Raw genomic sequence first — 144179 nt, forward strand, 5'->3', positions numbered from 1 at the left:
TTTTTTCTACTATTTTTGTTGATACAGAGAGGGTATACACAATAAATGCTCAATGAATTGCAATCAAGTAAAACTATAAGTTTTACTTGAATTTGTATTTCAGAAAATTTGTATTAAGAGTCAAACCCTGGATTATTAAAGGAGACTTGTTACGCCTATCTTTTCATTAGATGACACTATTTTCTGAGATCTTAATGCAGTGCTGCCAGTCTGACCTCACCCCTCATTGCAATATATAAATTACCAATTCTAATTCTAATATTATATTAAGTTATGAAATCTCATGGGATGTTAAACTATAGTATTATTATATTGTTATATATTATAGTATGGGGATATCATTTTGTTATATGTTATAATATTATAAAAATTATTATGTTATATTAGGATATTACTATATTATTATGCTATATTTATAATATATCGTGCTACACTACTCTATATGATAATTATTCATTTGTTTACTTATTTATTCTCGAATTAATATTCTTAATTTATTTATCTACTTTCATCATATTATTTACACGCACACACACACGCACACACACACACACACACACACACACACACCTAGATACATATCATTGTAACTGATGTCGTCTTTTGTCGCTGTTTGTACTGTATGTTAATAAATAAATAAAAAATTTTAAAAAGTCAGTAGTGGAGTCAGACGCTTTTTTCCATTTCAGAGTGTTTTCGAAATGAGTGTAACAACTTTTCAATACCAACTACAGAGGTACAAAAAAAAGAAAAGCTTCCTCATGTGAATTTAGCTGAAAAACAAATGTACATTAATGTGCAGGCTGCATGATTCTACTCTGATCTGGGATGTTACATTGTTCTGCAGAAGTATCAGACTTAGGTGGCCCCAAACCAAGGGGCAGGGTTGTGTTATGATGATATGTTGAAGCTTCTGATTTCGTATTCGTTTAAGAGAATCAGGTAAATTCTGATGCAGTTTACTGTAATGTAGCGTAATATACATCTCAGGTCTTTCTATGCCTTCATCAGGTTTTTTTTTTACTGAGCATTTTCCCAATAAAACTATGTTTTTGTTGTTTTTTGTGAGGTATTTTTTCAATTCTACGGTTTGAATACCATTGTGCCTGGAGGATTTTTTTCTTTCTTACTTTTGTTATGATCTCAAATTCAGATAAGTTGGACAGGAAATACAGGATATAGAGCAGGAAGGAAAAGTAGAGGGCAAAAAAGAAAGGGACTCTTTTTACTATTTTCCTCCCTTCAATCATCATGGGAAGTGGGAGACCCCCTGGAGGTGGGTCAGATGAGCTATAAAAGCACTGCTAAAAGAGAGCCAAAGTGTAGGTTGTTTTGTTTTTTTTTTAACTGCGGACCGACGAGCAGAGGTGTTGCTTAGTCACAACAGCTGCTGTACCGTATGCCCAGTGTAATCCTGGACATACGGTATGTCTCCAAGGAGCATCCCAGATGTTGAACTGTTCAATGTGTCTGTGTCATCTACGGTGAGAGGTCACCTGTGTAACCTGGCAATTATGCACATGACATCATCAGCACACCTGTTGCCAGGCGATAAACAAACCACCCCAATGCATGCATGATTATGTCTGGAGAAGTCAATCACACCTGAGTGTCTCTCATCACATGTGTGTTTAAATTTAACTTAATGAAATATTTTACTTCATTATATGTTACTCAGTAATTTAATTCCAACAGTATAATTTCCCTTTGGGTTTACCCATCCATCCATTCAAATTCAGGGTCATGGGGGTCTGCTGGAGCTAATTCCAGCTCTCTTCAGGCGGAAGGCGGGGATTCACCCCATACGGGGCGCCACTCCACTGCAGCCTCTAGGTTTAATTAAGTGTTATTCAACTCCATTCAATTAAATTACATTTTAGTCCATCATATCTATGCAATTTTAACGCTAATCCTACAGGAGTAATCCTAAAACATTAATTTGACATTAATTAGGGCCCGACCACTGACACTGCGAAGGCCCTATTGTATCCGTAGGAATTTTTATTATTAGGGCCCGAGCACTTACTGAATACACTTGAATGGTTTCAAATAGAGAGTCGTGGGTGGTGTCATCTGACTCGGTTTTGAGTCCTTGAACATAATTGGTGCAAATTCGCCCCGCCCCTTCATCTGATTGGTCGATATCTGATAGTTCCTACTTTCTGCCATAACTTTTGAACGGGTTGTGATAAAGACATGTGGGTGGTGTCATCGGACTCGGTATTGAGTACTTGACTTTCATTGGCATGAATTAGCCCCGCCTCTTCTTCTGATTGGTCGATATGTGATTGTTCCTATTTTCTGCCATAACTTTTGAATGGTTTGACATAAAGACTCGTGCGTGGTGTCATTGGACTTAGTTTTGAGTCCTTGACCTTTATTGCACGCGCGAGGGCCCATTCATCTTTAATTAAACTTTAAAACTTTACCTGTCCTGCATGTTTTAGATGGTTCCCAGCTTTGACACACAAATAAATCGATCATCATTCACTTGTCACCAAAGTCTACACGAGTCTGTTAACCATCAATTCATTTGCAAGAGCTGGACACCATCTAAAACATGCAGGACCTCACTACTTAATGCTTAATGATACATTTCCAAATGATCATATTTGTCCTTATACCAAGCTGGGGAGCAACGTGATCAAAAATAGCTTCCTGTCCAACTGTTTTTTTTTCCTCTTTAGTGCTGTATGAAAGTTCTTTGTACAAAAGTCTGACACATATACCTGGTTTGAACAATGCTGCTCGTTAAAATCCAATATTCCACAATGATCTGTGATTGCAACTGTTATTGATCTGTTATTGCACCTACAGTCCTGTTTAGAGAAGCTCCCAGTTAGCGATGATGAATTCCCTTTTACAACACTGCAATACATAATACTGTTGAATAATATTTTAAATCTTCCTTATTCATTTAAAACCTCTACCCTGCTACAAACTGAATTAAAATGTTCAGCTCCTCTGACTTTATTCAAGACTTTTTAATAAATAATAAGTTATTATGTCTTCTTGATGCATCATGTTCCCGGAGTACTTAGAAATAGCTCCAACCTGACCAGTTTGCTGCTCTTCCAAATGTGTCAGTCACAATAAATCGAAAGCATAATCACATAAATCTCTGAGTGCTGCTTATGAATGTTAAAATAAAAGCCTCCCTCATAAAGAGGCTTTTGTCCATGTCCTCCATTTGTATGCCAGAGCGGATCAGTGCACCATCCAAACACAGTCTTACACATTCGCTCTGGCGGTGTCGAGGAAACCCAGCACTGGGCCCCGGCTCACCATCAGCCAATTATAATCAGCACATTATTGACCGCGTGCATACTGTTGATGCAGAAGGGTGTTGGCAGTTTTGTGTTCAAAGTTACAAATGGATTTCATTTTGGCAAAGTCTTTTTTATTTTCTGCGCTGACAAGATGCTTGGAGCCAATTTATTAATATTTGGACTGCAAGACTTAACGACTTTGTGATTATTACCGTTTAGCTGGACCCTTTCCTGCGACAATTTCTGTCCAGATTTTGTTGGATAACGTGAAATGTGTCTCTTGATGTGAAACCACTGAACCTCGTGCGAAGCAGCTGGGACAAACTGTATTTTTAGCATAAACTGACAGGTGCGAGAAATTATACTCACAGTCGTTTAAAGTGAGCTTTTTTTGGCACATTACAAAATAGATGACACATTCAGCTATGCCAATCCAGGCCGCTTTGCAGCTCAGACATCGCTTTATTTCACAGACGATTTCACAATCGCTCTTTCATCTGTTTTTTGAAGAAGACGCTTCTCCAAACAGTGGAGGCACACACAAAATGCAATCCATTGATCTTGTTATCAGTAAATCTGCAGCAGACAGCAAACAGAGCTGTGAAGCTGAAGAGTTTTTAGATTATCAGGCAACAAGATAAAGTAGCATACAAAAAGATAAATAACATATACCGGTACATATTTTTAATTATCCACTGTCCAAACATCTGCTTTGTGGGTTTTCCTGAGATGATTGTCATATACTAAGGAGATTTTCTATGTTCCTGCCTTATGTTATAAGTTAGAGTCTACATTTTACCTTTTAGCATTCTATGATGCTTGAGTAGAAGCAACTGGAAGTGTTTAGCATGATCTGGATGACTGTGAATTTGTAGCAGCATACCCTGGAGCATCAAACTGGAAGGATGGTTATGAGTGGGTCATGAAAATGTATGTAAAAATACTAAATCACGCGGCAAGAGCATGTCTATGTGGTATGTGCTCTTCTGTGTACGGTACATGAGAGGAGAGGAGCATTTAGGTTAAAGTCACGTGCAGTATTGAAAGCTAAGGAGGAGGGGGGGGAAGTAAAGAATTAAATGAGTAAGAAGAAGAACTGCATGTGTTTGTGGATGCTTCCCTGTCACCTAGACTAGACCCAATCTATTTACAAAAGCCCTAATGATCTAAGCTCATAAACCTGCAGAATATCTGGATTTTACACCCTCCCCGCCTTCTCACATCCGGCTTTGTGTTAAAAAGTTAATTTTCTCATTCATTGATCTAATTCACTGCAAGGATTAATTGGCCAACCCAATTTGATTTTACAGGAACGTAATAAATATTCCCCAAATCTCATCAGGGTTTTATTCACCTCTGAGAGTAACCTATGATTAGAAGGGGCTAATGCGTAATTATTCTTTTATTTCCGGCTTAACATGGCCAGCACGAACAGAAAGCAACAAAGGGATGACAGCAGATTTTAGAAAATTAATTTCTTATCAGCGGGATAACACAAATACGGATGCATTTTTTTTTTAAACTGTTTTCATCAAGGCTTGCAGGAGCTTCAATTAGCATCCGGTGTCTCCTCTCAAGCATGCAGTTCTGAGGCGCTGATGTAACCAATTGTGACGCATATGACACTGGGCAGATGGAAACCTGATCTGATCCCTGAAGGATAAGCTTGGTTGAGTCTCTGAAGGAATGCAAAGAAGACTGTTATCATCTCATAAAAAACATACCAGGGATCTACCACCCACTAGCTTAAAGTCACATTATTTATAGAAACCTCCTTTGCATCTTGTTCTGAAAAACAAAAGATGTGACTCCTCTGTTTGTTTAGGTGGGTGGCTTTTAAAGGAAAATATCTTGGAAGTTCATTATCATGATGACATGACCACAGTCGTTAAATCATGCACTCCTGCCATCTAGTGAAACACTGCAGTATTTGCTCACAATTGCAAAGCCATGTTTGAACTACTCGGGAGGACTAAAGCAAAATTGACTCAGTGGCTCCTCCTTGTGGCAAAGCAAGGTCAGTGCTGGTCCATGTTTTATTCTCTCTATACATATGTATATTCTTAAATATCGTTTCATTTCATTTATAGTCTCAGTTTTGACAATTATCCTAAGATTACATTTTATAACCTTTTTTCATCAAAGGTAGCTCCCATAACAGCTTCTGTCCAAAAGCTAACATTATAAAAATAGAACTTCCTTTAAAGTACTTTTGTTTAATGAGCTTCAGGTGGTGAAAAATAAAAAAAAGGGTGCAATATTTCTTGTTTCATGCATAAAACTAAAGACTGAATGTGGCCACACTTCTGGACATTTATTTTTAATGTTAAAGATCACAGTAAAAAGCCCTAAACTAAACTCCATTTAATTTGGGAGTATCATCCTTCTTCTGCGACAGTTATAAGCTACTTCACTCCTTGTTGAGATTAATAGCAGGCTCACGCAGGAGCTATTAATGTTGAAAAGCCACTGCCCTACCTCTTCCCCGCACTACCCTGGGAGCCACAACCTCCATAATGGCCTTATTCTCCGAATTAATGACGCTCATTGGCCACATTATAAAAACCTGATTTTAATTATAGGCCTTAGAAGAGAGGAGAAGTGAAAGAGGACAGCAGGGAAACCTTTTGTTCCTTCAGGGGGAGCAAAGCAGGGCTAATTCATGTTTCTGGTTGTCACTCAAGGAATTAGGGTGTTTAACTGTAAGTTAATAAATATGTGAAGTTACCAAATGTATGTGTATAAATGTTAAACTTTATATTTAATAAAAATTGGATAATGATTTTTTGATTCTTGATAAAGTTGTAAGTCTGTGTAAAAGCAATGTAAGTATATTTTTATCTAAATTGTTTCAGCAGAATTATAACTTAGTCAAAATGTGAATGAGTATATTTTTACTTGGACTTCCTGATGTAACTTTTAAGTAAAGGTTGCAATTTTAAGTGTCGTTTATATCAATCCCTCTCTTTTGTAGCTATCTTTGAAAATATAATGAAAGGTCAAGATACTGCAGCAAAACACTGTCATGCATTTTTCTGCAGTCTGGATCTTATGTATTCTGTTAAAGTACACGTACAGCACTGTGGCCTAACCCAAACAATGATTGTGCCTTTTAAGTCTTACAGAAGGCAAGTTGAGACAGTAAAACCACCAAACATCCCTTTCACCTGAAACCCGAGAGGAACCTCTTAAAGAGAGTCACTTGCAATCAGAAAGCCTCCATTTAATTACAACACACAGGAAATTACCGCGTGAATGGGTCAGGTGCTGATAAGAGGCCGGGCCCCGGGGATGATGGCTCCTGAAACCCGAGCAGCCCCAATCTCAAAGCCGAATTATCACAAAAGGCCATGTCTGGAAGCCTGACAATCTGATTGTACTGTCATCCAAATTCATAATTAATATATTTATCCAATTAATCGCTGAAAAGGGCCCTGACCTCCTGAACAGTAGGCAGATTCTTTCGGCGTTGGCTCGGTTTACCGCTAATAACAGTGTTGTCAGGGAAATAGGTTGAGAGTGGGCTGATGTCCTGGAGCTCATGACAGACAAATTATTCAACTGTGTAAGGATGATATGAGGAATTTAGGGACTAAAAGGAAGAAAACTGACATTGTTTGGTGACAACCACAATTGCACCCTTGTTTCAGATTATGAGCACCAAGTTGGAGCAACATGAAAGAGGCATTTTCTGCTTCGAGAGATGAAAATACCTGCTGTTATAGTTCTGGTTTAACAAATCCCTCAACAAAGATACTGTGTCTGTTGATGCCGCATGTTGTTCAAGAGAGGAACATTGAGAGTGTTTTATCACCTAAATATAAAATGCAACAATATTACATACAACAAGTAATTCACTATAATTGAGAAGGAAAAAGAATACATTTAGAGGCTGCAACACCTATGAATGTACCTTACAATTTAATTGGATCTGTGTACACACAAGCAATTGCAATGAAAACATATTTGTTCAGAATTCAAATGGAATAAAATCACCTGGAACCAGCAGGCCTAAAGGTCCGACAGACAGAAATCCTTTTTTCTGAGTCTTACATTTGATATATAACGGTCAAAAATAATACAAAGCATATGTTGATACTAGTTAATTAAACAAAATCATTTGCAGATGTACATGACTGTCTCAGAAAATTAGAATATTGTGATAAAGTTCTTTATTTTCTGTAATTCAATTAAAAAAACAAAAATGTCATACATTCTGGATTCATTACAAATCAACTGAAATATTGCAAGCCTTTTATTATTTTAATATTGCTGATTATGGCTTACAGTTTAAGATTAAGATTCCCAGAATATTTTAATTTTTTGAGATAGGATATTTGAGTTTTCTTAAGCTGTAAGCCATGATCAGCAATATTAAAATAATAAAAGGCTTGCAATATTTCAGTTGATTTGTAATGAATCCAGAATGTATGACATTTTTGTTTTTGTAATTGCATTACAGAAAATCACAATATTGTAATTTTCTGAGACAGTCCTGTACAGTCAAAGTGACAATGGCCTTATCTTTATCCTAAACTGGGCATGTCCAGTAGTTACAACTGAACATTTATTTTTAGTAGTTTTCTTACTGAGTCCAAAGTTTCCAACTCTTTGTAAGTGTGCTGAATCCCTGGATCCATTATCTCTGCCCACTTCAGGGTCACGGGGGTCTGCTGGAGCCCATCCGACCACAATACACCATGGATCCATCATCAATCTCAGGGACACATACAGAGAAACAACTATGCATACTCATTTCTGAATTGAAGAAGCTTCAGTCATGTAACATGTATGTTTGAGCCCCTGGAGGAAGCTGGTACCTGGAGAAAATGCATGCAAGCACAAGGAAAGCATTCAAACTCTGCACAGAAAGGTGCCTGCTGGGACTGGAACCAGGAACCTTCTGGCTGTGAAATAAGGGTCATGACCACCAAGTCACCATGCCGAGAGACTGCGCTCCTTTGAAATTGATTATCTGTGCTTTTGGAACAGTAAATCAATTGGGAAACTGGTGGAAACATTTTAGGAAGGCAGTGCAATAATGTCTCACTTGGGTTTTTTATGAGAACTTGACACACTCTGTTAAAGTAATATGGACATGTTCAAGTACTTTCTAATCAGTTTAAGGATCCGGTAACCAAGGGACTGTTGTGCTCTAATTTAACAGATGTGTTTTGTTGGTTTTCCTTCTTTTGCATATTTTGTAAATGTGTATTTGCGGTTTTAATTCTGGTAGGTAGGTAATTTATCAATATTATATTATACAAAGATGGTTATTATTATTATTATTATTAGTATGTATAGTATATCATATTATTATTAGTATAGATATCGGATAGTTGAATGGAAGAATGAATGGGATGCCTGGGTCTGGGGCCCTCCGTTGTCGGGCCTGCACGGGTGTCGCCTTGTTGGGGGGTTCCCTCTCTCCGGGCCCGTCTCCGGTCCCCCCCGCTGCCTCTGCAGCGGGGCGCCCCTCTGGTCTTGGAGGGCCACTTTCGTGGGGGGCGGGTGCGCCTGCCCGCGTCGGCGGCCGGGGCGGCTCTGTCTCTCCGGGCAGGCTGGCCCCCTGCCGGGTGGGGGTCGTTGGCCTGAAGGGTGAGGGCCTCCTGGCCGCGTGTCCGGCCCGGACCGGGTGGCCGGGGATTGCCTGGGTCGCGGTCCGCCGCTGCGGGATCCCTGGCTGCTTCTTCCCGCACCGTGGGGGCCCCGCCCGCGGACCCCCGCGGCCACCGCCGGGGGGGGGGGGGGCCTCGCAGGCCTCCCTCCTGCTTCTCCCCTCTGTGGGGTTGCCGGTGGCCTGGGTTCCGGGCTCTTCCGTGTCGGCCTCTGGTCTCGCGGGTGGCGGGGTTGCTCCCCCCCCTCCCCCACTATAGATACACTTCAGGTAGAGCTTTGTTTGGTTTATTACACACACACACACACACACACACACACACACACACAGCCACTTAGTCACATGCACATACACAAACATACACAGCCACACAAACATATACACACACACACACACACACGCGCATGATCATATACATACACACACACACACACATAGACATACACACTGGCTTGTTCACCTGCATGCTGGCTCTCTAGTTTTTGGGGTTAGGTAGCGGTAGCGATAGCTTAGCTCAGACTGCAATCAGATCTCAAGATTTAGGTCGATTGCTGTTATTGTTTTGGTTGGCTCCGTGCCGGTTTCGTGTTTTGTTTGTGGTTTTTTGTTGCAGATTTCCAGTGCTTGACGTGTGTTTCCGTGTGTTCCTGCTTCCTGGATTGGCAGTGGATGTCGTCACCCCCCCCCCCCCCCAAAAAAAACAAAAAACACTGGGTTTGTATGTGTATATTTATGAATGTGTACGCATATGTATGCGTATATATATGTATATATATTAAATATAGTAATAAAAAAAAATAAATAAAAAAAATTCTGGTAGGTCTCTTAAAACTATGATGACATGTCTTTCCTACCTTGTCAAACTGCTCTGGAAAATATCTTTAGACGTACAGTATACTTACGTCTTTTTAGTGCTGGGACCTTTTTTGTAAGCTAATTTAAAGTGTAATAACCTGTATTTGTCTTTATAAAGACAGCTTTGTTGCTGTCTAATTTTAAGAAGAAATAGAGTATGATAACTGATTTCAGTTCATATTTGTATATTAAAAGCTCAAAGTCTGTCACTGTGCTGCGGCTCCTTCGATAGGAGCTATTTAAAAATTGGACACATATGGTAATTTGGAACACTAATCAGACCTCTGAAAAGCTGCTGGCTAAGAGGAAAGGGGCCCACTTTTGTCTCAAGGATTCCCATCTGGGTCCCTGAAATACATGAAATGGACCATAATCATTGGTCAACAGGCAAAGTCATTCAAAACTGACAGCAGAGCTGTTATCACATGATAAATGGCTGAATATCAGATCAAGTACAAAAACATCTGTCAGATGCCCCACAAGACGGATGTTTTATCACTATAAATGTGTTATTTCTATAATCAAAGAGTGATTTTTTGTTGAGTTTTGTCAGCTTTTGTCACCTTCAAGATCACAGGTTCCTTTGATTAGTGCGTGTCATTAATGTTATTGAAAGCATCCACAAAATCAAATGAAATGTTTAAGTGCTTCTCTGTATTATGTTCTCTCCTACCCGCTACTTCCCCTCCCACAGCACTTTCTTGCCCAAAAATAATAAACAGGCTTCCTATTTAAGACTTATTTTCCTACAAAAATGTTAGTGACTCATTCTCTATCTGTTTGTGGTTATGGAGGACACGATACACAGCCCCGAGGATGTCAAGACTATCTGAACAAACACAAAAGAGGAAAACATGTGTTAAAGTACAATATCTTCAGAGGTGTCAAGTAACAAAGTACAAATACTTTGTTACCTTACTTAAGTAGAAATTTTGGTTATCTACTGTATACTTCACTGGAGTAATTATTTTTCAGATGACTTTTTACTTTTACTCCTTACATTTTCACGCATTTATCTGTACTTTTTACTTCTTACATTTTAAAAACAGCCTTGTTACTCTTTAATTTTGGCCTTTAAAAAAAAAACTATCCAGTTAAATTGCTCCATCCGGATAGAGTGAATTTGGTTGTGGTTGTTTCAGATGTTCTTGTCCAGTTTTGTTCTTACATCCGTTCCCTCAGATTCCTGCAACTAAACTTGGATGTTCATTCCAATAAAGGTTAGGATAAATGATAACATGCCTCTGAAGTTTGACTTTTTGCACCATTACAATACTTATAAGCAACTAGTCATCATATCTCCTGCTCTCTGAAACACATGTTAATGCTCAATAGTACACATATATGGTTCTTTAATATATTTGCATTATACTAAGATGCATTCATTTTCAATGGCTTTTGTCCTTAATGGCTTTTTTCCCCCTTACATTACTTTTACTTTTATACTTTAAGTAGTTTTGAAACCAGTACTTATATACTTTTACTTGAGTAAAAAACTTGAGTTGATACTTCAACTTCTACAGTAGTATTTTTAAACTGTAGTATCTATACTTCTACCTGAGTTATGAATGTGAATACTTTTGACACCTCTGAATATCTTGGATTTGAAATGATAATATAATACTTGCACAAATGGTTCCTATACTTTTTCTGGCTTCCCCTGAACTCAGGTGAAGTTAGATGCACGAAAAACTGAAGACAAGATTTTTTGTGAAACTTTGTCTAAATGTTAGCTTGCTTATAACTTAAAACAATTGTGTAAGCGGTCTGTCTTCAGTCATTTCTTATTTATTCTGTGATAGAGTTGTTTTAACAGGCTGTCCCGTTGGCACTTACATAGTTGATATTTCTGCCGTCCGCTGGCAGATAGTTGAGCTCCTTCTCCACAGAGAGCCTTGATGTTCCAGCTCTGCGGGCTGAATGGATCCACTCTTGGATGAAAATGCCTGTGCCAGGCAGGTAGTAAAGCTTTTTCAGCATGGCCCGGCTGCATCAATCAAATTCTGTAGAGGGCTCTCTCTCTAATTGCCAGCTATTACAAAACGTGCACAAGGGCTTGAACACTATTTTCAAACATGATGAAATGGCACCAAGGTCTCTCCTCGCATCCAGTGATAATTGAACAATTAAACTTTGGCATACTAATTGCCTCTTCATATGGCATAACTAATTGCAGTGGCTGGCTGTCTAGGGTCAATCGCAACACAGGTTTTTGGATTATAATGTTTTGTTTTTATTCACCATAGGTTTAACTGGGTTTATTAAATCATGCATGCACAAACCAGCTCCTGAGGAGTTTTTTTTTCTTTTTTTCTACCTAAAATAAGAATTATTTGGCAAGACTCTTTGCACAGATACGTTTTTTTTCCTTTTTCAGGTGAAATATCTACAATTATGCAGGTGATTGAGGCCCAGGAATATTTTCATACCATTTACTTCAGGTCATCCAGCTGCAACCCTCATTTTTACATCTTGATTAGACAGGTTTTAAATCACCCCGTTTGATTGCCGCAGTTAAGCTCTTTATACTCTTCACTGTAAAATGGTAATTCTAATGAAACAAATGGAAGCGAACCCTCAGCAAGCACATGTAGAATCTCTCATTTTAATAATTCAGAGGAAATGGGCAAAAATTAGTGAGTGGAGCTTGGGCAATGTCATGCAGCCATTATTTCTGCAAATGAGACATTTGATTTGAAAGATTGAAAATGGAAATATCATCAGCGTGAAAAATTGTCCTTTTCCCCCCTTCTTCATAACGGCATGCTGACAAAGAAATTCATGCTCCTATCGTTTCTCCAGATTATGTCGTTTCTTTCTTCTCAGGCAGTGAATCCCCCATACAATAAGACCCCAAGTGTGAACTCCGATGTCTAATTACACTTAAGAGGGTTCCCAGCAGCACTCCTCACACACTCTGTGGGGCTCTTCAGCTGCATTAGGTGAAAATGACATGAACTCAGACAATGGACACAAGGCTTCAGGGGCCACTTGAAGGATGCATTGCATGTGGAGAGGCCCCATATTTCGGTCCATGATAAAAGGTGGAAGGTAACTGCATGTGTTTTGGAGGAGTAAGCGTATATAATACGTATAACCCAATGCTAATTTCTACACAAAATGCATTATTGACAAGTTAAAAGCTTAAAGAGCAATGACTCAAAAAGGCAACAGTTAGTGCAAAACAGATGATACTATCAGGGTAATGCTCAACGCCATAAACTCTTCCCTCAAAAACTGAGAGATTTGGAAAAAAAAGATTATGAATTTGAAATGAATGTCAACTGAAAAGGCCAAACCATAGGAGCAGAGAGCGCATCTAATATAAAAACGTGGCTGCTCATACACGCGCGTCATTTACAAGTTCCAATACAAGATGATAATATGTGTTGATACATCAAGGCGAGAGATGAAAATGATTTGAAGCATATCATGAGGTGGTGATCGTAGACAATATTAAACTACACAACGAAGCTTTTGTTCCCAAATCCCTGCAGCAGTTCAGCTCGTATTGCCTCTGCTTTAATTTAATATCTATTTATTTTACTCTATTGTATGGGTTTTATTGAGGTTGTGCCTGTTTTATCGCCCCGATCTAAACCAGAAGTGAGGGTCAGGAGAGGCAGAGTGCCTTTGTTTATTGGCTTCCATTGAGCCAATATGAGTTGATTTGGTCTGCTCTTGATATTAAGCCCTTTCATAGTATTTTGTGCTATCCGCATATTGTTTATCACCACATTGAGATATTCTCTGTGTATTTCCTGCCGAATTAAATATTCTTCATCATCTTTGTAATATCCTCTCTCTGTAGGCTTGTGTGGGATGTGAGAATCCTGTTGGATCTATATGTCCTCACCATCTATGAATAAAAAAGAGAAAAAAAACAGCTACCGTATATTTAATCTCTTTCCTTCCATATGATAGGAGAAAATAAAATGAATGTGTTTCTAAACAACGTCTCAACATTATCATGAAGCCTGCATTTTGGACCCTCAAGGGTGACATGAATAGTAGCTTTTTTCATGTCTTCTTAGTAACATATAATATATGGTAATGCAAATAAAAAGCACTTGCCAGCACCACAGGCCATTCACCTTTTTCTGTCTGCATTTACTGTAAATCTCGTTCTAATTTCTGCAAATGTATTCTCCTGATCTGAGTTGCCACACCTAAGTATCTTTTTTTTTTTAAGAGGTTGATTTCAAACACACTCAAGAACTTTGACTCAGTCACAATTGTCTGCAAATGCCATGGCAATCTGTTGATTACATATTTTTCAAGAATTCAGTGCCATTTCCAGGGATAACAAAAGCAGCAGCTTGGCATGATAAACTCACCAACATGCCAAACTGATCTACGGCATGACTTTACTTGACAATTTGGCTAATTTGATTTTATCAGTGTACTGGCTTTCCTCCCAAAGAGACTCCCATTATTATTATTATTATTATTATTATTATTATTATTATTATTATTATTATTATATATATATATATAATATATATATATATATATATATATATATATATATATATATATATATATATATTATAATTATAATATTAATAATTATTATAATTATAATATATTATTTATAATATATATATATTATATATTATAATAATAATAATAATACATCCGTTTTTTCTATGCCATGTCTGTCACTGACACTGTCTTTTCAGTGTACATAAGGTAGCATAGCCTTCTTTTTTTGTGTAAATTACCAAAATCTGAAGCATCCTATCCCAAAGTGATGCTGAAAGTCTGGCACACGCATTAATCATACCTAGGCATTACCCCATTACCATTTTGATAGGTGCTCAAATAAGTCCTTCAAAATCATACAGTCAAATCAAAATGCTGCAGCCTGCAGCACTGCAGAGATGTTGAAATATGTGTTTCTCCCCTTTTTTTCACAATCTGAATCAATATTTGCAAACCTCTACCATAGAGTTTCTCCTCAGCTCCACCATTTTTGTGTCTGATGTTTGTTATTTATTTGATTTTGTTTTGTTATTTTCTAAAGATAGCTAGTCTTACTTCTGATGCCATTAGGTAGCCCTCTTACCTTCTCTTGCTGACCAGTCTCTCTTTATTCAAAATAAATCATTAATAGGTTAATTCAGATCATGTGAACACTGATAATTAAGCAAGACATTTAATTTGCCAGTTATTGTATCCAGCATACTGTATTACATATCATAGATCATATTATAATAATTCATTAACAATTGGGGATTTGTCAGGTATTATTGAATTGGACTGACCTGAACTAAATTTAATTATTATATCTTTCTTTATGAAGTTATTTTTGTCCATATTGTAGTTTATATAGCCTATAGTTCTTTGGAAATGTTGAGATATTCTACTGATTTAGTACAGTATAATGATTATTTACACTTCCTTGTGAATATATTTAAATTATTTCATCATATGTAATTCAGGAGTTCATACTTTGTATCACACTTTAAATAAAATACCATGTCCATTGAATAAATAGATTTTATAAAGCCAATTCTTTGGCTCAGGCTCTAGAAAAGACAGAGAGAGAGAGTACCTTTCAAAACATCGGTGAGCGACATTTCCCTGCAAAATAACCTAAAATACACATTTCTGTGAATATAAACATACATGTATACTCCTGTTACATGTCCTTGGCGTTAAGATTAGAGCATTCATCGCAACAAAAATTGCCAGGATTATGTTAAATATGAGAAGCTCATTACATGAAAATGAAGCTATTCCCTTAATGGCTTTAGACCAGTGTTTCCCAACCCTGGTCCTCGGCAGAGCCGGATTAACGCATAGGCAAACTAGGCATGTGCCTAGGGCCCGATTTTTTTTTTTTTTTTTGTCTGCACACATATTAATGGTTGATAACAGGCCGGTAAAAATCTAAGGCATATATATATGTGCATTTTTACTATATTTAGTGTACATACATATATATATACGCATACATACGCACAGGGCCGCCGCAACGGATGTGCGAACCGTGCGACCGCACGGGACCTCGCGCCCCACGGGGCCTCGCGCCCCAAGGGGCCTGGCGCTATGGGCCGTTTTTTTTTTTCCCCAATTTTTTTTTTTTTCCTTTTTTTTTTCCTTTTTTCCCTTATAAATATCAACAGTCACGTTCCATTACAGACCTAAATGTGTACTAGTCTGTGCATATCAATAAATATATGTGCAACGATGCGCTTGTCTGTTGTTCAATACAACTGATCAGACCAAGCGCGGACACAAGCTAGTCTGATCCAGACGGGTGGAGTTGGAACAAACTGTCACACAATGTCGAGAGAACGAGACGTTTGATAAATTTGTTACAAAAATCACCGATCCGCCCGGGTCTCAAGCAGCCATGGGGCCCCGCGTCGAGGCAAGCCCAGATGATGATGAGGCAGGGGAAGGTATCCAGTATTTTGCTAATTGGAGAGTTAAAATTGCGCATATAGACACCCGATCCGACCCGAAAAACCCAAAAATTTGAAATGGCGAGGGGCCCCCCTAGCCATTTCACACAGAGCCTCGCAAATCTCCCAAACGGCTCTGCATACTCATACATACATATACACATACAGACATACATACTACAGCACACTTTGTCTTACTGCAAATTTTATTGGTCTTTGTAGATTTTACTTCTTATTTAACTATTCAATTTAATCAACACATTTAATTAAGATTTTCTGCAAAATGCTCACAATCGATAAGATAAGGATAATTTAATAGCATTTAATAGAGCGTTGTAATAACGTATAAATAATAAAAATCTAAAAATAGTCTGATAGACTGTTTAATATACAACACATGACTTATTTTGGAATACAAAGAACCAACTTGACTATGACTATGCTATGTAAAATGTGAATTAAGTTTTATTACCGGTAGTAACTTTGGTAAGTTTAAGATTTCATAAATAACATCGATGGAGGGGGGCCCAAAAATCACAGTCTGCCTAGTGTAGTCCATTTATTTAATCCGGCTCTGGTCCTCGGGCCTCACTGTCCTGCATGTTTTAGATATTTCCCTTCATCATCACACCTGATTCTAATTAATGGTCCTAATTAGCTTGTCACCAAGGTCTGCACAACTCTGTTGATGACACAGCCACTTGTATCACGGTGTGCTGAAGCAGGGTAACATCTAAAACATGCAGGACAGTGGGCCTCGAGGACCAGGGTTGGGAAACACTGCTTGACTGTATTTTTTTTTTTTTTTAAGAAACTTTATTTCAATTCCAGAAAATACAATAACATTAAAATAAATGGCAGGCATCATTCAATAATATAAAAAACAAACATACATAGGCATAATTATAGTCCAAAAAATATAAAATTGTTCTCTTCACAAAAAAGCTACAATAAAGTGCAAGTAGTTCTTGACATTAACAATTATACTAAATAATAAAAGGAAGGCAAAACATTCAGATATCCGTAAACATTTCTTTTATGAGGTTGACGGTGGTATTACATTTTTTGTTATTAATCAATTGTATTGTCTCAAAATATATTTTGAAATCAACTTTAAAGGGAACTAAGGATGGACAGGATTTGGAAAATTTTGCCTTATGAATGTGAAACTTGGCAACAAGAATCATAAAGTTGACCAGTTGTTGAATTTTGTCATTTTGGTTATGGCTTTGGACTGTAAGTAGAAAAACAGACTGCAGGCTGACGTCCTCGAACGTCACATCTCCGCGAGGAGAAACCTGATGCAGGCGGCTGATGCACGTGCTCTGGTGTTTACTTCTTCCAGGAACGCTGGAAGAAGAAACAGGGGGCAGTACCTACAAGTGAGGAAAAGCTTTCCTGGATGGGGTTACTCAGCATTTAAACGAAGACCTTCACAGCGACATAAACACCCGGGAAATGTCCAAGTGAAATGATTTGAATAATCCTCTTGAGCCTTTAAGACACAGCAGCGAGTCGTGAACAGTATGTACAGTAAGTTTGGTTTGAGAGTCTGGGTGTTGTTGTCTTTGTTCTCTCCTCGTGAGTTTACAACTTGAAGCCTTCGAGGTTCGTCAACAAGGCTGTCTTAAAGGACATGTAACACTGCTCGAGCGATGGAAATAGTCGTTTCTGCTTCTGTTTTTCTAACTGTTTAACTAACTCCAAATATTAAACAGTTTAAAATAAAATACAAAGATATTATTTTTCAGAGGTACAGGGATGAGCAAAATGTTTGGGTGCAATAATACAGTGTTTATTTTTTATTTATTTATTTTTATCTTTATTTTCTTACACTGGTCAGTAGCTTGTGTTGTTACAATGTTTTTATTGTCTTGTTTTGTTTGTTGTTTTTTTAGTTTTTTTGCTTGTTTGTTGGTTCTTTTTTTCCTTTTGTCCTATGCAGTATGTGTCCCTATGTATACATGTATGTAGGTACTAGTTTGTGTGTGTGTGTGTGTGTGTGTGTGTGTGTGTGTGTGTGTGTGTGTGTGTGTGTGTGTGTGTGTGTGTGTGTGTGTGTGTGTGTGTGTGTGTGTGTGTGTGTGTAATTATTGTGTATAGGCAATATTATGTTTGCACACATTGCATATATTAGCTAGTCATATTTAAGGAGAGGGTGTGAGAGTTTATAAGTTTTACTTCTTCTCACTCCCTTTCGAATATGTACTCTGTTATGCCTCATGCTAAGACGATTGTCTTATTTCTTTTTTTTTTTTTAATATGATTCATATTCGAAATAAACACTACAACCAACCAACCAACCAACTTAAAATTGACATAACACGCCGTATTTTAATAGGATTTTACATAAAAATGATGAATTTGGTCACAAAAACATATTTATTGAAGTTTAGACAACATCTGCTGTCATATACAGTAAATAAGTGTAACTAATGCTTGTTCACATGTATAGATACGTTATTTGCTGTAACTGCATTGCTTTTTCAACGTATTACTCTCAACGAGGAGCTAGTTATAATGAGCTTTTTTTCTTTCTTTTTTTCCATGATAAAGATTACAATGCTTCAACTTGGAAACCTCTTCACTCATTTCCATCTAACCTCCAAAACCCCTCAATGTGCACGAAGAGAGAGTTCTGAGCAGATGTCAACACTGCCTGACTTTTTAAAACATGTCATGTAAGTTTAGAGGTTTACCAAACAATGATTGTATTTGCTTCAGCTGGCTGTGACGTGATGGTAGGTTACATTTCTCATTTCCCACCAAGTCACACTGACTTATTTATTTTTTTATTTAATTTTGGAAAAACTGTTACTGAATTTTTAGGTTTTGTAGAAGCTTTAAAAAGAAGCAGCAGAAGGGCGCAGCCCCCTGTTGTGTATTACTCCGCCCCAAATTTGAGGCGGGGACACACACAACTGAGGCCCCGTTTACACGGAGCAAAAACGGTGGCGTTTTCATGCGTTTTGGCCGTTCGTTTAAACGAAAACGAAGCTCAAAGTCACCAAAAACGATCATTTCTGAAAACTCCGGCCAAACTGGAGATTTTCAAAAACTCTGTTTTCACGTTTGCTTGTAAACGGAGGGAAACGGATATTTAGGCTTCAGAACGTCACATTATGCAACAGAAACGTCACCAGCATCATTTGTGTGACCTGTGTTTACAATTTGTTTGGCCACCGTCAATATTTTCTTAGTTTTATATTCTAAAGTCACACTTAAAGTAACTCCACTTCTCTGTCACTCCAAACGAAAGACTTTCGTTCAGTCTTGGAAGTAACTGCAGTTAAGGCTGATTTATGGTTCCGCGTTACACCAACGCAGAGCCTACGGCGTAGGGTACGCAGCGACGCGCACCGTACGTAGGCTACGCCGTCGATTTAACGCGGAACCATATTATTCAGGCTTCACACGTGTCATTTGTTGACGTTTTTTTCCAGGATTCTGATTGGCTAGCATGACTTTACGCTTCTCGTTACACTGCCCCCTGCAGGTTTGGCTGCTCATAGCACCTTAACAGCGTATTTATGCGGGTTCGTGTAAACGAGGATATTTTTCAAAACGTAGAGGGGGAAATATCCTTTTTTGTAAATACCCGGCTATGTGTAAATGTGGCCTGATACGACACACAAGTAGGTCACTGAAGAAATGAACTTTCAAGCGTTGTAAAGTATACTTCAAATATATAATCAAATTGTAATTAATGACAATTTTCTTCAGTCAGTACTGCTGCAGATTCAATAGTTTTTATGGTAGCTTCAATTTTCTGGACCATGAACTTCATTAATGGAAATAAAAGCATGATTCATGCTCCAGTTTTGTCATATGAGCTGTGAGTTGTTTTTTTCTCCATTTTTCACAATGTATATCAAAATCAGATTGAAATCTAGACTAATAGCTGGCAATATCTCTCCTGAGAAATAAAAAAGACAACCATATTTGCTCTTTGGGATGATGTATTACCCTGCATACATTAAGAAAAAAATGTTATATGATATTTCTTTGTTTGTTTGTTTGTTTCTATATTGAATTATTCAATGCACTTCCACTGTAGGAAACTCACTGGACTGAGGAAGGAAGATGTTTACAGCAATCTCCGTGTCCCTAACCAGTTTCAGACAGCCAAAGACGACATCAACATTCTTATCCTCACAGGTTTGAACGCATGTTGAAATTATATTTATATGGACATGTGGCTGTGAGTACCAGTAAAAAACACCAGAAACTATCTATGTTTAAAAAAAAAAAAAAAAAAGCGTTCAAGTCAAAGATCATCTTTTGAAGCGTGACAGGGGACCAGACAAATGAGTGAAGTCTGGTTAAAAACCTTGCAGCGGCTGAGTCCCTGTCACAAACCTGTGTTACATTTTTATGACTGACCTTTTTGTGTCATTCCTTTGGTCCTTTATTTTGTTAAATAAGTTTCAGAAAATGAACAACGTCAGTATCAGTGGTATTTTACCAGTGTTAGAGGTTTATAACCCTCTACTTAAGTGTTTAATGTTTTCCTTTTCTTCAGGCCAAGGAGTCTTCTGCATAGATGTGAAACCCTGGAGAGGAACAGTGTCTGCTCGCAATCAAAACTGGCATGTGCAAGTGAAAGAAGAAGAGCAGAATTTTTTCAATACCCGCATTGAGCAAATGGAAGATCCATTCAAAGCTATCATGGTAAAAAGATCCATTTAGTTTAAATGTTGAGGGGTAAATAAAAAAGCATTGTGAAAATGTCAAACTGTGTGGCGCTCTTAAGCACAAGGTCCAATCAATTGTTCAATTCAGCATTTTCATGCAAACTGTTGCAAGGTCAAAGGAGACACTGCAACAATTTGTATGTAAATTTCAAAAACTAGAGTAGAGCTTCTTAAACTTCAGGAGTGGGCACTCTAATAATTATATTCGCAGGCCAAAGGGGGTGGAGGGTGGTTGGGGGAAGTAGGCAGGTGCCTAAACACAGCTGTCACCTTATGTGCTTGGGTCTATTAGCAGTCATTCATTTCCATTTGTATAGATGCTTCATTTGGACTGGAAGCTTGACAGGAGAGTGTTTCTGGTAAACACAAGCTGCAGTATTGAAATGCTTCCAATTAATTGCATCTGTAAGGTCCATTAACCCACACTGTGCAGATACGGCTCAACTTTTTTTGCCAGTTTGAAGTTACATAATTTTTTGAAATTGGTCCTCTGTGTGTTTTAGGTAATCATGCTGCAGAACTGCTGAGGCATGACACTATAGGCTTGATTTAATAAACATTAAAATATTTACTAGGTTAACTGATAAGTCCGCCAATAACTGAAATTAAAGGTTTGCTGCTTTTAAACCTGGTGTATCATTGTTTATCATGTATATTTAGTAGCTTGAAACAATTTGACAATATCATAATGGCTATTATAACAAATATATTATTACAAAATTAAATTAAATTTAGCAAAATAATCTAAATCTAGATGTTTTTTGAAAGGAAGAATGGAAGAATAACTGCTGAATGAATTTAGGTTTACAATCAACACAATTATTTTTTAAATCATTCCATACTAATATTTGTTTGTGCTATAAACAACAAATACAGTAAGACATTGACAATTTAAGATGGAACGGATGGAATGATGGTGTTTATTTTTTTCTTCTAGACTAAAACGACTAATTTATGTAGCTATTTGAAGAGGAACGGAGCTCCTGTGCACCAAAGTCTCTTCTTCCCTCGGGTCGTCTTCCTCTCCCCAGACTGCAGGCTGGATGAGGAGCTAATGAAGAGGAGGGAGCTGGTCTCCCAAAACCAGATAGATGACTTCCTCAGATCTTTCAAGGAGGACTATATGGCCTGGATAACAGATGCTTTGACTCCCTCCTGGATCTCAGGTGTGTGGTCCTTTGAAAATGGAATTAAAACTTGAAAGATTAATTAATGTTTTAATCTACTGTAAATATGTTATGGAAAAAAAGCTTAACTATGTATTCATCTGTTGTTGTATATTATTGTATCTTTAAACATGCAGTGTAACTCTACTAATTTTCAAGCTAATCCATTGAACAAATGATCCTGATGTGATTTTCTTATTTTTAGCTTGTTCTAAGATAAAAAGAGATTTTAACTTGTGAAGACATATGTGTATGTATGAAGTTACAGCCATATGACATGAGGACAAGTGCAGTTTAATTTTGTTTATGATAGTGTAATGAATCCCACCACAGGGGGAGATTAAGTGTCAGAGTCCGGTTGAGCTTGGGTTTTCCGTGCCACAGGTCATCTGTCATACAAGCAGATGGAGTCAGTGCGGGAGGTCCTGCGGAGGGTGGGAACGTGGGATCTGGTGCGTTTGCGCTGTGGCGAGCAGCTGAAAGGAGACTACCGGGGCTGCCAGTACATCGCACTCAACCGCCAGGAGACCAGCACGCTGGAGTTTTCCAGGATCAGTGCCCTGTCTGCTGAGTCACTGTGGGCCCTGCTGGGACACGCCCCTCAGGTCAGTCCATTACCAGTCCTCTGTACCTGGGGTTAAATGATGTGCCATGGCTGGAATCATCACGCTGGCATGCAGCCCAACATCAACCAGCAGGTGGCAGTAGTACTTTATGACTGCCTCAGTTTTCAGCTTCTTTTTTCCATGTCTGGTGTTGCTGAAGGGGGAAAATTTTTAAGAGGTACATTTAATTGTAATTTCTCCTAAAGTTGGCGATATATATTACATTATTTTATAGATTATTTTAGTATATTTAGGATCACTTTTTCTTTAAAAAAAATAAAGATAACAACTACATTTTGTGATAAATATTGCAATACAGTTACAGCTAAATTTAAAATCATTTAGAAAAAAAAACCTCAAAAGTTTTATTTCTATCAAACTACCTTCAATTAACCATTCGGTATTTTGATTTTATAAAAAGTATAAAACATTTATCAATTCCAAATGTTTCAAAGGTCTAAATAAAGAAAATGCTCAATTAGGTTGTTGTAGGTTTTTGTTTGGTTATTTTTAACCTGTTTGGCTTTCTTTACTCTAATGTGCACTCTTGGTTACATTTTATTAACACTCCAATTTCAAATTATTTCCTTAACTCTTCAGCTTTTCATTGAGGTAATTAATTTGATCACCCTGAGGTACTCAGTGCCGTAGCTCTCATTTCACTTCAAAGTCAAGAGACTTGTACCATGTGTGTGTAGATAGATAGATAGATAGATAGATAGATAGATAGATAGATAGATAGATAGATAGATAGATAGATAGATAGAGAGATAGAGAGATAGAGAGATAGAGAGATAGAGAGATATGAGGCCTTTTCAAGACCAAGAAGTATAACCCCTGTGCAGCATTCATTACCGATTCACACCCTCCCTCAGCACCTAAAACATGGGTTTTCCATACAAGCCCACTCAGGCTTGTGGCTGCCCACCCCCTAAACCCCCAGACTGTATGCACTTTCCCCCACTCGCCTCCAGCTGCTGTGTATTTGATACATGACCCAGCAGTCATTAGACAGTCTCCAGTGGGCTCTTTTCTCGCCCAAGGGGACACACACAGTGACAGGAAAATATATTATTTCAAAGAAATATTTGTAAATGAAGGCACTGCAAGGAAACATCTCAAAAAATGTGGCTTGGATGATGTGGTTAATAAGCTGTTAATGTGTCTATTTACCAAGCTGTCAGTTTCCACTTATTGCCAAGCAGGAACCTAAAAAAACTTGTTAGACCTTTTTTGAGGTTTTTCTTAAGGGTTTTGCATTATAAACCAAAAATAAAATTGGTTTCACTGCCTCTATCACCTACCACTGTAGGAAAAAAAGCCCTTTGCTCGTGTGCGGCAGCTGCAAGAGGAAGCTTGGAGGGTGGCAAAGAAACATAATAGCTCCCCCAGGGCATATTTTCAGGGCTCAGAAATAATGCATGCTTTTGATTTGTTACTTGTAAACACACAGCCCAGAAGATCTGTGATGTGACCTATGGTTTTCGCCCGAGCATCTGTTTGCTTGTAAGAAGTGGCATCGGATGCATTTACAAAGCCACCGTTGAAGTGCTAAGTGTGTTTTTTCTGTGAGCTCGTGCAATTACTCTCCAGCGAATGGGACGTCCACATGCCCCAACGTGGAGAATGATTGAGTAGAGTGGCTGTAATTTATTAATTATGGGCTATATTCTTAGACCGTGGTTCTGGCTTCATTCAATTTGTATGGATTGAAAGGTAATTACTGTGTGTGTGTGTGTGTGTGTGTGTGTGTGTGTGTGTGTGTGTGTGTGTGTGTGTGTGTGTGTGTGTGTGTGTGTGTGTGTGTGTGTGTGTGTGTGTGTGTGTGTGTTACAGAGACAGAGAACAAGCCTCGTCTATTCATCTCATAATTTAAAGTGTAGGTTACTTATGTTGTTCATCTTCATGTCGTCTCTTATTCGAATATTTTGTTTCATGCGTCGTGTTACGGGTTATTATTATAACCTAGAAGAAGCCCCTACATTTTCAAAAGTTCAAAAGTGCGTAGCTGATGAGAATGAACTTCCTTTAAGTGTAAAATGACTACACAGCCCTGTCAGCTGATTAAAAGAAGCGCAGCCACAAGGTGAGACGTTAGAAACACACGGACAACATCTCAACATCTCGGACAATGGTACTAATAAGCAGATCTCGGTTTCCAGAGCTACACCTCGTCTCCCTGACAGGCTAGAGGTGCCACACAATTGCAGCTCGTTAATTTAACTCCACTCTAGCATTCCTCTCCGTTGGGCTGTCTCCCAGGCTGCACGTGTCACAAGCCTGTAATGGACAGCCCGGCGAGCGCTGTGTTTAGTACAGAAGAGGCAGAGAGGGGAGACATCAACTGCTTTGTGGTGATAATGAATGGAGGCACACAAAAGGCCAGAGCAGGCCATTTACACAGCCTGCTAATTCTGCTGCCTAAATAGATAATATCAGCAACCACTGTGGCTTTTTGTTCTGTTTTTGTATGGTGGAAAAATGTATGAATCCCCTTCAATTAAATACATGCAATGTCACTGATACTTATAATCATCTCTTAAAATCATTTGAAAATCTAGCCACGCCATGTGTGCTGTAATAATAATTTTAAAAAAGTGCATGAACCTGAGCTTATGCACTTGTTTTCCATGTACTAGTTATGGAAAATAAAAGATGAAGAGGGAACTTCAAAGTTGCTGCACGTGCAATTTGATTGCTAATTCGATGTTGTCAGTCCCACAAAGTTCACCGTACACTGGGTTCATCAAGTGCCTCATGGAAGGATGATTTCTGCTCCAAAAGTTTCCTAGAAACTTTCTGATGGGTTCTCTTGAAAGAACCAGCAATTAGCTGTGTGTCATTTTTGCAACATAAATGAAAATTGTGTGGAAGCTAAGTACTGGGATGCAAAAATTTCTGTAATTGCAGGACCACTCTTGAAAGGAAACTGGAATGGGAAATAATTTGCACCGGAGTGTGTGTAGGAAGCAACAGAGGGAAACTAACCATGCAATTATGCAAAAGAAGAGTGCTGCTGCATCACAAGTGTCTGTAATGAACTAGTGAAGAAACCAGCACTTACACCATGGAAGGCAATGATGGAAGCTGCCTTGTAATAGTGTGTGATTAAACTTGGTTAAAAAAAGGAAATAATATTGACTTGAGCGGTGAGTCAGAGTGAATATCCTGCACTTGTCAGTTTGAAAAAGACTTGATATGATTTTTCCAAATGTATTTCCGAACATTTAATAACAGTAATTTCAGACGGCTCCTCAATATGCATTCACTTTCTAACGCAGGTATCTCTATCCACCCAAGCATGCAAAATAATCATAGTTCAATTCACTTCTCATATCAGTGGTGCTCACTTAATTTCCTTAACTTATTTTGGGTTACTTTTTTCCCAGTAAAAAAAAAATATATGGCACTTAAATAAATTGTTCATAGAGTGAAACTCAATCTCCAACTTTTTTATATCTTTGACTTCAATCTGTTATAAACAATTCTACGCTGTTTTTCTAACTTTTCATAGATAAGAAGATAAAGTAGTCCGTCTAAAGTAGTCTTCAGCTTTGACCTTCATGAAAATAATTATAGTTGTGAGCCTAATGATAAGATCATATAATCACACTCGGAAAGTCAAAAACCAAATTATATCAGACTTATCTAATAGGATATCTATAAACAGTTATGGCTTCGTTCTGGATTTCCCCAGTTCATGATTATGTGCCGTGAAATTTGACTAAATGCTGGTTTTAGTTCCTAAATGGAACATTTTTCTTGGTGAGTGGCCAGGATTTTCATTTTTTTATCTCTGCAAACTCAGTTATTTGTTTTGTGGATTCAGGATATTACAGTGATCCTCACAGTACAGGCGCTAAGATATGATCAATAGGGAGTCATGAATAATGAAGAGGACCGAGTGCAGCAGAGGTACTTAATTACAGCTTCAAAAGCCATTCTCGTTAATTGAGGAGAATAAAGGTGGTGAAGTATTCTCAGTAACTGCATTAGATCTTTTTTTTAATCAAGCTTTCTTTATTTCCACTGCTAAAACCTAACTTATGGCTAGAAAACGCCGGCTCAGGCCACTCTTTCATCAAAGTGGTGCATTTCTGTTTTTGACATTTAATAACAAGGTTTATTATGTGGTCATGTCCTTTTCCCCTGACCACCTGTGAGCAATCTATCGTTCTTTTAATGTTAACGCTAATTTGCTGCATATCCAGACAGTGTGCTGCTCCTGTGTGCAGCGCATACAGTAAATAATTGACAGCCCTGCCATCTGTTACAGTTATGTGAAATTACGGATAAACTAGTTAACAGACACTTTGGCCCATTGTCTGTTGTTTTGATAATCACCCTTAATAACGGATGGCATCAATATGGTCTTTAAACCTGATTTGGGAGTTAATGGAGTCAGATGGGGACGGTCGGTGTATGCTCCGGGGGTAATGCTGTTAGAGATGTTCGTAAAGAGCAAATTAAATCAGTCATAGATTGTGCCCTCTCAAGTCAACCAGACAGCCAGACCCATTGAGGAGAAAAAGAAGGGGATTCATATTTTAACTTCTCACGGAAAATGCACTTATGCGGATGGAAATAAAGTCATAGCTGGGTGGCTGGATGTAAATGGTTATTGCAGAGAGTCTAATGGCTTCCTGTTGGCCGAGGAAGGCTGCTTGGAAGCAGCAATTCAGAATTTAGACAGCAATTTATTTTTCTTTTAGGTTCATGGCTTTAGCCAAATGCAGTTATTGACATAGACGGTAATGTCACCAAGTTAAAGTTTAGGCATCTTAATGGATCACCCACATCTGGAACCAGTAAGAGTTTATGTTTGATGTTTGAGTATTTCATGTGGCATGTACTACAGAGAGGCCTCAAGTTGGTTTTTGTTGGATTTCCAAGTCCTGAAATTTATAGTCAATTACTTTGAAAACAAGTCAAAAAGGAAACAAGTCACAGGTCCAGGTTCACAAACTTAAAAATGTTTGTGTGATTTATGCCTGGCAGGTATCCACAGGTACTCAACACCTGATTAATCAAAACAAATTATTCAAATTCAGAAAAAATATGGCACTGGAGGAAAAAATAAGAAATAATTGTTTGAAACTTTACAAATTAAAGTATTGTGCTTTACTGAAATGACGTAGAAAATAACAACATATTCTCAACATAAATAGAATAGAATAGAAAAAATTATTGTCACTATACATGGGTACAGTGGGATTAAAAGCAGCATCACCTTTCCAGTGCAAGACAGTGCAAACAGTGTTACCAATATACAATATATACAAGAAATATGAAATAATATATCAAAAAAAATATACTAACGGGTGGGGGTATGAGGATGTTAAGGTGCATGAGGAGGTTAAAAACTTTTCACTAACTTTCTATTAAGAAAAATCCTAAATGTATGTCCAGATCCGGAAGATTAGCATTCCCATAAACCTTTGCACAGTCCTCGTGCCTGCACAAGTCTATGTAAGGTAATTGTTAAAATTTGAAGACAATGATGTTGGCCAACTTCCATGATTCTTAAAACAAAGAAATAATAACCATCTGTCAATATCACATAAGATAAGTACAGATGAGATACAGACAGCATGATGTGACAGATCGGCACGACAAGATGGAAAAAAGGGAACAAAAAAAAAAGATTCAACCTTCAGTAAGGTACCTATGCTGTTCCAGGTACCTGAAAGTGTTGATGATCTCTAATGTTTCAAGAAAATAACACGAATACACGTCACGTCCTCACCAAAGCCTGTCATGTAGCCTAGATGTTTGCCTTTACTGTTTTATGTACTGCACTGATGATTGGCGAGAACCTTGTAGCTTGGCATGAAATAGTTCTCTACTTTCATTTCTGACACTGATTCAGTGTTATTCTGGAGCAGAGGTCCAATTAAAAACAGATTGAATCATCTAATAACCTCTGTCAGAAACCTCTGTCTGCACATAGATTTTTTTTTCAACTTATAAGGCCATCCATAGCACCTCGTACCATCAAGAAACATGGTGGAGGGGTGATGATTTGAAGCCACGCAAAGCTTGCCTGAAACTTGGTCATGCAAAGAGGAAATGATCCCAAGCACATCAGTAAATATACACCAGAAAAGACTCACAGTGTAGCCATGGCCCAGTGCAAGTGCAGACCTCTACATGATTGAAGCGCTCTGGCCGGATTTTAAGAAATATTTATCAGCACAAACCTTACCAGAGACTGATATCGTTATACGGACAGTGATTACATTTTTGTTGATTTTAAAGGTGGATGAATTGATGATTATACATACTGCTGCCTCAGTGTAGCTTTGCCTGTTTACTGGTAGAATCTGTTGTATGATGAGATTAATCAAAATGTGCTAAATATACTTTTCTTCCAAATTTGTAATTCATCTTTTTGGTTAATTTATGAATTCCTAAAGTACATGTTTGTAGCATTTAGGGATATCCATTGGCAGAAACCCTCATCCTTGTTGTCAGTCACGCAAAGGTAACTATTGGAGTTTGTCCAGCATGCTTAAGAGGAGTGTTTTACTTCTGAATCTACATCATCTACACATCATCCAACTTTTACAACTAATCAACGTATTATTTTCATTATTTCAGGAGACTCATTCTCTGCCATGATTAGCTCATGGGAAACATGCAAATTAATTCAATGAGCCCAATAAAAGTAATTATTTGATTAAATTGCTGAAATTTACAGAGTAATCTGAATTAAACAGAGTAACAATTATAACTGATTAATACAACTGTTTCCTCGAATGCAAAGTTTACTAATACCATGAGTTACGACTAAGTTATTAATACCGGTGTCAATGTGAGGTATCATATTCTAATGCTCACACTTTATAGTGTCAATGGTTTATTTATATATATATATATATATATATATTTTTTTTTAAGCAAAATTAGAGTAGCTTTTGTCCAAATTTTCATTGTTTGGAGGAATTATTAAGTGTGACCCATTGGCCATTTTTGAAAATATTATACTGTGTAGTCTTAGCTTTAAGAGGCACCGAATTGAGTAAAATCCCATATAATCCATTAGATTCACACACATCTCTACAAATGAGTTCAATATATTCATCCACTTAGGCAAACCACACTTTGTTTACATATTTACCTTTCAAACCATTGTTGGTCCATGTCCGTGGTTTTTGGGCTCATCCACAAAGAGTTTTTGTGTCCCAGAGGCGTGTTACTCAGTGTTACTTCCCCATCTGTGTCTGGTGAGACACGGCGCAGAACAAAGAGCCCGTCGTCTGAAGCTGGTGTGGCGTTACGCTCACTCAGAGTTCACCTGAAACACGGCACCCATGGCTCCAGGTAACTGGTCCTGCTGGGATTCTTAGACTTTATCAGGGGAGGAATCTGAACTTTGTGAATGTCAATACACGGTGAGGGGAGACATCTCTGCCCATTTACACTGACACTCTGTAACTGACACACAGACTATGATTGACATGGGCACTCACGGACCTCAATTAGAAATGATTACATGTAAATACAAACAAGTAGGTCTACATGTCGATATGATGTATATGATTTTTTTTTTGTGTGTGTGAGTACGTAAATAACCAAGCTGGACCTGAATCTGTACAAGGGACCTTCCCAACAAGCAGAAGACCAAGTAACCTGTGCAGGTCAGCAGCAGCTGCTCAAACTGAACTGTTTTGTTTTGGATGGAGGTAGTGAGTAAAAGGGTGAGCAGTGAACTAGAGGAAGGGTTTCTGACCCTAGTAGATGGTTCATAGGAAGAGGGAGTTTTTCTTGCTGAAATGTGAGGAATGATGTCATTCACATGACTGCCGCGACAGTGAAAGTGAGAGCCACAACAGGGTAGACACCGTTAGATGAGCTCGCAGCCCTTTGTGTGACACCCAGCCTTCGCCCCAAGGGTCCTTTCCTTGACATGAAGTGCTACATACACACACCCTCACACAAACGCTGAGGCCTGTTAGTGCTTGAAATAGTAATGATTCTCGTGCACTTGCAGACAATTCACAGAAGAAGGTGAGACATTATTTTATACGCTTTTTTTTCTAAGATGTTACAGCTTTGACAAACTTCATCTTCAGACAGGTGATTTATTCTTTGTATTAAGTACATATATATCTGATTGATATATATATATATATATATATATATATATATATATATATATATATATATATATATATATATATATATATATATATATATATATCAGATCAGATTGAGATCACTTTTGAAATTCAATTTTGTGTCTTGTACAGTTCCACCTTGTACCTTTACCTTTATATCATCCCCAGTTTCCTGTGACATTTTATCCACTAGCCTTTTTCCTGTTATATATTACAAATTGAGCCTATCTGTGGGGGTTTTTTATAGTTAAAAATCACACTGCACGACTTGGTGGGACTTCTGCTATAAAATGTTATTAGCAGCTGATGGGTGAAGAGAAAAAGGACCAAACTTTCTCCGCCTGGATTTAGGTAATTTAGTTGTTCTCCCCAGGGAGATTCTGGTCCTATTTTATGAAACAAATAGTTTTTTCTCCGTGGGGTTTAAAGATGCTGCAGAAGCAGTATTGTGCCTGCAGCCTTCCTGCATCACAAAAAAATTAAGTACTCAACTTTAGTTACTTTAAATTAGTTAATTGCTGATTATCAAGGATTGCTCTTGGCTATTATTTGTTGGGATAATTTGCTCTCTGATGTTTTTGTCTTGGTTTTTATGCCTCTGTGCCACCAGCTGTCATGAAATAATTTTTTTCATGCATCCACAATCAGTCGACACTCACTGACTCTGAAGTGTCTGGTGCTATTGTTACACGAGCCGCGTGGCATCCAGCCAAGGCTTGAATATTACACACAATTGTTTAGAGGTTTTTTTTCTGTCTTTCTCACCCTTTTAATGTACACTAATAAGTAAGTAAATGACAGAAAGGTTTGTGCCTAAAATGGTAGTGGCCTTTGTTGTAGATAATTAGGTTAGCAGCAAGAGCGTGCAGGTGCTAAGGGTGTGCTGTGCGCTCGTGGTGTGTTACCGACTAGCTCATATTTGTAGGCTGTCAGGGGTGTCGCACTTCCCATCAGCCCCGAAGCTCAGCAACCTCTTCACTATTAAAATGATCACTTTCAATAGCAGACAAAGGAAAGATGGAACATATCTAGTGCAGGGTATTTTCCCCACCTCTAATGCTTATCTGCCTTTTGATGTTGGCGTAATAAAAGGCCTATTGGGCTTCCACAATGACCTGCAAAATGGACAAGGGCCAATATACTAGGCTCTGACTGTCGCTAGCATTAACTAAAAGGCCCAGACATTATGGAGAGCCAGGGATGAAAGTACCAGGGGGGAAAAAAATGATAATTGAAAAATTGCCTAATGCTAAAGTGAAAGAAAATGGAACTGTGAAAAGGCTCTGTAATATTCTGTTATCCCCTGTAAATGCAGCCAAACAAGAGCGACAGCGTGGCATTCTTTTTGAAATGGATGTGGTTCAATTACCTGCATGTCTAAATCTAGTTATGGCTTCCATTGTCAGACTTGAAACATAACAGGCAGTTTTGATGTAGTGTTAAAGGGTATTATGCCCTACAACCTACTTAAAATCACAAGCCGAATGACTCCATTCACCATGTGGAGTGGAATTAGCGCTCATGCTGAGAACAAGGTTAATTTAATATTTGTTCCGTTTCAGACTTTTGTTTGGATCACTGTTCCAACAGAGATGCTTGATATTTTATCAAGCTGATGAAAACGATTGCAGTTTGTAAGTAGTTCCTCAGGATTGTTAATGGTTGTTTTCTGTGATTTCTTCTATTTCACCGAAAAGATCTATTAATGTGTTTACACAGCACTGGATCTCATTAAAAAGCATAAAAAATTAGAAGTGATTTTGTTTCTTAAGGTGTTTAGATTACAAACTCCTATTTGCCGTGAAAACAAAACCGTGCCCTCAGTAACATTTAAGTTCTCCTGGTGCTTCACATACAGCTCTGACTTGTCAGCACATGTACAGTGGTCGTCTGGAGGAGTCATGTGACGTCTGACACCAGGATGTTGGCAGCTGGTCCTCTGGGTCATGCGGGTTAGGGCCTATATCGATCAGGCTTGTTGCGGCACATCCTGCAGATTGGATTGAGATGTGGTAATTATTGAGACCAGCTCAGCATTTCTGAGCAGTTTTTACTGTGTGGGAGGATGAGGCGACTCCTGCAGGAGGGGAGGGAGGTTCTGGACTGCAACAGTGCGTGGTATGAGTCGAGAAACATCCACATGAGTGTCAGGACCCAAGAATTTCAAGGAGAACTGCAATGTAATGAGATCATCAGTGTTATTCAGCCCATTTGTAAATTATTTGAATGTTGGGGCTGATAAAAGAAACAGATTCAGGTAACCGTTAAGGTTGTGGGTCTTTAAACATTACAACATTCAGTTCAATTCAAATCTATTGATGATTAAAAATTATTTTCTTTTTTTTTTTTTAATCATTATGAAGTGGTTAAAATGTATAAAATTTGATGGATGATCTGAACATTTGTGATGTTCTGAAATTCTTTATTTTCTAAATGAGTACTGTCCCACTCTTCATTTCCCCAGAATACTGCAGAACTCAAAGTGAACCGAAAAATATGCTTTTACTGCTCTAAAAACCTCCAGCTGAGATTCTCTGTTTCGTAGTCATTGAACCACAGTGGTGGAACTGACTTAACAGGAACGGACTTGCATGCTGCTGCCTCAATGTCACAGTTTAGTCTAGATCGGAAACTGGACGAGACATGTGACTGGTAAACTTTGCTAAATGGATTTTTCAAACCTGTGAATCGATTTTGAATCTAAGGGAAAAAGACTTACAGGTTGTCTACGAATTGATTTTTTTTGTCTTCCCACACCCCTCGTAACATTTATGCCGACGTCATTCCAATGACTACATTTCAGTGTGAACCATGAACCCAGTGCTGACACCATAAATTCAATACTAGCTCTGGGTTTTATTCCACTGGTAAAAGAAAAACATGGAGAATTGTCTAAAATTAATTTTACTAATATTTTATGTCTCCAAGGTTTTGCAAACGTCAGATTTCTCATATCATTCCTTTTTTTTTTCCATCTTTCAGGTAACTGTTAAAATGTATAAACGTGGCATTCAAGGCTGGCTGGGAAAATCCCTGAACGCCACTACGACAATCCCCTCCAACACCTTTGTGATCTTCAGAATCAGCGGGGAAGAAGCAGATGCCAAAATCCCAGCAAACACCATTCACAGCATCACACTCAGTGCATGATGGGATAGCATGTCTCAGATAATTGGAGGACGATGGCCATCACAGCATCCCCCCATACTCCAATCTATGCAGTGTCAATGCTTAATTCTGATCTATTTTTTTTAAACAAAGAAAATTCCAAAATGTCTTAGTGTGAACATGTATTGGAGGAGGGAAAAAGTTGCATTTGCCAATTTCGCTGTCCTCAGTGGCATCATTATTTTAATTAAGATGGTTTCAGTCAATTTACTTGATTAATTTTCTCTTGTTTTGAATTTGTAGGGCTGGCCCACACTTTACACTAGCCATTAATTAACCATTATGCTAGCTGATTGTGTCACAGCGGTTCAGGCCACAAGTGTTAAATTGGTTAATTGCGGCAGTAAAAAAAAAAAAAAAAAAAAAGAGTGTGGCTTCTGGCGCTGCCAGCAATGCTTCAGTGGGTTTTAATGGGAAGTTATTTACGGTCTGTTTAGAGAGTGTAACTGTAAGGTGCTTTATTAATATGCTTCACCACACAGAGGAGATAACATATCCAAGAGCACACAGGCGTAGCCACCAGCGTCATTCATAACTGAGGCCGAGTCTCTTTCCATCAGTTACCGGGCTTACACAGCTGCGCTAACAGGAAGCAATTGTATTTACTGGGCCTGGTAGCGGCCAAAATGAAGTTATTTCCATCAAGATATCGGTGCCTTTAGCTAATACAATAAAAGGAGCTCTCTTTCTTTCAGTTGATGGTATCTTTGCGTGGCATCTCCACCTGGAACATCATTACACCATGCTCAACCTCCTCACTTTTGCAAATGTCTCTTCACTGTTTTACCTGCAAGACAGGTCTTAGGTTAATGCACATTGTTAAGATTTTCACTTAGAGGTCTCAATGCTTGAATAACTCAGCAGTGTGATTCATTTGGATATTTCACTTTTTTGGGGGGAATTTTTGGCACTAGTGGCTTTTATTCAAAGTAGGCTGACAGGAAATTGGTATGGAGAGAGGGGGAAAGACACGCAGAAAAGAGCGACAGGCTGGGATTTGAACCTGCGCTGCATGAGGGCAATGGCTTCAACCCACTGAGCTTTCCAGGGCCCCGCATGTTTCAACTTTTAAGTTTCCCTCGGGAACTGTTGTCTTCACAGCACTTGACAACTAGTTAATAACCAGATGGATTTCAAAGAAATTGCTATAATTCTGATGAGTGATACGTGCATGCAAGTTTTATTGTTATTCCATTATGCCATTATATCAAATCTTTTTTCATTTTTTCAAACTTCTAGCACTTTGAAGCATAAAGCCGACATAAGAGGCACGATTGTTAAACATACTCTGCAGCTGTTTGGTTTAAATATGGTTGTGCATGTTTCTTTCAAGTCATTGAATGTGTTTTTCAGGTGTGTATTGACTGGCGGGGAAATAAAGAGACTTGATTATTTACACTGATCGGATTGATGAGACTTCCTTGTTTATTTCACTTACACTAAAGTGTGGATATATTTTACTCCAGATGACAGTTTTCATTATTTTTATGTTTTTTTCATACCACCACAGTAGATTTGTAAGTAACAACCAAAATGCATTCATCTTAAATTCAAGCAGCTGAACAAAACTGTAGCATAAATCATTTTGTAAGGACGGGTACAGGTATAAATACAATATAACTGTTATAATAATGTATGTATTTTATCTCCTTTACAATAACAAATGTATATCTATTATGACGTACCACAATTTCAGTTATTTGTCGTTTTAAGGCAAATACACCCTTAAATCAGGAATCCACTGATACCATTACTTATTGACTCTTTTGTGGCCCTGCAGCCGGCCTGGTGTTGTTTTAACTGTATGTTTGATGTCATTGCCTTGCGTCTTATAGAGCATCATTTATCAGCTTTGCTGCACTGAGCTAAATCTGAGCAGGCAGTAAATTACAGTCCTTATAAGCTTCAGAATTCATTTAGCTCCTTCTCTCTTTTGTCACATCATCAATAAACACTAGTGACCCAATTCCTTTGGAAGTCATGAATGTCCATGCCACCAAACATCATCCGTGTGCATTTTGTAAAGTCAAATCTGATTTTTATTGCAGAACCTTGTGGTGTTTTTGAATTATAATCTTTACAGCAGATATTTTTAATGATAGTACTGATGATAGTTACTCTATAACTTATAGCCCACACCCACCCATGAAACAGCTTGAAAAGAAAATCCTCAAGTTAAAGGTGACAGTTCGCCCTTTAAACCCATTTTAATGATATAACATTATCTTGGATTTGTTTTTCTAAAGACTAAAGAGACTTTCAAAGGTTTTGTATTAGTGGACATCATACGTAGTCATTTGTCATCACTGGGCAACAAGGTTTCTTCAAGTCCTTATTAAGGAAATGGAGGGTATCCATCAAAAGCTCACACAGCTCTTTGAAAGCATGCAGCATGTCCCCAGCGTGGTAAAAGACTGGAGATTAAGGATGGATGAGTGGCCACAAGGACAAAGGAAGCCCTGTTGGGCAGCGTGCTGGTGACCGGGAGGAGAAGCTGAGCGGAAATGGTCATGGAGATCAGACCAGAACACAGTGTGACAAGGTAACAAGGTAAAATGATCCATGCTGCAATTCTTCTGGAAACTGAATCAATGAGGGTTCTATTAAAATGGAAATCTACCTGGACGCTGAGCCTCAGCGAATCCATAATTGAAAAGAACCAGCAGTAAATGTACACATGTCCTATGCGATATGTACATAACTGACATGACCTAAAGTTTTCTTAGTGGTAACTTCGTTCAAAAAGTAAAGTTAAGGAAAAAAAAACACAAAAAAAAAGACCTTTGACCTCTGGCTGTTCTGCATGGTTGCAAGGGTTGCCAGGTCAGGTGACTCACTTGACCCTTTCTTTGTACAGGACATGGAAATGTCAAACAGTCAGGACATAGTTTCCTCTCATGTGGCATACGTAGGGACAGCCAGTCAGTTGAATCACAGCACAGTACACATATTGTCAGCAGGACATAATAAAATCCCCTCTGAATTGTTTGCTGCACACTCTTCCACCTGCTGGAACACAGATCTCGCTTCTCAGCCAAAATCCAGCACAGAGCAAAGTCAACACATGACCCCATTTATGTGATGTGTGACTTTGCTCCTTCAGTTCGACTGGCTCAAAGGTTCTGGCCGGGTCCATGCCAATCCGCTCGTTTTACCTGTAATATTTTCAGAGATGCAAACGTTTTTCATCTGTTAAGGGCTCTCGAGATGAAATTGTGTTGCTCTGAGAGTCTAACCCTACTGGTAAAGCTATATTTACCGTAAGTGGGAAAACATTTAGCAGTGACTCTGAATGTGCCCCAACGTAAACACTCTGAGTACAAAATTGGGTGAAACTAACTGTACATTTATGTTCCGCAGTTCGTTTCATCGACATCTCTCTGAATCTCTTATTTGTCCACAAAAGCTAGTTTGGCTTCACTTCTCACAACTTTGAGATGGAAAATTCAGCCTTGGCTACTTGATTAAACCAAAACTGCTGAGAGCAGCAAAATAATAGCCTTGGCCGGACTAAATGTACAGACTGTTAATCTGCTGAAAAAACACTGACCTTAAAGATGTTTTGTCTACTCGAATCGTAAGAATGAATGATCCTTTGTGCCTATATAATCAGGATGCTTCCTTTGTTTCATTGTCATTCTGCATCGAGACGTCTCATGTATGTTTTGAACCTTTTGCATGCAATTGATTAATTAAATCTACTGAAATCTGGATAATTTCTCAACTCTTATTCTTGGTCATTTAGAGACTCAGTTTAAGTCCAGTTATTCACCTAGTTGGAAAGAACACATTAAAGAGCATTTGATGGAGTTTTCCACAACAAACTTTACAATATTTTTCTTGATTAGGAATAAAAAGAAATTAACAAATAAAAAACAAAATTTGACAAAATCTCATTTTTTCCACTTAAAGGAGCTTGAGGCTCCTTTTAAGAAATGAGACTCTCTAGCGCCACCCTTCACCACGACGGCCGTCGGGGGTACTGCAGCCAACAGTGAAGCCGGCACGGGAGAACGGGGAGAACGTGCATGCAGCGTCATGTGACGTCACATCCGCAGCCCAGCGCAGGAAATTCGGGACCGAATTGCAGCACATTTTGCAGCACACAGCCTGTTCAAGGCAAAGGAGAGATACACTAGAGGGCTCATTCTTTTGGGTTTGGAACGCTTCATCTGACATTATTACTAGAAAACTTAAAATGTACACTGATTTTTTTCATAAATCTTGCCACAATCCGGCCTCAAGCTCCTTTAAGTCCAGTTATTCACCTAGTTGGAAAGAACACATTAAAGAGCATTTGATGTTTTTTTCCGCGACAAACTTTACAATATTTTTCTTGATTAGGAATAAAAAGAAATTAACAAATAAAAAACAAAATTTTACAAAATGTCATTTTTTCCACTTAAGTCTAGAATTTCATCATCACTCAACTATTCATTTTGTTTGCTCAAGTTGTTAGATTAACAGGATGTAAATGATTTATTTGCTGCTCATGTTATTGAAAAGCTCCACTTTACAGAGCAACCTGCTTATTTTTTTACTACTACTGTCATTTAGCAGACGCTTTTATCCAAAGCGACTTAGTACAAACACACCATTTCACCAGGGGAGCAATTAAGGTTAAGGGCCTTGCTCAGGGGCCCAAGGTGGTTCAACTGGGTTGCCATTCTGGGGCTTGAATCTGGGTCCTTCAGACCCAAACCCACCTCTGTAGCCACTAGACTACCAACCCCCTTTTTTACCAGATATATTGTTCGATGTTTCGATGTTTAATGAACCCTAACTCCAGTAAGACTTTTGGTAAGGAAATAGCAAGCACATGAATATAACAGTTGCATCCTTTTAGGGTAGTAAAGTGGAGCACACGCTGCAGGACAAATGTGTGACAAAGAAAACATCAAAAGTGCGCTAAACAATTATCAGTGGCGAGTTGTCTATTAACTAAGTCATCTATGTTTTACAGACAGTTATCTTAACTTTTATGATGCCTGCTTGGCAATTTTCACAAGAAAATTGTTCCAGTGAGGGTGAAAAGCTTTCAGTGCTGATTTGTTGCATCTACAGTTGCAACATTATTCTTCCCCATTTCAGTTAAGTTATTGTGTTTATAGTTTCCCATGACATTATTGTTTCATACAAATATATTATTCTAATGTTAGTTTGATTTACTATTCTAACTCATATGATTGGAAACAATGCTATGTAATATAGTCAAACTGCAAAAGAAAATAATTGTAAAATAGCTGTATTTAACCCATTAAGACCAGACTGAACATTCGGGTATACCAGTTTCCATTTTTAAAGGATGCCTCAGTAGTTAAGGTTAATACAAAACTCATGTGTGAAAGGGTTAAGAGAGCTTATAAGAATAATGGACCAATGAAACTCTGCATTTTACAACAGGATAAAGTGTAATTGCAGCAAAAAAGAAAAAAGAAAAACAGCCAGGTACTACATTTTGCAGGCTTTTATACAACCACTACAATGCGATGATGAAAGAAGACAAGCCATCCCTTTTGTGCCCACTGACCTCTGTTCTGTCATCACTACTGAATGGTAGTAAAGCTCTCAGTGTGAAAGCAGCAGAATTCATAAGAGATTAAATGTTTTTTCCACTTCTGACAGATGTTCCACATTAAATATAATCAACATTTTATTAAATGTTCTATTAGTTTTAATACATTTCACAGTGAAAAAATAGCAGTTTAACCATTGTGCATTAACAAAATAGATAAACGGGCTCATAAGCAGCTATGTCTAAGGGAACAGCAGGAATTAAACACATTTTCAGACAACCCTCAAAGGCAGTGCACAACAAAAGACATGCAAGAATAAAATGAAGCTTTCTTGCCAATTATTCTTTCAAACGTGGCCATGTTAGGGCTTTCTGAGCTTCACACAAGCAGTCTTTTCTCCTCTCATCCCCAGCTATTGAGGGGGATGCATTAGCCAGGCTGGATAGATGTATAGTGGAGAGCGAGCGGAGCAGAGAGTTCGCAGTCATACAGCTCACTTCACGCCTGCTGTTTCAGACCTCTCTTACAATTTCACTCACGCTGTGATTTTTACTTTTCCTCTTTAAAGTGAGATTATTTTTTTTAAATCCGACAAGGGAAATATCCATTCATTTTGTCCATCTTGATGAACATAAAGGTGACTTTCTTGTGTGGAAGACTATTCATCATCAGTGCTACAAAAGACCTAGTTTTATAGACATTGCTTACTTTCAAACACGTTCATTCATTTTAATTTAAGTAACCCACAGTAGCAAAAATTACATGTCGCAAAAAAAAATTAACTGACTAATGCTTTTTGCAATGAAACACTGAATTTATGTCACCTACATGCTTCCGGACCACCTCAATGAATGCTCAGCTCTTTATTTTGATGGCATCTCCAGCAAGGTCTGCAGAGTTGTGAGCACATAAATGTGGGGTTAATGCTGCAAATAACCACATCCATCACGCTATTTCATTAGCACTGTCCTTTGACCTGCTCCATATAATGTTGTGAAATGTGTCAGGTGCCAGATTATTGGGAAGCATGATGATCAATATGTGAATAAGAGAGTGCTGCGTGTGATGTTGCTGGCAGGGCTGCAGAATAAAGGTCCATCCAGCATTCTGCAGCCTTTCACAAAACTGGAAAACAAATGGACTTGCCCAAGGCAAGAACCATCGATAATAATATGATGTGTGGACGATGATGAATTAGAACCAGACGTCTCAATGCCTCGCTGCGGAACATACAGAAACATTATTAGATGAGTGAATTGATTTCTGCATTCACATCAGTTTGCCTCATCTGTATCTGAGTCAATGGGATGAAACGCTCTTTCACTTTACCGAATTCAAAAACGTTAATAATGTCCAATAATCAAAAGCTCTTTATGAAAGCATCTCCTTTTTTGTGTCATTGATTTGGTTCCATAATGTACCGCAATCACTGATCACTCAGACAGAATGCACTTAGGAAATGACAAATGTATTTTATATTCAATAAGATAGATTTTTCCCTGTTTAACCACAGGTTGGAGTTTAAACACATGTTCAAAGGGGCATTTGCACATCCATAACAAGCCCAGACTTTAAATCTGGGATATCACATCCCATAAAATGAGCTGCTACCGTTTTATCCAAACATATTAATAATTTTCCACATTTCCCTTTTTTTTCCACTGACTTCTCCTGTGTTTGGTGTATGTATGACCCACAAATTCAGCCATTTGATGATTTGAAGTTTAATCTAAAAAATCTGCTTGCCATTTGGTATCAAATGATCCCAGACATTTATTTTTCTTTTTCAATCTTAATTCTGTTACCTGGACTTTTTGGGGGGGATTTCTCATTTCAGAGAAGCAAAATCCAGAAATTGCTATTATGAATCCTCCATCTTGTCCTTTAAGTAGTAAAACATCATCTGCTCTTTTGCCTGATCTTTAAATACATAATAAGGTTGCTCCATTTAGATTTAGCAACATTTCTACCACCTCTAAAGACTGCAGTCCTCCATAATAAGTATTTCATATACCTTAAATAATGCTATATCGCCAACATAAAGTTAAAGCTAGCTAAGTCCATCAACTCACGTCCCACTGCTTCTCTACCTGCTGACTCCAAACATGAGATTGTAAGGCATTGTTGCACAACTTCCTTAGCTGGCTTTTAGAGCAGTGGAAAACCATTTGATTCTGTTTATTTCATTTATGTGCTATGAGATGGTGCATGGACAGAAATACTCATAGATCCTGATACCCTTATTTTGGGCAGAATCTGTGAGTATTTCTGATGCTAGAATCAGAATCAGAGCAACTCTGTGTGCAATATAAGATCATGTAACCTGATCTTACAAGTCAAGTCACATAAAACCCTTTACATAACACATCGCTGTAGTCTTGCGCCCTCTGAAGTTTCATATTCGAACACGACTTTAATTTAACACTCGTTGAATATACTACAAGAGCTGCTATTTTGTTCCACTAATTTAAAATTGATCCACTAATTTAACTCAAAGTCTCACAATCCAATTCAATTTATATCTCAAAAATCAGTAAAGATAAACTTCATAAACCATGAATTTATGCATAAACTGTGATGCTGACAGCAGAAAAAACAGCTCTGAACAACTGTCAACAATAACTTTGATGGGCTGAGAACCTCTATGAGGTCAGTGTCTTGACCTTTGTGTCAAAGGTCAAACCACACACGGAAATACTTCATTTTGGTATAATTTTGTTCACGAAAGGTAGAAATGAAACAAATGCAGTGTCAGAGTGAGCAGAAGTGTGCCCTACTGATCTTGAGATGCATCCCCGTATCCTAATATTCTTGTCCTTGTACTGCATTCAACTAATCTGTACACTGAATGCCGAAGTTTTTTTTCTTAAGCGCAAAGGCGTGACACCACAACTTAATTGGCTGATAACAGTTGTCTTGAAATGCTTGGCTTCAGGGGATTTAGCCGATAACATAACCTGCAGTCACTCAGAGACGCGGGGGAAACCTGAGCCTCAGAGAGGTGGTGCATTAGTTCTGCTGAGCTAACCGTGAATGCTAATTGCAGGAAGGACAAACTGTAACACTTGCCCCGTGGTCATGGAGCCATTAAACAACACGGGGAGTTTCAGATACACGCTCTGTACGGAAGAGGATGGCCTCAAACCGGCTGCAATCGGATTTCATGGAAATAGTGATAACGACTGTCATTTAAAGCCCACGGTGGGGGGGGGGGGGGGGGGGTATTATTTGACCATTTAAAATAGAAAAGAAAACTCCCCGTCACTCCAAATAAAGCTAAACATAAAAATATCTAAATAGTGCAACAGGTTCTATATTCTAAAGTGAAGACTTTCTATGATATATAAGTCGGTGTTTACAGGACTGTCTCAGAAAATTAAAATATTGTGATTTTCTGTAATGCAATTACAAAAACAAAGATGTCATACATTCTGGATTCATTACAAATCAACTGAAATATTGCAAGCCTTTTATTTTTTTAATATTGCTGATCATGGCTTACAGCTTAAGAAAACTCAAATATCCTATCTCAAAAAATTAGAATATTCTGGGAATCTTAATCTTAAACTGTAAGCCATAATCAGCAATATTAAAATAATAAAAGGCTTGCAATATTTCAGTTGATTTGTAATGAATCCAGAATGTATGACATTTTAGTTTTTTTAATTGCATTACAGAAAATAAAGAACTTTATCACAATATTCTAATTTTCTGAGACAGTCCTGTAAGTGGCTCCATCCTTTGAACAAAAAGAACGTTGAACGTTGATAAAACTGTATGTATGTTTTTTTCAAAGTCTGCAAATGTTTTTTGTAGCAGGGAAAAGACTATCAGTAGAACCATGAGATCAAGTATTTAGGCATAGTAATAGATTCACAACTCACATTTAAAACCCAAGTTAAAAAAAGTTGTGAATAGAATCAAATTTAATCTGGCAAATTTTAAACACATAAGGAATAATCTTAACAACTGAGGCTGAAAAGTTATACATCAACGGCATGATTCTCTCGCACATGAACTACTGTCATACCAGCTGGTCCAGACAGGTAGGACCGCATTACAATCAGTGTAAAAACTCTAGAAGCAGGCTTTGAAAACATTGGATAAAAAGTCAAATTTATATCATCATTGTAATATTTTAACTAAATATGTTTTTTTAAACCGGGGAAATATGATTAAGTTTGCAGACATTTTACTTGTATATAAAATCCTTCATGGTCTGGCCCCCCTCCACTCAATGAGTTTATTAAACTAAATCAAAACTAAATCTAAAACTGCACATAGAAAAAGGGCCTTTGGGCAGTCAGCCTTTTCCTATCGAGCAGCTCATACCTGGAACACCGTACAACTAAGGAACATCACATCTCTTTATTCCTTCTCTAAAAACATAAAACAGTGGTTACTTGATAATCAAACATGCGGTCATAATCTGGTATAATCAGGTTATTGTTTTTACTACCTGTTTGTGTTTATGTGCTTTTGTGTGCTCTTGTTCTTCATTTATGTTGTTTGTCATTATTCAGAGTGTCCTGGTTTTACTAATTGTTTGTACTCTGTGTTTTAGTGTTTTCTTTTTCAATGTTTTTTATATATACCATCAACCTGCCAAGGACTGCAGATGTAAATCAGCCTGTATGGCTAAATCTGGCACATTTACATGATGGACTCAAGTGCTCATGTCAATTAATGTGTGTTGTCCCTTTTTAAATAAATAAATGAAATGGAAAAAAAGAACACAGTAACCGGCGAACCATTTACTTTTATAAGTGTGTTTACTTTCAGCTGTGGTGGTTCTTGGCTGTAGATTTTAAAGTATGACACTGGTGCCCTGACCCTGCCCCTTTGGCAGCTGATGTGAAAGCTTGTTTCAATTTTGCTCCTTTTTTCCTGTGAAGCACCAACTTTCACAGATTATCTGTCCAAGGGAACGATTAACAACTTTGTTACAAGTGTAGCTGCATAATTTAGGGTCAAATTGCTTTTAAATTATTTCAATTCAACTATTCAACAATATATACAGTACAGACCAAAAGTTTGCACACACTTCCCCATTTGTTTGAATGAGAAGTTGTGTCCAAACCTTTGGTTTGTACTGATATGTATATATATGTGTATGTATGTATATATATATTCATTCATTTCATTAATTTTCATTTAATTATTTATTCAAACAGGTTAAAACAAAAACAAAAAAATAATCAGAATACATAAAATGTATATACCGAAAACACAAAAACAAATATTTCCTGTTTGAAAGGGTGTAGGATGAAGTTTCAAAAAACTTTTCTAGTCCTACCCCTTCTAATGTTCTGTTTTTACAATTTCTTCATTTCACAGAACTTCTAAAAGAAAAGCATAAAATAAATATATATATATATATATATATATATATATATATATATATATATATATATATATATATATATATATATATACTGTATATGTATTTCAGTTAAAACCTCACACTGATCATATGAAACTCTTAAAGAACACCAGCCAGGATTCATTTTGGGGGTAAATAAATAAATATCTAAGCAAAACATCATCAAAAGTCATACGTAGACATTTTCAGATCTTTTTTTTTTCCTCACTCTGTTAATCCAGCTTCAAATAACACAATTTTTCATTTAAAACAAACGTGAGACTGGAGTAACTGCTAAACTGAATCTGTTTTTCATAATTCAACAGATCTGATTTAGAAAAACACACCATCACAAATATTTTCTTTATAACATGATTAAAATCCATCACAAAACCAAAAAGCCAAAATGGAACTTCAAACACAAATTTTTGTGACCGTCTTGTTGATTTACTACAGCCCAACTCCCAGATGAGTGACCCGCCTGCTTTCTGGGCCCGGACAGAGATGGATGACTCTGAGTGTGACACCTAGCAGCAGGTTACATGGCCTTGAGCTTTATTGTCTAATTAGGCTCTAATGTAACTACAAGGCTCCCAAGAAGATGTTGTCTTGCCCACCAAAGCTCTTTAAAAGCCTCCCTGGGGCAGGGGCAGCTTCAAGTGTGGTGCTGTCAGGCCACAGCCATGTCCGAGTGGAAGGGTCAGGTTTCCATATCCCTGCTTACATGTCCCAGAAACATTATACCAGGTGTGTCAAATGTGCGGCCCGTGGGCCGCATGCGGCCCGAGAGAGATTTTCATGCGGCCCGCGAGAAGTTTCCAACGCAAAAAACCGAAGTGTTAATTTCCTAAAAAGGAAGGCATAAATCATTGCCATGAATCGCAGCATATCCGATAATATATTTCTTCTACAAATCCATCGTTATTCCACAAAGAGAGCAGTTTGACATTTTTTTTGTTTTCTAGAATGCATTTGCTGATTTTATTTCTTTGTAGACGGTCGTTTATTTTTATTAACTGACTACTATTATATATTTTCGCAGGAAAAATATCACTGCTAAAAAAGATGATAGAAGATATTTATTCAGAGAATTTCAGTTTTGAATACGAGATAGTGACAAAGTAAAACAGTTAAAAGAGAAGTGCTGACTTTTTCGGCACACTGGGGTAAATATCCGTGCCAATTTAAAAAAATAAATACACTTAATTGTACTGGAAAAATCTCTAAATCACAAAGAAACACTCTCGGATGTAATAAGAAAGAATTAGCTTTTAATTAAATTTCCTATAAAAAAGCGAAATATAAAAAAAAAACATACTTGTTTCTGTTTATCTTTGTAAAATGATATTAAAAGTATCTTACATAATTTGAAAAAAAAAAGAAATTTCAAGAAAAGATCCTGAAGAAATATATTTTACATAATTAGAGTGTAAACAAAGAACATATTTCCTTTAAAATTAACTAAACTGATATTGGATTAGATAACAATAGTAAAAAAAAAAAAGAAGAATTAGAAAAAAAAAAATACACCGTTTTTGTTATTTTGAGCGTGCGGCCCGCAAGAAAAAAATTGGTCAAATCCAGCCCGCCAAGCAAAATGAGTTTGACACCCCTGCATTATACGGTCAAGGAAAGACCAAGATCTTAATTTTTGCCCCGTTTAACGGTCAATACATTTCATATGTTCCAGTTTTAAGGTTTTATGTATAAGGACATGGTTTAAAAAGAAAGAAAAAATCTAATATTCAACCAAGCCGTATGAACAAGTAGCTCATTAACAGATTTGGACAAAGCGCAGTGACAAGTCAATGGTGATCAACTCATTTGAATCAGGTGTTTTGCAGCAGAGAAACGTCTAAGGGCAGCGGCCCCTCAAGGAGCGAGCAACGCTGGCTTACCCTGGGATTCTTGCCTTGACCCTTGTCATTCCTCATTCTTAAATTACCCTGTAAAATTGGACTTCCCTCATGAATTTCAAACATTTTATTTACATAAGATGAGGAACAACCTTTGTGGCAAGTAAAAAGCGAGTGAAATGAACAACTGCAAAGTTCCTCTGAGTGCAGCCGTAATCCGTAAACAATGAACCAGGATGCATAACAGCAAGATGTTGACCTGTGTGGCTCAAACCATCGTTAATGCACATGTGTACTGACGTGTCAAAACATTTGCTGTGAAAAAGGGTCAAAGTTTTCACAAAACACCTAAAGTACACCACCTTAAGGGAAGAGTTTACTCCACTAAATGGATATTTTACTCAATTACCTGTAATCCGGCACTAGAAATACACCTGTCAAAGGCTTATAAATAACAGGAGGTTAACGAACCTCTGCACAGTTATAAATACCGACAAATTTTCAGGGTGTATTTATGTGAAAACATAATTGTAGCTTGTCCTGTGTGTCAATTTATGGCATGAATTCTATTAATCATAAGTAGAATGTCCCATTTATGTTTCATGAAACAATTAATGTACCGGTACATTACTTGTACAAAAAATACAGGACTGTCTCAGAAAATTTGAATATTGTGATAAAGTCCTTTATTTTTCTGTAATGCAAAAATGTCATACATTCTGGATTCATTACAAATCAACTGAAATATTGCAAGCCTTTTATTATTTTAATATTGCTGATCATGGCTTACAGCTTAAGAAAACTCAAATATCCTATCTCAAAAAATTTGAATATTCAGGGAATCATAATCTTAAACTGTAAACCATAATCCGCAAAATTAAAATAATAAAAGGCTTGCAATATTTCAGTTGATTTGTAATGAATCTAGAATATGACATTTTTGTTTTTTTTTTAAATTGCATTACAGAAAATAAAGAACTTTAGCACAATATTCTAATTTTCTGAGACAGTCCTGTAAGGCACTGAACAAAACTTTGGTATAATTAACTGCAGTTAGTTGCAATGAAAGAAAAGACGAACCAGAACACACAAGTGTTGTCAATATAACACGTCACGTGTTCCCCCCCACAGCTTATGAAGGATGGTATCAGTGTTGTATCAGCTTCATATAATATTAGAAGCCAGTCTTGGGAGATAAGATGTCTGGTTGAAGGTCATCTGTGCCCCCTTGAGTGAACATAAAAGCCCTTTGTGGTTGGATTAAATGAACCTGACAGGCTGTTGCAGCACAATCATCCATTTTAATTGTCATGTAACGGTTTCATGTAGAGCCAAACTGTCTGCAACACTTTAGTGGTTGGAAACCAGAGACCAGCCACACAACCACAGTCCGTTATCTGGGTGTTTGCTGCAGGATCGAAAACCCTAGAGGGAAAACTCCAGCAAACATGGTTATCTGCGGCAATTTGTAAAATGAATTCATCATTAAAGATGCTGAATAAAAAAAGATTGGCCATGTCATTTTATAAACTGTCTTAAAAATACTAATCCCGGTAATGCACATGTAGTAGGTAGCTGCTGAATTGCTTTATCATAAGCAAGAGCTAACAGACCTGAAAAGCTGAACAGGTTTAATGCACGCTCAAACATATTAATTTCACAATTTACCTGGAACCAATAAAGTTCACTCTAGTCGTAAAACTGCAGTCAGACAGACTCGTTATCAACAATCATGGGAATTAGTTCCATCATTTTACCAAGATGAACTGATCCTTTCCAGGAAATTAAAGAAACAGAGCGGTTAAGAAGAAAAAAAAAAGGTGCTCTAGAAAACAATAACTATTTTCTACCTGCTGCTGTGCTTGAAGCGTCACAAATCAGGCATAGAAAATATGACAAGAGGGATTAAGACGAAAAAATTTAGACTTTTATTTTTTGTTAAACAGGCCACTTTAAAAAAGGTCTGCAATGTACTAACTTAATAAACAGCAAGCGTGTAAAATAGTAACACATGAATTCATCTATATTCCTGTTTACGGAAGAGTATTAGGGCCATGCAGGAGAAAAAATATTTGAGAGGGGAAGATTTTTTTTTTTAGTGCACTTCGAGAAAAAAGTCAAAATGTCGAGATCAATGTTGAAATACAATTTCAAGAATAAAGTCAAAAGTCATTTCGCCTTTTTTCTCAACATTTCAACTTTATTCACGAAATTTTGACTTTTTTCTCAACATTTCGACTTTTTTCTCGAAGTGCATAATGAAAAAAAATGTTCCTCTTCTAAAATATTATTTACATTTTTCTCTTGCCTGGCCCTAATACTCTTCCGTACCTGTTTTATTGAACATTTTCCATTTTCTCTTGTCTACAAAATGCTGCGAGGTCTTCCATTTTTGTGGTTTTCTATCTGCTTCCATAGGGAATAAAAAAGAAAAAGCAGCAGGCTGAAGTGCAAGCCGCAGACTGATGTCTATCAGCACAGGTCAGTGTCTGGGGGCAAGTGCAGCCCTCAGCGAGAGCAGTTTCTCATCACTTTCCCTCAACACATCATCAACACAACAACCTCTTCTGCCCTGAAATTCCTCACATTTCTCCTGTTCTCTCACACACATGTGACAAATGATCAAAAAAGAACGGACTTCATGCCAAAGATTGAAAGAAAGTTTTATTTATTTTTTATTAAAAGTGTCAAATTCAGTTGTCTATCAGTATTGACACTGATCAGAGGACACCAGTTGTGAAATACAACTTCAAACACCAAAACAAGAAGAAATAGGTGTATTTGAATCAGCTTTAGTCAAGAAAATTCAAGCCAACACACAAAACAAAAAAATATTTAACATGAAGCAGAAAAGAAGTAAAGTATGACAAACATGACAAGTTAAAACTGTAGGACTGGAATGGAGATAACAGTATAGAATAATGTAATAGTACACTGGATGCCAGCAGATAAACCCGACACGAAGGCGCCATGAGCAGAGGAAACCTTTCCACGGTGCACTTAGGTAGACCTGGAAACAAACAAAAGCAAAGTCACTGAATTAAACTCTTCCTTCAACCCCAAACCAGAAACATAGATGAATAAAGTAAACAAAAAGAAATAGGTACACCAATACTTGCAACTCCATCCCATGAGCAGTAATACGGCTCTGTCATTTCTGTTGGAGCTAAATGACTCACGCTTTAGTTTGCAACGAGTCTAGTCTGTAACGAGGTAATGTGGGCTCAAAACGATCATGTTTATACCAACATTAAAGTGATTTAAAAGAAAATGCTGCTTTCACCTTAATCCAGCCAGTAAACTTTAACACTGATACTTTTGGGGGCGGGGGGAAAAAGTTTAGTTAGAGCCCTACATTTTTGCTTTTTACATGGTTTCTAGGTGACACAAAAAATGAAACTGAAAACAGCAGCCAGATTCTGCTTTTGACTCTTAAAGACTGACATGTGCACCTCTTGCACCAAAGTGCTAGTTCATGGCCAGCCAGTGCTCATCTTAGCAATCCGGTTTTTTCACCACCAAAGAAATGGCTAAAACTTTGAGATTGCCATGGGTGAGGAAAATAAAATAAAAATGGTACAGCAGCATATCTGCTGTGTCCAAGAGAAAACAAAAGCTGAAATTAAACATGAAATTAAAGCAGAAAAAGAAAGAGCATGATCTCATTTTTACTTGTCCTGTCATTTAATATCAAATTATTAAGACTGAGCAAATGTGTAATATTGATGCAATAAATAGACAATATAGTTAACATGGTGTTTCCTCAATTCCAGTCCTGCTCCAACACTCAAATGAATGGATCATCATCAGTTTGTCATCAGGATTCACACAAGTCTGTTTATGACCCATTCATTTAATAAAGGTGTGCTGAAAGCAGGGAAATATCTAAAACATGCATTTGAAGTCCGGGATTAGGGAATAATGGCCTACATGGAGCCAAAACAGCAAGAGCTCAAACGCAGTGGGGCATTTAATAAAAGCACCTTTTTTGGAAGATTTAGTCATATACAAAATAACTCAAGTCAGACGTGCTCCAGATTGTAGGCGCAAAAAAAAAAAGGTTGTGTGAGAAAAACCTCAAAGAGTGAGGTGCAGATTAGGCCCCTAATAAGAGTCTACGCAAGAATAAGAAAACTGTGAGAAAGTCTTTGTGATCCAAGCAAAGTACATCATTTGTCTGATGGCAGTTCAGTTGCAGCTTGAGTGTCTCAGCAGAAAGCTGACAAATGCAAAGGAATACTGGGTCACTTTGTTTGCTCATATTCAGGCAAAAGCGAAGTCAATAACCTGTCTCAGCTCACTTGCTGACCACTAACAAAAGACAAAGAGATATCAAAACAGTACATGACAGATTAAGGGCCAGTTCATGGTAGCAGCGATCAGCGTGGGCAAACTGATAGGGACAACACTGACGGCTATCGTGCTGCATTACTGAGCTGTGCCACAGATTCCCAGGCAAGGACAAATTATGAGCCATTGTAGTTCTTCAATGAAGGATTGTAGATGTTCTAATACTGATGATGTAGCGGTCTTAATACAGAGAATACCTTCAAAAATAAAGTGTAAATTGTTGTTCCCATAGGCGTGTTCTTTTTTCTTGTATCCGTTTTTTTTCCCCCTGAATGGAGAATTTATTAAGTATGCTCAGATACGGGCCGACAAATTTGTTGTCTTCCATTAAAGAATGAAAAACCTTAAATGGTCAGTGAAATAACTTGATAACGATAAATAATGATTTACTGAAATTCATCTACAAACCGGATTCGGTTGAAGTTGGGAAATTGCGTAAAATGTAAATAAAAACAAAATACAATACTACTTCTCAACCTATATTCAATTGAATAAAAAGACAACATATTTAATGTTCAAACTGATAAACTTAATTGTTTTTTGGCAAATAATAATTAACTTAGAATTTCACGGCTGCAACACGTCTAGAAGTTGGGAAAGGTGGCAAAAAATACTGTGAAAGCTGAGAAAAGCTCATCAAACACCTATTTGGAACATCCCACATGTGATCAGGCTAATTGGGAACAGGTGGGTACCATGATTGGGTATAAAAGGAGCCTCCCCAAACATGCTCAGTCATTCACAAGCAAGAGGGTCACCACTTTGTCCACAACTGTGTGAGAAAAAATAACACTGGACGTCGTGTCCTCCGGACCAAAGAGGAAGCGGAACATCCGGACTGTTATCAAAGCAAAGTTCAAACGCAGCATCTGTGATGGTATGGGGGGGGCATTAGTTCCCATGGCATGGGTGACTTACATTTCTGTGAAGGAACATAAATGCTGAAAAGTACATACAGATTTTGGAGCAACATATTCTGCCATCCAAGCCACGTCTTTTTCATGGACGCCGCTGCTTATTTCAGCAAGACAATGCCAAGCCACATTCTGCACGTGTTACAACAGCGTGGCTTCGAAGTAAAAGAGTCCAGGTTCTCCCCTGGCCCGCTTGCAGTCCAGATCTGTCTCCCATTGAAAATGTGTGGTGCATTATGAAGTGTAAAATACGACAGAGAAGACCCCGGACTGTTGAACAACTGAAGCGGTTCATCAAGCAAGAATGGGAAAGAATTCCACATGAGAAGCTAAGAGAATTAGTCTCCTCTCTTCTAAAACATTTATTGAGTGTTATTAAAAGGAAAGGTAACGAAGTGGTAAACATGCCCGTTCCCAACTTCTACTGCACGTGTTGCAGCCATGAAATTCTAAGTTAATTATTATTTGAAAAATAAATAAAGTTTATGAGTTTGAGCATTAAATATGTTGTCTTTGTAGTGAATTCAATTGAATGGGTTGAAAAGGATTGTCAAATCCTTGTATTTTGTTTTTATTTACATTTTACACAATTTCCCAACTTCAACCGAATCCGGTTTGTAATAAAAGAAAAAAAAAAGAAAAAAAAATGAAACTGGTCTTGACAAATCGTTTGATATTCCTACAAAAGACGGAAAATGGTGTAACCATAGTGACACTAAAGTGTGTTCTGCAGTTAGAATCACAGTTGTCTTCAATCTTACAGAGGTCAGTTTGACCAGTTTGAAAAAGGGGGGAAAAGTCATTACTGTGCTGTTTGGCATCATGGTGTTCACTACCATCACACCGAACATGAACCAGAAGAGGAAAGCAGAGAGTTGTCCGAGTTGATCAGAAAGAAAATCATATACAAGCATGTTAAAAGGTAAAAACAATGAGAGCATCACTAAACAGCTTGATGCCCATGACACTACAGTTTCAGATTTCATTCAGAAGTTTAGGATGCACAGCACTGTCGCAAACCTCCCTGGAAGTGTCCAGAAGAAGAACACTAATGACAAATTGAAGAGATGCTAACAAGTTACTAAAGAGCCAAAAACAACTTCAAAGACATTCAAGGTGAACTCCAAGATACATCAAAGTACATCAGTGTCAGATCACATCATCTCCGATTGTGAGAGACAAAGTGGACGACATAAGGGGACTCAACTGTAGAACGAAAATTCACAAAGCCAGCTTTCACTTATCAAGATCTTTACTAACAAGCCACAAACCTTGTGGGAGAATGTCCTTTGGACTAATAAGACAAAAACGTAGCTTTTTGGCCAATCACCTCTGTTGTATGCTCACAGATGCTAAACTGAATTGTTCCAAAAAAAGAATAGCTACTGTGAAACATGGAGGAGGCTCAGTTATGTTTTGGAGCTACTTTGCTGCATCCGGCACAGGGTGTCTAATCTGTGCAGGTAGGGCTGGGCGATATATCGAGATTTTAATATATATCGATATATTTTCAAACGCGATACGGTACGAGACAATATCGTTTATATCGATTTAAAAATATATATATATATATGATTTTGATATAGCTTATTTTGTGACAAATTGACTTGAATGTTTTATTTGAGATTTGCACAAATGTTTTGTTATTTGCACAACTGTCAACCTCAGTGGAAAAGTCTGCCTGTTACTGTCTACATTGTATTAATTGCGCAGTGTATTTTAATTTAATTGTTATGCAGGAAAGGGATATTTGTTTTATTTTATTCAAGAAACATTTTTATTCTATATACGCAGGCAGTTTATTTTTATTTCATTTGTTTTATACATTTTGATATTGTGCAGACCTCTGTTAATAAAGGTACCTGTGTGACATTTGGCACGAGGCTTTGTATTAAAACTGACTGTTTTTTTAAGGGTTTGCCTCAGAAAAAAATGAAGCTAACAGAGATGCTATGCTATAATGCTTTGGGGGAAACCCCAATTAAGGCACAGAAAAAATATCGAGATATATATCGAGTATCGCCATTTAGCTAGAAAATATCGAGATATGACTTTTGGTCCATATCGCCCAGCCCTATGTGCAGGTAAACTAAAAATATAAAAATATCAAAGATTTCTGAAGTGAAGTGTGCTGCCTAGTGTGAGAAAGCTCAATTGCAGATTATGGATCTTCCAACAGGATAATGACCCAAAACACACACAAAAAAAAAAAAACACCCAGGAATGGCTAAGAACAGAACACTGGACTATTCTGAAGTGGCCTTCTTTGAGTCCTATTGAGCATGTGTGGAAACCTGAGAGAGCTGGTGCACTTTGCTCATGAGGAGTGGGCCAAAATACTTGCATACAGGTGCAGAGGTTTCACTGAGAGCTACAGAAGTCACTCAATTGTAATGATTGCCTCAAAAGGTTCTGCAACAAAACGTTAAGTTAAAAAGGTACCAATTAATCTGTGCAGGCCAGTTTCATTAGCTCTTTTTGTTTTATTTGTTACATGATTCAATTGAACCACAATTCAAAAACAATATCTGATATTCATTAACAAATTACAAAAAATGTATTACTTTTTTTGGTTTCAAGTTTTTGCAGTGTGCTTCTTTATATATTAAACTTTCTTAAATGGGACAGTACCAACAAATTTGTCTGCATGCATCTGTGGACAAGTGAGAAACTACGTAGCACGAGACTAGAAAATTGTGTAATGACTCTATAGTGCCTTTACAATACCAGACAACTGACTCCCTTTTTTTTTATAAATTATAACTAAACTGAATTGAAAAAAGGTGGCAAAGAATATCAATGACTTGCTCTGCAATCCATAAAAGGTTTGTTTGTCTCGTTACTGAATGTATATTTACAACACCTATGGATACATCAACTGGAGGGGAGGATTTTCAAGTTGACAGTTACAGATCGACATATGCTGCAGCTGGATATGCTCTTTGTGAATAAACTGCTTGAACATTCAAAAAGGAAACTGCTATAAACTGCTTCACTGAACTGGGAAAGAATGGGGAAGGAAAACTCACTTGGGCTTTGTCTCAGCATCTGTCACTTGACGGATGAAGATGGCATCTTCTGGGTGGCTGATGTCTCCTTTCTCTTGCATGTAGGAGGCGGCGATTGCGAGCATGGTGCCATCGTTACTGAAAGCCAGTGATGCAATGCTGGTCGGGTACCGATGGAACTGACACAGGCGTTTCTTGTTGAATGGGTCCCAGATGTTCACAAAGCCATCTGAGCCACCTGGCAGAAAGAGAGGCTCAAGGTAAACCCTCAAACGGTATAAAGCTGGGTCGCTGCTAACACAAAACTTCATTAATTGAGTCCCATGTGAAGCCAACAGCTCAGTGACAAAGGTCACATAATATTCTATAAATTTCAGGAAAAAAAAAAACACCTGTCTTCGATACAAAAATGAACTAAATGCAAGAGGAAAAAAACAAAAAAAAAAAAGGTCTGGTACCTGTGGCAAAGGTATTGTGAACACTGTGAAATGATATGGCATTAACAGGGTAAACTTGCTCAATTCCATCCTCCTTCAGCCTGTGGCACTTGAAGGCATATTTCTTTTTCTGAACCTCCTGGCTCGGGTCCAGATACTCCACAGCTACACGTCCCTCGATTGAACTCAAGACATATCCCTGAGGCCAAAACGGAAATTGTGGGGTTACTATTGAACATTTTGAACGCAAGACTCCGTATAAGTGACATGACTTTGCTAAGAGTAAATCCTCAGTGAGGTATTTGAGGCTAAGTGTACCTGTTTGTTGGGGAAAGCCCTAATGGAGCGTGTCTGATATTTGAGACTGGACTCTCTTCTTTGCTGAACATAACCCATGTTTCTCAAATCCCACACGAGGACTCGTCTTCCAGCTGTGCCGACAATCAGCCTATCCCCAGCCACAGACAGGGTATAGACCTATCACAACAGACAATGAGTATGAGGCCACATCAATACCAAAAAACTAAAGGAAAGTGCTTAATACATAAAGAGATATAATGAAATTACAATGAGATTCCTGTGCAGAATACAGCAATGACACTATACCATAAAACAACCAAGTGTTTAAAAGTTGTAACACTGTATTACTGTGTATTGGTGGTTGGTGTAAATTAAATAAATTTAAAGAAAGAAAATAAAAAAAAAGGTACAATTATTTTCCTGATGCTAAATAAGCTCCTAACACATTATTCTTTTGACTGACTGCAAAATATTTTTGTTTCATGTGGAAATGCATGAAAATGACAAGTTGAAAAGCTATAACAAAAAAAATTACCTCCAAGTAATTTATAACTACTTTTTAATAAAACAACAAGGGTAAGTGCTCAGGCATCACTATAATCCCACCTTTTCAGGTTGAGTAAAGGTGCCAGCATTGCATGGTGTCCGTGGGTCCCACAGCCGAACTGATCTGTCCCAGCTACCCGTTACCATGACATTAACCTCTGGGCAATACTCCACACAACGAATTGGGGCATCGTGTGTTCCGACTATTGTATCTGTTTAATGAGAATAAATTAATTAATAACAATTTATATTTGCTACAGAGTCATCATTACATGAAGGTTTTATCTGCAGATCTGACACATACCTTGATCTGTGTTCAAATCATGAGTTTTTAACTGTGAATCTAAACCCCCACTCCAAGAATGCGATGGGTCCTGAAAGTAAAAAGCATCATTATCTATGTCCCCCGAGTCTTATTAGATGTTGGCATGGCATTTGGACATCTAAATAAAACAACCTGAGACCTACATAAAAAGCACAGTCGAGAACTGGAGCTGTGTGCTGGTACTTCATCCGCATGGTGTTGCCGCCAACATCATAGAGACGGACGGTGCAGTCCCAGGAAGAAACGAGGAGGAACTGGGCAGTGCTGGGGCTGAACTTGACAGCGGAGATGCTGTCCTCGGGTCCCTGGTTCAGCTTGTATTCATTTGAGCCTGTCATCTGAAAAAGACATCACAGGTATTAATCCACACGATCTCCTTTATCTAAGATTACATCAATTAGGTTATTATGACCACTAAAGTCATTCACGACTAGTGCAAAAGCCAGCTGAATAAAGCAAACAGAAATATAAACAACTCTTTCCATCTTCAACACTCACGTACAGCATCAACTGACATTAAGGTCAGACATACAGGACTCTCAGAAAATTAGAATATTGTGATAAAGTTCTTTATTTTCTGTAATGCAATAAAAAAAAAAGTTATGCATTCTGGATTCATTACAAATCAACTGAAATATTGCAAGCCTTTTATTATTTGCATAAATGCCAAATTGTACTGAATTTCTGGGTAATTGAAGTCTTATTTCACTAACACTCATTAGTGAATAGTAATTGCGGGCTTTAAATGAGTAAAAAGGGTCTAATCCCCATTTCCAACGCTGCCAAACTGGTGCACTAATAATGAATGAGGATTTAGCAGCAACCTCCTTTTAGCAACATGTGTGTATTTTGCAACAAGTTACGCGAGATCGCTGTATCTACTGGGAGAGCTGATGAGACAGTTGTCTCACTTTTGTGTATTTACAAACATACACGTCCGTACTTAATAAAAATAGGGGTTCAGTCAGATATATAAATGACACCAAACCCACTCCCACAGCTAACAGTAGTTGCTAACACTAGCACAAAACGGTCAAAGTAACGCCATAAACCCCGCTATAAGCCGTTAAACTTTACTTACCTCTTCAGTTTGGTGTTACACAAACACGTTTTATTTTACTAGGGGAACTCAATTATTTTCCCCTGGTCTTCAATCAAATATAAAACGATATGAGGTGGAAAATGCTAGAAGACGAGGAGGCTAAGTGAAGCTACCATGCACAACAAGCGCTGCCGTCCGCGCGGAGCCGCTCGCCGCTGATTGGTCGAAACCAAAGTTCAAACTGGCGCCTGCGATTTGATTGGTCAGTTTGTTCACACGTGTATTTCGTCATTTCCGCTGCACCGCCCGCCCCTCCCGTCTCCGTGTTGAATATCTACGGATCAAGAATAAACACGGAAAGTTAATTTCATTCGTGATAGATGCCATGATGCTTTAATAAAATGACTTTCGGGATAAGCAGATACTGTATGTAGCCTAAATAATGTGTTGTAGGCCTATGGAGTAATAATCTTGTTTATACGTTTGAGTATTGCCAGACAAATATTATTGTCTGCATTAAAATGCATTAAAATGACATGATTTAAAAAAATTGTATAAGGTTTTATTTCCCCTAGTACGGTGGGTATATTTGCCGGAGCTCCAAATGTGGGAGTATATTTTATGGTCCAATCTAAGCTTTTATTGTTTAGCTTTCTTTGATGTTTCTTTTTTTTTTTTTTTTTTTTTTTTGGGAGACTTTGCAACGATATAGTTTGTGTTTATAAAACATACACAACATGATAAACTATTTTTTTTTTATTCTTATAATTCTTCTTCAAACGCTAGCCTGCTACAAAATAATTAATTGTAAGCTATGGACAATTAAAAAGACTGTCTCTTGGAATAATGTATTACTTGAAATATTATTGGAATTCAGCTATAGTATTTATGAGAAATATATTGTCTCAGTATAGTTGTTCATTGTTGTCTATATAATTAAGTTATTGGTCAAACACGTCACAAATTAGCAGTATTATGAAACTGAAATGTTAATGCAGGTTACCCTATTGAACAACGACCATTGGATTCCTCAAATGCTGCTTTTTGTATTCATTTATTTTTTTTCACTGAGTTGAAAATTGTGGACATTGCTCTGGAATTTTGATTCCTCATTTATTTTCTGAGTGGCAGAATTTTCATCCTGTCTTCAAACAAGCTGCAGCCTCCAAGAGATCACCATACCAAGATTCAAGAAGGTCTTAAGCTTTATTTTAGGCCATCATGACAATTAGGGAATATCATGAATATAAGGAAAACATTTCTTTTTGGAACAAAGTTTTGTGGCATTAAGACCATAAATTATACAGAACGTATACCAATATCAGGATAAAACATACACAGAAACAGGTGTTCTTTTTTCATGGCTTTAAAACTAATGCGTCATACAGACAACTGTCTATATACCTGAACGTTTTGGATGTTTTAAAGGATCACATGATTGTCCTCACTATTACAAAGAGAGAGAGAAAAAAAAAAGGGTTTTTGTTTTTTACAAACTCAACTTGACAGTCTAAGGTGAAGGCAACAGCAGTAGCCTATTGCACAATTTGAAAATATCAAAATATTAAATTCCACATTTTCTGGTACAAACACTGACACAATTATGCCCACCCTGTTCGAAACAAGTGCTCCCAACACCCACTCCTCAAATGAATACATTAAAATATATACACGTGTTTGTGTTTACCTTCCTAAATACCAAATAAAGGATAGTTATTATTATTATTATTATTATTAATAATAATAATAATAATAATAATAATAATAATAATAATAATAATAATAATAATAATAATAATAATAATAATAATAATAATAATAATAATAATAATAATAATAATCTATTACCTAAAGTTGAGTGTTCAGCTGAATCTACAAAATATACAAAATTGTATTTATTTTTCATTCATAAACATGTCCAGTACATTCTGATCCTTGTTATGGCCTCAGCAGCGGGACCGGGTTGGAATAGTACATGTGATGGGGGAAAGTCAGCAGCGACTGGCTGCCGGGCGAGTTTGTCCCGGGGCCAGCGTTCGTGTCGGAGGCCCCGCTGTCGTGGTAAAGTATGGGGACCCTCACAATCCTCTGCGCGGCCGCGTGGCTGATGTTGGCCGCCTCCAGCTCCGCGGCCAGCTGCCGTTTCCACTTATTCCTGCGGTTCTGGAACCAGATCTTGACCTGCGTCTCGGTGAGGTGCAGCGCCGCAGCCAGGCCGGCCCGCTCCGAGCTGCTCAGGTAGCGCTTCATGTCGAAGGTGGACTCCAGCTGGAACACCTGGCTCCGGGAAAACACCGTGCGCGTCTTCTTCTTGCGGCAGGGCTTCTTGTCTGAGTCGATTTCCTCCGATTTCCTCCTCCAGTGGTCGCCCCCCTGGTCCGTCTCTTTTTTGGGCTCCTCCGCGTCGCTTTCGTCCAGAGCGATCTCGTCGTCGGCGCTTTCCTCTTTGGCATCTTGGTCACTTTTGGGGAGATCTGGGGAGCGTCTCTCCGACGCTGGCGATGCTTCCCGCAGGTTAACCTTCTCACATCCTGCTGCAGAAATATCATAGTTTTCAAATTCCATACATTGAGTAATTAATTCATAACTAACTTATTAAGTCCTTATATTAGTTAAATGGGATTGGCCTATGTGTTTTTCAATTTCTCAATATGTGATTGCCAATCTGATTTAGATTTTATTGCATAGTTCCTTTAAACACAATATTACCTATTTTTGACATTAAATAGACCCCATATAGGCGTTTTCCCTGACGCAGCCTAAATATACAGATTTTTACTGTGATATTTATTTTTGTTTTTCATTAAAATAATGCCAATATTTAAAGAGATATCTGCTACAATGATTTACCTGCAGTCCTAAAGTGCGCTCCGAGCGTGTATGGGTACCACCATGCAGATGTTCTCTCCAAATACTGTGCCGGTAGTCCGAACCTCTGTGCTGGCAACTCAAATCGAGGAAAAGACAAGTCCCCGAGCCGAGAAAAGAATCTGCTTTCGAAAACTCCTTTGGACGAGGCGAGAAGGTTTTTCGGTTTCGCGGGTTTGTCTTCAATATTCAGGAGATTCTTGATGGAGAAAGGTGAGTCTTTGGCGGGTTGTCGAGTCTCTTGCGTGTCAGAGTCTGCCATCACCGATTAGGCTACTCTCCGATGTGGATCACCATCAAAACTTAGGAGAAGAAAAATAATAATAATAATAACGTTTTGCAGAATGTATAACCTGTATTATAAAATGATATAGCCGGAAGAATAAGTGAGGGGAAAAAAATCAAGTCATCAGCGGCTGCTTCAGCTCCTGGAGGATGAAGCGCAGAGATCACTGCGTCAAACTTGCGCTGGATTGCAATGATAACAATGAAATCCCATCTGAGTCAAAACGCGCTCTGTCTCTGCTATTGGGCAGGTACAATGGCAAATAGGATTTGAGATGAGACCGCGCGGGGCTGTGACGAGAACGGACTCCCAGGAAATAAGGCCGCGCAAGCGTTTTGGCTCCGGGCTCAACTGTAACGCACCCACTTATCATCCAATTACATTAAAGAGGAAAACGTCCCTGGGTTTTGGGGAGGGGGGTGGGCGGTGGTGAGGTGGGGTGGGGTGGGCCTGCACGAGAGACAATCACCTGTCAGTAAATTGAATAAATGGTCCGGAGATGATCACACAAACGCAGAAGCAGCCTGGCTTTATAATGCAAATTACGCACAGCCATTACGCACGAATGTTGACGACGAGATGAAAATACAAAATAATACAACAAAAATACAGGAGCTTTATTTCTAATAATAATCCCTGAAGCATGAGTACCGCAAATAAACTTAACTTTTATAGAGTCAACTTACTATTTATGACTTTCTGACCCATCATTCATTGTGTCTGTCCAGCCGGAGATAAATATCCACGAACACGCATTTCACCTGGACTGAAGCCCTTTGACTTCAGTGTAATTTTATTAGTCAGGAAGTGCTTCAGGCAAATAAATTAAATGTTTAGCATCCCGATAAGGGTGGGGGTCTCAGGGAGAGCCAGGTGATCCAATGCTCAAGGATGCAACAGTCTTATGTCAAACATAACAGTATTGATACTCGGATAAACCGACCATACAGCAAATATAATGAAACATCAGGTGTTATTACATTAGATCTCTGGGCACAGCATTTGGATGAATTTGATTTAGTCTTAATATGATATATTGGTAAACAAAGGGGGGAAAAAACGATTTAACATTTAACATTCATAATTTAGACCAAACTTGGAGCAGATGCAGAGGGCTAATCAAACAAATTGAATTTGCACAACCTACAAGTACACAGCCTGTCCTTTTAGCTTGCAGAGCGCTCTCCAATTCTGAAGGACAACACTGCGTTTTGTGAAAAGCTACTCGAATCCTTGGCATAATTAGAGGTCTCATAGCTGTGTTAAAGATGGGGGCGGAGAAGGAGGCGAAGCGAGGTGCATTTGCAAAGGCGAAGAGAAAAGGACGAGCTGTGTGTGTTTTCATCAGATTATGTTCATTAAACAGACAACTGGGGGTGGACGAGAGGCTCTATGGCACTCTATGCAAACACGGGCCCGAGTCTCTCCTCGGTTTTGTTAAGGGATCTTTGGAGACATCTCGGAGCCGATTGTGTTTATCACATTTTATTATAGAGGCAGTCGGAGTTTAGGAGTTGCGATGCACATCTCACTGCCGAGTCTACCTGATTATTACATCTGTGATCAACTGGGATTAAGTTATATTCCACATATTTGGTTCCACAGCTCTGGTGCAACATATGTGGTGTCTCAGAACCATAACATGTTTTTTCTTTTTTTTAATATTACACATTTCTCGAGCTTCTTCTAGATGATTGTCTTACAATTAGGCTAAGTGCGGTGTTATAAATTATATCTAAAGTAAGTAAAATGGTATATCCAGAAACTGCTAAATATAATACCATTTAGTATTAAGTAGCCACTTGTACATTAAAAATGAATATATATATATATATATATATATATATATATATAGGCTATATATTTGGAAATCAGTCTAACAGTAAATTTAAAGATATTAACTGTACATCTTAATTATGGCTTATAAACAGTTGTATATTGCATTTTTCTCGTCCCTCACATCTCAGTTAATCACAATTTTAATGGCTGTTTTACATCCGTTTTTTATTCGTTAAATACATCTTGCAAGAAACAAATTATTCTTCATAAAGGGGATGCGGGTAATAGCTGTGCCTGTACGCGCAGCATGTGGCTTTAACAATGGACCTTATTTTACGCAGCACATGCAGGCCCTAGAAATTTAATTAGCCTCAACTACAAAATTATCAATGAGTGAATTATGCAAGGCAGCCTCTTTTCATCTGAAGCACCAGCATAATTAAATTGATATAAAATATCATTAGAGGTGACAGGCTGTTAAAAGACATGATAATTGACTGCTCTTTCAGTGAGAGCTGGCGCTACTCGAGAGAGCTGCCGTCGGCCGGGAAAGTGCTGCCATCTAGTGGCACAATTTGGTATTATCCTGAAATAACGACACAGATTACAATCAGCTCACTACTTCACATTTAATACAAGTGACAGGTAATTCTTTACATAGCATTTATTGTTATGATGTAAATTCATCAACTGTACAGTATGTGTGGAGAAGATAAGTAGGTTTAACAGTTCAATTAAACTGTCGTATCATAAAGTAACATTTTAAAAAGATCTATGCAATTGTAGATCTTCTGAAGGCACTAAAATATCTGAATATCCCACCTCTTTACATAACACTGCTCCCGTATTGGAACTTATGGTTATGTTATCTTTGCATTGCTGATCGCCACATTTTAATAAGATCATAAAAAATGGAGTGATATGAAAGTGTCCAAAACGGGCAAACATTCTCTTCTGCCAAGATTACTAAACAAGGAATACAAAAGGAAAAAAACAAGAGCGAATTCAACTCTAACACTGGGGAAATACAGCTGTGACATAAGTTACATTTCAGATCAGAACTACTTTACAAGGCGCAAGAAAACTCTATACACATGAAGGGATGTCAACAGCAATGCAGTGTGGTTGAACTGATTCCTGTTGAAATAACACAGCATAACACGGCAAAGTGGAGTTTATTTAGACTGTGGAGGTGGTTTCAGTAATCATATTCCTTATCAATGAATTTGGCCATGGTAGACAGCTGGACATTTGTCGTGCCCTCATAAATGGTACCTGCAAAAGGGACACAAAACAAAGTCATTCTCAATCTTCAACTTTCACTTCCAGGAGACAAAGGGGCCCATCATGCAGCTCAACCTGCTGATGCTTCAGCTCAAAAACCAGGGAGCCAAAATGGCGGCGATGAAAGCAAAAGTGACCCTGTGCTTTGACAGCTTCCTTGGCTGCGTTCCGGTATAGCGGCACTGTGAGAGGCCAGACAGGGAATTCCAGCGGAGTCTGATTACAACTGCTGCTGTCAGGCCTCCTCCCCTGGCCATTGTGCTCTGATCACAAACAGCTACACCTGACCTTCCTGCTGCAGTCGTGGCCTCAACACACCTCAAGCCACATGCACAAACTACATTTGATCTAGAGAACAATTTATTTTGGAGTAACTCAAATCAGACTCACCAATTTTACAGTCTCTGTAGTATTTCTCTATTGGGTAGTCTTTGGTGAAGCCTACTCCCCCCATCCATTCGATGCATTTTGAAGTGGTCAGGGTTGCAAGCTTATAAAGATAAAACAAAAACAGTTTATAATCATAATTTTAACAGGGAAGGCAGTTATCATTTTTTCCATAGGAGATTCCTGGCTCAGATGCTTCACAGATCAGCATTAACCCAGAATTCACAAAAGAGCATAATGCAACACAAATTTAGCATGAAGAGAATTGTAGAGGTTCACCGACAATAGAACCAGAAGTAACTTAATCTGGGTTTAAAAAAAAAAAAAGGAAAACTTCTTTTGATTACACTATGAACAATAAAAATACCTAATACCCAGTGAGTGAAGAAGCTCACCTCAGCACTGAAGTATTTAGCCATGCAGGCCTCCTTGATGAATGGCCTTCCAGCCTCCTTCAGACGAGCAGCGTTGTACGTCAGCAGCCGCGCCGCTTCGATCTGTGTTGCCACGTGGGCAATTTGGTGCTGCATGCCCTGTAATTGTCACAAATATCAAAATAAAAACTTAGAAAAATTCCCTGGCCTAAACTAGTCACTAAAAACTGAGTCTAATGAGATCTGAGATTCAAGACCTGGAAGTCAAAGATGCGTTTTCCGAACTGCACCCTCTGTCTGGTGTAAGGGACAGTGTTGTCAAAGCAACCCTGCGCCAGGCCAACCATCTGAAACAGACAGAGTTAAGTGTATGCGACTTATTCGTTTTACGCTTAAGAATTTGGCAGAATTGCTTCAGTAGTTTATCAAAAACATTTGACTTTGTACCTGAGCTGCGATTCCAATCCGGCCCTCATTTAGCATTCCAATGGCGTATTTATACCCCTGACCGATCTCTCCCAGAATGTTCTTCTCCGGTACCTACAACGGAGAGCACAAGGTTAGTAAAAGTCACATTAGACATCTGGCTGACATAAGTCCAGTTCAGCGCAGAGCATTTGCTCGTACCTTGACATTGTCAAGGTTGAGCGGACAGGTGGAAGACGCACGCAGACCGAGCTTGTTCTCCTTCTTGCAAATCTCAAGGCCCTCGGTGTTCCGGTCCACAATGAAGCAGGTGATGCCTCTGTATCCCTAAAAATACAAGACATGTTGTTCAAACACTAACAAAAAAAGCTTACTCAAAATCAAGAGAGCTGTGTTGGTTAAAAAAACATATCATTGGGAAAATGTAACATAATAACAGATTCCAGAATAACAGCTGTCACTCACAGCAGACGGGTCCACGTTGGCCATCACCAGGAAAACGCCTGCATGCTCTGCATTACTGATCCACATCTTGGATCCATTGATCACATAATAGTCCTTGTGCTTCTCAGCGCGGGTCTTCAGAGCAAAGGCATCGCTGCCAGACTCCGCTTCGGATAGACAGAAACTTCCAATCTGTCCCAGAAAAACACAAATGGTAAAGCACAACAGCAAACATAAAACACTCTGCTAAGTCTGTTTTATTCATGACAGATGCTGTTGTCATATTCATGTAAAATGGAGGAAAACCAGGGAAAGGTGGGTTAAGACAAATGGGTGGATGGAAAACAGAATGCAATGATTTGTAAATAATTCAAAGATAACACATGAGGTCTGCTCCAACTGTCAGCTCCTTTAAATCAGGGTTAAAAACATTACTGTTTACTCAAGCGTACTCTTAAATTAAACTTACCTGCTGTATTCTACTGCCCTTATTTTTAACAGATTGTGCTTTTTATTATTTTACTTCTTTTCTTATCATCTTATTCAATCATATTTGTTATTTACTGTCTAATTATGTCTTGCCGCTTTTAATGTCAATGTAAAGCACTTTGAATTACCTTGTGTTGAATTGTGCTATACAAATAAATTTGCCTTGCCTTGCCTTGCCATATTGTTTTCTGACATTTCTGAAACCAAGGAGACACCTCTGGACTACAGACATGTCACTCTTTTACTGTACAGCCTGTCAGTCTTTGATAAGCTTTACGCATTTTCTTTGGTTTCCTTTTTTTTCTTCTCCTCCCCTTTCTTTTTCCTAGTAAGGTTTATGGATCATTTTTGAAAGCAGTGATTATGCATCTTGACTGATAAGAGTTTTCATACATTTTCTCATGGCCAGGCCATGAGATGAAGCATAGATTTGTGTCTTTAATGCAGTATCACCTAATGGGCCACGAATCTCTCTGCCATTTATTTCTGCTTGGTGGCATTTTCCTTTTTCCTTTCCTACAGAGATTTAACCAATGACTTTTTAAATGTTTTTATGACTCAAACATTTTACTGTTTAATGGAGAAAAAAAAAGAAGCCCATTTCGAATTCGATAAGATGTCTCAAATCAGTTGGGACATGGGCAATAAAAGCTGGAAGAGTGAGTGGTACTAAAAAGAAGCACCTGGAGGATCATCTTGCAACTAATTAGATAATTTGGCTCCAGGTCAGTGACATAATTGGCTGAAAAATAGCATCTTGGAGAGAAATAGGCTCTCAGAAGTAAAAGTGGGCAGAGTCTCACTAATCTACAAAGAGCTGTCAAATCATCATCTCCAGTGCAAAAGATTGTGAGAATATGAAGAAATCTCTGTGTGCACGGTCAAGGCTGAAAATCAATATTGGGGCTTCAGCAACGGGTCTCTTCAGATCCCAGACGCATAGAGGATGTTGTTTAAAGAGGACAGGATGCTACACAGCCATAAAAATCATTAGTATGGGCCGCTCGGTGGCGCAGTGGGTTAAGCAAGCGGCTCATATACTGAGGCTACAGTCATCCCCATTCTCTCTCTCTACCCCCTTCCTGTCTGCAACTTCAATAAAGGGCCACTAGAGCCCCAAAGAATCTTAAAAAAAAAATTAAAAAAAATCATTAGTATGTGTTTGTCTGGCCTCAAATAAAAAAAAAAACATTTTCTCAAGATGGTACATTTACTTACTTTCAACAATTGCTAGGTTTTTATGTTCAAATGTGAATACAATGTGAGTTTGTGTGATTTGCAAATGACTGCATTCCGTTGTTAATTTACATTTTGCCCCATCCTTATTATTGTTATATTTTTTTTTCCAAATCGGGGTTGAATTTTTTCATCCAAATTATTTATCCAACATTTGATGTAAATACAAGGTTTAACCCTTAGATCTGACCCTTTGATTATTTTTTATCCCCAGTTCTGCCAACTATATGAATACACCTGAGGAAAAAGTAGTCAAGTTCAAAGTTCACTGAAGTCATCGTTTTAATGAATGAAAATAATAGAAAAACTATCTATTTTGTGAGTTCTACATAATCATTGCCAGTTTTAGTTCTTAAAAAAAAAATGCTATATAAAATTAGTCATAACTTTGACCAGGCAACACATAAAACCCCAAGGATGTGACCAATAACCGAAGACCGAAGGTTAGGTCCGAATAGCTCACCATGTCAGTGGACAGTCGGCTGAGGTACTTCTCCTTCTGAGCTGGGTTACCAAGTTTGACAAACAGTGTGTTAATGAGTGTGTTTTGGATGTCACAGAGCACAGCCACAGAGGGATCCACCTTCGCCAGCTCTTCAATGACTAAAATTGAGGAGAAGAATGTGGAGCCGGTGCCGCCGTATTCAGGGTCGATCTCAATCCCCATGAGCTGCAAGAAGAGAAAAAGGGCACTGGATAAGAGAAAAAACAGTGTGACTTTTGTAGTTTTGTAGTGACTTCAACGTAAAGACACTTGATCAGTGTAAATAAATGACATACACCCTGCTCAAAGAGGGATTTGATCACTTCTTCATCCATCGCAGAGGTTTCATCCATCTTTGAAACAAATGGAGCAATGCGCTCTTGAGCATATTTCTTCACTGTCAAATAAAAAGACAGATCTTTATTAATACATGTTTTGTAGCAGATTCTGTAACCAGCTGTGATCAATCAGTATTCCTGCCATAGACATATATACATAGACGCCCCGTCGAGTGGTTTTGCCCGCTGCTGCAATACCTCAACGTCGAGCCATATTGGATGTGGCAAGACTGCGCTGTAAACTTATACAAGTAAATGGACTTATTTTCATAAAACGCCTTTCTACAAAGAAATTTACGTTTTACGTCTAATTTATTCATTCACACACGCACTTATATACTTGGGAAACAGTTAGGCACCAAATATAATATATTTAATTTTCTCAGATGGCAAAAATAAGAACTTTATTGATCCCACATAGGAGTAATTCATGTTATATCAGCTATAGAGAACAAGGTAGTGCCAAAAAATAATATATATCCCCCCTCACAAAAATAAGAAAATAGAGAAACATATTTTCTCATCAACAAAGATATTTAAAATTTTTCAAGTAACAAAATAACAATAAAAAAACATTTGAACCATTTTTCGGCCAAATAAAATAACATTTGAACCATTTTTCAGACAATAAAATAACATCTGAACCATTTTTCAGACAACAAATAACATTCTTATTTTTGTGAGGGGGGATATTGTTTTTCGGCGCTACCTTGTTCTCTATAGCTGATATAACACGAACTACTCCTATGTGGGATCAATAAAGTTCTTATTTTTGCCATCTGAGAAAATTAAATATATTATATTTGGTGCCTAACTGTTTCCCAAGTATATTAGTGCGTGTGTGAATGAATAAGTTAGACGTAAAACGTAAATTTCTTTGTAGAAAGGCGCTTTATGAAAATAAGTCAATTTACTTGTATTAGTTTACAGCGCAGTCTTGCCTCATCCAATATGGCGGCGACGTTGACGTATCGCAGCAGCGCTCGATGGGGCGTCTACGTATGTATGTCTATGTATTCCTGCTCACCTGCATCCCTCATCATGCTTTCCTCCTCTGAGTAGGTCTGTAGGGGGGGGAAGCAGGTCCCACCTGCCTGCTCTGAAGCCTCAGAGGGGGCAGATCTGGTGGACAAGCTCTTCAGCCCAGCCTGGCATGACCCCCATGGCCGAGAGACCTTTCTGAGGGACTTTAAACCACAGTGGAAACATCCTAACTGCATTTATGAACAGATAAACATATTCGTGTGGAGCTTTGCAGGCAACACTCAGCAGTAAAGTGTCATTCTGCTGTGCGAAGAAACAAGTAACAAGTAATGCTTTTAGCAAAGCTTAGCATTTACTAGGCAGCATGTGTCACGTTTTGGAAGATTAAACAAGGATGTGCAATTCATTCACATATAAACGACACGGCAAGTGTAAAAAATATCAACATCCGCCAAGAAACCCGTAAAAGGTCAATATCTTAAACCATAAAGCACCCTTACCTTTGAGAAAATCCTCGCCAAAGAGGCAGCCATGGCTTGTTATGAAATGTTTTCCTCTTCTTCTTCTTCTTCTTCTTTGGAGTTTTACGGCAGCTTGCATTAGTTGCATTGCTGCCACCTTCTGGATCTTTCAAGAACTCACACTATATTCTCATCATCCGCCCAGTATCATACAGAAATTTAAATAAACTCCGCCTCCCCCTCCCACTCAGTTTTCAGTTTAGTTTAGCTTATTTCGGTCTTGAAATCACAAAAAAAAAAAAAAAAAAATTACAACAAGAAAACGAATACACTGTTCAAAGAAAACATTACAAAAAATTCCAATATACAAATACCATCTAACTCCACCCTACAACTAGCTGCTAAATGCCTTTAGTGTTTCCCCTGTTACTGCTGTGCAGTAACCACAGGTTTCTGACTCCAAGGGGCTGCTTACTTTTTCCAACAGCACTGTGAATGTTTAACGGGTGCTCAATTGTTTTTGTGTGCTATCATAATGCACATTGTGATTGTCTAAAATTGAGACTCAGATGAAAGACATATTAAATTTGATTATAAATTAGTGAAGAAAACCAGTTCATTCCAAATGTTTGACATATTTTTCTTGCTGCTGTGTGTTAGGCACCATTACCTTGCATATTGAGAGTAGAGCACTTTTATTGTGACTCCAACAATACCTGTGAACAAATTAATTTCAGATTTATCTTCCTTTTTTCCCTGGAGTGGGATTTGTTTTTTATGACTATACATGGTGGAGTTTTTTTTTAAATACTGCCTGATATAATGTATGTGAATTGGTGTTCCTGCACTAGAAAAACAATGCAAGGTAGCTTTAAGATTCATATAATACATATAGAGCAATTTGGTCATTCACACCATCATTTTTACTTTTTATTTTTTTGCAGACATTTCTTTATTTTCTTGTCTGTCTCTTATCCACTGAAGCCACTCAGTGCTTTTCTTAAACACACTTAAGCATCTGTGTGTTGGAATAGAATAGAATACTTTATTGCCATTATACATGGCTACAGTGAGATTAAAAGCAGCATGACCTTTCCAGTGCAAGACAGCGCAAACAGATACAAGAAATATAAATAATATAAAAAGGCTAAGGTGCATTTTTAAATAGTCAAATCAAGACCTGAGATCTTATCTACAGATAATAACATATTACTACACATGTGGTGGAATATTGCACAGATAGGCCGGGAAAAAGTATTCGATTTTTTTTAAATTTGATTTGATTTATTTTGTACATGTAAAAAATAACAATTCAAGATATGATAAGAAAACAAAACAACAAAACAAAGAATTTCATACTTTAACACTTGATATTTTAATTTACAGACTGTAATACAATACGTCAGCAGGCTCTCCATGGATGAGCGGTATTCAATTCAATTCAATTCAATTCAATTTTATCTGTATAGCGTCTAATACAACAAAAGTTGTCTCTAGGATCTTTCCAGAGACAAGAACATGAACATAAACCCCCGAGCAATTATTACATAAACAATGGCAGGTAAAAACTCCCATAGTGGGAGAAAAACCTTAAGCCAGACAGTGGCAAGGAAAAACTCCCCTTTAGGAGGGAAGAAACCTTGAGCAGGACCAGGCTCATAAGGGGGGACCCTCCTGCCGAAGGCCAGGCTGGGGGAGTCGGGGACGTCAGCAACACACAGCAGGCAGGTGGAAGCAGCTGCAGGATGACCAGAGGGGGGGGCAGGCAGGTGGAAGCAGCAACGGGATGACCAGAGGGGGGGGACACTGCAAGCATGTGGAAGCAGCAGCGGGATGACCAGAGGGGGGGACCGCAGGCCAGCACGCAGCTCCTGAAGCTCCGGCCTGCAAACATGCACAAAAGAGAAAAAAGGGGGCCAGCACAAGAAACTACAGGAACGATGGACAAAAATGATAGCTATGAGGTACTTATAATACATAAAAATGGAAAGGGAGAAGAGAAGAAGGGTAAGGGGCACCGCCCAGTGGATCAGGTTGTTGTTATGGGTGGGACTGCAGTCATTGGTGTACAGGCTGTACAGGAGGGGGCTCAGCACACAGCCCTGTGGAGAGCCGGTGCTCAGCATGCGGGTGGAGGACCGGTGGGGGCCGAGTCTCACAGTCTGGGGTCGGTTGGTGAGAAAGTTTTTACTCCAGGCACATGTGAGAGGTGTAGGCCGATGGTGGTCAGTTTTGTGATGAGGATGTCTGGGATTATTGTGTTAAATGCAGAACTGTAGTCGACGAAGAGCATCCGGACGTAGCTCTGCTGTTGCTCTTTGCACTTGTTAGGGCCCGAGCACTTACAGTGCGAAGGCCCTATTGTATCTGTAGGAATTCTTTTTCTTTCTTTCTTTCTTTCTTTCTTTCTTTCTTTCTTTCTTTCTTTCTTTCTTTCTTTCTTTCTTTCTTTCTTTCTTTCTTTCTTTCTTTCTTTCTTTTTCTTTATTTTTCTGACGAAAGGAGGGCCTTTTTGCCCCCCTAAACGTGCCCAAAAAGTCACCAAATTTTGCACGCAAGTCAGGCCTGGTGAAAAATTTGATATTTAATGGTTTGCATGGTTTGACATAAAGAGTCGCGGGTGGTGTCATCGGACTCGGTATTGAGTCCTTGACCATATTTGGTGAAAATTTGGCTTTATTGTCCTCCTGCAATAAAGCCATCTGGAAATGAGAGGATGAAGATGGGAAGAGAAGAGATGTTGGGGAGAAGAATTTGGAGAGGAGGTGAAGTCGCTGAGCTACTGGTTTCCAGCAGCCTTCTCTCTGCTGGACTTTTTGAAAATCCGGCTGAACCAACTTTTCTTCTTCACCACCTTTTCCTTCTTTTTGTCCATTTCTTTAGGATGTTCTTCATCTTTTTCTTTGATGTCATTCCATTTTTTCTGTACTTTTTCATCTCTTCTTTCCTCATCTCCCCTTTGTTTCTTGAAGATCTTTAAGAAACATCTCTTCTTTTTCTCCTTTTTAACAATCTTCTCCTCCTCCTCCTCCTCCTCCTCCTCGATTCTCTCTTTCTCTTCCAATTGTGTCTCCAGCTGCAGTTTCTCATCCTCCTCTTGCAATTCTTTCTCCTGTGCTGCTTCATCTTCCCTTTCCTCCACACGTTCCACCTCTCTCTTTAGTTCTGCACAGTCTTTGTCTGTTTTTAGTTCGGTATCACAGATTTGTGTCTTTTCCATTTCCAGGTCCTTCTGACCCGTTTCCATTTCTTTCCTTTTCTCCATTAAAATCTTGATCTCTCCCTGCAGCTTGTTCTTCTCATTCTGCAAGTTTACAGCATGTTCCTTCATTTGCTTCATCTCAGCTTTCTCCACATCCATGTTGCACTGCAACAGTTGCAGGTCTGACCTCTTCTCCTCCAGATCAAGCATTGCTGCTTGCAACACTTCCATCTCCATCTCCTGTTTTTTCTTGCCCTCCATCACTATCTTTTCTTCTCTTTGCAAGCTTTCCTTCTGCTCTTTCAGATACATTTTTTCCTTCTCATATTCTAGTTTTATTTCTTCAGTCTGTCTTTTGAGCTCTTCCAGGTTCATTTTCTCCTTTTCAACCTCGACCCCTCTTTCCTCGAACCCTTGCCTTTTACTTATCAGTTCTGCCAGAGCCTCCTCCACCCGGACCAAGGATTTTTCCTGGTCTTGCTTCTGCTGGAGACTGATCTCCATGTTGTACTCTTCCAGATTTTTGTTTTCCTCGTGGAGGGCTTTATTTTCCTCCTGCAGCTGCTGGAGTTGCTCTCTCAGGTCAACTGTGTTTGAGTACATTTTCTGGTTGATCGACAAGATACTTTCTATTTCCTCTTTGCGACCAACAAGTTCACACACCAGTTTGTTCCTGTATTTGGTCTGGAAATCATGGTCTCTTTTGCACTCTTCTAACCCCCTTTGGAGTTGGTGGAGTTCTTCTGAGACCTGGGACTGAGCTCCATCGCTGGGAGAGCTCACAAGTCCCTGTGTGGGTCTTGGACCTCCGTTAAAAGGCATTTCTGCGATCAACACGGTAGGGAATGTGTCAATAAATGTAAGTTTGAAGTTCTGAAGCGTTTTCTGAGGTGTTTTCCGAGTCGTTAGACGTGGTTTCCACCAGAGAGTCTTGCAACAGGTCGTGTCTTGAAGGATTCAAGATATATACGGTTTGAAATGTGTCAGTAAATGTAAGTTTGAAGTTCTGAAGCGTTTTCTAAGTGTTTTCCGAGTCGTTAGACGTGGTTTTCACCAGAGAGTCTTGCAACAGGTAGCGTGTTGAAGGTTCAATACACTATGATTCTGTGCGGAGTTTTCAGCGTATTTATAGTGCAATGGAATGTTGTGATGTTGTCATGGTAACCTACGTGAGCGCTGAACTAATGACGTCAGAGGCCCCGCCCAACATGAAAACCGATCTCTTTGATGTACGTGTGATATGACGTCACGCGGACGGGCAGATCCATCATGGCGCCGCTCACTCAGGAAAACAAAAAAAAAAGCTTATTATTTGCCTACCCTCTAAAAGATTAATTAAAGTAATGAGATGAAAGCAAGAAGTAAGAGAAAAGACTGACAGTAAAACAAATTGCCTCCATGGGGATAACAAAAATTCCTCAAGAAATAAAAAAAAATAAAAATAAAGGTGCAGTCTGTTACCTTCATCCTTAAAAAATCAAATCAAATAACTAATTAAATAAATACCCAACTCAACATAGCAAGCACCACCACTCATTAATTTGATATAAAGAAATAATCCTTCTTTTCAATGTTTTTTTAAATAAGGTTAAGGTTCTACATCATTTCAAATCCCTATCTAATTTATTCCATACATCCAGTACTGGAGTTGAGGGGGGATGAGGGGGGATGACATCCCCCCTGAAATAAAAACGGTCCAAATCATCCCCCCTGTAAAACTGCCATCCCTCCTTTCCATCCCTTATGTCATTTCATCAATGAATGTGGTTTTACTGCTATTTCAACATTTAGAGTCATCACCAGAAAAATAACTTATTTGACCATTTTCACCTGTTTCCAGTAAATTTTCACTTGAAATAAGTAGAAGAATCTGCCAGTGGGACAAGATTTATCTTCTCATTACAAGCAAAAAAATGTTGTTCCACTGGCAGATTTTTCTACTTATTTCAAGTGAAAGTCTACTTGAAACAGGTGAACATTGTTGTTTTTTCCAGTGATGAGTCTTGTTGTAAGTGTAATGAGATTTTTTTTATTGAAATGAGACATTTTAACTAGAAATAAGACAAATATTCTTGTTCAGAAAACAGTTTTTATTGTTGTGTTTTGATGTATTTGATGTAAGCCCAGTGGATATTTAAAGCTTACAGAAGGCTGCATTTAACTGCTGCTATGTCATTCCTGCAGTATTTCTGCAGGTGTTTTGGTCAGTGCTATTATTTGTAATATATTATATTATTTGTAATCAGCACAAATGATCTGTCCCCATATGATAAAATCCACCATCCCCCCCTGAATTCTTTTTACAACTCGAGTACTGCATACATCCACCGCTGCCACTGTAGCATCTCAGTTTGGTGTTGGTTCTGATTGTTGATTTCCTGTATATGCTCTCCCCTCTGAGGTTGTAATGGCTTTGTCTTAAATTGAACATATTTTGAATACAGTCTGGCAGCATGTTATTGTTGATTTTGAACATAATCTGTGCAGTTTTGAAGTCCACCAGTTCATTCAATTCAAGCTCATTTGTCTCTATAAATAATTGGTTGGTCGATCCCACTTCCAAAATACTTCTGTTATTCCTTTCATGCCCATTTCTTGCAGCTCTGCCACTAGTTCGGTTCTTTCTCTATTTAGGTACCTCCTACAGCAAATCAGTACATAAATGTTTTCGAGTTTGACCACTAGAGGGCCGATGGTGCCTTCAGGAGCATTCTGAAAGACGGAAATCTGTGAGTAGGCTTATTGTGAAGATGTTCAATTTTGGTGCTATATATAGATTATTACATATGCAGACCACTTATAATTAAACTTCAAGATAGAATCTCATCAGGTCAATAGCTCTACATAACGAAGCAATTTAACTAGAATAAATACATGTATTTGACTTTCGATTCTACGAAATCAATGATTTATTGAAGGCAACAGTTGCGTTTGTGTGACGACTGACGTATCAGAAAAAACGGAAGCTGTCAAAGGAAATGACTGTAGCTAGTAAGATAAACTCATATCTAGGGTCTTGTTTATCATTATTATTATTATTCGTGGCAATAATTCTGGTCAAATACTGACAAGTAAGATGTAAACCACGGGGAAAACTGTGTTTAAAAAATCAAGAAGAGAGGCGATAGGTTAAAGTAACATTAGCACTGATGCTAATACCGCTAATACCACAGTGAGTAAGCTCTAAACACCCTTTTATTTCAAACAATTAAGCAATTTTAAACATCTGCTCGGTTCATCATCACTTCTGGATATTATTATTCTCAACCCGGAAATCTTAAAATGGAAGAGATTAAGACTGAGCCTGTTGACTTTGTGAAGGAATTCCAGGAATACCTGAGCCAGCAAACTCAGCATGTCAACATGATCTCAGGGTCTGTTTGTGCAGAAAAAGGGACCACGGATCAGTTTCACGATGGTGAGGAAAACTACCGTCCACATCAGAGCTACTTCTCAGAGAAGTGCACAAACAGATGTATGTACTTTGTGTGTGGTTGTAGATGTCCCCAGGTGCGAGCAGAACGGTGTGGAGCCCCCATCTGTGGAGGTGAGCCTGTCATTTGTGGATGGATCAGATGTTCAGATGGACGGCCTGGAGAGGACTTGTGATGGAAAATACAAGTGTAGCTACTGCAGTTATACCAACAAGGGCATGGCTCGTTTAATAGAGCACACCCGGATTCACACAGGTCAGTTTTCTATTGAATCAGAAACACTGTATGTTGTACTGTATCATTTACATTTCACATTATAACCTGAGACTACCTAACATAATATTACACTGTACTATACATTCACTCTTCTAGACTAATATATTTCTAACAGAGCTGGGTAGAGGAGCCAAAGATTGTACTCAAGTAAAAGTACTGTTACTTCAGAATAATATGACTCAAGTAGAAGTAAAAAGTATTCATCCAAATAATTACTTGAGTAAAAGTAAAAAAGTACTTGGTGAAAAAACTACTCAAGTACTGAGTAACTGTTGAGTAACGTCTGATTTATTTTTTTAACACAACCATTCAAACTGACAAAAGTACAAAATAATCATCTTCAGGCAAATTAAATCAATAAAATAAAAAAATGAATTAAAATTAATAAAAAATAAAAAATAGCTTAAATTAAAATAATCTTAAAGTCAATTCAAGTACTTTAATAAATAATAAAATAAATAAAATAATAACTTAAGTTAAGCACAAGTAGCACAAAATTTCCAGCCTTTGTACTTTTCTTTTTTAACCAGGCAGAACTAGAACAAGCCCATGAACTCATAGAAACTCTGTGTGTGTTTGAGTCTGTGTAAATGTGACAAAACATGCAAAAACAAACATTTTTCCCAAAGAATCACCCAGTGATGTCATGAGATTGACGCGTACGCGGATAAAAGAAAAGTAACGAGCTCAACGTAGCCTAATGTAGCGGAGTAAGAGTAATAGTTTCTTCTTCACAAATCTACTCAAGTAAAACTAAAAAGTATAGTGATTCAAAACTACTCCTAAAAGTACAAAATTTCCCAAAACTTACTCAAGTAAATGTAACGGAGTAAATGTAACTCGTTACTACCCACCTCTGCACTGTACTATACATTCACTCTTCTAGACTAATCTATTTCTAACTCCAATTATTTTGTTTACCAAGGAGAGAAGCCTCACCGATGCCAGGTGTGCCCATTTGCGTCTGCATACGAGCGCCACTTGGAAGCCCACATGCGCTCTCACACAGGAGAGAAGCCGTACAAGTGTGACCTCTGCCCCTTCCGATGTAGTGACCGCAGCAACCTGTCGCACCACCGCCGCCGCCGCCACAAGCTTCTGCCTTCAAGGGTGGTTCGCGCCCCTTTCTCCAACAAGAGAATGTTGAGCACTTTGCAGAAGAGGACAACCTCCCTCGGCTTCAGCCGGCGGCTTTTCCTCAATTTGAACCCTCCGTCGATGGTGATGCCAAAGTGTGATTATCCAGGTGACCTGCCCCACAAGATCCACCAGCTGCATAACAGGGAGTATGAGAATCCTCCTAAGGTGGATGAGAATGAAAGCCGTGGCAGGAGTACGAATGGTTTAACTTTTGGGAACCCGCTGGACCAGCTGTCTTCGCTTCAGGTGGCGGACCTTCACCCTGAGTATTGTTCCCCCGTGTCCCCCGACAGGGAGTTTATACAAGATGTGAAACCAGTCATTGCACAAGATGACTCCCGTGCACACAATGCTGCGTGCTCGAATGGATTACAGACATCATCACCGGAAATTGAACCTTCCCCCTCGGGTGGGGAGAGTTTCAGTCCTGTTCCTGGCTTTGGCCTGGGGACCAATGCAAACGCTCTTCCTGGAAGTGTCAGTAACAGCCTGCCGAGCCCACCCACTCCTGTCCCCACACCGCTGGACCAGCAGCTGTCATATAAATGCCAACATTGTGATATTCACTTTTTTGATAATATACTCTTTACTATTCACATGGGCTGCCATGGGTATGAACATCCATTCCAGTGCAACATCTGTGGTCACATGTGCATAGACAAATACAATTTTGCATGCCATTTTGCCCGTGCCCAACATAAAAAGTGATTATTTTTGTTATTTGGACCTTTATATACTACGACGGAGTATTAGGGCCAAACTAAGACAAAAAAAAAAAATTGAAATTACGAGAATAGTCATAAAATTACGTGAATAAAGTCGTAACATTACGAGAATAAAGTCGTAACATTACAAGAATAAAGTGGTAATTTATGAGAATAAAGTCGTAATATTACGAGAATAAAGTGGTAATTTATGAGAACTCTAACATGAAGAGCATCTTCTCCCTGTGTTAAAATGAGGAATATTGAGCATCTTGTGAAGTTATATTTATATTATATATTACGACTTTATTCTCACAACATTATGACTTTATTTTCGTAATTTCCATTTTTTTTTCGTCTTAGTTTGGCCCTAATACTCCGTCATAATATATAGCACTTCAGTTAGGCAGTCCAGTTTAGTAAGACTTCATATGTCCCTGACACATTTTAAGAAGTTGAGACTCTGTAATATGCTTTGGTTAAAAAAAACAAAACATGTCATTACACCTCTGTTCTTCGTAAAGGTTTTTATTGTTTTAGGGATTGAAGTGCTCCACTTCACTCCACTCCATCCCTCTATCCGGGTGTGCCATGTTAGAGCTTTGTGCTACACTCTTTCATGGTACAGAAAATGCAGCATTTGTTAAATTAGGTTGAGATAAAGATAAAGAAGCTGGTTAATTCAACTGATCTGGGTCTGTGACATCGTAGCGGACTGCAGATCTGAACCACTCGCTGCATTTATGGACTGAGGCTGTCCCAAACAAAGTCCTAGAGTTGTGTAATGTCATAGTTTTTGATTAGTACTTTCCGCAGACACCTAAGTACACGTCTTCGAGCACACAAATGTGATTGTTTTTTTTTTCTTCCGTTTCTCTGCACGTCCCCTTTAACATATGCATATTTAACATTCTGAGGTGAAGGAGATTAGTTCGACAAAGGGCCAGCCCTGAAGGATCATATTTAATTATTTTGGTTGACGCCATCTCCTTGCTTAAACATTTGTTCTAGTTGCACTGCTAGCAAATACTACCCTTTAGGGTGTAGACCAGGGGTCGGCAACCCGCGGCTCTAGAGCCGCCGGCGGTTCTTTTGCGCCGCCCTAGTGGCTCCTGGAGCTTTTTCAAAAATGTTTGACCTTTTTTTTCCCCTTTTTTTCTTCTTTTTTTCTCTTTCTTTCTCTTCTTCTTTTTTTCCTCCTTTTTTCTTCCTTTTTCCTTTCCTTTTTAATCTCGACATTTCGACTTTTTCTCAAGATTGTACTTCAACATTAATCAAGCTCTTACTGTAGCATCCCCGACTGATGACGGTTGACTCTCTAACTGATGGTTCATAGATGTTTTTATTCCTTCAATATAAAATCACCTCAAACACACCGTAAGAGCTATAAAGGAATAAAATACAACAAAGTTACTCTTACTATATACATACATTGTTTCATTCAACTAAAATAGAGGCCGACACAGCAGCTCGCTGGGTCGGCAAACCCGTTAACTGACAGTAAATAAATGACAGTAACCATGACAACTAAACTCAATATATACATAAATACTGTATAAAATGTACAAATAAAACAAACCTTGTGCCCCTTATCAGCCAGGTGCTTTTTGTGTCGGTTAGGCACACTTTAGCACTCCCGACACTAGTTTAGTCTTGTAGAAAATGTTTCAACAGCTGTTAAACTTTACCGTTAAATATGCGCTGAAGTTCTCGGCGAGACGCCTTCAAAATAAAAGCACTAAATATTCGTCTTAATAAAAACCAAAAATAAAAGCCTGGCTCCAAACAACGCCAATGAGCAAAACAAACACAAAAACATATTTACAGAAATGATCATATTAAAGGTCATTTACACTCCCACCAAATCATTACTGGTTTTCATCCCTTTATCATCATATTTGATATAAAGCACGAATGATTTCTAAACTACGTGACCTTTAATTTTAGCGACTGATTAAAAAATGTCCATTAACTAATTATACTACAAAAGATATGGTTGCGGAGTGAACTGCTGCCTCATAAAAGAATGTCCGTAGAGAGGCATCGTCCAGCCTGCCTGATGAGGATGAGAGAGTAGAACGAAGAACATTCTTCACCGTTCGGATCTGTCTCTCCCATACGCCTCCAGCATGGCTTGCACGTAGAGCGTTCATGCTAAAGTCACATTGTTTCTCAGCCAAAAACGTAGTCAGACGATCAGCATCCACTTGCTTGAGAGCTTCATTCAGTTCGTTTTTAGCTCCAACGAAGTTCATTCCTTGGTCACATTTTATGTCTCGTACTGCTCCTCTTATAGCAATGAAACAACGAAGTCCGTTTATGAAGGCATCTGTTGACATGTCGTCTAACATTTCAATGTGAATAGCTCGACAGCAAAGGCAGGTAAAAAGCAGTCCGTATCTCTTTTGTACCTTACGTACTTGTTTGGTGAAAAACGGGCTGAAACAGTCCATTCCACAATAAGGTGGTGATGGATCCACACGTTCAGACGGCAAATCCGCCATTCGCTGTTCCTCTGTGAGCCTTCTGAGTTTTCGACATGTAACACATTGATGTAGATGCGTTGCCACAGCTCTGTTGATTCCTGGAATCCAAAATCCGTTTGATCTGATCTCATTAATAGTCGAGCCTTTTCCTTGATGTTTGACCTTCTCGTGACAGTGAGCAATTATTGCTTTGGTGATGGGATGACTCTTTGGTATAATTACCGGATGCTTCAGTGAGGTAGGGAGCGATGCATTTTTTAGTCTTCCTCCCACCTTGAGGAGTCCATCTTGATCAATAAAGGCATCCAACCTAAACAGTTTACTCTGAGAGGGAAGTTGAGTTACCTTACTGAGCAACTTCATCTCTTCTGGATACGCGTGTCTCTGTAAGTCTCTTATGATGATGCAGCGCGCGTCTTCTCGTTCTTGCATGGTGCTGTGGTCTGTCGACTTATCATTCCTGACCCGACGAATGAGACGAGCGACTGCCTGAGTTGCCTTTGACCATGAAGAAAACTTTGACAGGCGGTCTGAGAGACTTGACTGTTCCCGTGTCTGTGTGTTTAGAGCCTGAATCCTCTTGACTTCAGGATCTCCAATCCGTATTTCTGCGCTAACATCCGTAGCTGGAGGTATCTCTTTCTTTAACACATCCAGGAAGCGGATGTCATCATGAGACACAGTCTTTCCGTCCTTATTAGCATCCTTAAAGTCAGACTCGAGAACCCTGAGTGCTTCAGCTGTGGTCACCGGAGGAAGCTCTCTGACAGAAGCTCTGTGGCACATGTTGGTGATGCTTGGTGAGTTTTGGTGAGGTGATGAACAGCCTACAATAGTCCACCCCAAATCCGTCTGAACTGCATATGGTTCACTATCTCCTCCAAGAATTACCTGCCGTGGTGCCAGTGCCCTTGAGCAATTGTAGCCGATCAGCAGACCGACTTCACATTCCAGCTGTGGAGGGATTTCATCTGCTATTTTGATGAGATGATTCCAGTTCCGTGCCGTGTCACAGGTAGGAATGTGTGTTCGATTCACTGGTATACAGTTCTTGGTGTAAGCAGGAGGGAGATCAATGTGGATAGCTGAGCTGTAACCTCTCACTCTCAAACCTGACACTCTTTGACTATGCATTAATGTATCCTTTCTTGTCATGGTCGTTAGTTTCAGTCTTACAGGATGTGTTTCAGTCTGTAAACTATTGCTGACTTCTTGGTCAATGAAGACTGTATCGCTTTGGGTATCAAGCAGCGCATAAACAAGTCTTTCTTTACCTGGATTGCTGACAGAAGAAACCCACACTGGCGTTATCATTGAAGTGTTGGTAGATGGCTCCTTCGTTGTCACACCGAGAGCCAATGTGGTTGCTGTTTCCTCTGTGGTACTTTGATTTGAGACTGACGTGGGCTTGGCTTTGGTGTAGGTGTCATCATGGAGAAGCGTAGGATGTCTTGCTTTACATTTGTCACATGAATGTCTATTGCGGCAGTCTTTGGCATTATGGCCCATCCTCAGGCAGCCATAACAAAGTCTATTTTCTCTCACATATTTCTGTCGTTCCTCCAGAGCTTTGCCTTTAAATTCAGGACAGTGATGAAGTTGATGTTTATCGTCTTGACAAAACACACATGGTGGCTTTAAACTTGTTTTCAACTGTCCTTGTGTTTCAGTGTCTGTAACAGTCTGTGTATGATAAACACTGGATTTACATTTATTTTCCTTCAGATGACGTGATGAGTTAGCCTCTGATGAGTGGAGAGCATGGAATGAAGTAATAGGATTACATGCAATTTCTGCCTCATTTACAATGAAGAAGACAAACTCCTGGAAACTGGGAAACTCTTGGTCTTCTCTCATGACTTGAGTGACTTTGCGGTTCCACTGTGATGCTGCCCAATCTGGTAGCTTTTGAACCAATTTCTGGTTTTCTTCACAATCGTTCAAAATGTTCAGACCTTTAACATAAGGCATGGCTTCCATACATGAGTGTAAGAAATCAGCAAATGCTCTGAGTCCCTCAGCATCTCTGGGTTGGATCTTTGGCCAGTTTGCTAGTTTTTCCCTGAATGCTTTTTGTACAACAAACGGCTGACCGTACCTGTGGTTGAGACGGTTCCATCCATCTTTATAGGCTTCATCATCATTTCTAAAAAATATGCCATCAAGTGTCTTTCGAGCTGGACCTGCTACATATTTTTTCAAATAATGCAATTTGTCAGCTGATGCAATGTTCCTTTTGTCTATGAGGGATGTGAAGGAAGCCTTCCACTCAATGAACTGAATAGGGTCACCAGTAAATACAGACGGTTCTGGCATTGGGAGCCTGTTCAGAGCTATGCTATCTTGGACTGCTTGAGCCAGATAACTTACATCTGTCCTTGCAGGTGATGTTGTTACTGTGATGTCAGTGGGCTGCTGTATGAGAGCTGAAGGAGGAGGATACACATACTGATGTTCTCTTGTTCTCATCTGATCAGCCAAATTAACACTTGCCTCCTGTATTACTTCCTGATCATAAGTTGTGAACCTTGCTCGTGCAGCTTTAATGTCCTTCTCTGCCTTTAATCTTTCCAACTCACGTTTTTGAGCCTCAAGTTCCTTTCTTTGTTGTTCCTCCAAGAGTTGAATCTTTTCTTTTTGTTTCTCCTCTTTTAGTAACACTTCATACTCTGCCTCCTTTGCTGCTAATTCTGCTGCAGCATCTGCTCGTTTTGCTACTATGGCAGAGTATTGACTGGAACCTTTACTTGAGTGTTGACTTGGAGGTGCAGCTGTGGATCCATAGATGGAGTGAGCATAGTCTCTGTTAAGAAGCTCATGAAGACGTTGCCTTACTGCTTCACTATCAAATTCTCCATCTATGCCTGATATCCTTTCAAAGGCAATTTTAACAATGTCCCTTGTCACTGCCTCACAGGCATCAATACGACGTCTTGTCTCATTAGATGGAGTGAGGTGAGCTCTGATTTCTATATACAGGTTTATAACACAGTTTTTCTCTTCTTCAAGTGTGTCTATAAGATTTGCAATGTCACTTTCAGGAATGTCTGACTTTAACTTTTCTCTAGCCTTACGTGCCTGAACCTTCCATTGTTCATACACGTGGGTCAACCTTTTCTCCTTTTTGTGAGCCTCCTCCTCATGATATGCAAGCATCTTTTCCGTGGGATTCCGTAAGCGACCAGAGCGACGAAGATCCTCCTCTGCAGTATCCTTATCCTTTATCTGTTCAGAGTCTCTGTCGTCTAGAGGCGTCTTTGCTGATGCTTCCATGTTGTGAAGAGGTACCACAATCCTTGACCATCACATCAGGTCCCTCTGCAGTTGTCCTTGGTCAGCGGCGTGATGTGAGGGATGAGGTGAAGCTCTTACTGTAGCATCCCCGACTGATGACGGTTGACTCTCTAACTGATGGTTCATAGATGTTTTTATTCCTTCAATATAAAATCACCTCAAACACACCGTAAGAGCTATAAAGGAATAAAATACAACAAAGTTACTCTTACTATATACATACATTGTTTCATTCAACTAAAATAGAGGCCGACACAGCAGCTCGCTGGGTCGGCAAACCCGTTAACTGACAGTAAATAAATGACAGTAACCATGACAACTAAACTCAATATATACATAAATACTGTATAAAATGTACAAATAAAACAAACCTTGTGCCCCTTATCAGCCAGGTGCTTTTTGTGTCGGTAAGGCACACTTTAGCACTCCCGACACTAGTTTAGTCTTGTAGAAAATGTTTCAACAGCTGTTAAACTTTACCGTTAAATATGCGCTGAAGTTCTCGGCGAGACGCCTTCAAAATAAAAGCACTAAATATTCGTCTTAATAAAAACCAAAAATAAAAGCCTGGCTCCAAACAACGCCAATGAGCAAAACAAACACAAAAACATATTTACAGAAATGATCATATTAAAGGTCATTTACACGACATTTCAACTTTTTTCTCGAAATTTTGACTTTTTTCTCGAAATTTTGACTTTTTTTCTCGACATTTCAATTTTTTTCTAAACATTTTGTATTTCAACATTAATCTCGACATTTCAACCTTTTTCTTTAAATTTTGACTTTTTCTCAACATTTCGACTTTTTTCTCGACATTTAAACTTTTTTTCTCGACCTTTCGCCATTTGCCTTCATTCTAAGGCTTATACAAGACTTTTCATTTTTTGCGGCTCAGACATATTTGTTTTTTGTGTTTTTGGTCCAATATGGCTCTTTCAACATTTTGCGTTGCCAACCCCTGGTGCAGACTAAACCCACAGTGGGTTGTCATCTATGACCCTGCATTCAACACGTTGACATTTTAGATTACTGAGCAAAGTTTTAACAGATTTAAGAATATGTATGAACGTAACCCAATGGAAACCAGTATATCAAAAAATGTTTTCAAACACTAGCAGCATCAGTACTGCACCACATGAACCTATGAAAGAATAATCATTTCAATTATTTTGACTTGGGGACCAATTATTTAGATTTTGTTGCCATAGTTACTGTGCTTATTTGCATAGAGCAACATGTCATGTTGTGTTTCCTACTCTTTTACACTCCCCACTAGCACTGTTCTGTTGCCTTGATGCTGGAGCTTGTCATCAGTTTTGAATGTACAAAACCACACAATCTCACTGTCAGTATTTAATACCTTCTGACCAATAACCTCACTGCTCAGGCAGCTTATTGTGTTAATTTCTTCAGTGACTCATATTTGCACCAACCTTAAGGCCAACGCAGTATTCAACACCCACAGTTCAAGTTTAACCACCTGTCTACTCACACTGGGATCGTAAACTATCTTTTTTGACTATTTTACGTACCCTTTCTTGTTTGTTAGTTTAATATGCAAAACATACCATCTTAATTAAGTCAGATGGACTGATTTCTCTGAGAGAAACCTCTGTGGATGTCCAGAGGCTCACTGCTGTTTCTTTGCAGTTGTGCTTGCAGTTCTCACATGTATACATTAATAATATTCTAGTGACCTTTAAAAACTGATTAGCCTGTTTGTAACATGAACTAAGCTTAAAAATTGTATTTTATAACCAATAATTACATATTGTCTTGAGTAAATTTGTAGTACAAAATAAAAGTTGGGGATTTTTCAGCTGATGTGGAAACACGTTAAAGACCCGCTGTTGCCCTTTTACTGTTAAGTGAAGTACTGTTAGCTTTTTATTTGTGTAAACTCGGCCTGTAGTAATGACCGTCAGTAATTAAGTGTTTTTATAAGCGTTTACCAATTACAAAACAATGTTTTTTAAGTTTTTTATTGTGTAATTGAATAAATTAATGAACTGATACATGGATTTTTTTAAGTCCGTTTAACTCAGCGTTACTCAACGCATGAATTTTGAGAGCAAATGACCTGCAAAAAGTGTTATTTACGAAACTGAACACAAACTGATGTATTTGTTTGTATAGCATTTTCTTTTTTAATTTAAGTTATTCATGATTGTTTATGAATCTTAACAGGATCTGCTTTTTGTTGTCATCAAAAACATCCACTGCTCTTTTTGCCACATGCTCAACATCGATGTCCTCCTCTTGAATTAAAGCCTCCTGGAGGAACCGCTTCCGCAGATCGTGAAGAAATGTTGCTTTAGCTTCGTTCAGCTGAGCAGCCAGACACCGCATGTGTTCAGATGGAACCTGATTTTCTGAAATGTGGACAGTAAACATCATTTTTATTGGTTCCAAATGATAACATATAAAATGACAGTTATGAAGCTTGACAACCGACCTCTGGCAGTCTTCATTGCTTCAGATATGAGGCGTCGACAGGCCTGGTCAGCCTGGTGGACCACACTGGCGGCGCATTTCAGACGATCAGCTTCCTGCAACATGTACAAAATAACAAGAAAAAAGAAAAGAGGAACAATTGACTTTAGTAACTGCTGGTTTCAATTTTGTCTCATGTGTCACGGATTTGAGCTGCAGTGACACCTTTTGTTCAGCGTTGTCCTCAGCTGGGCTTAACGGGTTACTCATGGCAGAAGAAATCAACTCCATCACTTTCTGGCTGAGAATAAGTCACACAGTAAGAGAAACAGAGACAGGCTGCATTTTAAGACAATTTAGCTTCACGAATAGATTTAGTTAATGGTCCTACATGTCACACTGGGACAAGTTGTCTGTGGTGTTGAGTAGCAAGCTTTGCTTCTCCCAATAGTTCTTCCCTGGATTTGGAGACTCTAAACGTTTCACCATCTCCAAAATCACCTCATGTGGAATGGGCTGAGGCCTGCTTTGGTTTCTGTTGATGCAGATCTCCAAATCACACTCAAGATACACCTGGCAGAAACCCAGCGAATCTGCAACGAAAGAACAGAACCCTCAAACTCCACTTCATCAAAATATAGCCATATTATCTGTTTACAACAGGCTACTCACACTTTCTCGCAAGTTGAAACACTTCATATCTCATGCTTGGATAGTAGAAGTTGTCATCCAGTAAAAAGAGAAGTGGTAGTCCATCAGACTTCAACGCTTTGGGCTGCAGCAGACCTTGGAAGCATCGTTCCCAAGCAGTAGTGTTGATCAGAGAGTTACTTGGCATTTCCTGATTCCTCAAGAACTGCTCGATGCCCTGCAGCACTGCTTGTCTGTGGGACTTCCATTCAGTGTGCTGGAAGACAAAGCCAATATATATATTTGCTTTTGAGAAGGCTCTCTTTTAATGTACACTGATGGTAAGTAATTACTGAGTCTGTTACCGTGGTAACTTTGTCTGTGAATATAACCCGATCAAAAGCAGGTGTTTCCCAAACTTTGAGTTCCTCTCTACCTCCTTTCCTTTATAAAGCTAAGAGAAAAAAACATTTAATGTAATAAGGAATTTGATCTTTTAACACATTTTGAAGAATTGTGAACAATAATCTTATTTTATTGATTGAGGAAGAACAGTGTCTGGACAGTATATAAAAGGTCAAATACAGAGAAAAAACAGAAAAAAGTTACAATTTTTCTGCAGTTAAATAATTATCTTCGGTTTTATATATTAGGGTTTCTGAATGTAATTCGATCTATTGATACTTACGAGGTGACAATGGCTTTTTTTATGGTTATGCATATAATATTTCCACATTATCTCCAGATCCCTGGATCTCCTCCTTAGATGAGACCCATTTGTTAAGAAATGGTACAAAGAAAATGCTGCAGGTCTCACTTTCGCTCTCCCAGCAAGCTTTTTTTTTTTTCCCCTCATCACAAGGGAGAGCTTGGTTTAGGGGACAGACTGCAGGGTCAGTCTACCAATCCGCCAAAGAAAACTCACCAGTGTGACATACATTTAAAACATCATCGGTATATCCACACAGGAGAAAAGCCTTTTACCTGTGACCATTGTGGGAAGAGCTTCAGAGAGCCATCAACTTTAAAAGTCCATAAGCTCATCCACACAGAAGAAATCTGTGGTCTTTGTGACCAATGTGGAAAGACGTTCAGACACCTCACAAATCTGAAATGTCATGTGTACAGGACTGTCTCAGAAAATTAGAATATTGTGATAAAGTTCTTTATTTTCTGTAATGCAATTAAAAAAACAAAAATGTCATACATTCTGGATTAATTACAAATCAACTGAAATATTGCAAGCCTTTTATTATTTTAATATTGCTGATTATGGCTTACAGTTTAAGATTAAGATTCCCAGAATATTCTAATTCTTTTTAGATAGGATATTAGAGTTTTCTTAAGCTGTAAACCATGATCAGCAATATTAAAATAATAAAAGGCTTGCAATATTTCAGTTGATTTGTAATGAATCCAGAATGTATGACATTTTTGTTTTTGTAATTGCATTACAGAAAATCACAATATTCTAATTTTCTGAGACAGTCCTGTATATGAACACAGGAGAAAAGCCTTACATGTGCAAAGGGTGTAAAAATAATTTTCGGTCAACAACAGCAGTTAAACGTCATCAAGCATCCTGCAAACACGGAGAAAAATCCACTGGTCTGTGACCTTTTTCTGCTGCTCTAAGCCTCCGAAGCTCCACACCTTATGGTATTAGGAGCTTTTGATGTATATTCATGTGTGTAAAACCTAAAAAAAAGAAAATGTTTTAATTATATTAAACTGAATTGAGCTCAAAATGTAATGTTTTCTTTCATCAGCAATTACACTTCTCAAATAAATCTCTTAAAGGGGACATGCAATTATCTTTATTAAGTCGTGAAACTGCAGCATTTGTTGGTTTTTATACGAGTGTGGCTGTAATGTGATTGGCAGAATTAGAGTTAGAGGAAAAAACTAATGCTTTCCATTTGTGAAAGTGAACCCACTGTATTTAATGCCAATTTGTGTGTAAATGCTTTGTGCCAGATGTTGCATTGTCAGCATAAATATACTATAATCGTTATGAGCTCTCATTTTGGTATCTCAGCAAAGGCTTGATGTATTTACTGCTGATAGATTATATGAATTTAGGTTTATATACATTTAAATGAATTAAAATCTGTATAAATGAATTAATACATGATTAAAACGCAAAGCAAGAGTATTTGTATGACACATTTCAGCAATAAGGCAAGTCAAGGTACTTTACGTCATGAAAAAAAACTAAAGAGAAAGAAAAAAAGAATATAAGTTACAGTGCAGTGGCATAAGAAAGTGTAGTACTGACATTTACATTGTTTAACTTCAACTTCAGAATGATTTAAACAATATAGTCAAAGTCAGCTGCGAACAAATGACTTGTTAAACTTGATTTGAAGGAACTGATCTGAGGATTAGGGCCAACAAAATATGCTTCTAGCTTGGACAATTTGGCTATTTCTTGCTCCCTTTTTTCTTTGTCTTTGCGTTTTATCGCTCCACTTTTGTGTTTCTAACTCCCGCTCATGTTTAGGCTGTATGGATTACTGTGTTCTGTTTACAAGTGATCCATGATGACGTATGACGTTGATAGACGGCTGTTGATGACCAACCATTTTACCCAAAATACATTTGGAGATTACTTGCAATTTTTGTTTTAATGTTAACTGTGAGTGGGAAAATCTCAGCACAACATATTATACAATGCTTTATACCTAATATGACCCAAGTGGTGCCACAAAAATTTAAAAAAATAAATAAATAAAAAATCTCACTGGTCAGCGGGGCCTGCAGCCTGGGGCCCAATGTCCCCTGAAGCCAATAAATATAGTTATTCTCATGGGTACATATCATATTCATTGTAGTAAGTGGAGGAATAGCAAACCCTCATTTGATTGGTTTTTAAATGATTTTATTCTTCTTATCCCTAAGAAAAATAGACTCCAACAAAATGGCTAAAAAGATTTGTGACAATATATCTTGTTTTCTGCTTTTTTGATGCATGCCTGAGTCCTTGCTCCTCTTTTTGGCACTTTTTTTGCCTGATTTTAAATACTGTGATACTTTTATAGTTTGCACTTTATAAAAACCCCTGTTTGTCTTTTATTTCAATATATAGTAAAATGTTTTTCTATATAGCTCTATATTTGACAGCATCTCATATTATGTCTACTAAGTATGCCATCATCCTTACGAGAAGATGTTTAATTACTGTTCTATGTTGTTTTATTGTGTTCAATAAATAAGAAAAATTAAAATGTCCCCTGAAGCCCCGCGTGTGACTTTGTATTAAGGCATTATGAATGTGTCATTGGGACACAACACAGAAACTTGGAAGGGAAAAGGGGCAATAATAAGTGCACTAATAAACACATAAGAAACTACTTCTACAGTAAAAGGAAAATAACCCCAAGAGGGAAATTTGTTTGGAACTCCCATTTTTCGGACATTCAATGGAAAACAGTGTGGCTCCTTCCCTATAAATTTGCAATCTCACACAAATTAAAAGAAGTCCAATATAACATTTTACATCATATTTACCCCACCAACCAACTTATATCCAAATTTGTAGACATTGATAGCAGTTGTGTATTTTGTAAACATGACGAAGAGACCATCATACATTTGTTTTATGAATGTGAACATACTTTAAGTTTCTGGAAAAAATGTGAAGAATTTTTTGACATACAAACTAATAATGTAATTAAATTAGAAGCTAAAGATATCTTACTATATTACGAAAACCAAAATTACAAAATTCAACAACTGGTCAACTTAATGATTCTTGTTGCCAAGTTTCACATTCATAAGGCAAAATTTTCCAAATCCTGTCCATCCTTAGTTCCCTTTAAAGTTGATTTCAAAATGTATTTTGAGACAATACAATTGGTTAATAACAAAACATGTAATACCACTGTCAACCTCATAAAAGAAATGTTTACGGATATATGAATGCATGGCCTTCCTTTTATTATTTAGTGTAATTGTTAATGTCAAGAACTACTTGCACTTTATTGTAGCTTTTTTTGTGAAGAGAACAATTTTATATTTTTTGGACTATAATGATGCCTATGTATGTTTGTGTTTTATATTATTGAATGATGTGTGCCATTTATTTTAATGTTATTGTATTTTCTGGAATTGAAATAAAGTTTCATACAAAAAAAGGAAGGGAAAAGGGGCTGAGATAAATAAATGTGACTAATTCAAATGCTGAATTAAAAGACCACATTTACGTCTATTTGATATTCACCATATCTTGCAGCGTGCTTCCATCCTCCAGCCTTCTTGTCTGGAAAGCCTGTTCGGGGATGAGGTCGTCATAGGGCAGCACGGCTGCCCTCCATCCCTGCTCCGCGGCGGCTCCCAGCACCCCGGCGGCCAGGGCGCTCTTCCCGGCCGCGGGGAGCCCGCAGAGGACGCAGAGACACGCCGGAGCCCCGCCGGGTCCCCCGGACTCCGCCGCCGCGGCCATGCGCGACCAAAGAGCCGCTTTAAAAGCAGCTTCTTACATGTGTCGTGCTCGTTGTTCACCCATGGGTGTTTACAGGTTTGTTGACATCAAACTTCCGTGCTAAAACGTCAGGGAGCCACGTGACTTTCGGAGCCAATCCTTTCAAAATAAAATCCTACAAAGTGAGGCAAGGAGAGCTTTTTAAAGGGGACCTATTATGGCATCTAATGCCTATTTTAAACAGGCATTGCATGTCTTAAAAACAACAGCAGTAGTAATACTGTCTCATGATATTATATTATAGTCTAATTTATCCATACTTGACGTATTGCAACATTGTTTGGGGCGCTTCTTATTCCTCGTACCTCAACCAATTATTTCTAATTCAGAAAAGATTCTTGAGAATGATTTCATTTTCTTCTCATCAAGCACCTTCTGCACCCTTATTTAGCTAATTTAAATTATTATCAATTTTTTCTATTAACAAGTTTCAAACATGCCTGTTTATGTTTAAGTTCATTCATTTCAAACAAGACATTCTAGGCACTTTTCATAATTTTTTTCTGTTATCATCAGATATTCATTCTTATTCAGTTAGAGGTGGGAAGAACTTTCATTTACCTCTTTGTCGTACCTGCAGTCACCAATCCTTTATCAAATTCCATGGCCCTCAACTCTGGAACTGTTTAGATAGATCTCTTAAGTTAGTGTCATCCTTAAAAATGTTTAGGACCAACTTAATGGGGTATCTTTTATATAGACAAAATTAACAGGCTATTCATACTAAAATGAAATTGCCATTTCATGGATATTTTTTGTTTGGGTGTTTATTGTATTTTTCTTTGTTTCTTTTACCTTTTCTTTTCCTTTCTATTCTTTTTCTATTGATTGATTGATTTTAGTGATTTTGTATTGAGGGGGAGGATTTTTTATAAGCCCTTCGGGCTTCTTTTCCTCTCCTGCACAAATTATTTGTCCTTGTATGATAAAAAGATTTACTGTTGTCATTGTGCAAATAAATAAATAAATAAATAAATATTCTATAGCTGCTGTTTTGTCAAAGAGTGTGCAATACTGTCTTTACATGACATAATAATAATACTGTCCTTTAGCAGACGCTTTTATCCAAAGCAACTTACATCTGAGAGAACAAACACACGGGGAGCAATTAGGGTTAGGGGCCTTGCTCAGGGGCCCAAGGGGGTTCATCTTGGTTGCCATTCTGGGGACGGAACCTGGGACCTCCAGACCTAAGCCCACCTCTGTAGCCACTAGACTACCACTCCCCACACATGAAAGCAACATTGTAATTTCGTACTTTAGGCCTGAAATGTTCAGGTCCATGATGGTATGGAGGCACTTTAACCTCTTGTAAGATCAAGTACAAGTGGTGCAAGCTCAGACCAGACTGAAGCACTATAGTGTTCTGTGCTGCCATCTAGTGAAAAAACACACAAGACAATGGAGAAAAATTGAAAGCATATCTCTGAATTTATTTTTAACTAAACATGTGAGGTATTTCATCCACACAACTTTTAAAGATCAGGCATTACTGGCCATTTAATTAAAGCAGATAGTCATTTTTAGTCATCGTTAAGGTACAGACACACTCCCTGGAGAACCCAGTGAGAGAGGTGAATGGAAGTAGACAGATCTGCTTCAAATACCAACCCCATTGCATTCCTTCGCAAAGAAGTGGTGTACACCGGTGTCCTCAAGGTATTCTGAAGTAAAAAAGATAAGAAAATACACAACAGTCAGAGAAAAATGGCCAAAATGTAATAATATTAAGATATGGAGGGGCGTAGCAGTCACTGTCCACACCTGTAATCTAAGGCGACATGCCTCTGTGGGGATAATTTTAAAAATGGGCAGCTCAACAACCAAGGCCTTTGGTTTGCTCCTTCTTAGGCAGGCGTTCTCCATGTCCCAGTCCGCTCCCTCCGCACCATCCTTTCATTTGTATTATAGTGGGCAGAGATTATCCATATAATCTGCAAACTCTCCATCAGAGGAGGGATGTTTTCACAGAATTGCAGAATACGTTTCTTTAGAAGCTAGATTCTACAATACACGGAGGGAACATTTACAAAAGTGAAGGAAATTATATCACGATCAAAATCTATTTTTTTTAGCAACAATCACCTATTGATGGCTACTGTGTTCATAAAACAGAATAAGTTATTGCAAAGACTATGCATAAAAAAAAAATGCAGTTTACCATTAAGTGTCTTTCCAGTGTCTTGAGGAAGCACACATGATCTTCTACCTCCAAATGGTATTGTGTTAGTTCAGAAACTATTTTTTCATGAGAAAAATACTAAATATATTTGTTTCACATTGCCTGCAAAAACATAAAAGTTTAAGAAAATTTGAGATTTGCATTTTTTATCTCTTTTTTTTTCTTTTACCCCCTAATTAATAATAAAAGAGATAATGTATGAACAGGGTCCAAACCTGTGGGATTTTGTTTTGCTGCTCTTCAAGAGCAATGGTCATCTGAGTATTAAGGGGCAGATCAGATAAGATTCTTCTTCTTTCTGCTCCCTTTTCATTCATAAGTTAGGAACATTTGTATTTGTGTTTGTATTAAATTGTTTTGTTTTTTGAATGAAATAAAGAATAAAATGAAAATGAAATGAAATGAGTCTGCCATTTCATCACACAGAGCTCCAGCTGCTCCACTATTATATATGTCTGGATCAGAAACTAGTAGATCCACCTCTGGCTCCAGGTCAAGCTCAGGGATGTGGAGTGAAATCTCATCTAGGACAGAGAACCTGAATTTAGCTTGATTTTTTTGTCGTGAGACTATAATTATCACTATCACTTGCTTTTTCCTTAAATGAAAAATCCAAGAGGACACTTTTAACAAAGATAATGGTCATCAAATGGCAGAAATAATATAGCTCCAAGCTCCACATGCTTCATAAGAGAAGAAATTTGGAAGGCAAGTCAATGCTGATTACTTGTCACAGTATATATCAATATCCCCTGCTTCATACAGTTTATTAAATAAAACCAACCTTGAACTTGAAGTTGTCGAAGAGATGCATTGTGCCAAACTTGTGCCAAAAACTTGTGTGTCATGTTGAGCAAGGTATCACGCTTCGTGAATTTCACACTTGGCTTCACCGTACCACCGTCATCACCAGCACTACTGATCTTGTTTTCACCACTTGCTCCAGTTTCTCTCATGAATCTCTTGAATCGAGGGTAAGTTCAGCAACTTTAGCTATGAAGCTGACAATACTGTTAATTATGAAGAAGTTGTCATACACTAACATTGCTACTGGTATTTTGCTATGGCAGTTGATCGGGTTCAGGTTTATATACAATCTACTCCAGCTACTAGTGATGGATCAATAGTGAAATATTGATATTTCTGATACCAGATCTGTAGCTCTAAAATAGATTCTCAAATGAAAATATTGATACTTTTGATATTAATTTGTGTTAATGTATATCATTAACAGGAATACGGTGGAGAGTAACTAAACTATTCAGATTCTGTCTGAATGACACGCTGCTGGTAGAAACAGGTTTTTCCTTTGTATTTCTATAGTAGTTCTTATTTTTGTTTCTATTATTTATTTTAACGGTTTTATTATTTTACTTAGGATCTTTTTTTAGTGATTGAAACACCTTTTTCAAACAGTTTTTCCTGTTGTAACAGCTCAGCTATGTTCTGAATGAGGCCGCTACCTCACTATACTTCTGACTTTAGAATAAATAGCTAAATAAGTGACTCTGATGTTTTGTATTCTTAATCTATCTAAAGTACACCATTTTTTTTTAATTTACGGTCACATTAGGTGTATTTGCACAATGTATCGGTATTGAATTGCTGATGAATCGCTGATACCAGGCTGAATTTTACTGAATATCAGAACGGAAAGGAAATCGATGGTATCGAACAACACTTATCTATGATAAAACAGATAGTCAAAGAAATATCAAGCAGCTAATTTTGTTTAATTGTAGCTGAACTGGATCGACATAGTTTATTCATGACTGCCAATAGTTAATTTAAGTTTATACTTCACATGTTAGGAGTGCACCGTTCCTGGGTGAGAGAAGTTCAGAACAGATATATCTACGACATAATTACACAAAAATATCGAACTTAACTTAACCCCTTAACGCTAACCTTCCCAAATAAAATGTGTGGAAGAAACAGCTTGATAGTACTTTTAAGAGTTTATATTGTACGTTTTAGGAGGAGTGCACCGTTCCTGGAGATACTGCAATACCAGGTCGATGCGTGGAGTGGACGGAGCAAGCCCCTATTCCATCTCCCTGTTCCAAAAATCAATTTAATATATGGTCCCCGGGTAGGGGACGTATCAGATATTAAACTGATAAGAACAGATACTACACTTGATCTTAGCCAAAAGGCCGAGAAGCGATACCCATAATGGGTTGGAGGAAACCTCCCCATTCCCGGTACCCTCGTTTAAACTCACGGTTTAAAAAATGGAAAAAAAAACACACACAAGTAAAGTCAAAATATAAACAGCTACTTCAGAATATTGTAAACCACATTACAGTATTTTCTTTTATTTTTTGTGTATTCGGGGAAGTTTGGTGATTTTAAATCTATAAACAAGCCAATACTTCTTGGACACGTGACACGCTGCGGACCAATAGGAAGACACTTGGGGCAGAACGCTCCAGAAACACGACTTCTTCATATTTACGCTCGTTTAAACATAACACATATGTGTATTCGAGTATATATAATGTATATATGTGTGTATGTTGTCTTTTTACTTGTATTGTAATCTTTGTAGTGAGATTATCTTCTGTTGGTGAGGAAGAAACCAAAAATACGACAAACAGAGATCCTTCAGTGACCTCTAGCGGAGAGCAGGACAAACTACACAATAACTCACCTGCAAATCACTGGTGGAGAGTTGGTTAAACACCATAAATAACAAGAAAATACGAAATGTACCCCCTTTCAGACTTCAGTTTAAATTTTAAAACATCTTTTAACTAAAACAGAAGTTATCTGATCATTACAACCAGTCCAGAAAAATCACTATGAGCATAAACGTTTTCATTAATAGTTAAGGAAACCAACCATCAACCTTTGTACAACTTTTTTTTGTTTTTTTTTTAACATTTATTGTTATTTATTGTCTCATTTGAGAATTTCTATTACGATTAATATTTAGATTTTTTAAATCTGTTATATGTTTCTTTTTTTTTAACTAAAATGTTTAAATTTTTCTTACTTTGCACTTTTCAGCTCCAGTGTTTCTTCCATGGGAGTCCTCTGCATTGGGAGGGCTGCAGGGCTTGGGTTTGTTTTTACGTTTAAACACAGATTAGAAAAGATGGGGGGTTCACCAACCCTGGTCCTCGAGAGCACCTATCCAGCATGTTTTAGATGTTTGCCTGCTTCAATATTTTACTCAGGATACCATCAGTTTACACGCTCTTACAAAAATGAAATTACACGGCGATTGAGCCTGGCATACTGGATGCGCTGGTATGGGTAGATTGAAAGAAAGACACTACATTAACAAGGAAATACATATTGTACGGTGCGCATATTTAAATTGTGTTCTTTGTTGAATTTTATGCTCCTTTATATAGGCTACCACTTTGTTTTCAAACATCCGTAGGATGATCATTCCCAAACTTATAATACCGGTACGCAACATTTTGATCTGACGTGTTTCCGGATTCTGCTAAGTGCTGTCCCATTCTTATTTCTGATTTGGAGCCCTCACACTCTCTCACACTTGATCACGTGCCGCTGATGTCACTGAAAGTATGTGACGGTTCAGGGTTTGAGGGTTTAGGGCGGAGATTGGAATTCAGGGGGATCTTGTTGTGTGGAGGTCAACCGGAGGTGGCTCTTTGTTGAAATGGTTACCATGGTTACAGCGCCACCTAGCATCACGGAGTCAGCCATGCTCTGGCCATTTATCCGATCTCTGAACAGCATGTAAACTCAGACAAGTGATCCGGTCTTCTGCATGTCGTTATCTGATACGATCAGAAATCCGATCTCTTTGCTGCATGTAAACCTACTGACTGAAAGGAGCATTCTGTACCAGGCACGAGATAAGAGGTGTCATCCTCCCACTTTGAAAAAGCAATAAAATCTAGTCTCACACACAGAGTGTTCAGAACTCAGCAGAGCAGGCTGACTTCTCCTTCTGCAGAGGACTATTAAATTCTGTCCCAGTCTTCTGTCCTTCTTTAACTTTTCCAGCTCGATCAACAGATCCAGGGTGATCAGGTTCGATCACAACAATTTATACATACACACACACACATATGCTATATATAACTAATTATGAGGAATAAAAACACAATCTGTCTTATTGAGTTTGATTTGATCCCCTGGAAGATCCGTTTTTAGTAAATTGTCATATTTAAAATCAGAAATCCAAGCTTCAGAGCCTCGCAGCCGTCTATCCGTCATAACTGGGCTTTTTATCCGAACTTGTCACGTGTGATGCATTCGAGCATCTCCTCATAGCCTCTTCTGACTAATCGTGGGTTTATTTTTGCAGCATCTCGATGATGAAGTTTGTTCTGCATCTGCAACAAATGTTCAGTATTTTGGCTGTAAAGAGACACTTGATGGAACAGTATTCCACGTCTGCGTTCAAGTCCTCTGACGTCTGGCCAAGGCAGCTGCTGTTGATTAGAAGTGTCGATTACTGTAGTTTGAGTTGAGTGGTGGTGGGAGACACACACAGTTTTTACACGGCAGCCAGAGAGACAATAGAAACCCTTTTTGTTCAAATAAACGAGAACCTCACCCAAAGATATTACTTTTGCAACCTTTCCTTTTTTATTCACTCTGGAGTCAAGTCAAGAACAAACCATCCCAAACCACCATCAGGTGACAAGTTTTGTTTTTTGAGTAGTCACCACAGCAGGAAAGGATCAGCATGATTCAACATGAACAAAAATACAGAAAGCACAGTGGAGTGTAGGCATACTGTCCTAGTTGTATAAGGGCAATTTGACCAAACCTCTTGTAAATAATGAATATGCAAAATGCTTGATTTACAGAAAACAAACAAACAAACAAAAAAGCAACCCAAAAGTAATTAAATATATCCATATGGCTGATATCATAATGATAACAAGACTGCAATGTAACAAAAAATTAAGTCACATAAGTAACCTAAACAGTTTTGTAAAAAAAAAAAAAAAAAGAAAGGAATTCAGCATGATTATTGGCCGTAAGACGGTAGGAAATCTGTGAATCTTTTCTGACTGTTTACAATTGTTAAAGCTATTCAATCAATACATTTCCTGGAGCACCGAAACCCCGGAAAATTAAAGATGCGGCGTTCAAGTATTCCTCGTAAATGTTAATAACCGTGATCAATCGTTCTAATAAACCGTTAATACCATGATAAAAACGTACCTTGCACCGTTAGTGGCAAACAATTGTCATAAATTATTTTAAGAATAAAATTACAATTTCAACTGGTATTTTTTTTGTAAGAAAATAGGCTACAAATGGGAGTTAAGCTGCATAACCGTCATTCTCTAAATATAGCTCAATATGCAAGAGATTATTATAATTTATTTATACAGTTTAAAAACCATACCCCCCCCCCCCCCCCCCCAACGCAGTGTATTGTGTGATACAGCTGGCTACTTGGCGAGCCCTTATTGTATTGATGTTCGTCGTCCCGTGAGTCCCTGAACGCACCTCCGGTGTGGGTTACACCTAAAACGCTTTTCAAGATGCGAATGGAAAATACGCTGTTTTTTCTTACATCTGTGGGACGAACAACACACCTTGGAAAACGCGTTATAACACATCTAGTTCACAATGGTTGAAGAAGCTAATATGCACACGTAAGTGGCTCTTACGATGAGGTTTTTATGTAAAAAGCAGCCGGATTGATGGCCCCGGCATGCTAGCTCACAGGCTAGCGATAGTCATATTTATGTATTTATAACATCCCACTGAGGTTTAACTATGCATTATAACCAATAGAACAAGACAGAAGTCTCAATTACCAATGGGAATTATTGCCATTATGTCTTACTTTCTAAAGAATTCATTAATTTGAAAGTAGCCTCGTGAATAGGTGTGTATATCCCTGAGTTTGATGTAAATATCTCCAAAAGATTATCTAATCAGTTATCAGTTTATACAGCAGAAATGGTGGCAGTCTTTATTGGGTTACAGTGGGTGGAAGAGGTCAAACCTGATAAGGTGGTGGTATGTACCAGAGGTGTCAAAAGTATTCACATTCATTACTCAGGTAGAAGTATAGATACTAGAGTTTAAAAATACTCCTGTAGAAGTTGAAGTATCAACTCAAGTTTTTACTCAAGTTAAAGTATAAAAGTACTGGTTTCAAAACTACTTAAAGTATAAAAGTAAAAGTAATGTAAGGGGGAAAAAAGCCATTAAGGACAAAAGCCATTGAAAATGAATGCATCTTAGTATAATGCAAATATATTAAAGAACCATATATGTGTACTATTGAGCATTAACATGTGTTTCAGAGAGCAGGAGATATGATGACTAGTTGCCTATAAGTATTGTAATGGTGCAAAAAGTCAAACTTCAGAGGCATGTTATCATTTATCCTAACCTTTATTGGAATGTACATCCAAGTTTAGTTGCAGGAATCTGAGGGAACGGATGTAAGAACAAAACTGGACAAGAACATCTGAAACAACCACAACCAAATTCACTCTATCCGGATGGAGCAATTTAACTGGATAGTTTTTATTTAAAGGCCGAAATGAAATAGAGTAACGAGGCTGTTTTTAAAATGTTAGGAGTAAAAAGTACAGATAATTGCGTGAAAATGTAAAGAGTAAAAGTAAAAAGTCGTCTGAAAAATAATTACTCCAGTGAAGTATAAGTAACCAAGATTTCTACTTAAGTAAGGTAACGAAGTATTTGTACTTCGTTACTTGACACCTCTGGTATGCACAGATTGTATTGAAAGCTGTATTGAAAAGTATACAATCAACAACAACTTGCAGAGAAGACTTACTCATAGATATTTATCATAGTTTACTAAGAATACACAGATGTGGCATAGATGTACAGTTCTGTTGGGTACCAGCACATGAGGGAGTAACAGGGAATGAGGGTGCTGATAAATTAGCAAAAATGGCACTGCAAAAGGAAATAACAATACCAGTTCTACTAGGAAAAGGAGAAGGTAAAGCAGTAATAAAGAAGAAAGGAATGGAAATATGGCAGAAAAGGTGGGAGGAAGATCAGAAAGGACAGGGATATCACAAAATACAAAAGTCTATCATAAGAAAGAATTATACAGAAAGGAACAGAAGGGAGGAAATAATCATAACAAGACTCAGACTGGACCACACATGATTAAATGGCATTTTGTATGTAATGGGAAAAAGGGACAGTGATAAGTGTGAGAACTGTGGAGTTAAAGAAAACAGTGATCATATTCTAATGTATTGTAACAGGTATGAAATAGAAAGAGAAAGGCTACAAGAAAAAGTCAGAGAGGCAGGACGTGAGTGGAATTTGAGGGGAATCCTGGGAACAGAGGGAGAGGGGTTGAAACCACCAGAAAGGCACTGATTATTTCTTAAAAGACACTAGGCTGATAAATAGAATTTAAAATAGAGTAAATGAAATGATCTTACACACTCTTGGACAGTAGGTGGCGGTATGCACCCTAAAGTTGTTTGCGATCTGCCAATAAAACCGAGAAGAAGAAGCAGCGCAGCCTCGTAGCTCGAGGTGTCAGAGTTCAGGTGTAACCAGCTTTGCTGTTCTGCAGGTTCCACCTCCTGGACCTGCCCTGGGAGGATGTCCTCGTCCCACATATCCTGTGCCATTTGCCGTTGCAGCACCTGGTCAATCTGCAGAGGGTGAGCAAGCACTTCCAGAGCCTGGTCCAGGTTTACTTCTCAAACTGCAGGACTTTCAGTCTGTCTCTGGTAAGCCCTTACAAGCACTGAGTCTTAACACAGGGCCGGTTCTAGAAAATGATGAGTAGGGCTGCATCTCAGATCAGAGGGGGTGCACATGCCTGGCACGTTATTCAACACTAAATTATGCATTTTCCCATAATTTAAAGCGGAATGATACTAGCAAAACAAGAATATTTAAAGTGTATTTCAAATGCTTTATTGCAGCAATATTGTTGCAGAACAAAGAAAATGCTACATTTAGTCTGGGCTACATCACCCATCAGACAATCTAGCAACAGATGTTTCTTACCCTGAAAATAAAACATAGAAATTCAAACTAATTTTATCTATACAGCTCAAAACCATCACTAAACATGACAGTCATTTCAAGTGGAATGATACCAGTCAAACAATAATATTTAAAGTGTCTTTCAAGTGCATTTTTGCAGCAATATTGCTGCAGAACAAAGAAAATGCTACATTTGGTCTGGGCTACCTCACCCATCAGACAATCTAGCAACAGAAAATAAAACATAGAAAAATAAATATAAACTTGCTTGTGTCGTTGTGCTTGAACCATTTCTGAATATCCATGTTAGTTTGTGTTAACGGAGCAGCAGAGAGCAGCGTCTTGCTGGTGCAGGAAACTGCGCGCTGGACGCAGATGAGTAACATAAGGCTGATTTATGGTTCCGCGTTGCACCAACGCAGAGCTTACGGCGTAGGATACGCGGGGACGCGAACGTACGGTGCACGTCGCTGCGTAGGCTACGCTGTAGGCTACGCTGTCGATTTAACGCGGAACCATAAATCAGGCTTAACGCGCGCGCATTTGTCAGTTTTTTTTCGTCTTTTCAACTGCGCATGCAAACACATAAACTGAGGGTGCAATGCTTATGCCCCCTCGTAGAACCGGGCTTGTCTTAACAACTTATGAAACCAAAAGCTCCTCAGGCATCTTGCATTCTGCTCTCATGTTCACAGGTGGGATCATGCATTCCCAAGGAAGCATTTTGCTCCATGTTAAAGGACAATAAGGTTCTCCAGAAGCTTTCGCTTCAGAACTGCTCAGACTGGGTGACGGACAAGGAGCTGTTACCAGTTATCGGCCAAAACCAGCATCTGCAGAAGGTGGACCTGAGCAGCTGCGCGTGCCTCAGCCGTAGCTCCCTCGTGGCTGTGTCCTTGAGCTGCATGCATCTCCAGCAGCTCGGCCTGGCGCACTGCGAATGGGTAGACAGCCTGTCCCTGCGCAGTCTGGCCGACCACTGCGGGGGGCTGGAGTCTGTTGACCTCACCGCCTGTCGCCAACTGAAGGACGACGCCATCTGCTACCTGGCCAAAAAGTGTTCGAAGTTGAAGTCTCTATCGCTGGCAGTTAATGCCAACATTACAGACGAGTCGGTGGAAGAGGTGGCCAAGAACTGCAGGGACCTGGAGCAGCTGGACTTGACAGGTTGCCTGCGGGTCAGGAACCACTCAATCAGGTATATAATCTTATCTTTCCAAGTGTTTTCCAACTGATTCTATGTCTTCCCTTCCCACACCTTCACATGCACCACATGGCTTGTTCACCCAACCACAAGATCTTCTTCTCGCTGTGCTCACAGGACTCTTGCGGAGTATTGCCCGAAGCTGCAGACCCTGAAGGTGAATCACTGTCACAATGTGACGGAGTCGAGCCTCGATCCTCTTCGGAAGCGCAATGTAGTGATTGATGTTGAGCCGCCTTTACAGAGAGCTCTTGTACTTCTTCAGGATGTACTGGGGTTTGCGCCTTTTATCAATCTCCAGATTTAGCCAGAGGGCAATCTTTTATCCAACAAATGCACACAGGTGAGTTAAATCAGTGGTATTTGTGTTTCTAAAAAGCAGAACTGAACCTCAATGGATTTTCCACTAGATTACTTTTGATTAGAGTGACGATAGTTGATTTTTTTTTTTGTTCATAGTATGTGCCTTACTGTGTTTCAGGCAACTTTACAACAGCTGTCACTTTAAACTGCATCAGATGGATGTGCCCCGGTTGGAGGAATTTCATGAGTCTTCAGGAAGACCGGGATTTGTTGTTGCTCAGAAAAAGTGTACAAACTTCATTGGAATGTGAATATGAGTAATGAAAATCTGAGAAAAAAATTAAAATAAGTTATGTTTTGCAAGTTAAAGAAAAAAGCCATCTACTTTTAAGCATTACAGCCTCATGTCCAAAAGATGTCACTGCACTATTTCCTTAACCACTTCATGTTGTAGACAGTGTGGCAGTTTAGAAAAGCAATTCTTACCAAAGTACAGTATATTATTTTGTAGTGCAAAGTCCTTATATTATGTTTCATTTAGAAACATTAAAAACATGTTTGAGTTTAATTAAACATTTCATTTTGCATGTTTTTCGCTGAAAGGGGTCATTTGTTCAAATGCACAAAACATTCTCAGAGCTGCCACTACTGAATATTAGATAGATGTTTTTATCTGTCATCTTTATTATCTCCTTATTACAACTTCATTGCCACCAATAAATGTAAAATGCAAATGTGATTTGTGTTGCTTTCCATGTGTTTTCCAGAAACTATTTTAATGTCCTCTGATTTCAGTGGTTTCACAATGATGAAGGATGTTGAACAACGTAGATTTTCAGAGATGAGTTGATGAGCTTTTCATTATTGACAAGAGTCAAGTAACCCTCTTGTTCATTTTTGTTTAATTCATAGCCTCAATACTTTTTTGACATGCAAGAATCTGCTAAGACTGTATCCAACGAGTCTAAATGAAATTTGTAAGATCTTGTTGAAACTCTTGCTCTGTGAAACAGAAGCAAGCGGAACCATTAAAATAAAAATACCACCAGAAATGACTGCTGGCATGTTATTAACCCTTTAAAGAAAACATATACAGAAAAAACCTTGTTTTGAAGATTTTATTTTATATTGAAATTAAATATGTGATGTGTTTCTCAAATAGTTTCTAAATACTGTTTTGTATCATGAAACATCATTGCTTTAATATTTTGATTAAGGGGTGCCGCAGAGGTCTCAGAAATCAATGTTTCAAATATGATACAGCTGGCAATTTGGGGTTAATCTCAGAGTTAAAATGTAAACCAGTTTTTACTTCTGTGGTAATTACCTCCACTTTTCAATGTCTAATGGCAGTGGTCTCTTTTTTCAAAATTAAAAATGTGCTTACCACGTTAATAATCCAAATATTCAGAGGAAATATGTAAGTCGATAAAATGTGAAATACCTACTTGGCACAGGTCAGCAATGTGACTGGCTGCGAAAAGAAAAGAAAGATGTGGAGATGCTCACCAACCAGTGACAGTCTGAATTAATAATTTTTTTTCAATTTAAGACTAAACAAAGAGTTTAGGAAATGGGTTATCTACTGCAGATAGTATTAAACTATCAAGGGATAACATTATACTCAAGAGGTATCAAATGCTGGAAAAACAAATTTGAAAAGCAATGATCTTCAAGCCCTCAGATGGCACCGCTTTAAAAATACACGGTACTTGGCTGCATGGATTCAGAGAGAACTAATTGCTATTGACAATGAATGCAGTTCATCACTGCATCATAAATACAAGTTAAAGCTCCACTGTACAATTTAAAAAAAAAAAGCGCGCACGTAACTTTCAAAACAATATTATCTTGTCTCTTTAGTGTTCAAACATTTGCAGAATATTATTTAGAGCAGAAATAGCAAATATAGTTCTCTCATTAGCTTTGTGGAATAGGTTACTTGTATCAAAACTCTAAATAAGCATAATTCACTAAATTACTGTACATAGGCATCTGATATATATAATTGATTGATTGAAATCTTTATTGCGAGCATATTACTTATAAATACAAAAAACAATTACACAAAACATAAGAAAAAGAATACAAATAAACAGTCATTAAACAAAATCAAAAGGAAATAAACCATGCACGAAAAGGACTTATGAGGTCCTACCCCTTGTTTCTATTTCGATTTTGCTTGAATACAAATAATATATATATATATATATATATATATATATATATATATATATATATATATATATATATATATATATATATATATATGACAGCAAGCTTTACTTTATCAAAACAAATATACCTATTGTTACATTATAAAAATATTACATTTTAATTAATTTAATTCATTTCGAGTTTAAATCATTAACAAGTCATTACATAATGCTTTATTTAAGATGGCCTGGTTTTGTCTGGTTTTCAATTTGTTCAAGTAAATGTTAAACGGCGCACTAAAATCCAGAAAAAGACATCTTTTTAAGTGCAAGTGAAGTGGCTATGTTGAATTTATGAACACATTTTTCTTCCATTTTCATAATAAAAAAATAAATAAAATTAAAAAAACAACAAACAAAAATATATGTTTTGCAGTAAATAAGATAATTCCTCCAATTTCCGCGATTATAAAATATAAGGAGGTATTGTCCAAGTGTGTCAGCGGTTTAGATAGAGACGGCCTCTGTAGTTTAATCTGCCAATCTGTCACTAGGTGGCAGCAACGAGTCAAGATAGCCGTCAGGTTGATTCTGCTCTTTGAGAGCCTGCATGGATTTTTAAAGTAGATAGATGATGGGTTATATTGCAGTTTCAAATGCAACCCAATAAAACATAAATAGTACGAAAATGAGGTCCTGTTCTTCAAAGGTCTCATAGGGGACTGGTTAAGCAGAGTTGCAAAAACTAATGTAAGTTTCATGATCTTGTTATCATGAGAGGGGATGCACAATACGAACAAATGTTTCCCCATTTGTGGCCACAGCTTCTTACAGTTTCCTCTGGTGGTCCACTTGGCAGACTTTACCGTATTGTGTCTCTGTGACAACACAACAGGTCTATTTTCCACATGATGGCATGGTTTACCCCATCTGCTGCGTACTGTCCACAAGCTGAATTTGCATTGTGAGAGTTGCTTTTGGAGGGCTTCAGGGATCGACCGGCATCCTTCTGTTGTGCTGATCATCATATTATGCTGGGTTTTTTTTCTCTCAAGAGGAGGCCCTTAAGGCATTTTAGTTCTAAAGAATATCTTGAAATTTTAATTCCTGCTTCATATGGTGCTCTAGAGATAAATGCTCCTGAAGAAATTGTGCGACATTTTAGTAATTAAATCAAGTAATTAAACATATATATTTTTCTTTAATTTCATTTATAGTAAAGATACAATAATAATTCTCAAGTTCTGTAGTGGCCCAACAGTTGCTTGTCCTTGTTGCTGTACGGCAGTCTTCGGGTTAAAAGTGTTTCAGACCGCATTCATCATATTGGACCTCAATTAGCATTGATCTGCACAGGGGAAAAGAAACGTTGCTGCAATATTATATTCCATGGAGCAATTTCTGTCCCAGTGATTGAGTGTATGGGGGGATTTCTCAAATATGGTCAGCCAAACACGTTTTGTCTTCCTGTCAATAATCTGGCACTTGTCTAAATTATTGATCAATAGTAACTGATCATTTTATACGAAGGTGCAACAATGGATTGTGCTCATTCTATTCACGATGCAGTTTTAGCCCCAGGCGGTGGGTAATATATTGTGCTTATCAAAACAAACAATAAATCTAAGTTTAATCTCAAGCTGCTTACAAAGTCCTCCCTGACAGAGTAAGTTAAAGATGCTGTCCGAAGGCATATGAGTTCTGTTTATGTGTGTGGTGGCAACAAGGATGAACAAGTCTTTTGGAAGGAGGTCTATAAACAGAAGGTCTAAATCTTTATTTTTTACTTTACTGAAAGAAAATCCTCTGTCATGTTCATATTCATCAATTTTGTACTACAGCTCCTGCACTGACCCGATTTTGTTTTGGTATGCCACACATTTTATGCCTAATAATTCAGATTGTCGTGCTGCTAATACTCGAGTAACGCTGTGCACAAAATCCCCCTTCATGAATCGCCAATAGTTATTTACTATTTACTTTTTAATACAATTGTTAAACAGCACAGTTTCTATAAATAATGGTTTTTCACAGCGAGTCAACGTGCACATGTGCAGCAACTGTAGCAACTGAATGAAGTTTCATGTTAAAAATCAGCTTGCTTCTTTTCAATGTGGAGAGAATTGGATAAATCACATGTTAATTTCTGATTAGTCTACAATTATTATTAGCCTTATTATTTTACAGTAATCAAGACTGTTGGCTTTGCGTGAATGTCAGGATTTCCTTCAGTAGCATGAATACTGCCTTCAAATCTAAACCAGTTTTTCTGTTCTTCAACAAACTTAGTTGTTGACAGACAATTACTTAGACAATTAGTTATTGAACCACTCATTCAGAATTGTAAATGATATGTAATTATTGATTACACATGATATACAGGACATGTTGCTGTGCAGCCCGTGTGTGCAACAGGAGATCTTAGATGAACCTAGGCTGTACTCTGATTTTAATTTTAGTTAACATGAGAGACCTTTGTTGTCCTTTAAATCTACATTAAAAATGTGAGAAACCTCTAAACATTTCATGTAGAAACCAATAGTTCACCGTATGCGTCTCTTACAAAGCGAAGATTCTCAGCAGTCAGACCCCTCAGGACTGATTTCAGTCTTATCATCACTCTCATGTTGGGATCAGGCTATTTGCTGCTACAAATGCATTTTGTGAAATTATTATTTTACATCTTTCAAAGATCTTATTTTTTCCTCTTCAAATGACCTGAAATATTCTGTGAAGATTTTTGTGGCACTAGTAGCCTTTAATGAGAAAGAGAGAAGGGGGAAGAGACGCAGCAAAGAGCGACAGGCCAGGACTCGAACCTGCGCTGCCTGCACAAGGGCAGTAGTCTCTGCAAACATTGGCCGCTCAACCCACTGAGCTATTTAGAGCCATCTGATTTGAGTTGAGAAACTGTCATTACCATAACTATTTCTTTCTTTAGCCTGAAAGCAAATTCTGTGCTCAAGTATCCTATGAAAAATATCTAGTTTTACAAATTAAGAAATTCACAAATACTTACATGATTGAGTGTGAGCTTTTACAAATTCTAAATGACTATGTACAGATTAGGGATGCCCCGATACCGATACTGGTATCGGTATCGGGGCCGATACTGCTCTCATATACTCGTACTCGCAAAAATTCTCCGATACCACGCACCGATACTTCATTGTTGTTGTAGTTACTGGTTAGTGACTCTAGGGGGAGATGTTGAGCCGCCCCGTGGCTCCCCGGGTGAGTGAGCAGCCGCCTAGCCGCCGCTGCTCAGCCAGCTGTTCCGTGTTTCAGTTTGTTCTTCCTTAATTATACAAACTGGACGGTTGAGTATTCCCCTTACTCACAGGGAACTTTATTAAACACTCCATGTAACTCACAGTAAAACGTGGTCTCATCGCAGGTACATCAACTGCGCATGTGCGGTGCTTCACCTGAAGCCGCCCATGTGAAACAACGTAAACAATCCCATTGTTACATTCCAGTTAGCCGCTAGTCGGCTAAGCTTAGGGTGGTGATGAGAAGAGAGTGATAACCGTGAAGCACCGCACATGCGCAGTTGATGTACCTGCGATGAGACTAAAGCGCGGAGGAAAACCCGGCCGGCTGAGTTTTGTTTAAAATTGAATTTCTGTTGCAAATAAAACCTGTCTTCCAATTCATTGCATTTTTAGCCTAGTTATTTTTGTGGTAGAAGTATCGGATCGGTACTCGGTATCGGCGAGTAGGCAAATTAAAATACTCGTACTCGGTGTGAAGAAAATGGTATCGGGGCATCCCTAGTACAGATTCAGTTTTCAGTCCTGCACAAGCACAGGGAAAGTTTGCAACCTGGCTGTGCTCGAGCGGGCTTTCTCAGTGAAAGGAGTTAAACCCATATTAGTGTAGTTCAGACTTAAAATGGTGTTTTAAAGCTATTCTGCACTAACATGGAGATGATACTGTCCTCACGATGAGCTGCTGATCTGTCTTGGGTGTATCCTGACTCCTGAGTCTTGCCCAGTTTTAACTGACCGGGTCCAGCCCCCCGAGATCCTCCAGATGATGAAGCAGATACCAATCCAGCAACACTTTCCCTTTTTTTTTTAGGTTCATCATGAGTGAGTTGGAAAATAAAGCAATAAATAAACACAAGCATGCATTAATATGTAAATATATATTTAATTCTGTGAAATAAGTAAATTAAAGAAAAAAGTTAACTGAAAAATAGAAGGAGAGTCTCTTTAATTACATAAAAACAACACTGTTTTAAATGTCACTCAAACAAAACAGGAGATCAGCTTCCTTCAGCTCATGAGAGTTAAATGATAATGATAAATCAATGGACAAATAAAACGGTTGGTTGGATTATCAGTTTAACTGGTTTGTCAAGCAACTGAAGTAAAACATATGTAATCTAATATTAATTACAATATAGATGTAACTGAATTTTGAATTCCGTTAATCAAATACACAAGTTTTTTTTATAACTTCTATAACTTTTTTATAACTGAAATAATGATTAAAAAAAACTTTGATCCATTGTGTTTATACAATTTTTTTATCTTTATATATTTTTTAATCATTTTTCTCAATATCTCAATATCGGGTTTACCTCAGATTTACCAAACAACTGGGATACATTTTTGTGTAACATTAATCAACTGAACACTAAAGTGAGAACTATAAGAAATATATCTACTTATTTATATAAATGCAAAATACTAATTTAATCTGCCGCAAGGGTGAAAACTAGATCCTGTTTAAGAAAAATAATCAAAAAATTGGTTTAGGATACTTTTCAGCCATGTGAATTAATTGAAGTTATTTTTTTTTTTTTAAGTGAAGAGAGAATTACTGCAGCTGTTCACATGGGCCCAAAACTGTGTCAGAGATTTTGTTCATTTTCATATTTTTAATTAAGAAGCTTTCCTCTTCGTCTTCCATCAGTTCTTTCATTTATTTGATGTAGTTTATCTCCTCCAACCATTCATATACAACCTTATTGGATCCCGGGACTTAAGGATCCATCTTTTGGCCACCAGAGAAGCATAACTAATGACAACATTACAGTGCTTTTGTGAGCATGGGCATCAAAATGTCGATCAACCAAGCAGGAAATAATGTTGGATTTTAAAATCAGCATGAATAAACATGTATGTTTAGGACCTGTGAGGCTCAATTTAGACAGATTTAAAGTGCTGGAAGATGCTGATGAACCTCTTTAGGGTTTAAAAACAGTATGTGTCACAGATTTGAGGATTAAAAAAAAGAGAATACAAAGCAGTCTATTATATAGTGCACGAGTTGAGCCACAGTTGCAGTTTTAGCACCTAAGTGGAGTGAATAATGATGTTGCACAAGACACATTCAGGGTCGAATTTAAGCGACATTTGAAGGTTTCCAAGAACTCAGAACTGCCATGCTTGTTAGCCTTTTCCTAATTGATGTGGTCATAACTATAAACTGCACATGAAAAAGGGGTCATCTAGAGCAGTCTTACACAATCTAGGTCTTAATTAAGACATTTTTATCATTGTTTGTGAATAAATAGGTCATCGTAGCTGAGGTGACCGTTCTGTTTGCCCACAGAAAATGGCTGTATGTCATTTTATAGATTCTTATTTAATGGAAAGTGCATGTGCCAGAAAAAAGTAGTGACTTAGGCTCCTTCCTTAATTCTGATACAATGATAATGAATTCATCAAAAATAATATAAGAGTAAATAATACCTTGAATGTCCCTTACACTTTGAAATGATTGCACTGAGATCTTTAGCTTTAAGTACAAGGAGTGTGTATTTATACAATTCATAAAGCTCATAAATATGCACTCTTGCACTCTAAAAACTGCTCGGTTAAAAATAATGCAATTTGGGTTGTTTACTTACTCCTGCTGGGTCAGATATAGAACAATCTACAGTAGCCATGGGGTGCAACACAGCAGGATTGAGTTGGATCTTCTACTAAAAAATGGTTAAAAATGAACCTCTGTTGTAGAGTTAAAGGAGCATGAGGCAGGATTGAGGCAGGATTTATGAAAAAAATTCGTAAACGTTTTAAGTTTTCTAGTAATAATGTCAGATGAAGCATTCCAAACCAAAACGAATGAGCCCTCTAGCGTATCTCTCCGTTGCCTTGAACAGGCTGTGTGCTGCAAAATGTGCTGCAATTCGGGGCCCGAATTTCCCGCGCTGTCCTGTGGATGTGACGTCACATGACGCTGCATGCACGTTCTCCCCGTTCTCCCGTGCCGGCTTCACTGTTGGCTGCAGTACCCCCGATGGCCGTCGTGGTGAAGGGTGGCGCTAGAGAGTCTCATTTCTTAAAAGGAGCCTCATGCTCCTTTAAGGTTACCAGAGAGTGGGTTAAAGACGGACCACACAGAATATTGATTTCTAGGTGCTTATACACAGCCAATTCATGTAGGCCATGCATCTGTTATATGCTGAATGGAACAGACTGATATGCAGGACTCAGACCAAACAAATAGGTGGCTGAGTGTTGATTTATTACCCAACCTAAGAAGATGTCCAAAATTCAAAACTCCAGAAAAAACACAGGAGAGTTCAGGATCTTCCTTTCTTGTTTCTCTATGGAGCTGAATGGTACAGATACCTGAGCTTTGGTCTTTGTGCGACTGATACTCAACAGCCATTTGTTAATCTGTGTTTGAGGAGTGAGTCTTAGCGACAGGTGAATTAGCTGCTCAACAAAATGCATTCTCTTTAAAGGGATTGTGACATGAAAAACACATTTTTCTTGATTTTTTGTGTTTAGTTGGGTGTCTTGACATCAATTACACCCAGAAAAAAGGGAACTTTTAACATTCAGTGTATTTTGTGCTTTCTGGGAATATCCGCATAATTATGCAAAAACGGCGCATCTGGTTGGGTGGCGGACCTTTACGTATAGACCCGCTAAATCACCGCCCCCTCCACCCAGCTCCCTGCCCATCAGCACTGAGCCGCGGGCTGGAGGGAGAGAGACGGCCACCGCCTCTCTCCTCTCCACCCGCGCTCTCCTTTTTTTTCCGCCTTCGACCTCAGATCAGACGAGACAACCCTCTGAATTTAAGCATATTACTAAGCGGAGGAAAAGAAACTAACAAGGATTCCCTCAGTAGCGGCGAGCGAAGAGGGAAGAGCTCAGCGCCGAATCCCCGTCCGAGCGGCAGGCGTGGGAAATGTGGCGTACGGAAGACCGCTTGCGGTCGGGTGGCTGAGTCCTTCTGATCGAGGCTCAGCCCGTGGATGGTGTGCAAGACAAAATCACATACCATTGATCCACTGTCTGCTGTGTGCGGGGAGTTTGCGGGGGGTGGGGGGGGGGTATTGGGAGGAGGAGCGGGGCAATGATTGACAGGAAAGGGGGAAAAGGACGCGTTTTTCACTGCGCAAAAAACACCGTCATAAAAAAAGCCAGGCATGGAGTACTGGAGTGAAGTTTTTCTTGTTACACCCTTTTAGACACATTTTAGGGATATTGGCCAAGACTTTTAATAGTGTTAAAAGCATGTTAAAAATTATGTCACAATACCTTTAAAATATGAATGACTACGCTGTGTTAGGTCTTCATTCACAGCCCGGAAGCAATGATCAGAAATCAATACAGCTGTGTAGTAAGTTGCAAAAGTGATGACAGCTAGTTATTTGCTATATCAGCTATAAATAAAAAAAAGCATGTCCCTTATTACACATAAACTAAATTTGTTGATTTATATAATTTTCCAGAAATACAACAACAAAAAAACAAACTCTGACCTCTTCACCCGTAACCCAATGAGCTGGATCAAAATCTTTGACCCAATGTTTATAAGAACAAACACAGCCTATTAGCCAACAGGAACCACTCCGACTCTGAGCACGACCGTCGCAGAGATAAAAAAAATCCTAAAATGTCCATTCAAGGTAGGGGGGGAGTTTCTATACACACACTATTTTGCTAATACAAATAGATACAAATAGCCTGAACTGAAATTACCGCCACGAATAAAGAATAATAGCCAACGCCGTTCCTCAACAGCTCAACCAGCGGCTGATGAAATGTCCCAAAGTAAGAACCAAAGAACCAAGAACCAAAGTAAGCATTGACAGAAATAATGATACTTTATTACAATAAATCTAGACAGAATCAAGAGACACAATGTTTACCCATGCACACACTCTTTTGTGTGTGGACTGTGTGTTTCTTTTATATGTAGTTTGTTAAAATAATGTTTTGAGGAGTGTGCTGGTGCCGTGAAAATATTTCATATATTTTAAAACTTTTTACTTCACAATATAATTGTTTATACATTTCAAATAAAAAAATGAAACAATTAGTCATGCTATCAGTCCCCCCACCCCACACGCACACCACACGCAGATGCACACAGATGAAATATGGACAAGTGTCAACACATATTTTTACACTTCAAGAACTGATTTCTGCGCAAACATGTTATAAACCAAAGGGGGGCCCAAAAGAATGATTATTATTATTTTTTTAAATAATGTTCAGGACAAAATTGTTCTACAATCAAAAGCAACTGTTTTGGGTGATCTCCCTAAGAACCAGGCACAGCTCATAACTCTCAAGGAACTGGCCCCATACAGATGTTTGCAGTGATATTTATGAGGATTCTATTTGATTTAGGTTTAAGAGAGCCAGATTCCTGTAGTTTCTGTATATATCTTAAGAAAACCAAAAAAATAAATCGATAAACATATAGTAAACATACAGTTTTGATAAAACAACAATATTAAACTTTACTCTACATGTAATATTTCCCTAAAGGCTCATTCTTTTAGTTTTTGCCCTTTCTTCCTATAGAACAGATGAGTTGCATTCAACCAGTTTGACCTCAAACTTTGTGTCAGCCTGAATTTGAGCACCCAAAGGTATCTAAGCTCAATTTGGCTGCAGTATAAACACACCGATTTACCTAATAGAGAATATGTAGACAACAAGCATGATGAGGATTTGTCCTGGCAGGAGCATTTTGCCCTCCGACTAATCTGGCCCGCTAAATTGAGAGTAGCTGTGTTGAACTTGTGTCCTCCAGGCAGTGGAGATCAGAGTTCAGTGTTGTGGCATAATCACAGATCACATCTTGTTATATTTCAAGAATGCCAAAAGATGCTAGACTCTCTCTTATCCTTTGCTTTGGAGGGAGACATAGATTTATTTCAGACAAAGTGAGGATATGTTGATTAGTGGTTAGATGTTTGGGTTAGACCATTTTATTCTGTAGACTTTTAGGCAATGTGATCATAGCTTGATATTTTCTTCACAATGAAGGCCACTGTTAGACAAATACCCCATGATCAATTTATATATATAAAAAACAGAATAACGCAAAAGATCCCTAAAATGTCTCACAGAACTTATCTAATTTTTCCTGTCTTGGTCCATTCTCGATAAACTCTGATATAAAGGAAGCATTTAGTGTTATCTGACAAATGAAGCACAAACAGCAAAATATGTGTTTGCTACAAGTCTCGGCCAATAGATTAATGACATTAACGAAGTTTCCATTAGCACAGCGATCATGGGAGACAGAGGCGTCCATGCGTAAATCCACATGACTGAATCACTGATAAGAGAAAATGAAACACATCTCCACAGGCCAAGAGAGGCCAAGAAACGCCACTCTAAATTAGTCTGCGGCCCAATTTGTTGTTACTTCATTAACAGACCAGCATCTATGGAGCAGGGGAGGGTAGTTCTCACCCATCTTGCCAAAAAATGTCCCTACGCATCCTTTATTAGGCCTGCGAGAATAAAAGAAAGCCGGGACTGGAGAGGACGAGTGAAATGGCACACAGAGCTTCATCTGGATCTTGATCACACAATACTCTTTAGGACCATGGCAGCATGCTAGCACTTACTGTATGACAGAACACTAAAGAGCATGTTTCTGCATCAGAAAACATTTGAAAAGGTGATAAAATGTGTTGCTGAAAATTTGCCATTGAAATAAAAGTGATAATTGGAAACAATGTAATGCTATTTTTTGTAATTTTATCTTTTATAGAGTTTTATAACATGTGATACACTTATACATCCATTATTATATGGCCGTTTAAATCCAGCCCTTACTGTTCCCTTCTCGTTCAACAATGGAGACTTTCCTATTGGAGAAGAACATTGAAAATAAAATCAAGACTAATAATATAAAAGCAACTGAAAAAAAGATACATTAGCAAAGTGCATGGAGGATATACCTAACAACAAACCAGGTTTCATGAAATAAACTGTTTATTAAATTGACTCCATTCTTTTTTTAATTTCCGCTTCATTTGATCCCCATTTGACATGTAACTTTGTCAAAGTCTTAACCGATTTTCCTGAAATTCTGTTTACTGTAAACATGAGAACTTGGATATCATGTTGGTTACTATTCGGAGCGCAGTAAGTTGGGGCAGATTTAGTAGCTATACTAAATAGCCACATTTGTGTGGGCTTACAGCCATTAGCAACAACTATTTAGTAGCTCAGCCTCAATGAGTTCCTCCAAATGTAAAATTTTGTGCCACTTGATGAGCTGAAAATGTATAAACAGGCTAATTAAACTTTCATTAAGAGGAGGACACTTCATCTGATCAATATTAGACCCATATAAGCAAACATCTGCTAGCTTTTAATTATCTTCATCTCGTGTAGTTATATTTGGGGCAGCATGGTGGCTTGGTGGTTAGCACTGTTGCCTCACAGCAAGAAGGTTCCTGGTTCGACTCCCTGGCCCGGCAGGGTCTTTCTGTGTGGAGTTTGCATGTTCTCCCGGTGCCTGCGTGGGTTCTCTCCCGTTACTCCGGCTTCCTCCCACAGTCCAAAAACATGGATACTAGGTTAATTAGTGATTATAAATTGCCCGTAGGTGTGAGTGTGAATGTGCCTGGTTGTGTGTGTATATGTGGCCCTGTGATAAACTGGCGACCTGTCCAGGGTGAACCCCTGCGTCTCCTCTGTAATGAGCTGGGATAGACTCCAGCAGCCCCCCGTGACCCTGCAAAGGATAAAGCGGGTATAGAAAATGGATAGATGGATAGTTATATTTGCTAAGAAGGTTAGGTTTTTGGCAGAAAGGGGACTAGAGATGCTACTGGTAGTGTAATAGTGATAAAATGTCTATCTAAAATCTATTAGTTCTGATTGGCAAAGGCCCTTGGATTTGTGATGTTGTAATAGGAAAACAAAAAACAAACTAATATCATAATCCCTTTATAAATAATGTTTAACCGTCGCTTTGTTGATCGTTTATAAGAAATGTCTAACCGTTATTTTTTTCACGTTATTTTGGGTTCTAATTTACCGTTAGGGGAGACACGGTGTCCGTTATTCAGACAATACAGAACTGGACGCTGAGTAACGAACATCGTGTCTGTGTGTCTGTTTCACACCCCCTTTTTTAGGGGTATAACAGTAGCAAAATTAAAAGTCCAATTTAAAAAAAAAAGTAATGTGTGATAGTATTGTCAAAGGTAATTCAAAGTGCTTTACATCAACATTAAAAGCGGCAAGACATAATTAGACAGTAAATAACAAATACAATGAAAAAAAATTATGAGAAAAGAAGGTAAAATAATAAAAAGCACAAGTTGTTAAAAGTAAAGGCAGTAGAGTACAGCAGGTAAGTATTTAATTTAGGAGTACGCTTCAGTAAACAGTAATGTTTTTAGGCCTGATTTAAAGGATCTACAGTTGCAGCAGACCTCAGGTCTACAGGAAGTTTGTTCCACCGGTGAGGAGCAGAATAACTGAACGCTGCCTCACCTTGCTTGGTTCTGGTTCTTGGAACCACAACAAACCAGATCCAGATGAACCTCAGGGGTCTGGGAGCTTCATAGGAACTAACAGATCAACCATGTATTTTGGTCCAAGACCATTCAGGTCTTTGTAGACCAGCAGTAAGATTTTAAACTCTATCCTTTGACTCACTGGAAGCCAGTGTAGCGATTTCATGACCGGTGTAATATGGTCCAGTTTCCTGGTGTTTGTAAGGACTTCTGGATCAGCTGCAGCTGCCTGATAGAGATCTTGTTAAGGCCTGTAAAGATGCCATTGCAATAATCCAACCTAGTAATAATCCAAGCTGTTGAAGTTCAGGTCTGAGTCAATAATTACACCAAGATTTTTGGCTTGATTTGTAGCTGTCAATGACATGGAGCCAAGGAGAGCGCTGATCTTTTCCCTTTCATTTTTAGGGCCAAAAATGATCACCTCTGTCTTTTCTGCATTTAGCTGGAGAAAATTCTGGCACATCCACTCATTGATTTGATGAATACAACACAACACATTAAGTTGTACTTTCAGATTCTCACCTGAATTGTTTCAGTGCCTCCTTTGAGGCTAAATATATATTGATTGTGGACCTATTGCAATGACAACATTGTAACATTGCAATGATAAGGATCAAATTTTACTGGCCTTAATAACCTGCATCATGGAGTCCTGATTTCAGGTCTGCCCTTAGAACAAAGATGAAAAAAAAACTGATGAGTTAACTCATTTCCCTTTAGGGATAAATAAAGTGTTATTGAATTGAATTTGGAATTGAATGAAAAGCTGTTTTACAGTCTAACTCCACAATGAAGTACAACATACGGTGTCTTTTCACATCTTTTACAACAGGTTTCCATGCAACTCTCTAACTTAGTTTTACTTGGACTTTAACAATTTGTTGGCTGTTTACAGGTTATTTTTGTTTTCTGTTTTTGTTTCAAGCGCTTTATTACACATCAGGGAGTGATGTTGGGTTGTGACAAGGACAAAAAACTTCAAAATGCCTGTAATGACCTTTAAATGTTTTACCTCAAATGTTTATTTTATCCTTATTAGGGCCCGAGCACTAACAGTGCGAAGGCCCTATTGTATCTGTAGGAATTGTTTTTTTCTCGTTTTTGTTGTTTTTTTTTTTTTTTTTTTAATTTTTCCGACGAAATGAGGACCTTTTTTTGCCCCCCTAAACGTTACCCAAAAGTCACTAAATTTTGCACGCAAACCAGGCCTGGCGAAAAATTTTAATGGTTGGCATTAATGGGCGGGCCTAATGGTTCAACAGCGCCCCCTAGAAAACTTTGTGCCTCAAGCCCCACAATACGGTTTGACGTACATGCACGAAAATCGGTACACACCTGTATCAAAGAAGATAAAGAAAAGTCTCTAGGCGCCATGGCCGAAACCGAACAGGAAGTCGGCCATTTTGAATTAATCGTGTCATTTTGGCGCAATTTATGCCATTTCTTCGGCCGTTTCTTTGCCCGAACCGTAACGTGCACCCAGGTGTGTTATACATCAAAATGTGCGTCTTCATCCTGTGACGATGCGCATTACTTTTCTCAGTCAAAAGCGTTACCGTGGTGACGATAGACGCCAAAAAGCGCGCCCCCGCTTCATCTGATTGGTCCATATTTGATAGTCCCTACTTTCTGCCATAACTTTTGAATGGTTTGACATGAAGACTCGTGGGTGGTGTCATCGGACATGTTTTGAGTCCTTGAACATAATTGGTGCAAATTAGCCCCGCCCCTTCTTCTGATTGGTCGATATCTGATAGTTCCTACTTTCTGCCATAACTTTTGAATGGTTTGATATAGAGAGTCGTGACTGATTTCATCCGCTAAATGTCCAGGCCTGAAGAATCTACATGCAAGTCATACAAGCGCTTCCACTGCAGCCTGAACGTGCACAAGGGTGGAGGGCCCGTTCATCGCTGCTTGCAGCTTTAATTCTATTAGTAATCTGATAGGAAACTAATCTTGTCATTTGACAGTAAACCTATAGCTACGTTTCTTAAGAACATGATGGTGCATAGCGGTGTGCTCATTCACTTTCTAGATTGAAACTGTTTAAATGGCGTTGCTTAACTTACAAAAATGGCATATCCTAAAATTGACAAAATTGACTGAACATCCAGACATACCAGCTTATCACATATGCGGTAGACCCATTTTTGAACAAATTAAATGAATGACACTTTGGTTTAGACGCTAACAGTTTGACAGATGAAGATAGAGACTTACGCTTATTGCTCAACAACATCCTACAATAAACTGTCTTTATTGGCATTTCAGACTTTACAGACAGATAGACTGCAGATGAAGTGGTAATCTGCACTGATCGTCAGCAGTAGATGATGTTGGAGATGGTACTGTAAAAGAATGTTTCTGCATCCAGGATCCAGCTGCTGGCTGCAATTTTAGGTCTATATTGTCTCCTGAGAAAATTCCCCTGCCAAAGCTGCATGTGAAGTCACAACACAACACAATGGGGATGACAAGGTTTCAAATCTGCTTCTTTCTCTCTCTTCCAATTGTTTTCAAATATTTTCTGAAGTTGTTTGCATTTACTTGCTTTTTTTTCTTTCCATTTGTTTTTGGCAATAAATCCTACCGCAGTATATTTCCTCTTCGGGGTTTAACAGTGCTTTTGTAAGCTTTACACTTTAAAACATTTGAAAATCAACCCATTATTACCTGCATATAGATCTTGACAAAAGAGCCGCTGAAAATGTTGTCCTGACAAGTAGAGATGAAGCCTTGTAATGCCACTTTGTCCCGCTAGTGGTGCACGCTGTTGTGTATTACGTCAGGAACCAACTCATGAACCTTTCTGTGATTCACTGACCCCATTTTGTCTGGAGAGGTAATTTTACATAATTTGGCTTGAGTCGAGTATCATTTCATTTGATTCACTTCAATAATTGCAATAATTCTCTCTATCACCCGTTCACTAGCTTGATTAAAACTATCGATAAATAACAGAAGCTAAACAGTGCATGAATGATGCCGATCTTACTTGTGTGATCCAGGACACCAAAGTGAATCAGGGGAGATTCAGATGGAGCTCGGGGCCCCTCCCTGCTCTTATCTGCTGGAACTGGCTGGAAGGGCTAGTTCCTTATCTCCCATGCTTCACTAATATCCTCGAGGGACCAACACCGTTTGGCACCACATCCTTTTTTGTACATCGGATGGGGAAGTCACTCTTGGTGGATCAGGGGGGCTTGAGATGTGGATGCCATATGGCCCCTTTTTATTCTCAGTAGAATTCAGGCCCTTGGGATGCCCAACGTCTATAAGCTAAGTCTGTATTGTATGACAAGTCATACAAATTCATTAATACTCATCAAATAGTATTTTAGAATACTATACTTTTATATATATATATATATATATATATATATATATATATATATATATATATATATATATATATATATATATATATATATATATATATATATATATGTAATATAGACAGTAGTAGTATATTGATTTTAAACTTTTGATGTTCGTTTTTTAAGCTCTTATGGCCTCGCACCCTTGTATTGATCCGAGCTTTTAACTGTCCGTAATCCTGGTAGAGCGCTGAGGTCAACCGATCAACGTTCGCTGGAAGTCCCGAGGTCAAAATATAAACACCGGGGTGCCTTTTCTGTTGCCGCCCCCAGGCTCTGGAATGAGCTCCCTGCCGAGATGTGGTTTCTTTCTGACCTCAGCATTTTTAAATCTATGCTAAAAACCCACCTATTTCCTACGTTAGGAAATATTATACTGGACTTAAGTCATTCTCTTTGACAGCTTTAGCAGCAATAATTTGAATTAAGGGGGTGAACTGCACTTTCCATGTTCTCTTTTTGTTAAGATCATGATTTCCTTTTCAATAAGAGTAATTATCTACTACTACTACTACTACTACTGTGATTTAGCAGGCGCTTTTATCCAAAGCGACTTACATCTGAGCGTCTAGTGTTTCTGACTTTAATCTAATTTAAGTCAGAAACTACCAAATATGTCTATGTTCAGTGATAAGCTGTCAAAGAAACATCAAGTCAGAAAACCAACAATAGCAGATACCATCACAAGGTTATAAATGAAACTGTCATTTCTACTGAAGCATCATGTTTGAAATCAATATGATCCTTAAGCCACAGGTGAAATTCCAGAAGCTGAGATATGAAATCCGTGTGCGATATGTATATATCTGAGAAATGTGTGGATCTAGTTGCTTTGATTAGAAAAAAACAACCAAAGTAACTTTGTTCTTCAGTACAACTGTGTATCGTTTTACAGTTCACGCAGCAACAAAGAGAGCGCTCACGACTTGGCAGAAGTGTTGACTCCAGAAAGTGATAATGTAAAAGAAGTGACCGAGCAAAAAACCAAACAGAAACAAATCTTAGACAGTGTTGTAAAAGTAACTCAACCTCCAGTACTTGTGCTGCTTTAAATGGGGCCTATTAAAAAAAAAGGTCTAAAGTGACTTCCAAACCAAAACCAGAAACTCAATAGATTTCTAGTCACTGTTTAGCTACCGAAGTCTAAAAATATGTACAGTGACATCACAGAGTAGAATTGTGTAGCAGATTTTAAAAAGGCAAATGAGGAAGAAAGGGATGATTTGAGTAAAGAGTTTGACTTCACCACCTCATACTAGCTGCTTTCAAAAGAACTGTAGCAGCTTGTTAAAAAATTGCTTTTGTACCTACCTGTGTTATTTTGATCAAAACATGTCTGATCCCTATAATTAATACCTCAGTTAAAAAAGTTAACTTTTAAAAAAGAGGATACATGTTTTCTACAATTTCATGAGAATTTATTAAAGAAAGAAATCCTTTGTGAATACAGACTGAAGAGACAACTTTACCAGAAAACATGACGTATACCTTAACATTTTATATGGAAGATACCCCTAAAGTAAAAACAACATTTCAATCTAAATGAACCGAAACAATAAATTATCCACAAGCATAACAAAGCCAATGCATCACAATGTTTTGGCATTTATTACATATGTATATTAATAAAAACAATATTTGTAAACTAACTTTGCAACAAAATGTATATTTAATGACTATATTGTACATGGATTCGATCACAGTGTAGGCTACATGGGTATATCCTGCATATGCAAGTACTGTGTAATGATATAGGTGCATATTTTGCTTTATCAGATCTTTCTGGAATTTGCTAATAAACATAATTTGAAAATAAATGTAGAAGTTGCTGAAGATCTTGCTCTTTAATGTTTAAGCACAGCTAAACAGTGGTCTTGTCTTTCAGATGTGATTGACAGGTCTCTCTTGGATAATAGGTGCACTACACTGTCTGGCCAGCTGAGGACATACTTTCCCTGGAAAGGAACAATGAGACATACTGTGTAGCTTCAGGTAGCCATATGATAATGCAGCATTAATCATTGGTGCTGTTTACTCAATAATTCATCGATTTGCAGCTTACTGTGTATCAGACAAGTAAAAAGAAAGTTGTCCAATGTCTTAATATATGTGTATTTTTTTTTAAATTTTAACTTTTTTGTTATTATCGTCAATAAAAAGTGTGATTAAAAAAAGGAAAATTCCTGAAAACAAAATGATTCCAACTTTGTGGGCAATAGTGTACAGTAATTGTTTCACCTGAGCATTATAGTAATTCCTACCAGGACAATTTCTGTTCTCTAATAGATCGTGTTTTTGGATTTTTAGACAGTTCTGTTGCAAAGTTTGTGCCATTGATTTTGTCAATTATTGGTTGCGAAAGGCATGTGTATTTGTGGGTATGTAGGACCTTTGGAAACTTGACCCTTCTCTCTGAAATGGTAGTTTCCCACGCAGGTGTAATCCACAGCAAGGACAACTTCTCACAGAAACGTACGTATGTGACGCTGACTGTGAGACCTCCATCGAACTTCTTTATGAAGTAGATTGAGGACAATTTTCCTGCTGAAAGGTGGTCTACCTGGAAGGCCAGACCTGCCTGCCAGCTGCATGTCATTTTTATCAAAAGTGGATGGGGTCTGTCAATTAAGAAAACACAGGGCAATCTGTGGCTGCTGAAAGAGATCCCCTTGGCCTGCTCCCAGGCTGAGAGATGGTCTTTTGTTCCCAGGCATGTCTCACATACTTTCAGAGGCCAGATAAGCTCAGGCTTCATGAAGCCCTGCTTTATATTTGCCCACTGTAATGTCTCTGTGGGGTCAGGGAATATGGGGAAGCGCTATCTGCGAAAAGGTAATATTCCCCCTCCCACACACATTATGGGGTCATAAGTAGAAGAACAAGTTAGGTGGTCGGGGGGCCAGGAATGGGGACTATTTTGCTGAATGGTCCCTCTCAGTGTCCCCACCATTGATCCTCTTTAAAAAAAAAAACTCTTATAACAAGGGCATAAACCACAAAACATAAACTGTAAAGCTGAAATGGGATAAACATGCACTCTGTGCCTGGACTTGCCAGTGTGGGTTGTAGCGTGTGTGTGTGTGTGTGTGTGTGTGTGTGTGTGTGTGTGTGTGTGTGTGTGTGTGTGTGTGTGTGTGTGTGTGTGTGTGTGTGGTAGTTGTGGATGGAGGACCACCCACAGACAGGTAAATATCAATGTGGGGTGAAATATAAGAAGAAGGCACAGGGAGGTTTGAGGCCGGCAGGTAAGGGGGTCAGAAGGGACCAGGACGTCTCACTAACATCAACGTGGTTTATTATAAAATGTGGCTTGTTATTATAGAACCTGGCTAAAAGGAAATACCAGGCTTTATTTTTTTTGTGGAATACACTTATACTTGAATTGCATTGCATTGCAGAACAAATGTTTAGATAGTCTGAGCATTCTTTTTGGCTGAAAAACTTGGTTTAATTGAACATTATATATGAGAAGTGTCTTTATTATTTATTATGCAATTACATTGCTTTCATTTATTTACTTTATATTGTATAATGTTTCATGCATTCTGGAGGAATGAGATTCTGTCCTGAACTACACTAACCCTAACTGCTTTGCATATCATAGAAATTGTGAGGAAAATGTCATATCTGTAGAAATGACACGCGGTTTGATGTTTGATATTCATGTAAACATTTTTTTTTTCAAATTTCCGTATATTACTTGCATGAGTTTTTACCTTTTTATCTGAGTTTGCATCTTTAATGTTTCAAAGTTTCACTGTTTGCATAATGTTTTCCTTTGCGATAATTCATAAATGAGATGCAAGCATGGTGATCCCACACCAGACTGACGTAAAGGTAATGCTTCCACATCCAACATCTCTGAGGTGAAATGGACTCTTAACAATATATAAGAAAGGATATTAGACTATATTTTATAAATTGCTAGTATATGAATTTCATATTCAGACTAAACTTGAATGAACTGGATGAATTGAATTACTATAAATTAGTTATATTTTATTTTATTTTGATAAAATATGATGCTTTTCTTTCTTTGAAAACATATCAATCAATTTTAATAAACTGCCAAGGCAAAATTATGAAACTTCAAATGATGTAATGGTCCAGCTCTTTAACGTAACAGGTTATTTTGATGATTATTCTACGTATTTAATGTGTATTGTTTGGAATAATAGTCATTACTTTATCCACAGCTTGTATTAAAAAGACGATTATATCTTCTGTTTGTAAAACCTTAAGCTAAAATAATTATTTTACCCTTTAGATGTACTGTAGGCAGTGGATAGAACATTAAATGTAAAGCTTTTGCCTCGAATAGGACAGTAGATGAATAAAGTCACATAAAAGTGGAATACCTTGGTATAAAGATGTCATTTAAATTTGTACTTACGTACAAAATATGAATACATGAACTTACATTTTACCACTATTGAATGAAAATAACTGTATGTGACATAGTATATGGATGATTGTGTCTTTGTCTCTCCTTTAGAAATGAATCTATCTATCTATCTATCTATCTATCTATCTATCTATCTATCTATCTATCTATCTATCTATCTATCTATCTATCTATCTATCTATCTATCTATCTATCTATCTATCTATCTATCTATCTATCTATCTATCTATCTATCTATCTATCTATCTATCTATTTATCTATCTATCTATCTATCTATCTATCTATCTATCTATCTATCTATCTATCTATCTATCTATCTATCTATCTATCTATCTAATCCGTCTGTCTGGACATAAAACATTCTTGCATGCATTTGTTGTGAATGGAGTGCAGCAATAAATCAGGAAATAGATGCTGTAATTAGCCTGTGACCTCACTGAGTTGTGTCTAAGTTGTCATTTGAAAATGTCTTGAATATCTGTGACTTATATTTGTGTGTGTGTTTCTTGTTTCTTTCTCGCATTACAGTAATGTCCAGGGAGTCATCATGGTTTCCCACCAGGTGAATATTCAGATTTCTCTCACTATTAGTGCACCTAATCAATCTCCAAATTCATTTTAGTTTATTCTTGCACAATCCAAAAGATTTCCAGATGTTGAATTTTATTGTACTTTGTAAACTATGCCACTAATATTTGTTGGACACTGCATTTCATCATAAGAAGAATAAATAAACGGTTGCACCAGACCTCACCAAAGCTTCCATGATTCAAAACGGGGAAATCCAGCAGTCCATTACAGCCCATGGGTTTGGGTATTTAATAGTCACTTACTGTACTGGTGTAAAGTTGAAGTGTTCACATGCTTTTGTCCATACAGATCTGTTGACAGGGCTGTACATTTTTCCATATTAAATTTAGACTGATGGCAGCTGTTTAAATATTATGTTATATGCAGTATTTCCCATTTTTCTCTTAAATGTTAACTGTATATGTGGCCATTTCTTTCATCATTGTCAGCAAATTGCTCATGCAGGAGTGAAGTATTTTATGTTCAGTGGCCTATGGGTGTAGTTCCGTTAGATAGCTTTAAGACCATGCTGACTGCTCTTGAAAATTAGTTTTTTGGCAACTTCCTATGATGCACAGTCTCCCAGCAAGCCACCAAGGCTTTGTCAAGAGTGTGCTGGTTTAAGCTCGCAGCTTTTCAAGCCTCCTATTATGCCTGACTCAGTCGGGCAGAAAGCAAAAGAGCCTTTTCTGCAGTCATGTGGGCATACTGGCATTATACACAGTTCAGTATTAGATATTTGTGAGTCATACAAACAGAAGGGAGGCCACTGAGGTTTCTTGAAGAAAAAAAACTTTATAATTGGGGAGTTATATAAGTGTCTAAATCCTCCTCAAGGGATTTAATTTTCCCCCCATTGTATTTTTCAAAAGTGGGAAAACCTCATAGCAGCAGCCACAAACCCTGTGACACAGAAATAACTGCAAATGAAGTATTTGAGTCTTCAGGTGAGCCTGTCAAATGACTCTTATGCATTGAGTCTTCATTTACAAAACTACAGCTTTACTTATAAGCAGCAATTTAATTGTGCAAATCATTTTCATTTTCTTCAGAATCAGAATCAGAATCAGAATCAGAATCAGCTTTATTGGCTAGGTTCGAACATTGTCCAACAAGGAATTTGACTCCGGTAGTTTCGCTCTCTATGGTATAAGGTGAACAATAAACAAATGAACAATAGACAATAGACAATAGACAAATGTGGAATTTCTATGTACAAAAATTATAAACATTTTAAGGTGCAGCAGTTTGAGGTAGTGAGAATAAGTATGACCTATTTACAATTTCTACAGACAAGAATTATGCAAAAATACAAGATAAAAAATTAAAATTGTACAAAATAAATAAATAAAAGGTTCTTATGATTATAATGAAAAAAATGCTGTATAAGTTAGATGATTGCAACCTTTAGTTCCACTCATAGCAGTGTAAGAAAAAACAAAAGCATCTGAAAATGTTTAATAAGTTGGATTTTAAAAACATTTTTTGGCCGCTTCCTTTGAATTATCTCCACCAAATGTATTTATAAGGTCCCTCCCCCGAAATCATCCCACTTTCTGAATCTCTTTTTAGATATTCACATCTTCTCAGCCTTCTTCACCCTTGTGTATGTTTGTTATGGTTCTCTTCTTCCTGCTGTAGCCCCTCCAATTATAAACTGTATAGATTTCCCAGTGGTGTGTCCCTGTCCTCTCTTCACATCTACAGTGTGCTTGAGTGTATGTCCGTGTGTGTGCCTGCATGTGTGGCTCCCCGTCGGTCCAGATGCTGTGTGTGTACAGTGTGTAAATCTGGGGCTAGCAGGGTCACTCAGGCATGACCTGGACTATGTTGAGCCTTGTCTTCTGAGCGCCTCCAGCAGTGTGCCCCTCCACAGTTCTGACCAGTCAGCCTCACAAACAAGGATTTAAGTCATTTTGACTCCTCTGCATCATCAGGAAAGTTGTAATGTGACTGTGCATCACTGCCTTTGATGCTGTGTGGCTCCAGACATTCAGATAAGATAATTATTTGAACAAGAAAAAATTGTTTATCTTGTGCCCTGCACTTTAAAGCCTATATACTTTTGCTTTGCATTTTGAGTATTTTCACTTTACTAATTCACATTTCCTGTAAAAACAGCATAAAAACACATTTAAAATATTCTTTAATCATTTTACATACAATTCCCTTTTTTGTCAGTGTGTTTACTTTTATATCTATTATTTTTAACTTGTAGTAATTGATTTTACTTGAGAAGTTTGAAAGATTTTCAAGTGCATTTTATACATTTATGAAAATGTATTGTATGCATATCCTTGGCATCAAAATGTGTTCTGATCCTGTGTTTCTGAATCAGATGTAGAAAATCCCAAACTGGAATTTTATTTTATTTTATTAACTAGGAAATAACGAGAAAGAAAGTTAGGCAATATTGTACTGATCATAAAATTAAAATAATATAAAATAAAATAATAGATACTATAGAGTGCATTTGATCAAATGTCTTATTTGTCATACACTGTAAAAAATGTGTTGAATTAACAGTAACTTTTAGTTAATACCTATTTAGGTTGCACCATAGGGGTGTTACCTTTAAATCTAATCTAAGTTACACTGTCACGGGTAAGAATCCTGATGATTCCTACTAATATGGTAACACAGGACCATTTTTTTGATTGAATTGATTGAATTTATTTATTTAAAACAGGGACAATGCACAAAAAAAACATTAATCTTGTAAAACAAGAAGAGATGCTCTGAGCCAGGTTATAGCAACAATTGCTAATTTCCGCCTGTAGTCCCTATTATTTAAAGCTAATTGTGTTTAAATTTGCTCTTGTCCAAAGCCACTATCTTAAGTTATGGACTCAAGTGTAAGTATTTTGTTTAAACTACTAATACAAATATTAATACAAAATACTAATACTCCAGCTAACAGGACACAAACTGTGGTAACAATATCTATCTGAGTTAGGCAGGTAACATTAGCCATGGTTTGCTTATTCAACTGATTTTTCACCACACATAAAGAGGTAATGGACACCATGCACACAGACAGACATAGAAGCATTTCACAGTAATAGCAAGACTCTTTTGTAAATAAGTCCTTGTCAACTAATTTATTCTATTGGAACAGAATGATTACAGCAATGGAAATTCATTCAAATATTATACATGTTAGAAACATTGTTCTTTAAAACATTTCAAAGATTGAAAATTATATTGCGTTGAATTGTAGAGTTGTAGAGTCAAGGCATTTTTATAATGTTCTGTTCAAAATACCAGTTTGAGCGTGCAAGTGAGTATGCATTGAAGACAATAAGAAGCCAATCCTGTCTCTGTAATCTTCTAAAATGACCTATTATAGCCTTGGACTGCATGCAATCTTGCTGTTCAGCTGTCAATTAATTAATTATCTATTCTGCTTTCATCATGAAATATCTCTACCCTGCAGAAGGAAGATATCTAAAACTTGGACGCAAACTTCCAAAACCGTGGATACAGAACTTGGGCAGTCTACCTAAATTGTCAAACAATATTCAGATGAAGAATGATTACTTAATTTCGTCAACAGTGAAAACGAACTGTTGCACTGTAGACGCGGGCCACACACCTATTCAGAGAATCAGATCTGTCCTCACTGGATTGAAGGGTTAAATTAGCGATTTCACCCACTCTCACACAGTGGTTGTTAAGAAATCTCTCATTGACTTAAAACCTCATCACTGAGCCCCATAAAATCAAAATGCAAACAACCTATTTGGAAGCTTACTTAGCTCATATACAGTATGTGCTTCCCCTGATAGTGGACAGCGATTAAAAAAAAGGGGGGGGGGTTGTATAATAGAAAATACGACTACCTTGGTCATGTTTCCCCCTTTTTACTTCTCTCCTATTTTTTTAAATATGTATTTATTTATTTTATTTTGCATCCTCACAATACTACAAATACCTATCATGTCACTGCTCTTCAGGGGCGCAAAGACCTGCCCTAAGACAGGCGTAGCACAGCATTTACATGGTGCCTCTCAAATCAGATTATGTACGGGTTCAATTGACTTAATGGATTTGAAGAGACTAGATCCTATTAATGAAAAGGCTGCCCTACGGCACTGCCCCAACCAATAGCAAGCTAATCTGGCATGCAAATTAAATCCTGCCTCTCTATGCCTGCCTGTTTAATGCGATCCATTACACACTTTCACTTATTTATATATACTATTACAAAAGAATGGGCTTATAAACAAACTGAGGGAGGGCTTTCCTCTATAACCGGCGCTGTTTTTTCTATAAAGAGCCCCTGGAGCTGGGTTAGAAAGCAATGATTGTCACCAAAACCGTAGCTGTTAGTGTGGTAGAAAATATGGTTTTAAACTCTAGCCTACTTTAAGCTTTAAAGAATGAGTCAAATCTTCAACTATCACTTCAGTTAGAGGAGTTTATTTTTTCTTACTAAAGTAGTCTGTTATCACTGAATAATCTGTGATTTACACTGCAAGAGACAGGGCTGCATTTATAATATATAATTTTAAATGATCTTGTGCACGCTGATCCGGTTTAGATTGGATCACGTTTGAAACATTTAAGACCCTGTGTTTCTTTTTCACCTTAAATTCCCACTTGAGCCAAACGTGCTGCGGGGAAAGAAATGATTTGAAGGCTGAGGTGTGTACTCAAAGTCATAACGTGGCACGTGATTATGCTGAAGGCTGAGTGGGATGTCTGTGGAGGAACTGCAGTGCTTCCAGCCTCTTTGGTTCTGCTGGGTTTTTCATGCCTGGTTACCTTAGAGCCGGCTTTTTACTGTCAGCAGGAATGGGGTCAGGGGGAGGCCAGGTTTCACCAGAGCCCCACTGAAATATTTTAGCCAGGTCTAGTTGTTGCTTCGTAAGGAAAAAGAACATCTAAAACTGTGAGGTTTTAAGAGGAAAGAAGGTCTTTAGAATATTGCAAGAAGAAGAAAAAAAAAAAAAATGAGATTTTTTCCACAGATGAAGTTGCATCATTGCTCTGAGGTTTCCCTGCAACCTGTAGTCTCATCTAAAGGCAGCCTTATTGCGGATCAAAGTCGGATTCAATCTGGCTCAACCACTCTCAGAGCATACTTCAGCACAACCGGTATTTTGAGCAAAATTGAATAAGACGTGAATTGAATATTTGCTGTTTATCTGACACGTGTTCCCTCACAAATATAAATAAATAAAGCCTTCCCAATGCAGGTATGCTTGAGTGTGTGCACCTCATTTCAAGCACAATTAACCTGAAATGGAGTGCTGCAGGATCAATAGTCCCCATTTGATCCAAGGGGGGGGGGGTCTGTCACTCCATGGAAATGGCACACATATGGTAATACAGCAAGCTTAACAACAACTTGGAGGATTTACTGTTGCCGTTTTCAGTCCAACATGAATAACAAACAGCGGGCCACTCTTGGGAGCCATCTTCTTTTATTCCAGCTTCAATTAATCTTTAAGAGAGATACCATTTAATGCTAATAAACAGGGGGGCAAAACTAAAGCAGTATTGATACCAAGAGATGAATGCATCACATTATTTGTGATGTTCGGAACCACGGGAGGCGATTCGCAAGGCAGATTCACTGCTAAAGGCAGCCTGGCTGTTGAAGCTTCCCTCAACAACACAACATAAAAAGATAAATGAACACTGAATGACCCTGATGTAGCCCTGTTCCTGTATCATATAAATAACAAAAAGGAGAGCAAATAAGGCAGACTGGGCTGGGGCTCAATTCCCCAATGGGTGTTTATATATAATGCAACTTTCGGGCATTCTCCCTGCTCAGAATGTGGCATTTATTTGCAGGACTCTGTTTCAATTTTAAGGGAATGGCAGCTGAAGGAGGCACAGGGGACAGTGTCTCATCACCGCCACTTACCACTCTTATGGGCCTGCTGCTGCAAAGGCAAACCTCAGCAGGCAGCTCCACTTAAGCAGTGAAGACCTCCACCAGTCAATGTAATGTGCAAAACTCTGATGGCCTCATATTCTGTGTGCTGCTAGAGAGTGTGACTGTTTGTTTCCACATCCCCATGTTTGTCAGTAAGACCTGATTTAATGATTTTTTAAAATGCAATATGTGGTATTTATCGTTTAAGACTGAATTTACCAAACTGACCAATAAAAATATTGGTAAAAAAAAAATCCTGCATAAATTGATAGTTCATACTGGATTTAACTGAACTGCTTTCAACTTCCTTATAAAGTGCCTTGAGATGACTTGTCTGGTGCTATGCAAATAAACTGAACTGAAATGAACTGAAAATTTGGGGAAAACTTGTTTTAATCTGCAAAGGTTACCACACCTGGCTCAGAGTTACTGTCACCTTTAAAAGTTCGTTGTTTAACACATTTTTATTCAGTTCCTTTAAATACAATTCAGCACTCGCCACTTTTTTAGCTTCGTATTTACAGCACAGATGGTGCAAATGTTGTTTTCTTACACAAAAAACAAACGTGTTCCTTTACGAAAATGTCACAGTGTCAGAAAAATATCAACCTGTGAAGTATCTGGTAACACAAATAAAAGAAACATGAAACTAACAAACTAACAGAGCTGGATGTGTTGTTCATCCTAACATGCAGTTGGAGTCTGAGAGGACTAATATACCATGCCATGGTAGTCTGGTTGATGATCCAAACCTCACAACACTTTATGAAAGAGTTATGTAATGTCATTTCATTAAACAAAAGTAAATGTGATGAATTTAGACAATAATTTACATCAACACAAAACATAAATGAAGCCCAGAATTTCAACCTCTGCGAACATGACTTTCAAAATCACAACATTCTACTTTTAAGGGCATCATTTGGGACATGTCACTACATTGTAAGATTTTCATGTTTAATATCATGCAATATTATCCTTAAATCCTCCAAAGATTAGCATCTTGACTGCTGTGTTGTCCCCTATTGCAGCGTCAGGATTTTGGTTTGTGCCCTCTCTAAACGGCAGCATGGCCCTGAAACACAGTCGTTACTTGTTGTTGGTTTGTTTTTCAGTAAAAATTAGGCTGTTTTATTGTCTAGATTTTATTTCATAAGTTTTCAGCTAACAAGGGTTGCTTGAAAAGTAGTAGAATCCCTTTGAAAGCTTGAAAGTCAGTTATTTAACTAATAATCATAGTAGATTACAAACAAAAACAAAAATACTATTACTACTAATGATACACACATATATATATATATATATATATATATATATATATATTTATATATATACCAGCCAATATATATATATATATTTATATTTGCTAATATATATATATATATATATATATATATATATATATATATATATATATATATATATATATATATATATATATATATATATATATATATATATATATATATACCATGTTGATGCAAACAACTCTGCCATTATGTTTGTGTTAATATTAAAATTAGGTCAATAATGGAAAACTCTTTCACAACCTTCCATCAAGATTTGATAACTAAATGTCTCTAGTCAGTAATTATGCTATCGTCTTGGTTTAAATGAACACAAGTACCTTGGTTTCAGTTCAGCTGGCAAATGAAATGATCATCAGATCATAAAAAAAGGAAGCAGTAAAAGGAGAAACAGCACTGAAGCTCCAGCAGCACCTGTAGTATGACCAAAATCTGATATAAACGGCTTTTCAGATTGTTGCTTCTATCAGGCTCATGAAACAACAGACCACAGACTCTGATTATTTCACACCCGTGAAGACAAGGCAGGGTGGCCATTTTAACAGGCGTGGATTTTCATGCAGAGATATAAGATAAAGCCATCCTACACGTTCTGATAGCGAAAACATAATTAATTATCTTGTATTTTAACCCTAGGAGTCACTGAGAAGCCATACTAACCGAAACCACATGACTTCCTGCTCAAGGACGTTCCTGGGAGGGCTCTTGAAAAGTCGGCATACGGACGTTACTCGCCTAAAGGGTTAATGCTGATGAAAAACAAACAAACATGTCCATAAATAGGTGCTCTCCCTGCAAGAGAAACTTTATATGCGACAGACTCATTCAAAATTCAGCTGAATGTCTCACACAATGGTTGAACATACTGGGCTGCCGATGGGGGGTAAATTAGAGCTCGGAGATGAATTATAAAACAATTAAAAAAAAAAAAAAGTGAGCCTGAGCCAAGGGGAAGCAGAGCACAGATGATGCTGGCAATAGTTTTGGAGGTTGTCTCGCCTTTCTGGATTAAGTCAGTTTGGCTTTTGTATTTCCTCTCTCCTTTTTTTTTTTGGCTGTTGTAATTCACAACATCATAAAGTTTTTAGAAAGCTCATTAGAAAAGCCAAATGGTTTATTTAAGTATCTATTTTCCAGAAATGAACAACTGAAATATCGCGTGAGCTGAGTGAGACCAGTGGCATGGCAAAGCATCCATTCTCCCGCCGACTTTCGCTCCATCCTCCTCCTTGCGTTCCAGCGATATTCATTTTGATTTCAATTAAATATCTTGAGTGTGACTCTCTTGGAGAGAAATTGCCTGCCTTTAATTAGGTAGTCTAAGTTCATGGAAGCAATTGCTGTTTCCTCAGCACTTTCAATTTGACGAACCAAGGACTCCCATTTTATGGCCACAAATGAATATATTTTCATACCCCTAAGGCTCCTTGTCTTTTCGCAACCAAACAGTTAATATCAGTTGCATGTTTGTTATTATTGCGTGTTTTGGGAGAGTGCTGTTTACGTGGGTGTGCAGTGGCTGTGCAGACTCTTGTCTTACTCTGGGCTGCCTGCAGGTGGGATGCTCTATCTCTGATGAAGAGGTCAGTAGCTGGCTGGGACCACATGGTGCGGAGCAGGCCGCTGCCCGCTGGTCAATAATCTATTACAGGACATTCCTCCTCCTCCTCCTCTATGTGACTAATGCATTTCACAGAGATGGCCTTCCAGAGGTTAATGCTGCTCAGCTGACCCCAGTCGCCTCTGACAAACACTGTCAATGCTTGATTCGGGAAAGCTCTTCCTCAGCCAAACACCAGGCCGGGGTTGATCTGAAGGTATTTTGAGGGGGGTTTTAAGCAGCTTAACTCAAGCATAAACAAAGATGGAGCAAGTCCAGTCACTGAATTCAGGTTTGAATTGGGTTCATATACTCGTGCAACATCATCATTTCTGCTTGCGCTCTGTTGCAATCAGCGTGAATGTGTGGATGCAGAAGGTGACGAGATAAAGATTAACACTGATAAATGAGTCTATGGAGGAGATCATCTAAATTCAATCTCATTTAACAACTGTACAATAATCTGATAAACCTAACACAGTGTTTATATTTAGGAAGATGACAACATTACTGCTTCCCAGCCCTACAAAGTCAGATGGCATAGGAAACACATATGCTTAAACCATGCATCCATTTTCTATACTCGTTTAATCCTGCTCAGGGTCAAGTGGAGGCTAGAGTCGCTCCCAGCTGTCCGTATGGTTAAATGATCAAATAAATTTCAAACAACAAAGGCCAGCCAATATGAAACATTTGAGGGGTTCTGGGGAACTGGCTTAAATGTTTTCCCCATCTGATCTCATTTATGTGATGCATTTATCCTACCAAATATCAGTAAATACTTTAGTAATAGAAAAAAATAAAATAAAAGATGATTCCCCTCCAAAACTTTCAAGTTTTTTTTGGATCAAATTTCAGTTTTTTTACCATTGGAAAAATTAACTTTAGAAAAATACAACCGTGCTCATATTTTTCAAGAATTCTGGTTCCCATTATTCTCAAAACTGGATAATTTTTCCAAAGGGGACCAATGAGTATCTTTATTTTCGAACTTGTGCCTTATATGTATGTATGTTTGTATGTATATATGGGTATATATATATAGTTTGATATCGCTGTTGCTGCCATTATATATATATTTTTTAATTTATTTATTTTTTAATATTTATTAAATTTTGTTCTCCCTTAATGTATGTTTTTTTTTCTTTTTTTTCCCTAGGGTAATTATGGGGAGGGTAGGAATGTGGGTATAATAGAGATCATGCATGTGAAAATGTGAATTGTGAAAATTATTGTGAAATAAAAAAATAAAAAAAAAAAAAATAAAAAAAATACTAATTGAAACTATGTCAATAATTAGGTAAAATGAAAAAGAATTGCATGAGTAGTCTTTAATTTTAGGATGCTTTGTCACACATTCAAGTTTCTGCTAAGTTGTGAGGGACAGCAATGAACAACGTTAGCCTGAATTAAACTAAAATTATCCTTTTAACAACCATTTTAGTCTGTTGTGAGTTAATAATCCACAGATATAAGCAATGTTTAGGAGCTTTCTGTCTTCTGTCTATTGTCTTGTCAAGTGTAAACGAGTTGGATTGAAGTGAAGTGAGATTTCACACTTTGCTGTTCGACAACAAAAGCTCACTGATTTCACTTCCTGCCCATGAATACATGTAAACAAGCTGAAACTGTTGGATAAAGTTGACACTATTGTCAACTTGTTCTTTCAATTGCAGCGTGTTGGAGTGCAGAGACGGCACGAGGAGCACTGTGACCGTCAAGTATTACGTTACCGCACTGAGCTGTGACTCTGTCTGGCTCTCTGAGGTTGAATCCAAACTCCAAGGGAGATGTGATGAACGGATCTGTTTATAGTACCTTTATTGGTAGAACATTGCGTTATTCTGACATCCCTCGCCTCCAACCAATTTACAGACTCCACAACTTGCAAGTGCTGCCTCTGGCTTTGTTCGTGTGAGTCCCATTTCACATGTAAGTCTATTTCTGAGACAATTAAATAAGCAACAAATATTTATGGCTGCGACTACATCTTTAAAAATATTCCTCTAAACTTTCACTTTCTTTTAAGGACATCTTTTTTTTTTTCCAATCCAATTTGCATACTGTGGGGTTCACATGCACTTCTGGACTGAATCAAGAATTATGAAATCTTTGCAATCACCGTGCATTTATTGTGATTATTATATTATTATTTTTTTAACAATATTTTTATTGAAGTTCAACAAGCATATCAAAACTTAGGTCAAATTTACAAACTTTTTCCACATATATATATATATATATATATATATATATATATATATATATATATATATATATATATATATATATATATATATATATATATATATATATATATATATATATATATATATATATATATATATATATATATATACATATATCCCCTAAAATAATCACACAAATAAAAAAAATAAATAAAAAAAAGAATAAACTAGACATCAAACTAATAAAGTGCTGTAAAATTAAAATTAAAAAGGCAGGATCGTATATTCACATCGCCAGTGTAAGTTTTGTTTTGTTATTCCGTGTTATCCATTTTGTTGGTCAAGAAAGACATAAATGAGTCCCAAACATCTATAAATTCTTTTACCCTTGACTATATAAGTCAACCTCTCCAGACCAAGACCCGTCATCAGCTCCTTCTTCCATAGTCCAAGTGATGGTGTTTCAACGTTTTTCCAATGTAGTGCAATCATTCTCCTTGCATGGAGAAGTCCAAAATCTGTCATTTTTGATTGCTTTGTTGTGTTGTGATTATTATATTATAATATTATATTATAATCCACAACATCAGGGAAGTGCCTCTTTATTTCACTGTTCTGTTTTTTTATAAATCACCTGCTGCCTCTGCAAGATACTGTCATTTGAAATTCTAGCAGCAGGTCTTGTCTGAATGCGATGAGGACCACGGGCAGACCTCATGTCTGTGTGTGGAGCAGAAGGAAATTAGCCGCACCTGAATGACAAGGCAAAGGCTCCTACCCCCAGAGGGACTGTGATCTACACGCAAACTCCCTTTTAATAGACTTACACCTCATTTGGCCTCTAAAGCTTGTTGAAGGGTCCCAGAGGATGGGGAGGGAGAAGCGGCCCCTCAGAGGTCAGCTAGCAGCCCGCTGTAACCAGCTGCAGTGAAAGGGAGAGCTTGATTAGATGGCCATTCACACCCAGAAGGGGACCGCCGTGGAAGGATAATGCCACATTTTCCCTTGCAAAACAACAGGGACATTTTGTCTGGCCTGTCGCAAGCAATATCTGTTATGTAGTAGAAGGCTGCTTGAAACGCTCAGAGGAGGCTGAACGATCCTGCCTGTAAAGACAGCCGGCAGTTAAATATGCAGCCACTTCTCTTTAAGCAGGAATCAGTTTTTCTGGTGGGTTAGGAGGAGGCTCATTTGATACTTTTGCTTAATGTTTGCTCAATGCCGAGGTTTAATGCTGGGAAAGGATGCATTTTAGAGCCAACATGAGAGCGTAACAGGGTAGATTTAGCTTTAAAACCTTACCAAACAAGCATGTAAATGTAAAGTTTGGCTCAGAAAATAAAAAACAAGAAAGTGAGACTAGGTTCTTTAGAGTTAAAGTCACACAACAGTGGTTAAGATGAGGTTTACATATATTGGTGCTAGATCATATGTTATACTTTGAGTATAATCCAGATGACAAGTATGCAACTAGGCTGTACTATTAAGGACAACTATAATCTTATAATTATTTTACACAACTAATCTTATCAGTGTCAACTTAATTTTAAGATTCATACTATTGTTAACTATTACCAGGAAAGCTCATCAAATAATTTTCCACTGGATTATCCTGGATTCTGCACCTTATTCCGACCATTGGGGGTGCTAAAAAGAACCTATTTCAGTGTGAAAGACATAATTACAAAATGCTGCTCATACACATGCCTCCAAGTTACAACAGATGAATACTCCAGATATAAATATTCCAAAAGATTGTTTATACATCTCAGAAACAAAAGCTATTAACAGAATTGAATAAAAAAAAATATTGCACAAACGCAATATTCACTATTCACATATATATATAAAAAAATCACACGTGCTATAAATGTTGCATACACCATCTAGAGACCATAAAACCATGAACAATTTATTCAGCCTCACATTGTGTTCAAAAGTTTGGTAGAAATTTGAATAAAACATCTTTTGAAATGGTTTAATTTGCAGCAGGGACTCTATACGGTCTCCCGCTGGGTAAAAGTTCACACTCTGCATGGAGGACATGTGATGGGTCACCCAAAACATTCCAGTTAGCGTAAGAACAGACTGTTGATAAATGGACTGAAGGGTTGCACATTCCTTCTTCCAAACCAGACCAGCCTTATTGACCAAGCGTCTAGAAGTGCTTCCACTTAATGTGGACTCACTTCTGCACGTGCACACCGAGAAATTGTCTGTTTATATCCATCTTTTTTGAACGCTGTTTTTTTTTTGTTGTTTTTTTGTTCTTGCTATTATTTCAATACAATGTATTTTTCCTGGTGAGAACTTTGAATAAGCCCATTTAGGGCTTCCTTTCTCACCTGCACATATTTTCATGCTTTTTATGTTCATTTAAACTTTTGTACCGTTTTTTTATGTTGTGCAAATAAACAAATCAAATCAAAATCAAATCAAACCATTCAACGCTCTGCAACCCAGGCTGGTCTTCAGTTGAACAGTTAGGTTTCTTACCAGGCTGTCCAAACTCTCCAGCATGGTCTGTTTGAATAAAAACAGTTTTTGCTGTAGACAAGCACATAAACTTGTGTTGTATATGACCACAACTCTAAGTTAAAGGACCTATTATGAAAAACATGTTTTTTCTTGCTTTAACATATATAAAGTGGTCTCCCCTCAGCCTGCCAACTCAGAAAAGGAGGAAAGCAACCAAATTCTGCAGTGTCTGTACAGCCGCCCGGATGATCTACGAGCCGTTCAGATTCTGCTCCTGTCGTTACGTAACGACGGGCGCGATGCGTGAAACCACGCCCACAACTAACTCCACCGGCCGGAGCTTCCGCCATTTTTTCATAGCGGTGTATCGCCTCATTCAGGCAGCCAATCAGCACAGAGCCTCATTATCATAGCCCCGCCCACTCAGAATCCTGCATAGATAATGAGGTTAGAGACTGGGATGATAAAGACATGGCTCAGAGGCTGAATTTCTAATTTATTTAGCAAAAACAATCAAAAGCTTGTTTTTAAGACATTCAAGGCCTGTTTAAAATAGGTATTAGATGCCATAATAGGTCCCCTTTAAAAACATCTCTTTATTCTTAATAGCATTTAAAATGAGAAATTTTGCCAATATGAATTAAACAAGTTTTCAAAGTGATAGTTCACTGAAATTAATTTTTTGTGCGATAAACCAAGAACAGCAGTGTAAGCAAATTTAAAAACATTGTTCCCCGGGCTGGTTGTACATTCTTTTATATACATTGTAAAAAATATAGGGGAACTGACACAACCCTGAGGAGCATCTGTGCTGATTGTCTTGTAAGCTGAAAAAGTGTTGAAAGTTAAAATACGATTTGACTAAAAAAAGGGACCGACAGTCATCTCTTTCAGTATAGCTGCTGTTTGATTTTTGGCTTTGTGGCAGATCTTACACAAGTCAAAGCAAGATTTTTCCATACAATTAATATGGCCGCACACTGTTTAAACAGCATACCATCTGCCTAAATATATGCTGTACAAGTGTATGTGTATTCATTGAGTCATTACTTGTGTGAACACAAAATGTCTGTAAACCAATGCTATGACTTGCAACCCACAATCAAATCTTATAACTGCAAAATACTTTGGATTTCATTAGATGGAAGAAAAGTTGGACAAAGGTCCGTTCAGCACATACAACACGTGGTGAATCCCCAGATGTTAGCACAAATAGCACAAGCAAGAGCAACAAACACAGTGACGATGAAGAAGGATAATTTCTCAATCACAACTTAAGGTGCTGACACACCAACCCGACGTCGCCCGCTTTCGGCCGACTGCTGTGTCGGCTCGCGTCGCCTGTGTCGGGCTGTGTCGGGCTGGGTCGGCTCACTAGACACACCGCAAATACGACACCCGACGGCGAACTAGCACGTACGTTCTGCGCATGCGTGAGAGGTAATTCCCCTCCATACCAGCAGGCAGCGGTAGTCTGTATTCAGGGGCTCAAGGAGGAGGACAGCGCTTTTTTTTTCAAAGCTTTATTGAGAAAACACAAGTGCAATACAAAACAGACGGCACAACCACCTGCAGCTCTGTGGAGAATTAAAATAAATGGCTGGCTGAAATAAATCATTTAGGAAGATAAATGTTGGTTTAATAGATGAAATCTAACAGTTGTAGCTACGCCTGTTAAGAAATTTGCTCCGAAAATTTTGGGATTTTCTGCCTGCCAGCTCCGGAGCTGATTTATGGTTCCGTGTTAAATCGACGCAGAGCCTACGACGTAGGGTACGGCGTAGGGTACGGCGTACGCCGTGTCACCTACGCCGTAGGCTCTGTTGGTGTAACGCAGAACCATAAATCAGCCTTTATTCTGGCGCGGTTTGAAAAAGACAAGCGAGTGATTATATACATTCACTGAGTGAATATTATGAAAGTAAAATATTTATTTCTCGCTACAAATGTAATCAAAACGCATTTTTATGCAGAAACTAACTCAAAATATTGATTTTATTCATAAGAAATGTCCGCCATGTTTTTTTTTTATTCAGTCCGCAAATGACGACGAAAAGCATTCTGGGAAATTCTGGGAACAGCCAATCACAGAGTGAGCTGTTTGACCGACGGCCGACGCCGATTCAACATGTCGAATCGGCTGAAAACGTCCCGACGGGAGGCCGACCTGTAGCGACGTGCGGGACACACCGAGGAAACTATGCCGACAGACGAGCACCGACGCTCACCGACGGCCCGATGGCCGATTATCGGCTTTGTGTGTCAGGGCCTTTAGCCTCAAGTGAGCAAAAGCAGATATAATTGCAACATCTTTAGCATGATTCATTTCCTTAAAGGTAGGGTAAGCCATTTCTTGATGAAATGTCTGTTAATGTTTGAATGAAAACCTCAACTAAACAAAGAGAGTTAGCTCCTTCCTCACCCTCCCTGAAAAAAACAACAATAAAAAACAAAACAAATATACTTGGGATTTCCTGATCTTCTATAAAGTATATCAGTTTCAAGGTAGTTAACCAATGCAGCATTTATAGATAACCAATTGAATACATTTGTCATGTTTGGGGTGTTAGTGGAGGACTCAAATACTGAAGATTCAGAACCAGGTGTAGAAAATACTTTATTAACAAAGCAAAAGAACTGGATGAAGATGCAAAGTCACTACACAAAGCAAAGTTGAACAACACAGGGGAGCAGGAGGATAGTACAACAAATGGACTGGCAAGGGAGGCAAAAATACAGGACTGTATCAAATACTGTGGAAACGTGGTGAAATTCAGTTCTTTTTATGTTTTTGTTTGATTATTAGCTCATACTTAATGCATCTGATTCTTCACAGTATGCATGGGGTTTCAAGTATAAAGCCCCATCTTAAACACGTCTGCATGTTCTAAGTCCAAGGCCAGTAGCTTTATGCATTTTAGCATCTAGGATTCTCAGCTGCTACAAATCCAAATCCTGATACCAATCCAATGACATCAACAATGGCAAAAGGATAATACATTCTACTCCACTGCAATATCACATTAAATTATGTTCATATGCTACAACAAAAAGTATTCTGTTAGTTTTCTGGAGGGTTTTGTGTGGCAGAACTCATCAGCTTTGACAAATTCTTGATTTGGGAGATCAAAACTGCGTCACTGAACAGCAGACCACAACTCTTTTTGTTAACAACCAGTGAACAAATGCTGCATTACGGGAACTGGGATATTTTTGTTTGGTTTTTGTTCGTCCCGCTGGGTGGATACTGTAACTCTTTCACTGTCTGCTTTTTTCTTTATTTTTATTTCTCCACATACAACATCACTGAGTGACATCCAAAACATTGATGGTTAATTATTTCTGAGGAGGTTTTTCCGCATAGCTCCTGTATCCTCGAGTTAATTCAGAAACATTCCCTTATCTTCCCTGGGGTATAGAGTTTGCATTTTAAGTGAGGCACAGCACAGACACTCAGCAGCATTTTAACTTCCTAAGTTGAAGTGTAGCCGGGGTTAAGTGGTCCCTGTGCTCACAGCACCTATCTTAGCCCAAACGTGACAGCTGGGGACTTGACTGTTGCTATGGAAATCAGCAACCTCCTCCCCCTCGCCCGTCCACCCCTTAGTGTGCATGAAAATGCCCCAGACTGTCATTTGAGACCATGCAAGTCCTCCTTTTTCTCTCTGCGTTAACAAGTCAACTTTTCTGTTGTTCTGCCCTGTTTCAAACAGGCTTTATTGCAAATGGAAAATGGCTTGGAATACACTCGGGTGCTTTATGGTGCTGAGCACGGCTTTATAGCTGGAAAATTTCCTAGAATAGATTGTTGTAAGCGAGATCAAGGTGGAAATTAAAAAAGAGTGTTCAGTAGTCCTTTCATATTTAAACAATTTAAAAATTGATATAAATAGAATATTGCAACAGACAGACTAGCAAGGGAGGAATGAAAGGCAAGTACATACAAGTCTGTTACTGTTATTTCCTATTTTTAAACCTTACTTTTTTTTTTGTTGTCCAAGAGTGAAATTCAGCTATTCTGCTAGCAAAGATGCATTTACAATCATATTAAGAGAAATCTGTTGCAGGTGTTACTACACAACAGCTCAGTTTGGGTCCAATATTGCAAAGATTTTTGTGCACATCAGTACTTTCCACCCAATTCCAAATGAAAACACCTCAAAAGTTTAAAAATCACTGAAATCTTTATTTTAATCCAAACTGGGATAAAACATTGAAATGCTATTGCTAAATGTTGTAAGCATGTGGATAATTTGAATGCCTTTAACCTGTGTGTTGTCAAGTGCTTCTCCCTCAAAAGCTGGTATACTGTCTAATAAAAAATATTTAAAGGCTACAAGACACCAAGTGTGCATTTGTTTCACCACTTTACGGCAGATTTTTTTTGTCTAACTGATGCAATGTTATCACAAGTTATTTACTCCTGAAAGAATCACTAGTGAGGCCTCATCCACAAATTACAAAGAAGTGTTTAAAAATCCTCCAAAGGCTGTTCATTTTTTTACATTTTAAAGCTAAAACCTAGATTATAAACAAATGTTTACTCTTCAACAATCTCCCTGCAAAAAAAAAGTGCCAGGAGTAGATTTGCAGAGTCACCACCATAAATAATAATCTACTATACATTTCATCACTCCCACTCATTCCTGTCTCGATCAATCCTGAGCTGGCGAGTCTTGCATGCTGCTGTAAAATGATTGGAAGCTGATGGATACAGTCCCTAGCAGAGCACGTGACCCATCTCCATCAGCGCCTATGACACTACATCTAATTTAAATGTCGTCCTTGACAAGAGGAAGATCCTCACTTTGCTGCTCGGGATAGTTACTGTTGGAAGTTAGTTTCTCTCTCTCTCTCTCTCTCTCTCTCTCTCTCTCTCTCTCTCTCTCTCTCTCTCTCTCTCTCTCTCTCTCTCTCTCTCTATATATATATATATATATATATATATATATATATATATATATATATGGGTCAATGACGTGACGCCTATATTTTCTGAAAAACAGATTTTTTTTCAATTCAAAAAAGGTTTAAATGGATAAGAAAATACCATATACAGTATATGAACTACCTGTCCCACATATGGACTCACTTGAATTTGACAAAAAATACTAGTTATTTGGGATTTTGTTGTTGTTTTAAGCATCAAAATGTCATGTGGTGCGACGGTCCGACCATGACTCGTTTTGAAAACTTTTTTTGAAATCATTCTAAATGTTTTTAAATCAATCTTTTGCCCTATCTGGCATGATCTCCGAAGTATCTTGTAGTGTGTAAGATTGAAACACATTTGTATTTATATTTCCATCATAATATACAAAGTT

The 144179-nt window shown here is 38.1% G+C and overlaps 7 protein-coding genes and 1 non-coding gene across 13 annotated transcripts; 3 read left to right on the forward strand and 5 right to left on the reverse strand.

The window, feature by feature from the left end:
• Positions 1–18809: 18809 nt before the first annotated feature.
• On the forward strand, positions 18810–33889 carry si:zfos-911d5.4 (uncharacterized). Its single transcript, XM_061708127.1, has 6 exons — positions 18810–18835; positions 20212–20312; positions 20677–20825; positions 21786–22014; positions 22399–22619; positions 33722–33889. Coding segments are annotated over exons 1-6 (870 nt in total). The 5' UTR covers positions 18810–18833.
• A 15417-nt stretch (positions 33890–49306) lies between these two features.
• Positions 49307–57777, reverse strand: bub3 (BUB3 mitotic checkpoint protein). 2 transcript variants are annotated; one of them, XM_061707898.1, is made up of 8 exons: positions 57603–57776; positions 56665–56859; positions 56501–56570; positions 56257–56408; positions 55669–55827; positions 55372–55549; positions 54935–55151; positions 49307–49651 (listed from the first exon to the last, which is right to left on the reverse strand). In XM_061707898.1, exons 2-8 carry the CDS (start codon positions 56857–56859, stop codon positions 49642–49644), a joined length of 981 nt encoding a protein of 326 aa, XP_061563882.1. In that variant the 5' UTR covers positions 57603–57776; the 3' UTR covers positions 49307–49641. The 2 variants fall into 2 exon arrangements, with proteins under 2 accessions (XP_061563882.1, XP_061563883.1); XM_061707899.1 differs by lacking the exon at positions 49307–49651 and having other exon boundaries at positions 54931–55151; positions 57603–57777.
• A 1640-nt stretch (positions 57778–59417) lies between these two features.
• hmx3b (H6 family homeobox 3b) lies at positions 59418–60989 on the reverse strand. Of its 2 annotated transcripts, none has more exons than XM_061708346.1 (2): positions 60414–60989; positions 59418–60094 (listed from the first exon to the last, which is right to left on the reverse strand). In XM_061708346.1, exons 1-2 carry the CDS (start codon positions 60691–60693, stop codon positions 59502–59504), a joined length of 873 nt encoding a protein of 290 aa, XP_061564330.1. In that variant the 5' UTR covers positions 60694–60989; the 3' UTR covers positions 59418–59501. The 2 variants fall into 2 exon arrangements, with proteins under 2 accessions (XP_061564330.1, XP_061564329.1); XM_061708345.1 differs by having other exon boundaries at positions 59418–60097.
• A 2122-nt stretch (positions 60990–63111) lies between these two features.
• On the reverse strand, positions 63112–69516 carry acadsb (acyl-CoA dehydrogenase short/branched chain). Its single transcript, XM_061707743.1, has 11 exons — positions 69443–69516; positions 68986–69145; positions 67917–68017; positions 67600–67806; positions 65433–65603; positions 65169–65294; positions 64989–65081; positions 64799–64888; positions 64563–64700; positions 64171–64270; positions 63112–63771 (listed from the first exon to the last, which is right to left on the reverse strand). The coding sequence occupies exons 1-11, from the start codon at positions 69473–69475 to the stop codon at positions 63695–63697; spliced, it is 1296 nt and encodes a 431-aa protein (XP_061563727.1). The 5' UTR covers positions 69476–69516; the 3' UTR covers positions 63112–63694.
• Positions 69517–75578: 6062 nt separating this feature from the next.
• Positions 75579–86622, forward strand: LOC133419897 (zinc finger protein Pegasus-like). 2 transcript variants are annotated; one of them, XR_009770564.1, is made up of 4 exons: positions 75579–76023; positions 76106–76294; positions 77241–83853; positions 83958–86622. XR_009770564.1 is itself a non-coding variant. In XM_061709387.1 (3 exons), the coding sequence occupies exons 1-3, from the start codon at positions 75888–75890 to the stop codon at positions 78161–78163; spliced, it is 1248 nt and encodes a 415-aa protein (XP_061565371.1). In that variant the 5' UTR covers positions 75579–75887; the 3' UTR covers positions 78164–86622. The 2 variants fall into 2 exon arrangements, 1 of the variants encoding a protein (XP_061565371.1); XM_061709387.1 differs by having other exon boundaries at positions 77241–86622.
• LOC133419898 (L-seryl-tRNA(Sec) kinase) lies at positions 85917–91546 on the reverse strand. 2 transcript variants are annotated; one of them, XM_061709390.1, is made up of 6 exons: positions 91228–91546; positions 87048–87282; positions 86877–86968; positions 86601–86672; positions 86398–86491; positions 85917–86314 (listed from the first exon to the last, which is right to left on the reverse strand). In XM_061709390.1, the coding sequence occupies exons 1-6, from the start codon at positions 91447–91449 to the stop codon at positions 86100–86102; spliced, it is 930 nt and encodes a 309-aa protein (XP_061565374.1). In that variant the 5' UTR covers positions 91450–91546; the 3' UTR covers positions 85917–86099. The 2 variants fall into 2 exon arrangements, with proteins under 2 accessions (XP_061565374.1, XP_061565373.1); XM_061709389.1 differs by having other exon boundaries at positions 85919–86314; positions 86601–86676; positions 86767–86968.
• A 4101-nt stretch (positions 91547–95647) lies between these two features.
• Positions 95648–95838, reverse strand: LOC133419902 (U2 spliceosomal RNA). Its single transcript, XR_009770567.1, has one exon. It is a non-coding gene; the product is annotated as a U2 spliceosomal RNA (small nuclear RNA).
• A 3278-nt stretch (positions 95839–99116) lies between these two features.
• On the forward strand, positions 99117–104192 carry fbxl15 (F-box and leucine-rich repeat protein 15). Of its 2 annotated transcripts, none has more exons than XM_061707835.1 (5): positions 99117–99270; positions 101196–101286; positions 102313–102815; positions 102939–103164; positions 103303–104192. In XM_061707835.1, the coding sequence occupies exons 1-4, from the start codon at positions 99245–99247 to the stop codon at positions 103126–103128; spliced, it is 810 nt and encodes a 269-aa protein (XP_061563819.1). In that variant the 5' UTR covers positions 99117–99244; the 3' UTR covers positions 103129–103164; positions 103303–104192. The 2 variants fall into 2 exon arrangements, with proteins under 2 accessions (XP_061563819.1, XP_061563818.1); XM_061707834.1 differs by having other exon boundaries at positions 101196–101355; positions 103303–104191.
• The last annotated feature ends 39987 nt before the right edge of the window (positions 104193–144179 follow it).

This window comes from Cololabis saira, chromosome 19, assembly GCF_033807715.1.
Source record: "Cololabis saira isolate AMF1-May2022 chromosome 19, fColSai1.1, whole genome shotgun sequence".
Lineage (NCBI taxonomy): Eukaryota > Metazoa > Chordata > Actinopteri > Beloniformes > Belonidae > Cololabis > Cololabis saira.

Coding starts and splice junctions, on each gene's coding strand:
- LOC133419898 (XM_061709389.1), bottom strand. CDS start 91,449: ATGGCCGCGGCGGCGGAGTCCGGGGGACCCGGCGGGGCTCCGGCGTGT. Junction 87,283..91,227: donor GAAGCACGCTGCAAGATATG/GTGAATATCAAA, acceptor TTTGTCTTCCAG/CACACTGAATGGAAGTCCCA. Junction 86,492..86,600: donor AGGACAACGCTGAACAAAAG/GTGTCACTGCAG, acceptor TACATGTTGCAG/GAAGCTGATCGTCTGAAATG.
- acadsb (XM_061707743.1), bottom strand. CDS start 69,475: ATGGCTGCCTCTTTGGCGAGGATTTTCTCAAAG. Junction 65,295..65,432: donor CCAACGTGGACCCGTCTGCT/GTGAGTGACAGC, acceptor TTGTATTTTTAG/GGATACAGAGGCATCACCTG. Junction 63,772..64,170: donor CTACAGAGACTGTAAAATTG/GTGAGTCTGATT, acceptor TCCCTTTTGCAG/GTACCATTTATGAGGGCACG.
- si:zfos-911d5.4 (XM_061708127.1), top strand. Junction 20,313..20,676: donor CAACATTCTTATCCTCACAG/GTTTGAACGCAT, acceptor CCTTTTCTTCAG/GCCAAGGAGTCTTCTGCATA. Junction 22,620..33,721: donor TGCTGGGACACGCCCCTCAG/GTCAGTCCATTA, acceptor TCCATCTTTCAG/GTAACTGTTAAAATGTATAA.
- fbxl15 (XM_061707834.1), top strand. CDS start 99,245: ATGGTTGAAGAAGCTAATATGCACAC. Junction 101,356..102,312: donor GGACTTTCAGTCTGTCTCTG/GTAAGCCCTTAC, acceptor TCATGTTCACAG/GTGGGATCATGCATTCCCAA. Junction 102,816..102,938: donor GTCAGGAACCACTCAATCAG/GTATATAATCTT, acceptor CTGTGCTCACAG/GACTCTTGCGGAGTATTGCC.
- LOC133419897 (XM_061709387.1), top strand. CDS start 75,888: ATGGAAGAGATTAAGACTGAGCCTGTTGACTTTGTGAAGGAATTCCAG. Junction 76,024..76,105: donor CACGGATCAGTTTCACGATG/GTGAGGAAAACT, acceptor GTGTGGTTGTAG/ATGTCCCCAGGTGCGAGCAG. Junction 76,295..77,240: donor GCACACCCGGATTCACACAG/GTCAGTTTTCTA, acceptor TTGTTTACCAAG/GAGAGAAGCCTCACCGATGC.
- hmx3b (XM_061708345.1), bottom strand. CDS start 60,693: ATGGCAGACTCTGACACGCAAGAGACTCGACAACCCGCCAAAGACTCA. Junction 60,098..60,413: donor AGCGCACTTTAGGACTGCAG/GTAAATCATTGT, acceptor ATATTTCTGCAG/CAGGATGTGAGAAGGTTAAC.
- bub3 (XM_061707898.1), bottom strand. CDS start 56,859: ATGACAGGCTCAAATGAATACAAGCTGAACCAGGGACCCGAGGACAGC. Junction 56,571..56,664: donor TTCTCGACTGTGCTTTTTAT/GTAGGTCTCAGG, acceptor TTTTACTTTCAG/GACCCATCGCATTCTTGGAG. Junction 55,550..55,668: donor GGGCTTTCCCCAACAAACAG/GTACACTTAGCC, acceptor TTTTGGCCTCAG/GGATATGTCTTGAGTTCAAT.